Below are 140,821 nucleotides of genomic sequence, written 5' to 3'. Positions count from 1 at the left end.
AGTATTATAATATAGTGTATGCAGTATTATATAGCCTGTACCCTGTAGTACACAGTATTATAATATAGTGTATGCAGTATTATATAGCCTGTGCCCTGTAGTACACAGTATTATAATATAGTGTATGCAGTATTATATAGCCTGTGCCCTGTAGTACACAGTATTATAATATAGTGTATGCAGTATTATATAGCCTGTGCCCTGTAGTACACAGTATTATAATATAGTGTATGCAGTATTAATAATAAAACAAATATTTAAAACAAATATTAATAAAACAAATATTTATTTTTACGGCACAATCAAACAATATCAATAATAAATAAATCAGGGGAGGTTTGAAGAGGTTTCAAGTGCCGAAGGCCACTGCTTATCTTTAGGATTTGAGAGTGACCTGTGCTTGAAACCCCCTCAACCATCCACTACGTCAATATAAAACTTATTATACAAATATAGAAAAATATAATTATCTAAGCTAAAATTGCTTATTGGTCTAGTTTGGTGACATAGGAGAGCCCAGTTGAGTTTTAGTTTAGGTTTATGTTTTAAATCATAGTTTGAAAGGTTAGCCATGTTTCATGGCAGAGAGAGATATCGTGTGTGCAGAGCCGTACCAGATGTAGAATTTGAGATATAATATAGATTAGTTACCATATATTAGGGTCACCTCGATTTTGGAGGGATAGCAAGTGCTTTTTAAGGTTAGATTTAATAATACCTGACGAGGCTGATAAGTCTGAATTTTTGGAAGACCCCGGGATTATTATCCCATCTACATTAGCATCACATATTTCGAATACATAGGGGATGAGATCATTCCATATTTTCGTAGAGGTGTACAAAAAGTTCTGTTGGGAGATATCTAACCTCAGTAATGGGACAATCAGACGAAGTTTTTCATTTCTAGGACAGAACTTGAAAAGATCTTTAATCGACTGGGGGACATCAAATTTAAGAATTTTGAATAGCTCCATAAATGTATGGTACATGTGCAGATTCTCCAGGTTCATAATTTTCTGCTCAGTGAATAGCGGTTTAGTGTGTTCAAGACAGTAGTTCTTTTTAGCCATATGTTCGTTATAAGTTCTTGAACGTGCACAGGTTAAGTAGTATTCTTTATGATCAAAATTGGGAATGTTACCAAATAGCAGTCGTATACATCGTTTTTGAATAGCAAAGATTTTATTCAGCTTATGTTTAGGGATCCCACCCCAGCAACTTATACAATAGCTAAGATGTGACATAAAAAGAGCATTGTATAGTTTCAAATATTCAGATTTGGGAATGAATTTGCAAATTCTCTTAATCGATACAATACTGGAGTTCAGCTTTAAAGATAAATGATTAAGATGTGGTTCCCAACATAGCTGTTCGTCTATTATCACCCCAAGAAATTTTGTACATTGAACTTTTTCTAGCTTTTTGCCATCTATTGAAATCGTTAGATTCCTGTTAAAGGGCCGTGTTCTAGCACAGGTCTGTGTTGCTCTTGACAAACCTGGCTGAAAATGCATAAAACAACTTTTCCCTGCATTTATATGTAACTTGTTAGACTCCATATAGTTACTGACCTGTTTCATTACATGATTAGCTTTTTCAAAAGCTTCCTGTGCTGAACGACCTATCACAAAAATATTTGTATCATCAGCAAACAGGACGAATTCAGCCAAACTTGAGGAGCTCACAATATCATTTATATAAATCAGAAATAGTAGAGGTCCTAACACTGACCCCTGGGGTACACCATACTCAACTGAACACTTGTCCGATTTTTCAGTTTGAAAAGAAGTTACTTGGCTACGGTTTGTTAGATAGCTAGCAAGAGTTTTTAGTGCAATACCTCTTACTCCATAGTGTTCAAGTTTATGCAGGAGTTTATCGTGCTCAATTGTGTCAAATGCTTTACTTAGATCAATAAATATTCCAATTACATGATTTTTCTGTTCAGTCTCATTAAGTATTTTATTGACAGAATAGTTTACGGCATGAGATGTTGAGTGTTGTTTTCTAAAACCAAATTGTCGATCATAAATCACGTTCATAGCACTGAGGTAATTATATAACCTATTATAAATTATTTTTTCAAGTATTTTGCCAAATATCGGTAATGTAGAAACAGGTCGATAGTTATCAAGGCATCGTGAGTCTCCTTTTTTATAAATTGGTGTAATAGAGCCCGTTTTAAGCTTGTTTGGAAAGACCCCATTGTCCAAGAACCAATTAAAGAATCTAGAGATATGACCAGACAGATAATTTACACTCTTTTTCAAGACTTTAACAGAGATATCACTTGCCTTCCCATTTTCAAGGCTACCAATAATTTTACTTATCTCTTCCTCGTCACAGGGGCTGAGAAAAAAAGAGTTCACTATTCTTTCTCTGCCCTTGAGGTATTGTTTAAACTTCATTTTATTGAAATTGCCATCAGTTACCGTACGAGATGGTACAGAAGATCGAACTTTTGAATTAAGATTACGAGCAATAGACGAGAAGTAGATGTTAAATCCGTTGGCAATCTCACGGCGTTCAGTTACAATTCTACCATCAATTAAGAATGATGCTTTTATATCTTTTTTAGATTTACCCCTGAGTTCGTTGATCAATTCCCAGGTTTTTTTAATATTTCCTTTAGCAAGTTCAAATTTTTTCCCATAGTGGGCTTTTTTCGCAGATTTTATAGCTTTGTTTAAGATAGAACGATACTCCTTATACTTAAGATATAAAGTTTCCTCACCTAATGGGTTGATTTTGGTACACGAAGCCTTCCATCGCTTGTAGTGAAAGCCTTTAGTAAACACAGATTTAATTAACGCAGAAGTGATCCATGGATTCATCAATCTATTGCGTTTTGATTGAAAACCAGCAGTACAGTCCACTTTGAAATTCAGTTCGATTTTTTCGTGGACAGTTTCGACAAATTTTTCAAAACCTTCCTCATCATACGAAAAGTTCGATTGGTAGATATCCTTTCCAATATCATTAAGGAAACTTTCTATATTAGACTCACAGTAATCATACTTAGGTTTAAGTTTGGCAGTATTTGAACTCTCTTTAATATTACACGATATGAAACAGAAGATGGGGTTATGATGGGAAATCTTGGATTCAAGAATTCCAGATCCTAACACACGCTCAGTAGAGTTCACTAAAATATTATCAATTAAGCTTTCATTGCAACCCGGCTTGGCATGGGTGGCAATCGATATCAAAGGGATTAAATTGTTACTGTAGATAGTTTGTTCAAATTCAGCTGAGTTTCGTCCCTGGGCCAAAAGATCAACATTGAAGTCACCTGTCAAGGCTACATTATTAGACGGTAGAAATTTCATCAACACATCAAGCTCAGCAAGTGCATCTTGAATATCACCACTAGGGGGCCTGTAAACAACACCAGCAATCTGTGGAACCTCTGTGTTAGTGATCTCAACGAAAAGTGTTTCAAGATTGTCAGAGCATTTACATAACTTTTCGATTCGGCTGTATTGGTACTGATTGTCAATATATATACCAAGGCCACTACCTTTCTTTTTCCCATCAGTTTTAGAGTTGTACTCACTGCTGTAACCATCAATTTTGTATAGATCTTTATTTTCCTCATTAATGTTTGTTTCAGCTAGCGCAATAACTGCAAATTTCTCATCATATTGACTCATATCAGTAATAAAGCTGTCAAAGTTAGATGCGTTCCCATCAATGTTGTTAAACACAATAGATATAAACGGCTTGTTATGGTTAAGTATGTTTTTTGACAGCCGGTTGAAATTTGTCATGTTATAATACCTACAGTCTTTTAGAATGTTTGAAATAGTCTCCATATCCTCGTCTCTTTCTACAGTGTTGGGATCATATTTGTCATAAATAATTGAGTTAAAAGGATTGTACCTTTGGGATTTGAAGGCGTAACACTGACTGCAGTGCCACATTTGTTTAACATGATCAAATTTAAAACTCTGTTCAGAACATTTGGCATGATATATTGTATCGCAACTCTCACATATTATGATTTTATGATGGCTTAGTACATTGCTATCACAACCTGGACATCTCTCTCTTGTAATATTGAAGTTTATTGAGGTCATATCGGTAAGATATCACCCGTACTACCCCTACTTAGGGCACTCCTATAGTCACCATTTCCACCTTTAAATCTTTCCGTGGACTGACTTCCACCACGTTGTACAATACACCGTTTTATGTTCATACAAAATATTTTCAGGCCTTCTCTCCCGAGATGAACAACATCATTGACCAATGGTGTGCCATCACGTGAGAATCTACCATACTTAGAGGGCATACATCCGTTAACAGAACCTAGTACAGAGTTATCTATAATAAACATGTTTTCCTATTATAAACCATGTCGACAATTAAACTGTTTAACTCCCCTATACGTGAGTTAACAAACTGTGATTTGGTGGGCAAGAGTAAACTAATATGAACTTTACTATTAGGATAAAATTGCTGAATTTCACAACATTTCTTCTTAAGCTTAGCAATAAGTGTTCTAGTGGATGGTCTGTTGGAATCATCTCGAATATCATTGATTCCCGTATGTATAACAATGTTCCGAAAGGGGCCTATGTCTTTGGGAGCAGGAATATCGTCGATTTTAGCAGCCCACATTCGCTTACCGGGAACCCATTTTCCTAGAGTTCCAACATCTTTACCAAATTTAATGTACTTAGTGTTTGAGTCTCCAATTAACACTGTGCTATTTTTGTAGAAAGGCGCAATATGCCTAAAGGTAAAGCTGTACCTCACAGAAGTTTTCTCTTCAGATTCCTCGCCATCTTCTTCATTAGCGAGGGGTTCAATACCATGATTCCAGATTTCTTGGGACATTCTGGACATCACGTATACACTTCCATCTTTGAGCTTTAAGGACTTTTCAGTCGACTTATGTGTGAACTTTATTGTGCGTTCTTCACCAAGGGACACAGTGACTATTATCGATTCTGGGTCAATAAGAACCTCATTGTCGCAGTGTTGGGGGATATGGCTACTATTGCCTGTATATCTTGTAACAAGGCAAGAGTTCAGCCAGCTCTTCCTATTGGGGAGAGAGGGACGCACACAGTCCAAAAGATCTTGTATCTCCGGTGGAGTTTCCTTTGCCTGATGATAGGCTCCTGTGTACCAGTATCCATGTTCACCAAAGTAGACAACATCCCTGCTGCCACCAACCGAAGAAAAATCCGCACTATTGTCCTCCAGCAGCTTTATAAGTTTGCTGTGAAGCTCAACAGGCACTATATCTTCCTGATAAGTTAGATAAGGGTCACATGCAGGGCCTTCAGGAATTTGAGATGCAGCAAAGTGAGGAGAAGTAGCGCCACTCTCCTTTACTTTCGTAAGTACACCCTTGATAGAAGCTATGTCTTCAGTGATATCTTCAATTCCAGTCACTAATCGTTCTGTTCTTTTGGAGTGTTCTTTGAAACAACTGTCCTCCTTGAGTATGAGGTGTTTGATATGCTCGTTGAAGAACTCTATGGTTGTTGTACTTTCTTTGAGTTCCTCATTACACTTTGATATCTTAGAAATATTGCTAAAGAATTCTGTTAACGCTTTGGATTTTTCCTCCTCCTTCAATCTTCTTGTGTAAGGAAAGATAAAGCAGTCCGGGCACTTCCAGGAAGTGCTGAGCTTCTTTAGAGAAGTTGCTGTGAGGCCAGCAAGGTTAACACAGTTAGAATGGAAGGTCTGCTTACAAGTAACACATAAGATTGCAGGGTTCTTTGACTCTACAAAGCAGGGACACTTAGAGAGTAGCGTTCCTGGGATCGATGCTGGTTCGTTGCTCTCTACATCTACAAAGTCTCCATCAGATGTTAGATCTGCATCTGGCTCTGTGTTCCTATTATGTATTCTGCTAGTGACTTTTCGGCTTAAAACAGGGCTTGAAATAGGGGTGGATCCAGCTGACTTGCACCCTCGATACGTGGAATTAAAGAGGTCCGATCTCCTGTCGAGTTTCTTGTCGGTCTTTTTCATGATGATAATGGATGCGGAGTACAGGGGTGAGCGGAGGGGGCCAGGGTCAGACCCATCGAACCAGACCAGTAAACCTGAAACAAGCTAGGCGGCAGAAAAATGATAATTACTCAACTTGCTTCAGGAGTCCATGGCTAGTCTTCTGAGTACACGACCCGTGTATTATATAGCCTGTGCCCTGTAGTACACAGTATTATAATATAGTGTATGCAGTATTATATAGCCTGTGCCCTGTAGTACACAGTATTATAATATAGTGTATGCAGTATTATATAGCCTGTGCCCTGTAGTACACAGTATTATAATATAGTGTATGCAGTATTATATAGCCTGTGCCCTGTAGTACACAGTATTATACTGTATATATATTTACCAAATGTAGTTCGTGCTCACTGCATTTACCAAACTCAAGTATCTCTGGGCAGCCGATACAGTCTTCCCAGAAGTTGTAGATAAATAAAGGTTAGTAGAGTGTGTTTTTTGTTGGTTATATTCTGTCCGTCCTATTTCCTGTCAGCTTGTCTCCTTTAATTTTCTTGTTCTCAGTTGTGACAGAATTGTAATGAGCAAAATACTTTTAAATATTTATGAAATCTTTGATTTCTTGTTATTGTTTGTCATTGTAATGAGCAAAATACTTATAATTATTTATAAAATGTTTGATTTCTTGTTATTGTTTGTCATTCAAATTTGGTACTGGTAGAGGGCCCCAACTTTAATGTGGCGGTTCAGCCGAATAATAATTAATTGAATTTAAAAAATAAAGTAAAGTAAATGTTAGATAACGTAGCCATCTGTATTTTGACCTAAACAGGCACTGAAGTTGTGATTTGCATGCTAAAGATTCGTCAATATTTGAGCCATAGTAATTCATATTAGCGGGATCAAGAACGTCATTCCTTAAACTCTCTCATATGCTGCTAATCTCTGCAAACATTCCACCTGCTCTGGTTTCTCCAACATTTGAACTAGTAGGCCCATCTGTAGAAAAATTGACTGATGAACCACACCCAGGGACAAAATGATTTCGTGATACCGCGATTTTTAAAAGATTATACATTAAACTATACATAAAATTTGTCGCAAATAATGGGAAAAATCGTGATTCCGTACATGCCGCGATTTCCTTTTGTCCCTGACCACACTCCATTAATCAAATAACTGAAAATTCTGTTATCAAAACGAATTGACCCTAGTTAAATGTATGAAATAATGTATAAACGAATTGACCCTAGTTAAATGTATGAAATAATATAGTATATACAGGTAGTACTAGCTGTAGTAGTAGTAATGTTAAATGGTAACTAGTAGTGTTACTATGGTAACACTAGTTAAATGTATAAAATAATGTAGTATATTATAGCAGTATAGTAGTAGTATATTGTATACAGGTAGTACTAGCTGTAGTAGTAGTAATGTTAAATGGTAACTAGTAGTGTTACTATGGTAACACTAGTTAAATGTATGAAATAATGTAGTATATTATAGTAGTATAGTAGTAGTATATTGTATACAGGTAGTACTAGCTGTAGTAGTAGTAATGATAAATGGTAACTAGTAGTGTTACTATGGTAACACTAGTTAAATGTATAAAATATCGGATCTGCTGCTAATTACAAATGCACGATAGCTGTAGTAAGTAAGATCTGCTTACTGCAGCTTTGTTTCTATGGGCCCAACAATAAGCATGATATGCAAAAGTTTAATAATTTCTGTAATAGACAAACATGATCTATCTCTGTTCGCCATGTATATGCTTATTTGTGTAAATTTTCATTAAAATGACACCCGTCGAAAATTGTATGGATTTCTCGAAAGGCACTAAGTGGACACTGAACAGTAGACACTAAACAATGTTCATTCACTGATTGTACTGTTTTGAATGAGTGGAGCTACTACTACAGCTAGCGTTGTAGCTAATATCTTCATTATACGGTTGAAACAAATTTATTTTCATTTTGGCCCAGGGTTACATTAATTTACGCTATGATATTTACTTGCAGATTTGTGCTCAGATGGCGCCCTATTCCTACAACATTCCTATAGGAGCAATTCTACTGAATTTAAGAAACCTGCGAGGGATAAAGTACCACCAAATAGACACTCAGGTAACCAAGCTATTACTACTATTACTATAGCAAATAGACACTCAGGTAACCAAGCTATTACTACTATTACTATAGCAAATAGACACTCAGGTAATCAAGCTATTACTACTATTACTATAGCAAATAGACACTCAGGTAACCAAGCTATTACTACTATTACTATAGCAAATAGACACTCAGGTAACCAAGCTATTACTACTATTACTATAGCAAATAAACACTCAGGTAACCAAGCTATTACTACTATTACTATAGCAAATAAACACTCAGGTAACCAAGCTATTACTACTATTACTATAGCAAATAGACACTCAGGTAACCAAGCTATTACTACTATTACTATAGCAAATAGACACTCAGGTAACCAAGCTATTACTACTATTACTATAGCAAATAAACACTCAGGTAACCAAGCTATTACTACTATTACTATAGCAAATAGACACTCAGGTAACCAAGCTATTACTACTATTACTATAGCAAATAGACACTCAGGTAATCAAGCTATTACTACTATTACTATAGCATTTGCTACGTCTGAGCTTTCTTTAATGTACTGCTGTACTGAACTGAAATTAGTGCTGTATTGATATGAAATTAGTGCTGTATTGATATGAAATTAGAAGTCTTGAAGAATAGAAAGCTTTCAAGAATCTTCTGATTGGTTTGAAACAGAGTACTAGAGTAGAGAGGAAGTGTAGAACTTGCCCTTAATAATATGGTCGTCAAAGACATTGATCCAATTTTTAATCCCTTTAATGGATTGATAATATGCTATTACTATAAGTCAATGACTACACAATGGCCATATCGGCATATCAGTTATCACTTCCCATTATTTACAATGAGGGTAAAGATTTACCCTCCCATTATTTACAATGAGGGTAAAGATTTACCCTCCCATTATTTACAATGAGGGTAAAGATTTACCCTCCCATTATTTACAATGAGGGTAAAGATTTACCCTCCCATTATTTACAATGAGGGTAAAGATTTACCCTCCCATTATTTACAATGAGGGTAAAGATTTACCCTCCCATTATTTACAATGAGGGTAAAGATTTACCCTCCCATTATTTACAATGAGGGTAAAGCTGCACAATCTTTAAGGTTAACTGTCTTGGGACAAGTGTTCCAATTATACATGTACTATATATGTGTGATCAATTATTCTTTAAAATTTGAAAAGATTTTTTGAAGTATAACATTTTCTTCATTCTAGCCCCTCACTTGTTTAAAAATTTTTCAGGTTTTGGCTTGTGAAGCAGTCAAATCGGGGCAACGTGTGTTTGTGTGTAATTCATTTGTACTTTTGGATGCATTTCAATAGCAAATTCGAGAGCCGTTTGGGCTGGGGTGTTCTCCATACTCCTGAGAATGTGTCCAAACATCTTCCACCGCTGGTGTTCAATACGCTTGGATAACTTTTCAACTTTGCACCTTTCATACAATGCTTTGTTGCTTATCATACCTTTAGGCCATTTGATGTTTAAAATGGACCTGAGGTGTCTACGATGGAGTGTGTCCATTTTCTCCATGGTTGCTTTCTTAGGACTCCAATTATTTGAGTTGTAAATCAATAAAAGTTAATAATGTTTTAAATATTTGATATTTTTGATAAATCCTCGATAGAGCTGAACACTTGTCAGAAATTTGTTGGCCTGATGACATAGTTTAAATTGTCTTTACTTCACTGAAATACTCTTTAATTGAGAGTCTTCAAATCGGTCACGATAATGGCCGTGCATGTAAGGCGCGGACGCCTAATGATTTAATTGTAATGCAATGGATAGATGCAAGGCGGCAGATTGATAAAAATTCTCCCAGCTACTTAACGTTCAGCGCGTTTGGGTCTCTTATAACGCGCGCTGTCACTTCTTACTTTGGTTGTGTTTATCCTCCTAGTATAGCAGGAAGGGTCATCAGATTTCTGACCACCTCGATGGCGAGTAGTCTGGGAATTGAACCAGCTGCAGCTATAACCGGAAGTCGGAGGGTTGTCCGGTATCAAAGCAATAAACTTGGACAAACAGCTTTATAGTCTATGTAATAAGCGCCATGAGTTGGCACAGAACTTTTTGTCTCTGATTTTGATAAATTTGGTACCAAAAGTTGCCTCTAAGTGTGAATAATGCAAATTCACCGTGTAGCAAAATAACGTCGAGCTATATGTGGGCCTCCTGTGCATTACAAGAATGTACAAAGGACGAAAAATGGGTAATTTATTGCTTAAAATGCCTATAACTCCTAAAATATTGAATATTTTGAAATAATTATTACAGTATCGTAATGAGCTTACTCAGACGCAACTTTTGGTACCAGAATTATAATATTTGAAGCACAACATTTTTCAAAAATTTGTCCCAAATTTCACACAATTCAAATTGAAAAATTTTGAAAATAATTTTCCTTTAAATCTTAAAATATTAGTACTAAAAGTTTCGTCTCGATGAGTTGATTACGATGCCATAATAATTATGTGATAATAACTGAAAATGTGAAAGTTATAGGCCAAAAACTAAAAATTTGCGCGAAAAAAGCACGCGCGGCGAACATGGAACAAGCGCCGTGTAGCATTTTTAGCGAAAATTGCTACACGGTGGATTTATTTTATTCACATTTTTAGACAAATTTTGGTACCAAATTTATCGAAATCGGAGAAAAAAAGTTCTGTGCTCGCGCTTGGCGCTTATTACACTGACTATTAATACTATCAGTATCAGGAACTTAATGTTCCATATATAGTAGTAGTTCCATATAGTTTTGGTCCTCTTATAGCAAATGAACGCCGTTCGATCTAATTTCTCGTTCGATCTGATTTACATCTTGGTGACAGTTACTGTCACCAAGATGTAAATCAGATCGAACGAAGGCTGATATCTCTCGCCAATGCATCCTCGCCGATGCATCCTTGCTTACGTTGCCTTTGAGAAATACAGCAAGGTACGGGCAGAGAAATCCCGCATTTCTCTTCCTGTAAAAATCAAGCTGTATGAAGCATTTGTTACCCCTGTTTTATTGTACAACTGTAACAGCTGGGCAGCTCCACAGAACATTATCAATAAAGTTGATGTATGTCAACGCAAACATCTAAGACGTATCATCAACATGACCTATCCCCGCATCATCAGCAACAAGGACTTGTATGCTCGTTGCAATATAACTCCACTTTCAGAGAGAGTTCATAAATCCCGCTGGAAAATGTTTGGGCACATTCTTCGTAGCGACTGCAACTCACCACCACAACTAGCTCTAAATTTTGCTGTTGATAGTATGTCAAATATGAGGGGTAGGATTGGTAGACATCAATGTAATATTTAAAAAACTATTTTAGACGATTTGAAATAAAGAAATATTTATTTGAATAATAGTGACGACTTGACAGACTTAAGGTATTTAGCCTCGAACCGCCAATTGTGGAGAAATTTATTTTGAATTTGTTTAGTTCGATAATTTCAGTTTTAAGTTCAATTTTTTGCATAATTTTTGATTTTGATAATTTCAGTTTTAAGTTCCATTTTTTGCATTTATAGTAAATTTTCAGTTCTGTAAGTCTTTTAAGTAGACTTATCAGGTCTATAGGATGTTCTTAGTTACTACTTTGGATTTGTGTAAAGTTTTGATAATAATTTAATTTATTGCTCTGTAAATTATTATTACCTCATAAATAATGATACCTAATTATTTCATTTTCAGAGTTTTAGTCACAATTTCATATTACTCTCAGTTGATGAAGTGAAATATAATTTGACAAAGTAAAATATATTCAAAGAAATAGTGTTATACATAATTTGATGCCTTACTAAGTTTGTTACTGATGTCTTAAACGAATTTGTTGCTCTAATGTTGCCTTAATGTTGTCTTAATGCATCGGTGTTCGTCCTAGTTCCCGATTTTTCATTTAAAGCAATGTTTTCTTTCAAGTAACAGCTACACATATGACATACACGTAATTTTACACATTTTCTCTGTCCGAGCAAAATATACCTTATATATACTTATCTTTTGTAACTTAGCGATAAGTTCAGTTTGCTGCTACCGCGTAGTTAGCCTTTGCGTGTGTATACTGTATACTTGTACATTACTATACAATGTACACCACGGAGGATGATTTAAATTTGACCCGATCTCAGAAGAAACTCAAGGATTTCAACTATGAAGAAAAGGAAGATGTAGAGGGCTGCGCTGATAGATGGTTCACTTCGATGGCAAAACAACTGAAATTAGAAAACTTCGAAATTCGTGGAAATATGGACCAAGAAATGCTCATGTCTCCGTCTATCTATAAAAGGTATATGGCAGAATGGGTTATGCAAGCAGCAGACCTCGTACGACGGCAGAGTAGTCAGATGAGCGCTATGATGGAAATCGTTGAGTGCCTCAAGACGGAAGCACTAGCAGACAAGGAAAAGATGGTCAGGTTGCAGGACCAGTTGCTAGTGCAGAAGGACGAACAACTACAGTTGTTTAAGACATCAGTTGAAGAGACAGTACAAACAACGGTGGAGACAGGGATTAAGAGCTACAGTGCAGCTGTACAAAAGAACAGCACAAGTGGCGCGGTCTGCAACAGTAAAATTCTGAAGAATGTTATGAAGAGTGTGGCTGCAGAGGAGGACAGGAGCAAGAATCTGATAGTGTTTGGACTGAAAGAAGAGGATGAAGAACAGCTTCCAGCTCTGGTAACCGCACTATTGGAGGAGATCGGGGAGAAACCTCATTTCGAAGCGACTAGAGTCGGCTGGAAGGTATCACGGCTATCCGACCAGTCAAGATCACCGTCCCAAGCTCAACAGCAGTTCATCAGATTCTGATGGAAAACAGGGAAACTGAGGATGGCTGATGCACACAAAGATGTATGGATCTGTCCTGATAGATCCAGTGAAGAGCGTGCAGCAAGGAAGAACGTGGTAACTGACCTGAAGAAGAAGAGGGCTGAACAGACTCATCTCGACCACTACATCCGTAACGGGAAGGTCTGTAGCCGGGTTAAGAAGGCACCATGATGACGTAATTCATGTTTCTCGGACACCGATCAGTATAATATGTACTTGTAGGGGTATTTTAAGAGTTTACAGACGTTATCTGTATTTGAGAGACAATTATATTATATATGCATACATTATTATTTGATTGTTTCACACTTTTCACATTTCATAATTTTATTACTAGGTGGAGGTGATGTTATTGAGACTTTGGGCGGCCATAAAACTCCTGTTTTGAAAGTTGTCCTCTGTACTTGTTTCACTGACCCACGCTTTTTAGCATTTATACATTTCGGCCCATTTTATATGTTTGTTCGAATTGCTGTACATTTGTATACTTGCTATTTTGTAAAAGTTTCAAATCATACCAAGAATCAAGGAGTCGGACACGGAAAGGAGAGCGTTAGAGTATAAGCTCTAAAGAGCCTCTACAGCTCTACTATTAGAGTCGGTTCTTGGAAAAATAAAAAACGAAAATAAGCACAAACACACAAAATTAAATATTTGAAACAATCAACATCATTGTACAAGAATACAGAAAAGGTTCGATAGCGTACAGAAAAAAAATTGATCTGGAAAAGTCACTCAGCACAGTTCAAATCTTTAAACCCTATTGATGAGCCATATATATTTAAGCTTTATCTTCTCAGTCTATTTGCAATTTGTAAACAGTTAAGCAAAAATACTATCTTCAAAAACAAAAATAAATGGGATGATATTTGGGGTTCTCTGTTATAGGACTAGGAGTCGCTAACAATAATAATATTGTATGTAATATTGTAATAACAATAATATACCAAGATCAAAATCTGATTGGATTTATGAAAATTGACACTGTAAAAACAAAATAATACCAGTACTGTCACCAAGATGTAACCCTTGGTTAAAGCAATAACTAATATATACACGACCTAGATATCCAAATAAATATTCAGCAGAATAAAAGAAGAGTACTACTAATAAAGGATTCTGATGTCCATTCCGTAATCGTCCGACCAAAATAATAAAATAATATTCCTTCTGAAAATATGATTCCGAATTTCTAACCTTCTGAAAAATCCCTCTTTAAAATGGTAATTTGTCATTTATCGTTCAGTGATAGTGCTATTATTCTAGCCAATTCCTCTTCCTCCTCAAATCTGAGTTGCTCTTGTCTTCTCTCCTCGTCCTGCAATAGGTGAAATGCTCTATTCTACTGTAATAGGTAATACTTGTTATGCAGCTTTGTGAAATGCACTTTTCTACTGTACCGTAATAAGTAATACTTGTTATGCAGCTTTGTGAAATGCTTTATTCTACTGTAATATGTAATACTTGTTATGCAGCTTTGTGAAATGCTTTATTCTAGTGTAATATGTAATACTTGTTATGCAGCTTTGTGAAATGCTCTATTCTACTGTAATATGTAATACTTTTTAAGCAGCTTGTGAAATATATGATTCTAAGAACAAAGTTAAAGCAGCTCCTTAACCTGTAAAGACATCCTGAGAACACGCTCAAATTGGTCCTCCACAGGAATCTGGTGAACAGCTGTCTGTACGGTGTCTTGTGTAGCTGCTGGCCTCTCTCTGTCAGCAACAGTAGCTGCTGGCCTCTCTCTGTCGGCAACAGTGGACAGTGCTTCCATCCACGTCAACTGGGGATATGTCTTCTTATAGTAATGTTGTAGGGGAGTATTAACATAGATTCTCGTGTTGATCCTAGCTATAAAACTTAATTTTGTGTTCGACTAACCTCCTCTTCTTCCTCTCCATCGTCTTCCCCCGCAGCTCCAGCGGGTAACATGCTCTGTTGTATGGCAAATTGCAGCATCTGATCGTCTGTCAAGTACTGCTGCTGCTGGCGCAGTCTCTCGTTACCTCCCTCTGTTAGGGGAGAAACCGTTAATACACAATGCCAAGGATAGGCCACAACCAATTTGTTACTGAATCCGAAACTAGAGTGCCGGAACCGTGTCGGGACAGAAATCCAAAACTCATCTAGTACAAGACTCTTTTGAAACTAATTAAAAAAAAATTCATTTTCTTTACTAGAGTATATAGATGGTTTAACTTTATTGTCATGAAGATGTAACCAATGTAACCACCAATGTGAGACCAAGCTAATAGTTGTGCTCGGTATTACATAGTTACATCTTCATATAAAGACATCATTGCAACTATGTAGAAGTGACACATTTCCTAAAAATGAGAAGCACGGACTAGTCGTACTTTTCAATTCGGCCATTTCATACGTACTTAAATTTTTCCGTTCACCATTTTTGCAAAAATGTTTAGTGAAAGGTTACAAATGGACGTTTTTGCAGAAAAATATGGATTTTGGGGAGGTAGGTTTGGGTATGTTGTCATTCCGTCCGTGACCATGTCAACGAGAAAAAGAGGCGCTCAGCCCAGGGGGGGGGGGGGGGGGGTCATGTTATTTTGTCCGTTTTCAGACTTCAAGTTTGGCAAGCGTTCATTTGTTGATGAAGAAAATTGTTTACAGCAGCATATAGGTAGGCATGGTGTTGGTAGAAGGAACGAGAATGGAGAGAGATTGTTACATTTTCTGGTAGCAAAAGCTGACATTATACGCAACTATTTTGAGCAACACTACACAGGACCAGACACTGCAAAAACCTGGTAAACCACGAGGACCTTTCAAGAGTCTGGGCCCTATTTGTCTTTTAAAGTGTAAAAGTTTTAAACATGATAGTCCTTAGACGCATTCAAAGACAAGTTTCTCAGTACACAGGACCTTGGCAAAATGCTTACAAGCCTGGCCATAGCTTGCAAATATTGTTTGGACACAACGGATCCTAGTTTCAGTTGTGAAGGAGAATCGCTGGTCTCTACACAAAATAGGTATTGATATCTCTTCTGCATTCGATACCATTAAGGGATCAGTTTTGATATAACTTCTTGCTGATGCTGGTTGTAGTGAAGACGACATGCGACTGGGAAGGTATCTACTCTCATGTACCAAACTGAAGATTAAAGTGAGGTCTACCGTATCAGGGGTGTCACGATAGGTGCGTTCCAAGGTTTAGTTTGTCTGGAAACCCTTTCACCCTTTATTTGGCTGGCGCACTTTACCACCTTCGTGCCTTTATGTCTTATCTAAGACCCAACCCTCCGTTTGCTGAAAACCTCTTGAGTGGGAGACGCAATTTATTTTCACTGATTTTGCATGATTTATGAAAAAGAAATCTTTCTATGAATAATATTTTTGATCTGTATTATCTTCGTAATTTAGCTTATGATAAGAGATATCGGCAGAAATTACAATGAAGTTTTGATATATTTTAGTTATTAGTTTCAGGGAAAGATTCGACTTGGGCGTTGTTTTGTTACTATCCCTTGTTTAGAACTTGTATTTAATAATAAGACTTACCGCTAAAACCGTGAAAGATATACTATTGATACTTTTTGGCTGGGTCAAATGTTTTTATGGCCTTTTGACCGGTATGAAAAAATACAAAAGCATGTGAACGGCAATGACAAGAAGGCCCGATAACAACGAGCCCACTAACCTATCCGGAAGTAGTCAGCAGGTGGGGTGAATATGTGAGCGTCTACTACACAAGACGTGCACTCTCTGTTCTCCTGCGGGCCCTCTAAACACAGTACCCCGTCCATAGGAGTAGTCGCACAGTTTATATTGGAGAATGTTATCCTGTAAAAGATAGGAGTAGTCGCACAGTTTATATTTGAGAATGTTATCCTGTAAAAGATAGGAGTAGTCGCACAGTTTATATTGGAGAATGTTATCCTGTAAAAGATAGGAGTAGTCGCACAGTTTATATTTGAGAATGGTATCCTGTAAAAGATAGGAGTAGTCGCACAATTTATATTTGAGAATGTTATCCTGTAAAAGATAGGAGTACTCGCACAGTTTATATTGGAGAATGTTATCCTGTAAAAGATAGGAGTACTCGCACAGTTTATATTGGAGAATGTTATCCTGTAAAAGATAGGAGTAGTCGCACAGTTTATATTGGAGAATATTATCCTGTAAAAGATAGGAGTAGTCGCACAGTTTATATTGGAGAATGTTATCCTGTAAAAGATAGGAGTAGTCGCACAGTTTATATTTGAGAATGTTATCCTGTAAAAGATAGGAGTAATCGCACAGTTTATATTGGAGAATGTTATCCTGTAAAAGATAGGAGTAGTCGCACAGTTTATATTTGAGAATGTTATCCTGTAAAAGATAGGAGTACTCGCACAGTTTATATTTGAGAATGTTATCCTGTAAAAGATAGGAGTAGTCGCACAATTTATATTTGAGAATGTTATCCTGTAAAAGATAGGAGTACTCGCACAGCTTATATTTGAGATTGTTATCCTGTAAAAGATAGGAGTAGTCGCACAGTTTATATTGGAGAATGTTATCCTGTAAAAGATAGGAGTAGTCGCACAGTTTATATTGGAGAATATTATCCTGTAAAAGATAGGAGTAGTCGCACAGTTTATATTGGAGAATGTTATCCTGTAAAAGATAGGAGTAGTCGCACAGTTTATATTTGAGAATGTTATCCTGTAAAAGATAGGAGTACTCGCACAGTTTATATTTGAGATTGTTATCCTGTAAAAGATAGGAGTAGTCGCACAGTTTATATTGGAGAATGTTATCCTGTAAAAGATAGGAGTAGTCGCACAGTTTATATTGGAGAATATTATCCTGTAAAAGATAGGAGTAGTCGCACAGTTTATATTGGAGAATATTATCCTGTAAAAGATAGGAGTAGTCGCACAGTTTATATTGGAGAATGTTATCCTGTAAAAGATAGGAGTAGTCGCACAGTTTATATTTGAGAATGTTATCCTGTAACAGATAGGAGTAGTCGCACAGTTTATATCATGGAGAATGTTATCCTGTAAAAGATAGGAGTAGTCGCACAGTTTATATTTGAGAATATTATCCTGTAAAAGATAGGAGTAGTCGCACAGTTTATATTTGAAAATGTTATCCTGTAAAAAATAGGAGTAGTCGCACAGTTTATATTTGAGAATGTTATCCTGTAAAAGATAGGAGTAGTCGCACAGTTTATATTTGAGAATGTTATCCTGTAAAAGATAGGAGTAGTCACACAGTTTATATTTGACAATGTTATCCTGTAACAGATAGGAGTAGTCGCACAGTTTATATTGGAGAATGTTATCCTGTAGAAGATAGGAGTACTCGCACAGTTTATATTGGAGAATGTTATCCTGTAAAAGATAGGAGTAGTCGCACAGTTTATATTTGAGAATGTTATCCTGTAAAAGATAGGAGAAGTCGCACAGTTTATATTGGAGAATGTTATCCTGTAAAAGATAGGAGTAGTCGCACAGTTTATATTGGAGAATGTTATCCTGTAAAAGATAGGAGTAGTCGCACGGTTTATATTGGAGAATGTTATCCTGTAAAAGATAGGAGTAGTCGCACGGTTTATATTGGAGAATGTTATCCTGTAAAAGATAGGAGTAGTCGCACAGTTTATATTGGAGAATGTTATCCTGTAAAAGATAGGAGTAGTCGCACAGTTTATACTGGAGAATGTTATCCTGTAAAAGATAGGAGTAGTCGCACGGTTTATATTGGAGAATGTTATCCTGTAAAAGATAGGAGTAGTCGCACAGTTTATATTGGAGAATGTTATCCTGTAAAAGATAGGAGTAGTCGCACAGTTTATATTTGAGAATGTTATCCTGTAAAAGATAGGAGTAGTCGCACAGTTTATATTGGAGAATGTTATCCTGTAAAAGATAGGAGTAGTCGCACAGTTTATATTGGAGAATGTTATCCTGTAAAAGATAGGAGTAGTCGCACAGTTTATATTTGAGAATGTTATCCTGTAAAAGATAGAGTACTCGCACAGTTTATAATTGAGAATGTTATCCTGTAAAAGATAGGAGTAGTCGCACAGTTTATATTGGAGAATGTTATCCTGTAAAAGATAGGAGTACTCGCACAGTTTATATTGGGGAATGTTATCCTGTGAAAGATAGTAGTAGTCGCACAGTTTATATTGGAGAATGTTATCCTGTAAAAGATAGGAGTAGTCGCACAGTTTATATTTGAGAATTTTATCCTGTAAAAGATAGGAGTAGTCGCACAGTTTATATTTGAGAATGTTATCCTGTAAAAGATAGGAGTAGTCGCACAGTTTATATTGGAGAATGTTATCCTGTAAAAGATAGGAGTAGTCGCACAATTTATATTTGAGAATGTTATCCTGTAAAAGATAGGAGTAGTCGCACAGTTTATATTTGAGAATGTTATCCTGTAAAAGATAGGAGTACTCGCACAGTTTATATTTGAGAATGTTATCCTGTAAAAGATAGGAGTAGTCGCACAGTTTATATTGGAGAATGTTATCCTGTAAAAGATAGGAGTAGTCGCGCTCGCACAGTTTATATTTGAGAATGTTATCCTGTAAAAGATAGGAGTAGTCGCACAGTTTATATTGGAGAATGTTATCCTGTAAAAGATAGGAGTAGTCGCACAGTTTATATTTGAGAATGTTATCCTGTACATAGGTGCAGATTTCGTTTTGAGGTGAACTTTTAAGTTCCCGAGAAATCTTCTTAAGTTTGCTTTTTTTTTCTCCTCGGGCACATTCGTAACCTACGGGCCAGGTAAACCTAAACTACATATTGACCGTTATGTACGTCGGTATCTGTTGAGGAACCAAATCATCTGAAAAGCCCTAAACCTATATTTTGCTCAGGCACGTAGCCAGGATTTTTCTTTTGGGGGGCTGTCGGCGAGGGAAGCTGCAAGCTGTGGCAGGGGTCTGGGGGCGCAGCCCCCAGCGGGGTCCAGGGGTGGACCCCATTGGCGGGGGCTAGGGAAAAATTTTGCGAAATAGGGTGTTTTAGGCTAAATTGAAAGTTTAATGAATTTACAAAAATGTATGGTTTGGCATAATCATTGCCTACAATCCTGACCTGAGTAATTTCCCCCTTTGAGACTTTATTTTGGGTTGAAAATTGAGTTTATCGAGAGGAAGTGAAAAATCTCTGGTTCAAATTTGGATTTGAAGCCATGTTTAATTTTTTCTGTTGAGGTCAATTTTTTGCGCAGAAAGCGCTCGATTTTAGGGGAAAAAATTTAAGTTTGCTTTTAATTTTTAAGGTGCTGTCGGCACCTGAAATGGACGAAATCTGCAGGGGTGATCCTGTAAAAGATGGGAGTAGTCGCACAGTTTATATTTGAGAATGTTATCCTGTAAAAGAGTAAAAGATAGGAGTAGTCGCACAGTTTATATTTGAGAATGTGGGTTACACAATCACAATCACAAGAAAACTCGACCAACTCCCACAAGCTAAATATCAGGGTGAAATTACTCCTAATGAAATTCGGCAAAACATTATTTTGATGGTTTAACCACAAATTTACTCTACAAAGAGAAAAATTGAAATGCAAAATTTTTGGTCGACGGTTAATTTGTGTGGGAAAAACTTGGGCGAGAGGGCAAAGTTTTGGTCAAAAAAATGTTTGGGAACTAAAGCTAAGGTAAGTCTTATATTTAGTTATCTCCATGTTTTGGGCCAATTAACCTCAACTAACTTAATTTTGTACTTTTTATCCAGTTAACCGAAAAAGAGAAAGTTATTCCCCATGTTCTGCACAAAAGATTTTCGAAAGTCAGAAAAAATGTTTTGCTAAAAAAATACAATTTAACAAAGGTATTCACCCTTGTCTACGATATCAATAGGAAAATCTCAAACCTGGCATTTATCATGTGGTATAGCGGAATCTCGATGTTAACTGGGAACCCGGCCGGAAGTTGAAGGGTGATAAAGTCTTTCAGCTTTGAAAAGTGAGCATTTCCGGTACTCATTAATTCGACTATGGGTAGCAGTTGTTCCTGAACACATCAACAATATTATTCACCGAAATGTTTACAGGGGGGGGGGTGGTCAGGAGTATTTTTGAGACTTTTTGAATCTTAGAATTTGACCATTTTGACCGTCGCTTATACGGCTTAAGCGGTATACAAATAAAACCGAAGGCAAAAAGATCGTAGGGAATAAGTAATCGGGTTTGGATATATGAGGTGGCCCGACGGTCCTACGTTAAAGACAAAATTCTATATAGCGTATTAATATTTAGTCATCTGAGCGGATCAATCATCAATATACATTTTATTTTGATGAAACAAGCTTAATGAATTACCGAGTGATAAGATTCAGCGAGTCAAAACAAATAAAATTATGATATCAGCTGATAAACTCGTGGCTGATTATTTATTAGTTCGACACTGAATGGTAAAAAGCGAATACTTAGTTGGAAACAGATGTTACTTTACATTTACATTCAAGAAGCAAATAAGATTGCGTCAAGCTTTTAAAGAATCTTATATCAAATAAAAGGCTCGAGCCTCGATAGTCGATCGCGATGCAGATGGTGCAGGTGCTGTAGATGTGTCGAGAAAGCATCAAAATGTATTAGTTAATGTTAGATACAAATAATAACTAAGATGAGACAGATGATGAGACATATTACAGTCAATAAAGTTGGCATACTATGCAATAATATGACGTGACATGATGTGCGCATTGTTATAACGAAACAAACCGCGCAAAATATGATGTGACCTACAAAGTACAACCAAACCACATACAGATCGACATCGACACCTAAGGTGCACGCAGAGTTTTTCAAGGTCTGCACGCCTAATAGTAAAAACAATTATCACGTGCACCAAACATCACTCTGGGATGCAATACAAGTAAAACAATTACATTGTAGAGACATTTGATCGTGCGTGGTGTAACCGCGGCGAAATTCTTGTTGAGTATGAGTTTTTCGCCTCTCCTGGAAACTTTTCTCAAAAATACTCAGATATAATTTTTGAGGATGAGAATTTGACCATTTTCGTTGCAACTCTCAAAAATGCTCATGACCCCCCCCCCCCCCCCCCCCCCCCCCCCCCCTTACAGCACAATAAAACTAGTAATGCCTGTACTTTTTTATTCTAAAAATGGTTTGTGTGATCCTTTAAACAATGTAGTATGTGTAGTTTGTGTATCCTTTATACCATGAAGTATGTTAGTTTGTGTTTCCTTTAAACAGGTGTTGGTCCTTTAAACATGTAGTATGTGTAGTTTGTGTATCCTTTAAACATGTAGTATGTGTAGTTTGTGTATCCTTTAAACATGAAGTATGTGTAGTTTGTGTTTCCTTTAAACATGTGTGGGGAGGATTATTAAACACTGACCTGCAGAGAGAGAGGGTGGTTGTTACTCAGCCAGACCCTGGCTTTAAATTTCTGAACTTTGTCCGTCTGTTCCTTTGGTCGGATCCTCACTTTACTCGTGTTTTGTTCGAAATAATCCAATATTTTCTGGTCCATCTCATCCTCGTAATTAAACTCGGTCTAGGTGAATTAAAGAGTCGTAAAATGGAAATAGATTTCGCATAAATTAGTAGTATTTTATATGATAATATGTAGTATGTCACCAGATGACACTGGCAAGGTTAAGAACTAACCTCATCTACCACCAATGGCATATCCACAGGACCACCATTACTAGCTGCAGGCTCCTCACTATGAGACACTACAGAGCCACTCAGCAGGGACTCGAACATGCTAGTGTTACTCGCTATCACTACTCGCTGTTCCGTCGTCAGATGTTCCACCCTTTCTCTTGTTACTATCTCTATACCTGTGGACCAGGGTTATCAGGTTATCTGGTTACCAGGGTTATCTGGTTACCAGGGTTATCTGGTTACCAGGGTTATCTGGTGACTGGTTACCAGGGTTATCTGGTTACCAGGGTTATCTGGTTACCAGGGTTATCTGGTTACCAGGGTTATCTGGTTACCAGGGTTATCTGGTTACCAGGGTTATCTGGTTACCAGGGTTATCTGGTTACCAGGGTTATCTGGTTACCAGGGTTATCTGGTTACCAGGGTTATCTGGTTACCAGGGTTATCTGGTTACCAGGGTTATCTGGTTACCAGGGTTATCTGGTTACCAGGGTTATCTGGTTACCAGGGTTATCTGGTTACCAGGGTTATCTGGTTACCAGGGTTATCTGGTTACCAGGGTTATCTGGTTACCAGGGTTATCTGGTTACCAGGGTTATCTGGTTACCAGGGTTATCTGGTTACCAGGGTTATCTGGTTACCAGGGTTATCTGGTTACCAGGGTTATCTGGTTACCAGGGTTATCTGGTTACCAGGGTTATCTGGTTACCAGGGTTATCTGGTTACCAGGGTTATCTGGTTACCAGGGTTATCTGTTTACCAGGGTTATCTGGTTACCAGGGTTATCTGGTTACCAGGGTTATCTGCTATTTGCAGGATTCGGAGACTCAGGTTGTACGGCCAGTCAGCTGTAACCGTAAAGGGGCCAAATAAAAATACACAAGAAACATTTGGGAGTAATGGCGCCATTTCATCACTAAAACTACAATAAATTTAAATAATATGACAATTCTATATTAGCTAATAGCTAACCGGAGGTGCTGTGTACAGAACATTCATAGCCAGAAATCTCCTCAGTTTTATCTGTACGAAACCCTATTAGTCCTGCCTGAAACGTATTACAAGTCATATTCATATTATATCTTTATACTTTACAAGCGGTATCAGTATTCAGTAAGGCTTAAAGTTGAGAACATTGCGAAGAAATAATCATCAAGTAAAAACCTTCTCCCTCCAGAACTGTACATTGTCTGTTTTTATCCTGGTAGAAGTGAGCGGGGAAGATAGCCTGCTTGAAAGGGACTGCGAATCAAACGAATCGCCCGGGTGTGTCATGTCTATTCTGTCTAAACTTATCGTGCGAGCATCGTGGTTAATGTCGTATATCTCACAGCCTGCATCCAGGATAGAAAAATAGAGGTTTATACGATCTTTCTGTAGTGTTGTGATATAAAGTTGGCCTTTTAGATTGTTAAACATAACACCGTGTCCTCAATTCTAGATTACTGAAAGTAACACCGTGTCCTCAATTATATATTACTAAATGTAACACCGTGTCCTCAATTATATATTACTAAATGTAACACCGTGTCCTCAATTATATATTACTAAATGTAACACCGTGTCCTCAATTATATATTACTAAATGTAACACCGTGTCCTCAATTATATATTACTAAATGTAACACCGTGTCCTCAATTATATATTACTAAATGTAACACCGTATCCTCAATTATATATTACTAAATGTAACACCGTGTCCTCAATTATATATTACTAAATGTAACACCGTGTCCTCAAATATATATTACTAAATGTAACACCGTGTCCTCAATTATATATTACTAAATGTAACACCGTGTCCTCAATTCTAGATTACTGAAAGTAACACCGTGTCCTCAATTCTAGATTACTGAAAGTAACACCGTGTCCTCAATTCTAGATTACTGAAAGTAACACCGTGTCCTCAATTTTTATTTGAACCTTCCACTTGCACTGTTCCGTAAAATGTTGGAGTCGAACAACATATTTCTATGTTGATTGTCGCGATAGTCAAAGTAAAGGTTTCTGAAATCTGATCATACCCGATTCATTAGCAAGAAACATGAAGGTTATATTTCCTCTTTTCCAATTAGTCTGATCGTATCCAGTTAAAGTGGAGTCTATCCTCACAGCGGGTCCACTTTTGTAAATTCTGTAGGTATCACTAGGACACATTCTTGCTACTAGAGGCACCCAACTTGTAAAGTCCCATCTAAGGAATAAAAAGTAGAATTTAGAGAGGATTTAATGGTCTATTGCAATTACAGTTTTTAACATTTTCTCAAACACGAGTATAAGCAATTTAATGTTGATTGGCTGTGGCCGCTAAAAATACTCTTCCCCCGATGAACATGTTTGACTACCATATTCCTGAATTCGAGTAAAATTTTTCCTTTTTGAAACCTGCAATATAAAATGCACTGTAATTAAATGACGTGCACTTTACGTGCAGCTAGAATTTATAGGATGTGATGCAGTCTTAATGCGTTACATGATCTCAAACTGAACTTGTCAATACATGTTGAGTTCTTAGAAGCATGTTAATTTTTACAATGTTGAATATTACAAAGGAATCAAGATATTCGGCATGCCGAATATCGATGTAATGATTACATAAATCAAAACTCGACTCCTTAATACCTACGATCTTTTTGGCTTCAGCAAGGGTAAGGAAATAAACCGTTCCTTATCAAAACAACATCATTACTTTACTTTATCAACTTTCAATGTGTGGTTATTGTCGAAGTGTTACGTTAAGAGTCCTGAAAACCTCTTACTTCATCTCACAATAGAAATCAGGAGCATTGCTAAGCTTTGTCAGCAAATCGTTCACAAGGGCTGCTCTTTTTTCTGCTCGCCGAATTTCTCTGGCGTCCAACACTAACTGAATTTAATTTCAGATTGTAATAATTTGCTAAAACAAGGAAACAGCTATATGTATTCGAAACAGTAAATAAGAATGAGTAAGATATATTGCCAGTGAGGTATCTCTACCACTAGTAAGATATATTGCCAGTGCGGTATCTCTACCACTAGTAAGATATATTGCCAGTATCTCTACCACTAGTAAGATATATTGCAGTGAGGTATCTCTACCACTAGTAAGATATATTGCCAGTGAGGCATCTCTACCACTAGTAAGATATATTGCCAGTATCTCTACCACTAGTAAGATATATTGCAGTGAGGTATCTCTACCACTAGTAAGATATATTGCCAGTATCTCTACCACTAGTAAGATATATTGCCAGTGAGGTATCTCTACCACTAGTAAGATATATTGCCAGTATCTCTACCACTAGTAAGATATATTGCCAGTGAGGTATCTGTACCACTAGTAAGATATATTGCCAGTGAGGTATCTCTACCACTAGTAAGATATATTGCCAGTGAGGTATCTCTACCACTAGTAAGATATATTGCCAGTGAGGTATCTGTACCACTAGTAAGATATATTGCCAGTGAGGTATCTGTACCACTAGTAAGATATATTGCCAGTGAGGTATCTCTACCACTAGTAAGATATATTACCAGTGAGGTATCTCTACCACTAGTAAGATATATTGCCAGTGAGGTATCTCTACCACTAGTAAGATATATTGCCAGTGAGGTATCTCTACCACTAGTAAGATATATTGCCAGTGAGGTATCTCTACCACTAGTAAGATATATTGCCAGTGAGGTATCTCTACCACTAGTAAGATATATTACCAGTGAGGTATCTCTACCACTAGTAAGATATATTGCAGTGAGGTATCTCTACCACTATACTAGTAAGATATATTGCTAGTGAGGTATCTCTACAACTAGTAAGATATATTACCAGTGAGGTATCTCTACCACTAGTAAGATATATTACCAGTGAGGTATCTCTACCACTAGTAAGATATATTGCCAGTGAGGTATCTCTACCACTAGTAAGATATATTGCGAGTGAGGTATCTGTACCACTAGTAAGATATATTGCCAGTGAGGTATCTCTACCACTAGTAAGATATATTGCAGTGAGGTATCTGTACCACTAGTAAGATATATTACCAGTGAGGTATCTCTACCACTAGTAAGATATATTGCAGTGAGGTATCTCTACCACTAGTAAGATATATTGCCAGTGAGGTATCTCTACCACTAGTAAGATATATTACCAGTGAGGTATCTCTACCACTAGTAAGATATATTGCAGTGAGGTATCTCTACCACTAGTAAGATATATTGCCAGTGAGGTATCTCTACCACTAGTAAGATATATTGCCAGTGAGGTATCTCTACCACTAGTAAGATATATTGCTAGTGAGGTATCTGTACCACTAGTAAGATATATTGCCAGTGAGGTATCTCTACCACTAGTAAGATATATTGCCAGTGAGGTATCTGTACCACTAGTAAGATATATTGCCAGTGAGGTATCTGTACCACTAGTAAGATATATTGCCAGTGAGGTATCTCTACCACTAGTAAGATATATTGCCAGTGAGGTATCTCTACCACTAGTAAGATATATTGCCAGTGAGGTATCTCTACCACTAGTAAGATATATTGCCAGTGAGGTATCTCTACCACTAGTAAGATATATTGCCAGTGAGGTATCTCTACCACTAGTAAGATATATTACCAGTGAGGTATCTCTACCACTAGTAAGATATATTGCCAGTGAGGTATCTCTACCACTAGTAAGATATATTGCCAGTGAGGTATCTCTACCACTAGTAAGATATATTGCCAGTGAGGTATCTCTACCACTAGTAAGATATATTGCCAGTGAGGTATCTCTACCACTAGTAAGATATATTGCCAGTGAGGTATCTCTACCACTAGTAAGATATATTGCCAGTGAGGTATCTCTACCACTAGTAAGATATATTGCCAGTGAGGTATCTCTACCACTAGTAAGATATATTGCCAGTGAGGTATCTCTACCACTAGTAAGATATATTGCCAGTGAGGTATCTGTACCACTAGTAAGATATATTGCCAGTGAGGTATCTCTACCACTAGTAAGATATATTGCCAGTGAGGTATCTCTACCACTAGTAAGATATATTGCCAGTGAGGTATCTCTACCACTAGTAAGATATATTGCCAGTGAGGTATCTCTACCACTAGTAAGATATATTGCCAGTGAGGTATCTCTACCACTAGTAAGATATATTGCCAGTGAGGTATCTCTACCACTAGTAAGATATATTGCCAGTGAGGTATCTCTACCACTAGTAAGATATATTGCCAGTGAGGTATCTCTACCACTAGTAAGATATATTGCCAGTGAGGTATCTCTACCACTAGTAAGATATATTGCCAGTGAGGTATCTCTACCACTAGTAAGATATATTGCCAGTGAGGTATCTCTACCACTAGTAAGATATATTGCCAGTGAGGTATCTGTACCACTAGTAAGATATATTGCCAGTGAGGTATCTCTACCACTAGTAAGATATATTGCCAGTGAGGTATCTCTACCACTAGTAAGATATATTGCCAGTGAGGTATCTCTACCACTAGTAAGATATATTGCCAGTGAGGTATCTCTACCACTAGTAAGATATATTGCCAGTGAGGTATCTCTACCACTAGTAAGATATATTGCCAGTGAGGTATCTCTACCACTAGTAAGATATATTACCAGTGAGGTATCTCTACCACTAGTAAGATATATTGCCAGTGAGGTATCTCTACCACTAGTAAGATATATTGCCAGTGAGGTATCTCTACCACTAGTAAGATATATTGCCAGTGAGGTATCTCTACCACTAGTAAGATATATTGCCAGTGAGGTATCTCTACCACTAGTAAGATATATTGCCAGTGAGGTATCTCTACCACTAGTAAGATATATTGCCAGTGAGGTATCTCTACCACTAGTAAGATATATTGCCAGTGAGGTATCTCTACCACTAGTAAGATATATTGCCAGTGAGGTATCTCTACCACTAGTAAGATATATTGCCAGTGAGGTATCTCTACCACTAGTAAGATATATTGCCAGTGAGGTATCTCTACCACTAGTAAGATATATTGCCAGTGAGGTATCTCTACCACTAGTAAGATATATTGCCAGTGAGGTATCTCTACCACTAGTAAGATATATTGCCAGTGAGGTATCTCTACCACTAGTAAGATATATTGCCAGTGAGGTATCTCTACCACTAGTAAGATATATTGCCAGTGAGGTATCTCTACCACTAGTAAGATATATTGCCAGTGAGGTATCTCTACCACTAGTAAGATATATTGCCAGTGAGGTATCTCTACCACTAGTAAGATATATTGCCAGTGAGGTATCTCTACCACTAGTAAGATATATTGCCAGTGAGGTATCTCTACCACTAGTAAGATATATTGCCAGTGAGGTATCTCTACCACTAGTAAGATATATTGCCAGTGAGGTATCTCTACCACTAGTAAGATATATTGCCAGTGAGGTATCTCTACCACTAGTAAGATATATTGCCAGTGAGGTATCTCTACCACTAGTAAGATATATTGCCAGTGAGGTATCTCTACCACTAGTAAGATATATTGCCAGTGAGGTATCTCTACCACTAGTAAGATATATTGCCAGTGAGGTATCTGTACCACTAGTAAGATATATTGCCAGTGAGGTATCTCTACCACTAGTAAGATATATTGCCAGTGAGGTATCTCTACCACTAGTAAGATATATTACCAGTGAGGTATCTCTACCACTAGTAAGATATATTGCCAGTGAGGTATCTCTACCACTAGTAAGATATATTGCCAGTGAGGTATCTCTACCACTAGTAAGATATATTGCCAGTGAGGTATCTCTACCACTAGTAAGATATATTGCCAGTGAGGTATCTCTACCACTAGTAAGATATATTGCCAGTGAGGTATCTCTACCACTAGTAAGATATATTGCCAGTGAGGTATCTCTACCACTAGTAAGATATATTGCCAGTGAGGTATCTCTACCACTAGTAAGATATATTGCCAGTGAGGTATCTCTACCACTAGTAAGATATATTGCCAGTGAGGTATCTCTACCACTAGTAAGATATATTGCCAGTGAGGTATCTCTACCACTAGTAAGATATATTGCCAGTGAGGTATCTCTACCACTAGTAAGATATATTGCCAGTGAGGTATCTCTACCACTAGTAAGATATATTGCCAGTGAGGTATCTCTACCACTAGTAAGATATATTGCCAGTGAGGTATCTCTACCACTAGTAAGATATATTGCCAGTGAGGTATCTCTACCACTAGTAAGATATATTGCCAGTGAGGTATCTCTACCACTAGTAAGATATATTGCCAGTGAGGTATCTCTACCACTAGTAAGATATATTGCCAGTGAGGTATCTCTACCACTAGTAAGATATATTGCCAGTGAGGTATCTCTACCACTAGTAAGATATATTGCCAGTGAGGTATCTCTACCACTAGTAAGATATATTGCCAGTGAGGTATCTCTACCACTAGTAAGATATATTGCCAGTGAGGTATCTCTACCACTAGTAAGATATATTGCCAGTGAGGTATCTCTACCACTAGTAAGATATATTGCCAGTGAGGTATCTCTACCACTAGTAAGATATATTGCCAGTGAGGTATCTCTACCACTAGTAAGATATATTGCCAGTGAGGTATCTCTACCACTAGTAAGATATATTGCCAGTGAGGTATCTCTACCACTAGTAAGATATATTGCCAGTGAGGTATCTCTACCACTAGTAAGATATATTGCCAGTGAGGTATCTCTACCACTAGTAAGATATATTGCCAGTGAGGTATCTCTACCACTAGTAAGATATATTGCCAGTGAGGTATCTCTACCACTAGTAAGATATATTGCCAGTGAGGTATCTCTACCACTAGTAAGATATATTGCCAGTGAGGTATCTCTACCACTAGTAAGATATATTGCCAGTGAGGTATCTCTACCACTAGTAAGATATATTGCCAGTGAGGTATCTCTACCACTAGTAAGATATATTGCCAGTGAGGTATCTCTACCACTAGTAAGATATATTGCCAGTGAGGTATCTCTACCACTAGTAAGATATATTGCCAGTGAGGTATCTCTACCACTAGTAAGATATATTGCCAGTGAGGTATCTCTACCACTAGTAAGATATATTGCCAGTGAGGTATCTCTACCACTAGTAAGATATATTGCCAGTGAGGTATCTCTACCACTAGTAAGATATATTGCCAGTGAGGTATCTCTACCACTAGTAAGATATATTGCCAGTGAGGTATCTCTACCACTAGTAAGATATATTGCCAGTGAGGTATCTCTACCACTAGTAAGATATATTGCCAGTGAGGTATCTCTACCACTAGTAAGATATATTGCCAGTGAGGTATCTCTACCACTAGTAAGATATATTGCCAGTGAGGTATCTCTACCACTAGTAAGATATATTGCCAGTGAGGTATCTCTACCACTAGTAAGATATATTGCCAGTGAGGTATCTCTACCACTAGTAAGATATATTGCCAGTGAGGTATCTCTACCACTAGTAAGATATATTGCCAGTGAGGTATCTCTACCACTAGTAAGATATATTGCCAGTGAGGTATCTCTACCACTAGTAAGATATATTGCCAGTGAGGTATCTCTACCACTAGTAAGATATATTGCCAGTGAGGTATCTCTACCACTAGTAAGATATATTGCCAGTGAGGTATCTCTACCACTAGTAAGATATATTGCCAGTGAGGTATCTCTACCACTAGTAAGATATATTGCCAGTGAGGTATCTCTACCACTAGTAAGATATTAAGATATACTTGTAGTGAGGTATCTGTACACTAGTAAGATATATTCCAGGAGGTATCTTATGCCTAGTAAGATATATGCCAGTGAGGTATCTCCCACTAGTAGTTTTTGGCATGAGGATATCTACCACTAGTAAATCTATATTTGTTCAGATAAAAAGGAATATTCTTCATAGTAAAACTATATTAGTGTTATCTACTTATTCTAACTTTAACTTAAATATTTAGACTTGGGCATGTTCAGTTTATATAAAATCCGCGAGTATTTGGCTATCGTGGTAAAAGTTACAGAATTTGTCTTTTGGCGCAGACTTAACCCAGCCTGCAGTCTACAGTATTCCAGTTGAGTATGTTATTCTCTACTCTGTTATATTTATTTCATTTATTATTTTTGGATTTTTTGTACTAAAATAGATCCGAAATTTTGGAAACATTTGAGATCCCTACTGATACACGATTTTGGCTGTAAATGTTCCGTGACACTGAGTTGATTTGCTCTGGATGTATCGACCCATAGTATGTGTCCAACATTTCACCTACTAAGTTAACCATAGTTCTCTACCACTAGAAGAATATTGCCAGTGAGGTATCTCTACCACTAGTAAGATATATTGCCAGTGAGGTATATCTACCACTAGTAAGATATATTACCAGTGAGGTATCTGTACCACTAGTAAGATATATTGCCAGTGAGGTATATCTACCACTAGTAAGATATATTACCAGTGAGGTATCTCTACCACTAGTAAGATATATTACCAGTGAGGTATCTCTACCACTAGTAAGATATATTGCAGTGAGGTATCTCTACCACTAGTAAGATATATTACCAGTGAGGTATCTCTACCACTAGTAAGATATATTGCCAGTGAGGTATCTCTACCACTAGTAAGATATATTGCCAGTGAGGTATCTCTACCACTAGTAAGATATATTGCCAGTGAGGTATCTCTACCACTAGTAAGATATATTACCAGTGAGGTATCTGTACCACTAGTAAGATATATTGCCAGTGAGGTATCTCTACCACTAGTAAGATATATTACCAGTGAGGTATCTCTACCACTAGTAAGATATATTACCAGTGAGGTATCTCTACCACTAGTAAGATATATTGCAGTGAGGTATCTCTACCACTAGTAAGATATATTACCAGTGAGGTATCTCTACCACTAGTAAGATATATTGCAGTGAGGTATCTCTACCACTAGTAAGATATATTGCCAGTGAGGTATCTCTACCACTAGTAAGATATATTACCAGTGAGGTATCTCTACCACTAGTAAGATATATTACCAGTGAGGTATCTGTACCACTAGTAAGATATATTGCCAGTGAGGTATCTGTACCACTAGTAAGATATATTGCCAGTGCAGTATCTCTACCACTAGTAAGATATATTGCCAGTGAGGTATCTCTACCACTAGTAAGATATATTGCAGTGAGGTATCTGTACCACTAGTAAGATATATTGCCAGTGAGGTATCTCTACCACTAGTAAGATATTCAGCACCTGGGCTAGGGAGAGGTTACCGGACGCTACACATTCTTGTACTATCGACCAGCCCTCTGCAGTCTCCAGATCAGGATTTGCGCCATGGTCCAGCAGTACCTACATTTTCACAGTAAAACTTTTCATTATATTATTATAAGGTATTCAGTGTTCACTGATTGGGTGACAAGGACAATTTTTTAAATGTCTTAAAAAGTAAAATATGAAGTGACTAAATAAACTTAATGTACGTGTACTTATTTCAATGAGAACTGAAATTACTGTACCTCAGCTAGTGCGGTATTCCCAACGATGGAGCACAGTTGTAAAGGTGTTAGACCATTCGGGTCTTTACATTCTATATCTCCCTCTTCATCTAAAACTCGTCTTAACTCCTGGTTATTTATTATCAGATAAAAAGGAACTATTTATTTATATATAAACTATATATAGTTTATCTAACTATATATCTAACTTTAACCTTAAAATGTTTAGACTTGGGCATGTTCAGATTTTTATAAAATCCGCGAGTTTTGTCGCATATCGGTTGGTTAAAAGTCTACAAATTTGTCTTTTGGCGCAGCACATTAACCGCGCCTGCAGTCTACAGTATCAGTTTGAGTATGTTATTCTCATATTCTGTTGATATTTATTTTCATTTATTATTATTTGATTTTTTGTGCATAAAATAGATCCGAAATTTTGGAAACATTTGAGACACCTTCTGATACACGTTTTTTGGCTGTAAATGTCCGTGAACTGAGTTGGATTTGCTCTGGCATGATACAGTGGCAATTGGTATGTGTACCAACATTTTCAGCCTCCTGTGAAATATTCTCCTGAATGAATGAAATGGACAAATAATGAACATTGTCTCAGAATACCCCTAGACTGAGCTGAAACCGATCGGAATCGAAATGTCCCTGGATAGTTTGGTGGGTCTAGTATGAGCAGAAAGGGCCTGGGGCAATGGTTTCATCTTGGTTTCAGAGTAGTTGAGATTGTGGAAACATTGATAATAATTTCGAGTGTGAAGCACGAGGTATTATTATGCAGTAGATGAATCCATAAATTTGGAACGTGGGGACATCGCAGTATTGGCCGTATTTGAGTGCTGGAAAGGCTTAATTCGGTTTTCCAAGATGGATATAGCCATAAGCTAGGCCTAGGACTCATCAAAAGTCGTATAAAATTACCCATAGAATGACCAGAAATGAACGAAAATGAACATTCTCCTCAAAGTGCTCAGAATGGTTTAAAATTGGTCGGAAAGTGTTTATATTGGTCCTAGGACCACTCAAACCAAGTTTGGGAATCACTGCATGTCTAGAACCGATGTGAGGGTGGTTCCAATTTTGATTTTTGTAACCATTTTTGTTGTATAACGGATTTTTTTATTATACAGGATGGGCCTCAAAAGTCTACCCGTCCTTATCTCTTAAAATTGTAACAGCTCGCTGAGATCTCACTAATTATTTTATTTCAGAATGGAAAAGCGCCATAACTTACGTTCTGATTAATATTTTTGATTCAAATTTTTAGAGAATGTCAATCATAATTAGACACTACTTCGTGCTAAGTTTTGTGTGAGTCTGAGCTTGTCTGACAAAGTTAGCTCCTGAGCGTGCTAGCTTCAATTTCTCACCCAGAAATGTTTACATTGGTTAATAGGAACCACAAAAAATCCTGGGTAAAAAAATTAAAAAACCAGCGATTTATTTATGTTTTACCAATTCTATTCATCGCACATTCCATGTGAGAAGAACGATATAAACAAGCAGGGCGGATCATCTGTGATAGTCCTTATCAGTTAAAATATAGAGAGAATGGAATGTGCGATGGTTCGTGGTGAATAGAATTGGTAAAACGTGAATAAATCGCTGGTTTTTTGATTTTTTTACCCAGGATTTTTTGTGTGGTTTCTATTAACCAATGTTAACAGTTCTGGGTGAGAAATTCAAGCTAGCTCGCTCAGGGGCTAAATTGGTCAAAAAAGCTCAGTGAAGCTCGCAATCACACAAAACTTGCCACAAAGGTTTAGCTACTTGTTATTAACATTCTGTGAAATTTAGAAGCAAAAATATTTATCAGAACATAAGTTATGCCACTTTTTGTTTTACAAATAATTAGCAAGATCTCAGCGACCTGTAACAATTTTAAGAGATAAGGATGGGTAGACTTTCATGGGCCACCCTGTATAAAGCGAGACGATATATATATATTTATTCGTGCCATTTTACTGACACCACGGCATCAACTTTAACGCGAATTTCTGCAAAACTGTAAAAGATATACAACTGAAACTTTTTTGACTGGGTCAAATGCTTTGATGGCCTCCAAATCAGCATGAAAAAAAAAATTGGCCAAGAAATAGGAGTTTTAGAGCCCAAAATTTGGTACCCCAAGTGGTGTCAAAAACGCGAATTAAATAGGTAATAATTGTTTTAGTCTCTTGAGTCTTGACACCATTTTAGGGTTAGACGGGTTCCTGCTAGTTTAAATAAAACAATAAATAAAACAATAATGATCGTAGAATTTCCTGCTAGCCTTTCTAATACCCAGCACAAATACGGCTAGTGAGTAGTGATGTCCAAATTTGTGTCAAAATATTGGTTATTATTAAGACCAAAATATAAATCCGAGTTGAGGCTTCCCAGTACTCAGATACAGCCAATACTTCGATGTTCCAAAAAACTGGATACTCAGAAGGATTATTGGGACAAAATTGGAACATTTTGGAACATTGGTTCTAGACATGCAGTGATTCCCAAACTTAGTTTGAGTGGTCCTAGGACCAATATAAACTCTTTCCGACCAATTTTGAACCGTTCTTAGCACTTTTAGGAGATTATTCATTTTTGTTCATTTTCGTTCATTTTCATTCATTCCATGAACCTGGTATGGGTAATGTTATGCTACTTTCGATGGCCTCTAGAGTCTAGACCTAGCTTGTAGCTATATCCATGATTTACAATTATTTTTGGCACTATTTAGAGCTTATTAGGGCAAATAAATGCATGTCACAATTTTGTCCCATGCTCCAAAAATTTTTCAAAAATCTGGATTTATCAACTCTTATTATGAAAATGACGCCGACGTGCTTTAGCACGAGGGGTTATTATAATATATATAACCTTAAGCGTGCCGGCGTTTTGTGTTATAAACTCCTCCGGGGTGTTGCTAAGTGCTAGAGATAATTCGTTTTAATATTTACCTTTCATTCTAGCTATGATTCCACCATCCACCAAACATTGGTGGATGTGTCACCCCCACGCCGCCCCCATCCCCCCAAGTAGTATTAAAAGACAAAAACATTTTAAATTCTCGAAAGAACACCTCTATCATCAAAGTGTTCAAATATTACCTGAGGGTCATTCTCAAAGATAATAACATTGAGAGGATATTACCTGAGGGTCATTCTCAAAGATGATAACATTGAGAGGAGTATATTACCTGAGGGTCATTCTCAAAGATAGTAACATGGAGAGGATATTACCTGAGGGTCATTCTCAAAGATGATAACATGGAGAGTATATTACCTGAGGGTCATTCTCAAAGATAATAACATGGAGAGTATATTACCTGAGGGTCATTCTCAAAGATGATAACATGGAGAGGATATTACCTGAGGGTCATTCTCAAAGATGATAACATGGAGAGTATATTACCTGAGGGTCATTCTCAAAGATAATAACATGGAGAGTATATTACCTGAGGGTCATTCTCAAAGATAATAACATGGAGAGGATATTACCTGAGGGTCATTCTCAAAGATAGTAACATGGAGAGGATATTACCTGAGGGTCATTCTCAAAGATAGTAACATGGAGAGTATATTACCTGAGGGTCATTCTCAAAGATGATAACATTGAGAGAAGAATATTACCTGAGGGTCATTCTCAAAGATAGTAACATGGAGAGGATATTACCTGAGGGTCATTCTCAAAGATAATAACATGGAGAGGATATTACCTGAGGGTCATTCTCAAAGATGATAACATGGAGAGTATATTACCTGAAAGTCATTCTCAAAGATAGTAACATGGAGAGGATATTACCTGAGGGTCATTCTCAAAGATGATAACATGGAGAGGATATTACCTGAGGGTCATTCTCAAAGATAATAACATGGAGAGGATATTACCTGAGGGTCATTCTCAAAGATGATAACATGAAGAGTATATTACCTGAGGGTCATTCTCAAAGATAGTAACATGGAGAGGATATTACCTGAGGGTCATTCTCAAAGATAGTAACATGGAGAGGATATTACCTGAGGGTCATTCTCAAAGATAGTAACATGGAGAGGATATTACCTGAGGGTCATTCTCAAAGATGATAACATGGAGAGGATATTACCTGAGGGTCATTCTCAAAGATAGTAACATGGAGAGTATATTACCTGAGGGTCATTCTCAAAGATGATAACATTGAGAGGAGAATATTACCTGAGGGTCATTCTCAAAGATAGTAACATGGAGAGGATATTACCTGAGGGTCATTCTCAAAGATAATAACATGGAGAGGATATTACCTGAGGGTCATTCTCAAAGATGATAACATGGAGAGTATATTACCTGAGGGTCATTCTCAAAGATGATAACATGGAGAGGATATTACCTGAGGGTCATTCTCAAAGATGATAACATGGAGAGGATATTACCTGAGGGTCATTCTCAAAGATGATAACATGGAGAGTATATTACCTGAGGGTCATTCTCAAAGATAGTAACATGGAGAGTATATTACCTGAGGGTCATTCTCAAAGATGATAACATGGAGAGTATATTACCTGAGGGTCATTCTCAAAGATGATAACATGGAGAGGATATTACCTGAGGGTCATTCTCAAAGATGATAACATGGAGAGGATATTACCTGAGGGTCATTCTCAAAGATAATAACATGGAGAGTATATTACCTGAGGGTCATTCTCAAAGATAGTAACATGGAGAGGATACTGATCTTTCAAATCCCTAATCCGCTCTTTAATCTGAGTTTTATTCATCATACTTTACATTCTTCAATAGAGGAGATTTGGTTAGGTAACAAAATAATTTTAAACTTTTTTATTAATAAGTACTAGCATGATATAATTCTGAAATAAAATAATGTAGATCTGTAAAATAGATTGTACAGGGACAGTACAGGGGCCCAAAATTCAGTTTGCAAAGGTTTAGGCACCAGTTATTTTTCCTTTTCTGGCAACCATCCTATGGCCATCGGTATACAGGACGACCACATAAGACCTTTCTGGACGTCCAACAAGAAGATACTGGATTGGATCCTGATAAGTTACGTTGGCTCATGAGTGAGAGATAAATGGAGAGAAGCGCTGTCACGAAACTTGTTCCAGATTTTATCGACCAAGGCAGGCAGATGAGTTTTATTCCTGTGATTGCGGTCTAAATATGAAGAAATGTCTCCCTCAGTACCGAATAATATGTAGTGTACTGTAACTGCAAGTCTTGATATTTTCGCAAGAATCAATAATCGGCAGGGAATCAACTTTTTAAAATAAAAAATATGCAACCTGCCAAAACTAATGGTTCCCCCTCGGAATCTTTTAACCTGCGATGCAAGAGTCCCCCTATGTTGTAAAAGGAGGTCAGGATTTGAGCACACCAAGCTCTTACATCGATATTTGTTGACCATTTACCTCCTCTTAGGTAATTTTTCAGGGAGTGGAGGTCGGAAGTTGTACGGCCAAGTCAAGTGGGACACAACTTCCAGGCCCCTTCCACATGCGCCATGTTGGTAACTTTCAATATTCTTTGAGCTTCTTTCTTTTCTTTTGATTGGTCGGCGTCGACAGTAAGCCTTCTTTACGGTGGCTTTCGCAACGCGTCCCAATTCTCCAACTCCTGCTGCCGGAGAGAGAGACTCCCAAATTATATACCATAAATAAATTAAACATAGATATCGACAACAGACTCCGAGAGTCTTGAGGTGGTGCAACCCCGCCGGGTTAACGACGGAGAGACAGGGAATTCAAGAGGAGGTCATGGCCTGCTACGTGCAAATCGTAGGAGTATGCAACGTTCCTGTAACGACACTGTAGACTGCTTATTATGAAAATTACATACATACATTATTCCGTAGATACCCACTTCGACATTTCGGCAGAATTATGTACATTTATCATAATTACAAGTAAACAATTTGAAGAAGTATAGAACCATTTTAGAATAAAAGGACAACAGGTTAACCATGGTAGTGTTAAGAATAATAGAGGCATACAGTTCTATACTTCTTTTAATAAAATTTAAATAAAAACTTTGTGAATTACTTGATTTGGTCAGGAATGCTCGTTTACACAGGGGACCCCGCTATCCCAGCAAAGACTCCAAAACACCTTATTGCCTTAGAGCCGGAGTGCAGAAATAGTCAGTACTCATTCCACATGATGAGACACTATCAACCACACCCAACATAAACGAGGATTCTATACACGGCTGCACACTCCACATCTCTCTGACCCCACGGCATCAAATTTAACGCGACTTTCTGCAAAAACCATAAAAGATATACAACCAAAACTTTTTTGACTGGGTCAAATGCTTTATTGGCCTCCAAATCAGAACCCTGACTGGTGTCAAAAACGCGAATTAAATAGGTACCGTAATAATAATTTTAGTCTCTTGAGTTTTGACACAATTTTAGAGTTATATACGGGTTCCTGCTAGTGGACTATAATGTTTAAAAAGCCCATAAAAACCTGAATTTTGCAACTTTTCTGTTAAAAATTCAGAATATGTCTCAGAATTATTCAAAGATTATTTGGATTTTGGTCGGAATATTCAAACTGTGCCCACAATGAGCAAAAAGTCATTGATTTGGTAAAATTTTGAGTTTAGCTGAAAGGGTTGTACAAGGCCCATACTTTTGATAAGCTTGAGAATGAACTGTAACAACTTTCAAGAAGCGTTCAATGAAACAGAAACATATACTTTTTGCCTGGCCCTCCTATATCTCTTCCCTTGCTCCGCAAGCCCTGTCTCTTGTTTATACAACTTTTAACTCATATCAATGTACATATCGGAAAGTTTTTTTTTTGAAATAAATTTTCGTGCACATACAGAATGAATGGTTAATAATTTAATATATATGTAGACCAAGGTCTGTGCACGGGGTGCTTCCTGGAAGAATCCAGTTCTTTTAGCGGGGCACCCTACCTAAAGCCAAATTGAGATATAATAATCATATTCCTAGAGAAATAATCAGAAATCGAATACCAATCAAATAATATGATATATAGGAGTAGTAACCATATTTACTATGCAAAATGCCCCAACCACATAGTGTAAATTTATATAGAATTCAAATTCCATATCATCATTAAACCTCAATAGTCAATATAATAGCCCAAGCAAAATTAAATAACTTCTTATATACCTTACTGTCATACTACAAATTAATTAAACATTTGAAATCTGTTAACCAGAGAATAAATTTCTAAACCTAATGCAAGTGAAATAATTTAGATGCAATAATGAATGCCTAATGTGAGTATCATCTGTCAATGTCCTTGTAAAAAAGTCTGTAAAAGAGATATGAGTAGGTAACTAATATAGAAGAAAAAACAGGAAGTTGTCGTCTGTTGAAAAATAAATAAAATATCTAGAATATAAATTAGAATAACATTCAGTCAATGTGTCGTCAATAGTTTTTACTATAATCGTTTTGCTTTGGTTTGATTTTTAATCGTCAAGCTTATCTAATCGCAAGCCACGTCAACCCTAGTTACAACATTTGCCCTGATGGCCATGGTGGCCAGCCAGGGCCCAACTTTGACTCCCACTCCCAGTCTCGACAACAACATCAACCAAACGACTAATCCGATGTTAAGTTGCTTTATATCATTAACTATGTATTTCCCAGGGCTTTGCTGTATATAAGCGTATGACTTGATACTCAGAATAAAACAAATATTTCAGAATAAAACAAATATTATATTCAAATCTCTTTATTCAACAATATTAAATCATTATAGAACCTAATTTGTGGCTTGATCGTTATGTTAGGGCTATTCTGTTAGCTGATGCTGACAGGCACTGCATGGGGCAGAGACTTAGGACCATTACGCTGGAGGCTTACAATGACCCTTTTTGAACCCCATGGCAGTGCTAGTTTTATTATGGTACAAATTGTAAATCGAAGTTATGAAAACGATCAAGTCACTCCTGTTTTACACTATCAACAGCTACTTAAAACAACCTAGATTGTACAACTCACTTTGAAGATTAAACTGTTAAGTGATGAGTGATTGGGCTCATTAAACATTTTAGTAGCGGAGACATGCGGATCAGCTTCTTGAGGTTCTAATAGTTCATTCAGACAAGAAGTTTTATTGTTATTAAATTTAGTCGTTCAAGCTGCCTGAGTTCAGAAAGTTTGCCAAAGGGGCCCAGGTATTCTTGTCACCTTTACCCTGAGACGAGAGAATGACTTTTGACTACTGTATGACTAGATACGATTCATTACTACCTTTCATATAACAACGGTGTAGTTACTGGTACCAACACACAAGGTTAACAGTGGTTGCAGGAAGTGTGAAAATGTCAAAGCAAAGCCCTCCTAGGATTGGTGAGGATTATGGAGCATGGAAAAAGGAGATAAAAATCTGGGAGTTAGGGACAGATGTCGCGGTAAAGAAACAAGCTCCTACGGTTATTGGGGTATTGGGTGGAGACTACAAAACTGTTGCAATTGAAATGTCTCTAGAAGATATGGTCAAAGATAATGGTTTGGAACTTTTAATCACACATCTAGACAAGGTGTTTGAGAAAGACAAAAATGATATGGCCTATGAAAGGTATGTTATTTTTGAAGATATAAGAAGAAATCAAGATGAAGAAGTCGCAGACTTCATGATTCGTTTTGACCGTGCTATGAAACAAGCTAAAGCTATTGACATTACTTATCCTGATAATGTGCTTGCTTTCAAATTGATGAGGTCCATGGATCTGAGTGCTGATGAACAGAAAATGATCATGACTGCTTGCACTGATATTAAATATGACTCAATGCAGTCTGTCATCAAACGTATCTTGGGTGGAAAAACCAGCACATGTGGATCAAATGATATCAAAATTAAGCAGGAGACACAAGAGTCGTTCTATGCCAGACAAGGACAAAAGAACTACCAAAACTACAGATCAGGGAACAAATTCAGCTCAAATAATAATCAACAGTATTACCCGAACGGTAATCAGCAGCAACATCAGGGCAAGAACAAGTACATAAATCGAAAGGACAAGTATGGGAACATAACGTTGTGTTTGATATGTGATTCAAAGTATCATTTGGTGCGAGAATGCCCACGCAAAAGTACACCATCCTTCTTTACACGCTCAGTCCAAGGAGAGCTGGAAAGTGAACCTAATCTGGAGAAAGTTACAGAGAAGGTGAAACTTCAATATTTCACCAAAGAGTATTCCTCACCCCAAGCTATTTACCTTGCTGAATCATTTGGTAATGCTATTTTGGATACTGGTTGTACCAAAACAGTGTGTGGTGAATTATGGTTGAAGGATTTTGTGAAAAAGTCCAAAGTTGTTCTCGAAACCTCTCCTTCTTTGTCTGTGTATAGGTTTGGTGATGGTGACCCTATCAGAGCAACAAAACAGGTTCTTCTGCCAATGAATCTTGATGGTGAGTTGTTTGATCTAAAATGTGATGTGGTAAATGATGATATACCTCTTTTAATTAGTCAAGAGACTATGCAGAATACTGAGACTGTCATTGATATGGTCAACAACCGTGTTAGTATGTTTGGGAAGGACATTCCCACTTCTTTCACCTCTACTGGGCTAATAATGATTGATATGTTGCCTCACATTGAGATTGATGATACATTTGAAGACCACTTAGAAGAAGCAGCTACCGTTAATGTCTGTCAGTTTGTCGAAAAGAAATTGGACAAAGCTTCGGTGAAAAAGCTTCATTGTCAGCTGGGACATGGTTCATATGACAAGCTCAGGCGACTACTTAGTGATGCTGGTTTGGGAGATGTAGATTTGTTTAGAGTTCTACAAGAGGTCATTGAAACTTGTGAGATCTGTCAAGTTTACAAGAAGGCTCCTGCTAAACCATGCACATCATTTCCAAGAGCTCGAGGAATAAATGAATCAGTTGCCATTGATCTGCACAAGCTGGATAATAATTTGTACTACCTGCACATCATTGATGAATTCTCTCGGTTTAGTCAGGCTGGGATTGTCAGGTCCAAGAAGACTAGTGAGATTATTGATGTTCTCAGTCAGAAATGGATATCCGTCTTTGGGTGCCCTTCATTGATATTCTCTGATAATGGTGGAGAGTTTTGTTCCAAAGAGTTTGAAGATTGGACACAGAATTTCAACATTGAGCATAAGACTTCTGCTGCCTATAGTCCTTTCTCAAATGGAATAGTTGAGCGGCATAATGCTGTAATTTCCTTGATGATGCTGAAACTGGCTGAAGAATTTCCAAATACTAATGTTGATACCATACTCAGCTGGGCGTGTAGTGCAAAGAACTCACTCAGTACTGTTGCGGGTTTCTCACCCAATCAGCTCATGTTTGGGACACAAACATACCTGCCCAATGTCCTCAACTCAAGTCCACCTGCTCTTGAGAATGAAACATCAAGTAAAGTAGTCGCTAGTCAATGAATGCTTCTAGAAGGATGTTTCTAAGCTGTGAAAGCTCCAATAGGATAATGAAGGCTTTGAAGAAGCCACTGAGAACTTACACAACACCCATAACCTTTGGAAGTAAAGTTTACTACAAAGCTGTGGGATCAGACAAGTGGAAGGGCCCTGCAACGGTAATAGGACAAGATAGTACAGTGGTATTTCTTCGTCAAGGAAGCTTTGTAACAAGAGTACATCAGAGCAGGATCTCTCTTGTGAAGGACCAGGTTCCCTATGAATCTAAATCTGATAGTACAAATGGTCCAATTCAGGATGTTGAGTCTATCAAAGAGGCAAGTGTACTTAGAATACCAGGTCTTGACTGTTCTAGTGATGATGTTCCAGTCCAAGAAGTTGAAGTAGAGCCTTCTACAAACCCTGTAGCTGAAGTTAATTATCCAGCTGAAATCGAAGCTGAGTCACCTCCAAGTTTGCCTGAAATTGCTGAGTTAGATAACAACACAGTCAGTACTAAGCAGGATCAAAGAATTGACAAGCCAACTGCCATTAAGAGAGGCTCAACAATAATCTTTGTTGATGATGGGACACAGTATGAGGCTGTTGTATTGTCAAGAGGAGGGAGGGCTAATGGTAAACATAAGAACTGGTACAATGTTCATGTTAAAGAGACAGATGAAGTCATACCTATAGATGTATCTACCATTGATGACTTCACTGTACTGAACAAAGATGAAGGTGATGATTTTGATTTCGACCCAATTGAAGATGTCTATGCTGTTCAATTGGATGACTATGCAACTGAAAAGCAGTTAGAACTGAGTTCGTGGGTAACTAACAAGGTGTATGAAGAAGTTCAGATAGAAGAGCTAGATGCTAGAAAAATTATCACAAGTACTTGGGTATGTAAACAGAATGGCGATACCAAAAAGGCTAGACTAGTTGCTCGGGGATTTCTTGAGGATACATCGTCCATCCTAAGTGATTCCCCTACTTGTTGCAAAGAGAGTCTTCGTTTGCTTCTTGCCATCATTGCCGGAAAGAATTGGATTGTACAAGCATTAGACATTAAGTCTGCTTTCTTGCAAGGGAACGACATGATGAGACCTGTATACATGAAACCTCCTAAAGAAGCAAAAGTTACCCCAGAAGTAATATGGAAGTTAAAAAAGTGTGTCTATGGGCTAGTGGACGCCAGTCTTAAGTGGTATCAGCGAGTTGCTGATTGTTTAATTGATCTTGATGGTGTGAAATCGAAAGACCCTGCTGTGTTTTACTGGAGAAAGGATGGAGACCTTGAAGGGGTTCTTGCCTTGCATGTCAACGATTTCATGTTTGCTGGATCAGCGAAGTTTCTTGAAGAAGTAATGACAAAAGTAAAATCTGAATTCCTCATAAAGATTGAAGAAAAATCTGCTTTTACTTACCTTGGGCTAGAAATTCGTCAAAAGGCTGACTATATTGAGATGGATCAGAAGAAGTATATTGAAAAGCTTTGTCCCATTGATATACCAGGTGGCGCCCTTAAAACCAGGGACCTCTCCAGTGATGAGAAGAATACTCTTAAGTCTAAGCTGGGCCAGATCCTTTAGGTATCCAACCACTCTAGGCCTGATGTGTCTTTTCAGGTTTGTGTCACCAGCACAGGTATCAAAGATGTCACTGTGAAGGACTTTCATGACTGTAATCAGGTCATAGAAAGGCTAAAGAGAAAGCATGTCTGTATCAAACATCACTCACTTGGGAATCTGAAAAATCTGAAGTTTATCCTCTTTAGTGATGCCGCACACAAAAACCTCTACAATGGAGCTTCACAGGGTGGATATGTAGTATTCATTAAGTCGGATGATAGCCAGTTTGCCACTCCTTTGATATGGTGCTCAAAGAAGTTAAAGCGAATTGTAAGAAGCACCTTGTTTGCAGAAACCTATGCAGGCCTCCCCCAGCCTCGGATCTTAGGATTAGATTTGCAAAAATTCCTGAGACACAGGTGCAAAAGTTAAGACAGCAGAATAATCCTAAGACAGCAGAATAATCCTAAGACAAAATTTAAGAAATCCTGAGACAGCGAAAAATCCTGAGACAAAATTTAAGAAATCCCGAGACAGCGAAAAAACCTGAGACAAAATTTAAGAAATCCCGAGACAGCAAAAAAACCTGAGACAAAATTTAAGAATCCTGAGACGCGCGAAAAATCCTGAGACAAAATTTAAGAAAACCTGAGACAGCGAAAAATCCTGAGACAAAATTTAAGAAAACCTGAGACAGCGAAAAATTTTTAGATACAATTTATACAATAGCCACAAGAATATACATGGATATTACATCTTTTAATTTCTTGCAAAGAATATAATAAAAACAATATTACTAGGTATAGTAGGAATGTCAATAAGTCAATAGAATTTGTCTGAAACCTCTATGTGCCTGCTAATGAAGTGAGTATCCCAGATCATATCTTTACAGGTAACTTTTGTTTTATTATAGCGGACATCATCTCTTCCCCCCCCCCCCCCCCTTACCCCTTCTTACCCCCAGTTCCATAGCGGATATTATGCCAAATTATTGGACGGAGATCGTCAACTAATATTTCTTCGGATATTTCTCCGGTTTGCAGTTCCATAACCTTATCCGGAGACCATCTACGGTAATTTTGTTGATTCTCACAGAGCAAAGTGCAAAGAAACTGCCGCAAACTGCTACAATCTCCGAGAAATCTACTTATTGAGTTATTGACTAGCTTGCTAAAATTCATCGTCAAATTACCGCTGCTCGAGTTACCTAGCCAGGCCCATTTCAGTTTTGAGTACTAGAGTCGGTTATCTAGTCAAAGCCTAGCTTTTTTGTAACTTGCAAGTGCTTTTGCGGATTGCCGTGGATTTCGGCAAATAGTCGTGGATTTCGGCAATATTTTCAGATTATTCTTCAATGTCCTCAAACCTGAGCACTGGGACTACTTAAGTTTTTGCTACTATCTGAATTATTTGCTCAAGCTACTGGCTCGCTAGGTTCAAAGGTTTATTTCCTATTTATCATGAAAAAAAAAATTGTGCTGGGTAAAAGTTTACTCGGTGTTCACGCAGGTTTGAACTCCCGACCTCGCGCAGAGCTAACCGATCGCCTAGCCGCCAAGCTACTCGGGTGATGTATTCATGAAATTTTTGATGTAATTATATATTTACCCCTTTTTACCCCCAGTTCCATAGCGGATATTATGCCAAATTATTGGACGGAGATCGTCAACTAATATTTCTTCGGATATTTCTCCGGTTTGCAGTTCCATAACCTTATCCGGAGACCATCTACGGTAATTTTGTTGATTCTCACAGAGCAAAGTGCAAAGAAACTGCCACAAACTGCTACAATCTCCGAGAAATTCCCGGAGAGCTTCATCTCCGTATAACTGTATAATACAGTAGACGGAGCCGGAGAATCATCACCGTAGAAATGGACCTCCGTCTAATAATTTGGCATAATATCCGCTATGGAACTGGGAAGTTAATCTGATTAAAAGCTACAAAAAATTCCAGAAATGAGATGGCTGGTTAACACCTACCTTTGGAAAGCTCTGATGAACCGCTCTGACATGGTTAGTACCTGGCACTTGTGTCAGTTGCTAACCATATGGGCGGTATACAAGCACATTATTTCATTTCATTTCATTTCAACCTGCCTGTGGAGAAATAAACGCACTTAACTTCACCTCAATTGAGCAATAACTATTTATCGCTTATTACTTCATTTATTTTGGATGTACAGTGTGCTTCGTAACTAATTTATTATTACAAAGTTTACTTTCTAATAAGCTAAAACGACAACTAATCTTTCGTTTTACTCCCTACTGTACTGGTTGACTCGTCAATCCAGGTATATGAGAATGTGTGAGAATGGTCTTGAAAATCTGAAAAGAGGGAAGCAGTTTTGGGGACGGGGAGATTGAAGCGGGTGGGCGACAAATGAACCCCCCCCCCCCCGGCTTTCAATTGACCCCCCATGCAATTACACTGAGTCAATTGATCTCAGTATAATAACATGGGGGTTAATTGTCGGGGGTCAATTGTCGTACTAAGCCCTAGGCTTGCGTCAAGGCGTAACAGATTTGCTGGGCACTGCATGAGAGCTTCTGACCAAGTTATCTCCTCTATCCTCTCCTGGCGACTTACCCAGTCCGGCCGTGGAACTGTGGAAGGAGACCACTCACCTTCCTGGACGTAGCAGCTCGTGACACTGGGCTCCAGTTTGACGACCTTCGAACTGTTATGTGCGATCAAGACGTGTGGAGGCAGACAGTGAATGGGAGTTCGATCGAGGATCGCCGAAAGTAAGTAAGTTGTTCAATCCCCCAGTACCTTTATTATTATAATTACCCTCCTAGGCTCCTACATCCTACCCGTTTTTGATGCTGTAATCTTCCCGTCCCCAAAACCGCTAATTCCCTCTTTTCATAGTTTCAGGACCGTTCTAATACATACTCCTATACCTGAATTGACGAGTAATCCAGTACAGTAGGAAAGTTAACTTTGTAGCTTTTCAGAAAGTTAACTTTGTAGCTTTTTAGAAAGTTCGGAGTAATCACTCAGGTATAGTATCTCACAACGAAGCCCAATCTACATCCAAAATAAATGAAGTTATAAGCAATAAATAGGCAGTTATTGCTCAATTGAGCTGAAGTTAAGTGTGTTTATTTCTCCACGGGCTAGTCCATCGGAGCTTTCCCAAGGTAGGTTTTAACCAATCTCATTTCATGACTGTTTTGTATTCTTTAATCAGATAAGGGAGGGGAAAGTGATGTCCACTATAACATCAGGGCCCCCATTATACAGTCCTACCTGTGAAGGGATATTCACCTCATTAGCAGGTACAATCTAGGGCTTAGTACGACAATTAACCCCCATGTTATTATACTGTGATCAATTGACTCAGTGTAATTGCATGGGGGGTCAATTGAAAGCCGGGGGGGGGGGGGGGGGGGGGGGGGGTTCATTTGTCGCCCACCCGCTTCAATCTCCCCGTCCCCAAAACTGCTTCCCTCTTTTCAGAGTTTCAAGACCATTCTCACACATTCTCATATACCTGGATTGACGAGTAAACCAGTACAGTAGGGAGTAAAACGAAAGATTAGTTGTCGTTTTAGCTTATTAGAAAGTAAACTTTGTAATAATAAATTAGTTACGAAGCACACTGTACATCCTAAATAAATGAAGTAATAAGCGATAAATAGTTATTGCTCAATTGAGGTGAAGTTAAGTGTGTTTATTTCTCCACGGGCAGGTTCATCAGAGCTTTCCAAAGGTAGGTTTTAACCAGCCATCTCATTTCTGGAATTTTTTGTAGCTTTTAATCAGATTAACCCCCCAGTTCCATAGCGGATATTATGCCAAATTATTAGACGGAGGTCCATTTCTACGGTGATGATTCTCCGGCTCCGTCTACTGTATTATACGGAGATGAAGCTCTCCGGGAATTTCTCGGAGATTGTAGCAGTTTGTGGCAATTTCTTTGCACTTTGCTCTGTGAGAATCAACAAAATTACCGTAGATGGTCTCCGGATAAGGTTATGGAACTGCAAACCGGAGAAATATCCGAAGAAATATTAGTTGACGATCTCCGTCCAATAATTTGGCATAATATCCGTTATGGAACTGGGGGTAAAAAGGGGTAAATATATAATTACATCAAAAATTTCATGAGTATATCACCCGAGTAGCTCAGCGGCCAGGCGATCGGCTAGCTTGGCGCGAGGTCGGGAGTTCAAACCTGCGTGAACACCGTGTAAACTTTTACCCAGCACAATTTTTTTTTCATGATAAATAGGAAATAAACCTTTGAACCTAGCGAGCCAGTAGCTTGAGCAAATAATTCAGATAGTAGCAAAAACTTAAGTAGTCCCAGTGCTCAGGTTTGAGGACATTGAAGAATAATCTGAAAATATTGCCGAAATCAACGACTATTTGCCGAAATCCACGACAATCCGCAAAAGCACTTGCAAGTTACAAAAAAGCTAGGCTTTGACTAGATAACCGACTCTAGTACTCAAAACTGAAATGGGCCTGGCTAGGTAACTCGAGCAGCGGTAATTTGACGATGAATTTTAGCAAGCTAGTCAATAAATAGATTTCTCGGAGATTGTAACAGTTTGCGGCAGTTTCTTAGCACTTTGCTCTGTGAGAATCAACAAAATTACCGTAGATGGTTTCCGGATAAGGTTATGGAACTGCAAACCGGAGAAATATCCGAAGAAATATTAGTTGACGATCTCCGTCCAATAATTTGGCATAATATCCGCTATGGAACTGGGGGTAAGAAGGGGTAAGGGGGGGGGGGGGGATGATGTCCGCTATAACATCGGGCCCCCATTATACAGTCCTACCTGTAAAGATATGATCTGGGATACTCACTTCATTAGCAGGCACATAGAGGTTTCAGACAAATTCTATTGACTTATTGACATTCCTACTATACCTAGTAATATTGTATTTATTATATTCTTTGCAAGAAATTAAAAGATGTAATATCCATGTATATTCTTGTGGTTATTGTATAAATTGTATCTAAAAATTTTTCGCTGTCTCAGGTTTTCTTAAATTTTGTCTCAGGATTTTTCGCTGTCTCGGGATTTCTTAAATTTTGTCTCAGGTTTTTTCGCGCGTCTCAGGATTCTTAAATTTTGTCTTAGGTTTTTTCGCTGTCTCGGGATTTCTTAAATTTTGTCTCAGGTTTTTTCGCTGTCTCGGGATTTCTTAAATTTTGTCTCAGGATTTTTCGCTGTCTCAGGATTTCTTAAATTTTGTCTTAGGATTTTTCGCTGTCTTGGGTTTCCTTAAATTTTGTCTCAGGATTTTCCGCTGTCTTAGGTTTCCTTAAATTTTGTCTTAAGAATTTTCGCTGTCTTAGCTTATTTTGACATCTCAGGTTCGCTTAAATTTTGTCTCAGCTTTTTTTGCTGTCTTAGCTTTTCTTAAGCAGTTTGTCTTAGGAATTTTTGCAAATCCAATCCTAAGATCCGAGGCTGGGGGAGGCCTCTATGCACTCCTTGAAGCAATTGACTCCTGCATCTTCCTTCGCAGAATGACATCACAGCTACTCAACATTGAGGATATTAAAATTGAATGTTATGTTGATAGTCAAACTTTGTGTGATTCCATTGTTAGTAATAAACTGAATGAGGATAAGAGACTTAGGCATGAAATAGAATGTTTAAAAGAAACTGTTAAATTAGATAATATTGATGTTCATTGGATATCTAATAAACTGCAAGTTGCAAACGTATTCACCAAAGCTGGGGCACCGACAAATTTAATACTTGAAGTTTTGGATACTGGAGTTTTAAGATTTCGATAATTAATTTATCGTGTATTTGATAGATTTTACCCCCGGTGTTTTTAATGGGTCTATTGTTAGATCTCATTCGTGGTTTTATATGAACCCCCAGAGTTTCATCTCACCTTTACTTTATAAATGAAGTTTTATATTGACTATTTAAATTATTACTATCACCTCGATTTTTATCCTAAGCTTTTGTTCATTGTTTGAAAGGGGTAAGATTGTTAAGTTGCTTTATATCATTAACTATGTATTTCCCAGGGCTTTGCTGTATATAAGCGTATGACTTGATACTGTATGACTTGATACGATTCATTACTACCTTGCATTATATAACAACGGCGTAGTTACTGGTACCAACACACAAGGTTAACATCCGAAACAAGTAATGCGAACTCTAATCAGTGAATGCTTATCGGACCCCTTATCTCTAACTGAGTGGAGTTGGGTTAAAAACATATAAGAGATACGATGATTTAACTTGTAGAAGCTTTCAATAAACATGTGTTAATCGTCGAAGAAGACGGAGAACCTGGTGAAGGAGTCGAATAACCTGTGGAAGAAGATCTCATCACAGCGGAACCTTGACGACGACTACAAGCGACGGATCAGAGTTCCTGACCATGTCAGCCTCCCAGTCATGTACGTCCAAATCAAGACCCACAAGAACCCTCCGGAGAGCTTCCGCTCGACGATCCCTCTTGAGCAGGTTAAGGTTAGACCCATCATCAGCTGCGTGGACTCACCTACAGAGAGACTCAGTTGGCTAGTGACGACCATTCTTAAACCTCTCCTTAATGAGGTGCCTAGTCACCTGAGTAATTTAATCCAGCACATAGAGATGCTCCGCCAGATCTCTCAGGAACAGCTTGCCAGGAGAAAGTTCTTTGCCGCGGATATTTCAGCTTTATACACTAACATAAACGTACAGGGCTGTATAGACGATGTCATTGAGCTAGCTACAGAGCACCGAGACAGTTTGGACCTGATGGGACTCAGCCTGACAGACATTCATGAGATCCTACTACACATCCTTACCAACTCTTTCTTTGTGTATAACAGGACTCTCTGGCTACAGCAGGATGGTCTGTTCATGGGTTTGAGGCCAGGGCCCTTCTGTGCCATCATTAGAGTGTACAAGTTCGAGAAGAACTCTATCTACACCGATCGACACTACCTATCGGTATACTTATCGAACTTCTACAAACGCTACATAGATGATGCTGCCAGTACTGCAGAGACGAAAGAAGAAGCCCTTGCTCTGGTTCAACAGATTGCAGACCAAGATCCAGACAAAAAGTTGAAGTGGGAGGTCGACTTTCCAGAACAACAGGACGATTTTATCCCCTTCCTGAACACTGAGGTCCGGATCGAGCCAAACGGTGAATTAACCAGCAGATTGTACCGCAAGCCGCAACAAAAGGATATTACCCTGCACAACAACTCTTGCCATCCTGAGTCTGTTAAGATTAATACAGTGAAGAACCTATATAGCGAGGCTCGCCGTATCTCATCTGGCCCAGCGGAGAAGGAGCACTCTCTCAGACTCCTTGATGATCTATTACAGAAAAACGGTTACCAGAACCCAAGACGTTATTGTAACAGTAGTAATTCTAACAGGCGTCAGAGTGTTGAGGATGATTCCAGGACAGTTCTTAATTTAGATTTTATTTCGGACAGTACTAGCAATAAGATTAGAAATTATGTAAAGCAGAACAATTTACCTATTAAAGTAAACTTTAAACCTACTTCGAAATTGAAAAATATTTGATGTAGTAACAGACCGTATGATAAACGTGTGTGCAGTATTAATTCATGTAAAATTTGTCCTATGATAGTTTGTAATAAAGATTGTGAAGTGAAGAATGTTGTATATAAGATTAAGTGTAAATTATGTGACCAGCTGTACGTTGGAGAAACCAGTAGGAAAGTACATGCTCGTGTAGGAGAACACTTACGTTACGCTACCTACCCTGCTACCCCTTCTAATGTTAGTCAAGCTTTTGCCATACATTATTCGAGCTGTCATGAGGGGTTAAATCCCAGTTTAGAAGTAGATATTTTAAGAATTGAACCCAATACTGTCAGAAGAAAGATTTTTGAAGCGATGTTTATTATTAATCTGAACCCTACAATTAACAAGAGAGAAGAACTGGATACTATTAAACGTTTTATCATAGCTAGTACTGAAGAATTTTAGATATTTTAGTTTCATTCCCCTTTTATTGCATACAGTTTAAGTTTTCTAGCAGTAGTAAGTTTTAATGTTTTTTCACATCTCGCTCACAATCAGTAACCATTCACTATATTTTCACTCACATTGTGTATACACCATCTCACATGTATTGTATCTTTTACCTTATCATCTGTTATCACTTACATCTTAAATCATCTGTTATCACTGTACATGTCATTCCATCACACGATCACAATCACGTATTTGCTGTTTAGTGGATGTTTTAAGTTTATTGAATAGCAGATCGAGTAGTGTTGTATATATATAGATTTTGATTCTAATTTTAGTCGAGTATTTGAACAATTTGTTGTCGTTTAGCCATTTTTGATTAATAAATTTTATGAGACAGTTTTCTCACATATTTACCAATTTTGTCAGCATGAATAAGAAGTTGTTACTTTGAAACGTCGTTTATCCTAACAGTGCAATATCATTTGTCGCAAATCAGAATAATCAGAAACTATTTGGAAAAACCCAAAAACTGTCTATTCGTCTCAATCATACATTTTTATCAGCGCAATTCAAACTTTAAATAAAAATTCTAGAGCAGAACGTAATTCAAAAATATATTTCCTCGACTGACTCGTTTCATAAATGTTTAAATTTTATAAATAATATATCCATAATTATTTGTTTCACGTTGTAGCCCTGCCGCGCACGAGTGCGCGGCTTTGTCATTCGTGGCTTTGATATATTGGCATAACAACATTTTTGTTGCACATGTTCCGAGACCATTTGTATCTCCATAACCTTCATGATTTGTGAAACGGACCCGGTAAATATATTCCATTGTACTTAATTCGATAAATTTGGTACCAAAAGTTGTCTAAAAATGTGAATAAAATAAATCCACCGTGTAGCAATTTTCGGAAAAATGTACACGGCGCTTGTTCGCCGCGCGTGCTTTTTTCGCGCAAATTTTTAGTTTTTGTCCTATAACTTTCACATTATAAATTATTATCACATAGTTATTATGGTATCGTAATCAGCTCATCGAGACGAAACTTTTAGTACTAATATTTTAAGATTTAAAGGAATTTTTTTCAAATTTTGATTGAAAAATGCCATTAATAGTTTAGAACTTTTCTTTTTTTTTTTTTTTTTTTTATTAAATACTTTTCAAATTTTACAGAGTACAGCAATAGATGAATATAAAATAGAATCGTTCAAAATATCGCCCCCATCTGTAAAATATGATGGGCACCCAAACACGGTAAACACATAGTGAACTATGTCCGCAGTAACTTGGACCCATTACATCGAATTAATCTAAATCCAAAAATTTATGAAAAACTATTTAATAACAAACAAATCCATGGTGTATAACTGTGGATATATAGTCAAAATTGGTATTTCAATACGTCAAATTCCAGATACATTAGATACAGGTCTGATATGGTCATTAATGTGTGAGAAGGTGTGCGGGTGAAGTGTGATATGATGTTGAAAGTATAGGAAGGTAGATAAAAAATTAATAAAACAAAAATAATAATAATATGGGGAGCAAAGAGACTAGGCTAGGCTGTTGTTTCACTATCCAATAAACATTTCCATAGATGCTTAGTGACCTCAGCTTTGAAAAGACTAGTAGACACAATCTGTCTTACCTGTAAAGGGAGTCCATTCCACAGTATATGAGTTCTGTAGAAAAATGATTTTGCCAGTGGGCTATTTGAGGTACATAAGGTGTGTGAATTCTGACTTAACTTAGGTAAAATTGATGACACAATAGACAGACTGTCGAGGTGGCAACGTCTTAGTCGAGAAGTGCCCTGATATAGAGATAGATAGTGAGGCAGCGATACAGGAATTAAATTGTTCAGAACTTTGTGGAAAAAAATAAGATCATTCAAGTCAAACTTTTGAGACAAAGGGAGAATGTCGACAAGCTTGCACTTTTTGACATATTGCTCAGGTGGATAACTGCGGCCCTCTTCAGACAGAATCCATTTAATAGCTCTCTTTTGGAGACTTTCTAATTTATCACTAAGTGATTTATTACAAGGGCGCCAGATTATGGAACAATTTTCGAATTGGCTACGAACTAGGGAGAGGTAAAGCGCCCGGCGACGTTTCAGATCAATGACAATATGGCCATCTCTTCTGACCATACCAAGTTGTTGGCAGGCCTTAGTATAAATTCTGTCGCACTGACTATTCCAACTTAGCTTAGGAGTAACATCGACTCCAAGATCTTTTTCTAACTCTACATACACAAGAGGAGAGCCATCAAGATTATATGCGAATGGAGGAGATAAAGATGGTTTCCTGAAACAATAAGCACTTTACATTTTGCTGGATGGAATCGCATTTTGTTTCTAAGTGCCCAGTCAGAGAGATAGTCTATATCCATTTGTAAATTGGTATTATCAGAAGATGAATGTATTTTACGCCAGATTTTTGTATCATCGGCATACAAAACAATATCAGTATTATCCGAAAGGCCAAGAGGAATATCATTGATAAACAATACAAAAAGTAAGGGACCAAGGATAGAGCCCTGGGGGACACCAGAATTAACTGAGAGGGTAGATGGCATCTCATTACCAATAACCACTCTTTGGTAACGGCCTTGAAGGTAATTGGTAAGAAATTTGAGAAGTGTACCATCAATGTTATATAAGGTCTTTAGCTTATGAAGAAGGATATCATGATTTACAGAATCAAATGCCTTAGCAAAATCAAAATACACAACATGATTGATAATGTTTTCGTTAAGAGACAATGCCAGGCTATCACAAAAGTCAACCATATTGGTTGTGCATGACTTGTGCTCTAGAAAACCATGCTGCCTGGGATCAAGAAGGGTACTTGTCAAAGAAAGCAGTTTACGTTTAACAATGCGCTCAAAAACTTTCATGACTAAACAAGTAAGGGATATTGGTCTATAGTTTTCAACCTCACTTTTCTTACCTTTCTTAAATATTGGGACAACATTTGCAAGTTTCCATTCTTGTGGAATGTAGGCTCCGCTGTTGTAGGATCCACGAAAAATGCATGTTAGAGGGTAAGCTAAACCTACGGAACAATTTTTTAGAATTTTACCGTGTATGCCATCTGGTCCCTGGGCTTTATTTGAATTAATATTTGAAAGAAGCTTACGAACATCCCGATGATCGAAGTCAATATCAAAATCAACATCATTGACATAGGAGATGTCAGTGTCATAAAGTGAAGGATCCGAAAACTGGTTATAAAAGAAAGAATTGAAAAGTTCAGCTTGATCTTTGGGTTTGAACCGAAGCTGTCCAGAATAACTAAGGGCAATTCCACGGTAAGGTTCCACTTGGTGAAAATGAAAAATGTTAAGATAGGCACCTAATTTTGGTTAAAATATGTTCGTTAGACTCTTAACCTTACAGGTCAACAAAAGTTTTTTGTTTCATATTGCATTAACTTTTGATTTTTTTCATTCAAAGGAACACTACTCGGAAATGAAAAAAATCATTCAAATTTTCAAAGGGCCATAGTTTGGGTATGCAGCAATATTTCTCTATGAAATTCCACACACTTAAGCATAGGCATAAGAATAAGAGCTATGCAAAGTTTCAAAACCGTTACTCAAATACTTTTTCTAAAAAATTTCCACAAAGATGGTGTCGCGTCCGTCACAAAATTAAGCAAAAAAGTTTTTTCAGAGCCACATAGTGCTATTTATATTCAAAAATCCACTGTAACCTATCTCTTCTGAAGGTAAGGGAGTACCGTAGAAATTATCAGGCTTGTATCTTTTAAGAAAAAAATTTTGGAAGGGGGGTCCCAACTTGTCGCGTCCGTCACATTTTTTTGAAAATGCTCCAAAAAATCTTTTAACAGACTTTAAATGCATTTTTGTTAAAGCTGAGACCGTCCTTAACAAAACGATGTTGTCAAATCGAAAATTGGACAGAAAATGACTGAGTTATGTATAATTTTGTATATGCCCATATATGGGCATACGGCTCACTTTTAGCCATTTTTATCCATATTTCCATTATTTTGACTAAAACCAAGACAAATTGAAGTCAAATAAGGTTTGACTATGTTGAGTGTTGACTAGACTATCAAATAACATCATATGCAATTCAATAATTAAATTTACTGAGTTTTGCCATTTTATTTGCCTTGACCTTTTTCAGGGGTAAAAGGCACAAAAAATGGACTTTACCCTATTTTCGCATATTTTTGAAGTAAAAATTCAATATCTTCCACATTTTAAACACTAAAGTAATGAAACTTTTGGGAGATGGTCTCAACAGTGTGATGTGTTGAACAGAGATGAATGTTTTACCAGAGTTATAAATTTGTTCAAGTAGAGAAATAATTGCTGCCCCTAGATTGATACCCTAGTGTATGCCCAAAATGGACGATTTTGGCTATTGCAGACCTCGTGGAAGTACTAGCGGCCTAAAAATTGGCATTAATATAGAATGAAGGTCACTGAACAAGATAAAAGTGTCAAATAGAAGATTTGGAGAAATTGAAAAAAAACGTGTGTCCGTCACAGTCACGTCCGTCACAATTTGAAAATGGCGCCACGCAAACAAAAACTGAGCAATCTCCAAAAAAATGGTATCTCAGAAATCCCTAAACCTTTTTCTATCACTGCATGTCCAAATTAGAGATAATAGATAACGTTTTGAGATAGATTTGGGTACCTTCTGAGTAGACACCCAAAAAAAGTGTCATATTTAAGTCGCGTCCGTCACAGGGGTGCTATCTCAGAAAGTAATAATGGTAGGGGTCTGAAATTTTCACACAACCTATAGAAAGGTGAAATTTGGACTAATAAATAGTTTAAGCTGATAAAGAAGCAACATCCTGAGCACAACATTCGTTTGAACTTTTAAAAATGGCATAATTGTGGTGTCCGTCACGGTGGAATTGCCCCTAACACAATTAGAAATACGGCAAGAGTTAGATTTATACTTAACATGTGACCAAAACTTCTTAGTTATAAGCGCTGGATCATCACTATTAAAAAGATTATCTCTTATTTTGGCTGATGAGAGCCTCTTAAAATCTTTACGGCTAGTAACAAACTTTAACTCATCAGAAATAGAACCAGAAATTTTGAATTTAGCTCTGAGTCTATCTTTTTTACGGCATGAAGAAAAAAGTTCACTATCGAACCACGGGGGTTGGAACTCTGATTTAATAGTTACTTTAGGAATATGTATATCAACTAAATTCATAATGCAGTCTTTAACTAACTTCCAAGACGAATCAGGATCTAGGCATTCTAGGACTTGCCAATTAATCGAGCATAATTCACGATTAATCATGTCCCAGTTTGCTTTCTTAAAATTATAGATTTTACGTTTAGGAGTTTTCTTACGGGAAAAGGAGCTTTTAATTGAAAAAGTGACAGGAGAATGATCAGATTTGCACACGGAATGAGGATCACAGACATTCAAGTTATCGATTGTGTTATCATAATTACTGAGAAGAATGTCTAATGTATTACCACTTTTATGGGTGGGTGATGTGATCAACTGGGAGAGAGAAAGATCACTGAAAGAATCTATGAAGGATTGCTCAATAGGTACGGTACTGGATGAAGATAGCCAGTCTGTATGGGGGAGATTAAAATCACCAATAACATAGATTTTAGGGGGATTCTTTTTGGAAACTAGCTTGCGAATATAACTAACTATGACATCATGATTAGGTAACCCAAGAGTTCCTACTCTATAACAAGTACAGATTACAATACTCTCTTTGTTAGGAAAAGCAATTTTAACGGCAAGCATTTCTGCACCTAGGCTAACTGGTAGTCGGGTTGTAGTGGCGTCGAGATCAGACCGAACAGCCAAAAGAACACCACCTCCATTTTCCCTAAACTTTTTAGGGTTATTAGGATCTTGAGGATGAGTCTTTCTCGTGCGGTCGTTGCGGAAGATTTCATATTGAGAAGAAGGAAAGATTTCGTTGCTAGAAATAGACTTTTTGAGCCAAGTCTCATTTAGGGCAATTATGTCAGGCTGCTCTATGTTAGCAAAGGATTGAAGTTCTGAAATCTTATTACCATCAAGAAGGGGATGGGAGGAGCTTAGGTTACTGAAAGGAATAAGACCTTGGACATTTTGGTAAAAAGTAAAACAAAATTTAAGTAAAACAAAATTTAAATTTTATTGCCATATTAAAATGAATAATGATATCATAATAAACATAGTTAAACTTAAACATCCGATAATAAACTCATGAATATTGGATATGCTAACGAAATGTAAAATAAGCTTTTTACTATATAGTAGTGAATTGATTCACGATGTCAATCCTTCGCAGCTCGGTGAGGCACAGTGGTGCATCTCGCCGATCTACCGAAGGTGGTTGCGAGAAGCATTATTTGATGCGCGCGCGACCCAGTAGTGCATCGCGCTACAAAGTAGTGAACTACTCGAAGATTCGTCTCAATCATACATTTTTATCAGCGCAATTCAAACTTTAAATAAAAATTCTAGAGCAGAACGTTATTCAAAAATATATTTCCTCGACTGACTCGTTTCATAAATGTTTAAATTTTATAAATAAATAGTCCATAATTATTTGTTTCACGTTGTAGCCCTGCCGCGCACGAGTGCGCGGCTTTGTCATTCGTGGCTTTGATATATTGGCATAACAACATTTTTGTTGCACATGTTCCGAGACCATTTGTATCTCCATAACCTTCATGATTTGTGAAACGGACCCGGTAAATATATTCCATTGTACTTAATTCGATAAATTTGGTACCAAAAGTTGTCTAAAAATGTGAATAAAATAAATCCACCGTGTAGCAATTTTCGGAAAAAATGTACACGGCGCTTGTTCGCCGCGCGTGCTTTTTTCGCGCAAATTTTTAGTTTTTGTCCTATAACTTTCACATTATAAATTATTATCACATAGTTATTATGGTATCGTAATCAGCTCATCGAGACGAAACTTTTAGTACTAATATTTTAAGATTTAAAGGAATTTTTTTTCAAAAGTTTTTAAATATTATAATTTTGGTATCAAAAGTTGCGTCTGATTAAGCTCATTACGATTCTGTAAGAATTATTTCAAAATATTCAATATTTTAGGAGTTATAGGCATTTTAAGCAATAAATTAACCATTTTTCGTCCATAATACACTTTTGCAATGCACAGGAGGCCCACATACATCTCAACGAATCGTGCTACACGGTGAATTTTCATTATTCACAGTTAAAGGCAACTTTTGGTACCAAATTTATCAAAATCAGAGACATTCTGTGCCAACTCATGGCGCTTATTACATAGACTACGTGGCAAATGCGAGAATCACGGCGCTTGGTCAATTCTACTTTTATGTCTTGTATGGCTGATTTATGTCTTGTATGGCTGATGATTTGACAAAGAACTTTATTACTTAATATTACTTAATCACAGGACAAATTAGACCAGTAATTCTATTCATTAATTAAAATATATACAGAACAAAACCACGTTAGTAATAGTTACAATAAACCGGTATTTTGTAAGAAATTAAAATCATGAACTTCAAGCCAGTTATCTTTTAAAACTACTCTAGTAAAATGACTATTGGTCAACTTCGGTCGTGCTCAACTAAAATTATCATTTATCAAGCTATCGGTTACACAGATTATCATAGTACCGACGAGGGAAAAACTTAATATGGGTAATATGCTCTTGCAGAACGCTGATGTTCTACCCTAAAAACATTTAACGTGTCCGATTATTTATTGCAGCTTTTTTCATAAAGCTGTGCATGAAGGGTAAACATCGTCAGTATAGAAACATTCCAATGTATCATTATTAGCTAATAATTCGCGCTCCTACTACATACTAAATCGCTCGCCCAAATTTTAAAAAATTCTTGTGAAAAGGCCCTTTGGGTATGAAATTGATCAAAATCGGTGCATTTTTGGACGCTGATTCCGAATCACCCCCCATGACGTAGGGTAAAAATACTTCCCTGGAGAGTTATGGGCAAAAACCGTTTTGGTCACGTGACAGGCTAGTAAAAAATGAATTCGATTGTTTAGGGCTCGGGTTAGGATTGTAGTAAGGGTTATGGATAGCTTCGGGGTTATGGTTAGGGTTAGGGTTGGGATGAGGGTTTATGTAAAACCGTTTTGTACGGCTGCAAAACTATAAAAACCAAAGTCACGTGAAATTTTTGGGCGAGCGAATTAGTAAGAGCCAATAATTCGAGTAGGTCATAACTCGTAGCAGAGACTGAAATGAACAATCAAAATAGTATTACTATTTAAAACCATACTAAAATTATATGGACGATTTCGTGTTCTTACAAGTATAACTGACTTACGATTAAAAATGTGCGTCTTCAACGGCCGTTTCAAAACTACACTAATTCAGATTTCAACTTATATAATTCAATTTAACAATATTTATATTACGATGTCAAATGAATGGTGAATTCAATCAGTGCTTTAATCATTGCATCCAAGATTTAAACGTAAACTTGGTGAATTGAATAAAAAACATAAAAGAAAATTACTCAGTCGCCGTGACATAATTCATGAGATCGGGATTAAACGCCACAAAAACAGCGCCATAACTACGAGTACAGCACATAAAACTAACTTTATCAATAAGACGGTTCCGACGTTAGTTCAATATCCTAACATTGTTTAATCCCTAAGAGAATTTTTACCATTCTTTACACGTCGGCCGTTAAAAACATGGCCTTAACAAACAGAATCAGAAGAATAAGGGTCTTAACTAACTTCCTTTTATAGTCTATATAATATGATCAAATATAAGTTTGCGTTTACTTCCCTATTCTGAGTAAATTTAAAGTTTTTATAAATTCCCGTTGTTTAGGTTGCTCTACTAACTAAATATAATTATAAAACTTTAAAAAACAATGATCAAGGTAACACTAGATTAACAAACGTTCTGAATATATAGCAAGATGTATCCCAGTCCGCAGATTAATTTTACAGATTCTTCTCATCACAATATCTTCAACTTTCATAAAAAATTACCTTCAAGCATTATTACTTCTCGTGGTTGGAAATGAGGTAAAAATGTCGGATAAATTATGGGAAACAGGATTTGAGGCGGACAAAGCAGCTGACCTTCATTACGACAGGGCAACACTTCACAGAACTTAAATAACAAGAAATTAGGACCCATGGCAGCCTCACAGATTTATTTTTGGCTTTGGTGGCGGGACCGGCTTTGGTAACGTATTGGTTTTCTTGTCGTGTCCCTTGGCCCTCAGTAAGATGGTTTCGAAACTGAAGTCCTCGGACGGACTGTCTGACCGAGCGGGCAGATTATCATTTCCGTCCAGAAGATTGTTCCGGTTCTTGTTTGCCCGGCTCGTAGGATTAACGGCACAAAAGTTGGCCGAGGAGCCGTTTGTTTGATGCCGGAGCGAAGGTATGACGGGTTTTTGGGGGAGGGATTGGGGGAGGGATGACGGAACTTTGTGTTGCGGTTTGGGAGACGGATGCAGTTTTGGAGACTGCGGTAGTTTTGGAGACGGACAAACACCAGGTGGCGGTTCAGTCACTTTGTTATTTTCTTTATTGTTAGACCGCCGAGATTGTCGGTTTTTTAGCTCATGAAGGAGGTCGGTTCCGCTTCCTGAGGTTGACGAAACCGAACTTTGCGGACTGGAATTTCCAGGGGTTTTATCTTGGTCTAACCGGAGACTGGAACCAGAGTTGGAACTGCACTCGCTGTTGGACCTGTTTTTGGTGAGCTCAGAGCTCTGAAGCTGATACGGTGCAGAGTGTTGAGGAGGTGTGGAGCGCATCATCTGGTGACTCTGCTGCTGCATCATCTGCTGCTGCTGCTGCCGCAGCCACATTTCCTGGTGCTGTTTCTGCGCTAAGCGCTGTTGCTGCAACTTCCTCTGCTGCATCTGCTGCTGGATCTGGTGTTGCTGCTGGGTCAACTGCTGCTGTTGTAGCTGCTGGAGCTGCTGCTGTGACAGATGATGACGCAGCTGTTTTGAGTGACTACTGGGGCTCTGGCCGCGATATGGCTGCTGCTGCTGTTGTTGGCCAGCATAGCCTGGGTAATGGTGAGGGTTGTAGAGCTGTCGGGGCTGTTGTTCTAGGTTTATGAGTTGAGGGTACTGATCGTAGTTATTGTACTTGTTAGGGGTACTGCGGCCTGAGGAGGTTGGAGTCTTGTGTCCTGGGGCAGGGGGCTGTTGTTGTCGCATCCCCCCGTATGGGGTTTTGGGGCTGCCGCGTCCAGGCGGCAACGAATCAAATGACATCTGTTTAGCGAGATTGTCGGGGGTTGCGATGCCGCGGTAACTTGACCTCTTCTCGCCTGAGGCTGAAATAAGGGTTAAGTTAGAATTCTTCTATTTTTCCATTATATAAATTTTAATTAACCAATCAGAATCGAGAAGACAAGAAGTGCTGAAAACTGGCAATAATTGTGCTGAAAAATAAATAGTGTTTTTATTCAAATTTGAAACAAGGGAACCTCAGAAAAATATAAAATAGGAGTTAAGAATTTAGATAAGCTTGAAGACCACTCATAACTTTACCTCTTAATACTTAATGAAAATTCATCCAACTGCCTGTGCATAAACGTTGAACGTTATGGAACATTAAATTAGGATTCAAAACAATATACATCTTTGATGCTTCGATGAACACAATCATTACCCAATAGGTTAATAATCATTACCCAATACGGTACTGATTACTGAGCAGTGAGCACGTATATAAATATAACTATTAGGGGGGGGGGGGGGCAACGCCCCAAAAGGCCCCAAAAAGCCCCGATTTCTAGGGCCCTTTTTGGATTTTCGATATGTGTAGGGCCTTTTGGGGCCGTAGAATTAACTTTTTTTTATCAAGACACTTATTTTACTTCGGTGTATTCCAACAGCCACATTACACAAGTGCAACCAGCCAATTACAGGAAGCCGAAGGATTTATTTGGCCAGTAATAATTTCATCAAGTTTGATATATGCTAAGTGCTTTAATGATATTATCTGACTACTTGCACAGTACTTTTATGTTTATTTGAGTGTATTTACATGGAGATTATGGTCCATAAACACTATCAAATAGTGGTCAGGGTCATAAGGCCCCAAAAGGCCCCGATTTCTAGGGGGCCTTTTGGGGCGTTGGGCGTTGGCCCCCCCCCCCCCCCTATTACTAATGTATTATTTAACAAGGTAAAGTAGTGCCACCTACCCTTGGTCAGGTTAACCGCACTGGGGTCGACCGGTGCCGACTTGGACCGGTCCGTACGGTGAGCCTTGTTAGGCGAGAGTGGCCGCGAGGCGGGACTGGTGGTGGTGGTATCCTCCTGCAATGTTCGCTGAACTTCTGCGGAGAAGGAGGTTGGTTAGGTAAGGTTTACAAGAAACGGAGACATGTTTATTATTCAAGTTAATTCGGGAAGTTGCAGAATTTAACTTATTTAGCTCAAATACGGTGCAGTTGAAAAATATAAGTACATTAAGTACATTAAGTACATTAAGTACATTAAGTACATTAAGTACATTAAGTACATTAAGTACATTAAGTGCATGTTCAATTATCTTGTCTCGCGTCGCGTAACCTGATTTTGTTAATTAAAATGCAATTTCAACGTTCGTCTATCATAACAAAGGCATGTAGCCGAAATATCGACAATGTATTATGTTTTATATAAGGCCTAATGCCTTGTAGTACATCATAATATCATCCCACGCGACTGAAGCTGAAGGGGTGATGAATTTATCTCCCGGACATAATGTTTGCATAACAAACTGTAAGGATAATTATTTCTACTGAAGGAGGATGTTATAGAATTAATGCTTGATTTTAAACATGACTTTTGATAATTTGATGTTCGAATAGGTGAAATGAGTGAAAATGCTGTTAAGCGAGGGATCACTATAAGCAGTGATAAGTGTTCTAAAAAATAGGGGGTTCGGCGCCAATGGCATAAAATGGCATAAAATGGAGACTTTTTCTATCGAAAAATGGGAAAAACCTTGAGTAATTCTCCATTTTATTCCATGTCATGCCATTGCCCCCCCCCCCCCCCCTGAGATCATGTGTAAAATGAAGGATCACGGGTAAAATGAGAGATCACGGGTAAAATTAGGGATCATGTGCGTTCTGCCGAATCAAGTGACAGCTCACCAATGTAAGTGTAACGGTATCTACGAACCCTGCCTTTAAAAATATACATATAACATGCAAATATTTGAAACAAGGATGAAAACTCATGCAAAACATTTAAACATCATGCACAGAAAATAAAGCAATCCAGATACAAAATAGTACATTCGGGTATGAGTATAACATTTAGGCCTCAAGTCCTGAAACATTGGACTTATGACACAAATACTTCAAAAATAAGTTGAAATACCTTCTTCGACAGAGGATGTGATGAACATGTTCTCGAGACGTTGTGTTATTTCAGCAAAGGTGGGTCTATCATCGGGCTCCCATTTCCACGTATCCTCCATTAATGTGTACACCTGGGGAGGGAAGTGGGTTATTTGGGCATTTCGGTTGAGGAGGGAAGTGGGATATTCGGGCATTTTAGTTGAGGAGGGAGGTGGGTTATTTGGGCATTTCAGTTGAGGAGGGAAGTGGGATATTTGGGCATTTCAGTTGAGGAGGGAGGTGGGTTATTTGGACATTTTAGGGGATTGCAGTGGACGTTTCAAAGCTGGGGACACGATTTTAACATATACATTATACCATTATAGTAATGGAATCCTGGTTAGATATATCCTGATATCCACTATACGAATCTATTATATACAACATCTAACTTAACCATTTGTCTTGTAAAAGTACCTGTTCAGGACAACCATCAGGACGTTTCATCCTGTACCCAGTTTCCAGGAGTCCCAACACCTCCTGTAGATCTATACTAGGGTAGGGTGTGTCGCCCTGCGTAGCTAACTCCCACAATACTATACCAAACGCTGGGGTAGTTGAGGTTAGTATGTGATGTGGTTGTGTAGATTTATTCGGGAGTTTTTTGGGGAATCAAATTTACCGCTCCACATTTCAACTATTATCAATATCATTTCCAAAGAACAGTGAACAACAAAGCAACAAGGCACTGAGTACTCACACCACACATCAGACTTCATGGTGAAGGTGTTGTAGTTGAGTGCCTCTGGTGCTGTCCACTTTATGGGGAACTTGGTGCCTTCTCTAGCTGTGTACGAGTCCTCGTCCAGCAGACGGGACAAACCAAAGTCGCAGATCCGTATTGTCATGTTCTCTCCGACCAGACAGTTTCTACAAGCCAGATCTCTGAAGGGAGGATGGGTTGAGGGGAAGGAGAGGAAATGCAAGTAGTTTGAGATGATGTAAGGAAAATGTGGATGGTAAATTGAGTTCATGATAAAAGATGGATTCATAATTTCTATCACGTTTAGTAAATGGCTTGTTTATGGGAAATTACTAATTAATAATGATAAGGTGTACTTAACACATGTGCTTCACTGCTTGAGTAAGTAAGCAAATACCTGTGAACTAAGTTTTCTTTCTCGAGAAAGCACATTCCAGCTGCAATTTGACTGGCAGCATGTAACAAATGCTCGCTCGTCATCTGGTCTCTATTGTTCCTGAAATATTTCAACCTCACATTTTCTGGCGATTTTCCAGTAAATTTTCAGAGGACAATCAAGAATATTAATTTTAAACGCACATAATTGTGAACGTGATTCATTTTTTAAAAGTAGATCAATTGAAATGTTTGAAAACTGTAACTATCTAAAAAGCTTCTAACAGTAACCTGATGTATTCTAGGAGGTTTCCCAGCGGCATGTACTCGGTGATGATAAATATAGGTTTCTGCAGACTACAGATCCCCAACAAGTGGAGCAGGTTGTCATGTTTCAGTCGCTTCATCAGACCTGCTTCCTTCAGGAACTCTTCCTGGCTGGCTGAGTCTGACTGGAGGAGAGAAATGGTTAGAACTTGATGTTGGCAGGAAGACAAATATAATAGGTCCTATAAATAATCCTTGAGGATTTAGGCGCGGTAAAATAGCATTATCATTATTATCATTTGTGTACAACTTTCTGAAAATTACGCACAATGAATCATTCTTATTTTTCCGCAAATAACGTGAATTTACGAATTTTCTCTGTGCGACTTAAAGCGATGAATCGTTTTAGGCCAAACTTTAATAAAGTAATTCTCAGAGTGACAAGTCCATCTGCCGCTGATTAACTTTTTTAGACCATGTGACCTAGCCTAATAGCCTAGTAGCCTTGTGTAGAGGCTGAATTTCAGGTGTGCTGAGTAAACTACCTGTAAGTAGTGTCCAACAGGTTAATTACTTCTAATTACTTAATTACTTCTAATTACTTAATTACTTAATTACTTAATTACTTTTATAATCTCTTGATAGCATCTTAAAAATGAGATCTATTTCACTACACTCAGCCGATTAAACTTGTTAAGTTCTCTGAATATTTATAGTTTGAAAAAGTACACGGGGCAACTGGCCGGGTGCAGGTGGGGGTGTGCATCTTCAAGCTTATCAACATGTTACATTTTAGTCATATCGTTTGTTATTTAGTACCACTATTATTGATTTACAGTTTTAAGAAGACCGTAAAATGCTATTTTTAGTGCCTAAGGAGCCAGATTATGAAATTTTCTCTAAAAGTAAATACTTGGTAATGGTGATTGCAGAAATTTCAAATTGTTAAAATATAACGTTGAGTCGCGACCAAGAATGATATTTGATATTCCAGCTGTAGCTAACAGATAATGGTCTGAAAAACACTACCAAATAGACACGAATACTTGGATTGTACAAATTCTAGAACATGAGATCAGTCCATGATGATGGCATAGAATTTCCTTTCAAATAATAAAATAATAATAATAGGATTATGGCCACATAGCCATCTCGACAAAACTTGAAACCCAACTGCACTCTACGCTATTGCAGTTCGCACAATATTATCAAAAAAATTAATTTTAGTAATCTGAAAAATAAGTGATTTCAAGTACCAAATCATTGAGTAGCTCAAATCACCTACAATTACATTACCATCCCGTGTATCACAACTGATGATCAGCCTATATCATGGGACCGGCCACCTAAAGCATTGGAGTTTGATAAATCCCGTACTTCATAATGTTAGGTTGCTCTGAATTAGCCGAACATTTCAACTTTTCTTTCGGTGTGCGACACTGTGTCTTTCTGTTGGATCGTTGAACTTGATGCGATGACTTTTTGAAAAAGGAGCTTGTACTGTGATCTTAAAATTAATCTATTTTCATGCCAAAATTTGCACGTTTTAGCGAGATGCAATACGTAACCTTCTCCTTTCACAGGATAAAATTCAGACAACATGAAAACAAATAATCAGACGCTTCTTGGAATTAAAGACGATGTGGAACAGAGCGTTTTAATTTTGTGGAGCGCAACAGTCCTGTTAACCTCGCTCATTGGGGATAGTATCATACTAATCGCCACGAAGTACAATGCAATAAACCAACACAAGGTGATCGTAGCAATTATGCAGCACCTTGCAGTATGCGACCTTCTGCAAGCTGTTTTGAAAGTATTTCCGTCAATCCTGTCATTCACAGCTGATCGCTGGGTCTTTGGTAGATTCCTTTGTCACCTCGACGAAAATATCAGTTTAGCCAGCCGAGAATTGGCCTTTTTCCTAACCTGCACTCTCGCCACCGTGAAGGTGATTATGGTGATGTATCCCCTCAAAACTGGAGCTTGGTCCTCAACAAGGCTGGGACACAAAATATGCGGGGCCGGTTGGGTGTTAGTGTTGTGTTTATGCATTCCAATGGTAGTGGTTCAAATGCTTTACCTTAGGGACACACTCTACTTCAGTTACATCAGCTATGATTGTAACTACAATCGGAACATTCCCAGTTGTCCATCATGGTTTAGATTGTATGGGAAAGTCAGATTTGCTTCCAGCACTTTGCTTTCATTTACCGTCCTCCCTGTCACATCGTTTATACTCTTGTGGGTTGCTGGAAAGGTTGCTAAACGCCAGGGAGGATCATTGCGCTGGGAGGGAGTGAGGACAGTCCTTCTAGTTGTCGGAGTCTTCTTCATCTCCTATCTGCCCTGGGGCATAGCGTACGCTACAGGGAATAGCAATCCTAGGGTAGGGCGTGCTACATATTACCTCACATCCTAAATACCATGTCAAATTTCTTCGTGTACTCCCTCTCAGTTCCGAGTTTTAGAAGGTTCTTGAAAACGAAGATCTGTCCTCTTATCTGCTGGCTCTTCTCGGCAAGACCACCCATACAACAAAGACAAATACCTCTTCAAGGACAAGGGGAACATTGATCAAATCAATTCCGGACCCAGCCTCAAAACCCTTTTGCAAGAAAGCATGGATCGTGTAGAGAATTGTGTATCCTAACAAGCAGCAAGTGTTGACTACAAGCTCAGCTTTTCTTTTTATTTTCTGTGTTTGATGATAAACTACAGCGAAATTTTACAATTTAGGGATTGGATTCAAAATCTGCTTAAACATTATGAGAATCCTCCGGACATCCAAATACCAATATTACGTAGAGATAGCAACCATCTCCAGAAATGTAGCCCTACTCTCTAAACTCTAATCCTACAGTGCAGTTATTAGACTAGGTGTAAGCTGTTAGAAGTATCACGTACCCTGGAAGTTGTACAAAAATAATATTTTAGCACGTCCATTTACCGTTTACGATAAGCTCGCTATATTTCATTATCTTTTATTTATCTGGCGCCGTAGTTACGATAAGCCACTGCTTGAATACGTTTGTTGACCAATAAGATGTCCGGAAAGACCCCCACGTGACAGCTCTGTTTTGTCATTAGAGCCAAATTTTGAGTTTCGATACCACAATTTTGAGTTTCGATACCATTATCAGTATCGCAGTGACATTCTTATTTGTTTTTTTTTACCAAATTTCCTATGCTGCTAATTCAAAATAATTTGCTTTTATTCTTTAAAAAATTGACTAGTTACGCATTTGTCCTCTTAAATGGTCCTGACTCCTGAGGTACTCCTCACATTTTATTCACCTTTTTACATTTCCCAGTTGGAATTACTATTTTCATTGCCGAAATGATTCAGTGATCCGATTTTTGGACCGAATATAGAATTTTACCGATTGACTCAAATTGTTTAAATGCACGATGAATTTGCTGCAGGATTTACCATTAAATTTGTTGACTATATCAGACAATACAAAAAACAACTGCCGCACCCGAATCTATTTATATATCAAAACAATTCAAATTTGTAAAGGAGCATCTTAATATAATTTTAAATAATTTGTAGTGAAAGTTTACCTTGAGAGTTTTGACAGCAATAGGAATACCGGCTGTTTTACCCCTGTCCTTGAACCATTCTCCTTTGTAAACTTCACCGTACTGTCCACTACCCAGTTTCTCGCCTGAAGATAAGGTAGAGGTTTATGATATTAATTAATCAGCGGAACTTTTTTATTACCAAACCAAACGTTCTTTCCTAATGAGAAAAGTAAAAACTTGTATATTTCATAATGATCTGGTTATAAATGAGGAAATACTCTAAGTTGTATTTGATAAACTAATTTGGAGACGGTTAAGTGTTTTATGAAAAGGAAATAGTTGAATAAAGCACCATGATTGCGTTTGGTGCGTCACAAACGGCAATCCTTTATGTCAATTTCTATATATAAATTACATTTAACCAGTACTAGGAATTTCATCGGAGAATTTCCCAGAAACACCATTTGAATTGAAGATCCCTGATATCTTCTTATAAAATGTTGCATAATAGCCCAACAAAATATATATTCTCATCTCAAATTTATGCACCCTAGCTCTGTCTGGGAGACCGGAAAATTCTATAGAATATCATCGAGTAGCAAAGAGCAGTCAGGAGAAATAGTCAAGGGCCTCAAATATTTCAGTGAGTCAGGTAAGTTGGCAGGAACAGCAGACTGAAATTCTACATCCTATCAGATTGACAAAAAATGCAACTTTTTACCGAACATCACTTCTAGGTTGTCAACCCGGATACGGTTTTAGAGCTTCAATAGTTGTGCCATGTTGTATCGAGTGTTGTGTATTTTGCTGGTGGCGAGTGTCGTGCTGTACTCGTGTGTCACAGCAGAGTGCTGTGTTTCAGACCCTGCTCTGTGCTATGGTAGGGAGTGTAATGACGAGTGTTGCGAGTGTCAGCCTGGATCATGTCTAGACAGAAGATTTAAATGTGACTGGATTGAGTGAGTATATAATGATGGTGATATTGATACTTGATAAGAGCTTTAACGATTGTAACTGCACGTCAAGTGTCATGCTTACGCCATCTATATGGTGCTTTATTCAAAAGATTCATAACATTTGAGTGTAGCTAAATTATTTCAGATGTGCGGTGATAGTTGGAGAATGCACTGTGGAATGCTGTTTCGGAAGCTGTCTAATGGACCCATATTGTTTGACATGTCTAGGCTCCCTGTATGAAGACTGCTCAGATTGCTTCTGGTATCTCGACAATGCTGACCGGATGAAACTTCTCAAGCGCGTGGAGAGGGTAGATCGGAACGAGAATGATACAGAATGATGATTTGTTGGTTTCAGTGCTACCAGACAACACGTTAGAGATTCCGTTTTAAAGACAGCAATTCAGGATTGGACACGTGCCAAATATCGATTTATCGACAGTGACCATGTTATTTAACATTGTTATTTAACATTGTTAAATAGTATTGACGTTTTAACCAGTAGCTAATATTTGGGGTAAATTAAAACTTACCCAACGTAATTGCGTCTCTATCAATCTCCCATTCGTCTGTTAGGTTGTCGATAGCAGGTTTTGACTCCTGGAGAAAGTAAACATCACAGTTCAATAAGATAATTATTACCGAATTATGTAATTTCAACAATTTGTGTACTAGGATGGGAAATTTTAAACTTCTTATAGTCAGTCCAAACTGGCTACATGACATGTTGCGTCTCATTGGTTAATGAAAATAACTTATAAATTCGTAATTTAACTCTCGTTGTTTATGGAAAAGACTTTTTCGTAAATTAACTCGGTTATGGCTATCATTTCATCGTAAGAATGTGCTAATAAGTGTGATTAATAAATCAAACATATGTTGAAGTTATAATTTTCGCCAAATTGGACTGATTATATGGTGTAATGTGGAAAAAATTACTATAATTTCGCACTTTTACACAATGCAATTTCCTTATTTCCTGCTCATACAAAAAACCAGAGCATTTAATTGATTCCCTATTTGGTGTCTGCACTCTTTTGAGTCCTAGAACATTTCCTACACAAATCCAAATATAGTCACTGACGCGGGAAGAATAGTCTTCATTCAGAAAAGCACACCTTTCCCTTTAAATCGGACGAATTGTTATGATAACATATTTCCGCAAACGAAATGGCAATCATCATTCGATAGAAAGGTTTATCTATGACCCGTTTAAGGAACAGTTCTTAGGGCTACAATCTCCTGGGTTACACGAAACCGGTGGAATTTAGGTTGGTATGATCAAAATAAGGTGTTTTTAATTAAACTACGCGCGTCGTCTGCGCGAAATTTGTAACACTTTTGATATATAAAATTCCTCGCGCCTTCCAGTATGTTGATTAGTTCTTCTCAAGAAGTTTGCTTTTGAGGCTTTCTACGGCTTGACTTGGAGAATACGTAACTACCCAACTCGATATGACATACATTACAAAATATTGTGCTCTCAATTCATTATCCTGGCGAAAGATAGTGTCAAATACTTTCAACACTGCGCAAATGTACTGGTTTTACTCCGCAAAATGTATCGTATATTTAGCAGCCTACACCACTGTAACAATCATATCACAATAACACAATGGTTGTAATTACCAAGTTGATTATTAATGATAAGTGCGATACAACAAAGAGAGCAGACAATTTCCTTGAGTTACAGTACAACTGTAGTGAACACAAGCTCATCAGCCAACAAATAACACTTGTCAATATAATGTGCAGTGTGTGCATAACTTGACAATTTCACAGGATATTGCGGATGTGTTCAGTGAATAATCCGGACCGTGTCGGAGCAAACTAATCGGCTTTCCAATCAAGAGGAAACTGTCAATTTGGTAGTTTCCTGCTGATTTACATCATTGAAGGAAATGAGACTAGCTATGAAGGAAATGAGACTAGCTATGAAGTTTCTATAAAAGAAGGAGATAACACTCACATTAGGAACAGGGTGAGTTAAAGTGGTGACGAGACCGCTTGAGTTAAGAGAGTGGTGGTGTATCAGCTCTGCTAAATCTTTAAACTGCGTGTCCTCGTTAATCCAGAACCGTCCCCCACGACTCTGCAAAATAAAACAGTTATTAATTAAATTAATTACAGTCATTAATTAAACTCATTACAAATGTATGTGTAATAGTAAGACGTAATGTTTAACTATCGCATTAAATCATTCCCACGCTATTTATTTCTCACAACTTTACAAATCATTAAATGACACAGGATGAAGCGCCCTGACTCAACCCCGCAATCCGTATTTACAGATATGGTAATAATGTTAAAACCCTGCACATTTGAAAGTAACATTGCTGCGTTGTTATGTAACTACAGTTCCAGTTGAGCTGGCTTGTAACTGAGCAAGGTGATATCATGACTTGTAGGTGTGCGCGTGCACTCTAACTAACAATGGGTTCATTACAATTTACCAACACTTCACCCCCACACACACACACCACACACACAATCACAGAGTTACTAGTGTCAGATGAATTGTCTGGTTTTGTATCGAGAACCAGATAATGTTCCCTACTAAATGCCTTGACAGCAGCAACATGATATCATGTCTGGATATAGCAACATGTTGTAAAGTTTGACGGTCTTGCTTTGCAGTCAACACACTGTGTGCCCAGACGAGACCCAATTCACGGAACTATCTGTGATACTGCTAGCAAAGTTTCACAAATAAACACAGGGAAACCTGCGTCGTACAATTCGAATTGAAGCACCACAAGTTGAACCTTAGCTACACTAATTTGGAATCCCACGCCCCAGTATATCTTAATAACTCCAGCATGTTGCGGTTTAAAACTGTAACCTAAAACGTTACCGTGCACCGACTCATACATCAGCAACTGCCAAATCAATGATTCTACTTCAGGGATCGTATAATCACAATCTACCCCGGCCCTACTTCATGTCTTACACACAGATCATGTAACGACTTGAGTGTATCACACGATATTTTCACTTGATTCGATTAAGAAGGATGACAAACGGTGAAGCGGCGGTTGTATAATTGATCGATTAAGTGTAATTTGATGTTTAATATGTACACGGCACTATTAAGACAATGACATGGTCGTTCTAGCGCTGTTACTTTTAAACAAAACAACTAATGTACTGTGTATTATGTTATGGTGCAGTGCAGTTAGTTATATACATGGTACAAGCAGCAAGATATATGGTACAGGCTAACGGTACGCACACACCGTAAAAGGGCGTGGTAAATAATACATAGTACAACAGGGTACAGGGTACAATATATAGGTGATAGGGTACAGACTACAGAGTTCACCCCTCCCTAATACCAACATTTAAAACACATGATTTGAAATTAACCGCTCCACTAACCATCCCACGAGTAACCAGTAACCATCTTACCAGTAACCAGTAACCAATAACCAGTAACCAGTAACCAGTTACCAGTAACCAGTAACCAGTAACCAGTAACCAGTAACCAGTAACCAGTTACCAGTTACCAGTAACCAGTAACCAGTAACCAGTAACCAGTAAACTGTTACCAGTAACCAGTTACCAGTTACCAGTTACCAGTAACCAGGTATGTAAAGATATCAGCAGGTCCCTGGCTCCACTTACACCGCATGTAACGTTACAATTTGCCACACAACGAATCATTACTTATATTGGATCCCGTAATGTAACTGGTACTACCGTGGAGTATTTATATCTAGTGACGAAATAAGGACCAACATTACCTGAACGGCAACATTATGTTATGTCCGTGATCTTTACTGTTACACTCCGACGAAAAGGAAGAATCTCCTGGCACTGGTACAAATTTCATTACAAATCATACTGTGGTGAGGTCATCAATCCGGCGTCACCTTAGTTTGCTCTTACTTAGTTTCTCCTGTTACACGCTCCCCACATAAATAAATAATTAGAAGTGGTAACCTGTAAAACAAATGACCTATTCTAAGTACGCAGCACACTGCGGCTCATGCTGCACATTATTCTCTGTAAGCACTATGTAGTTACTCTGTTACTGATCGGTCAATGATTATAAACCAGACATCATGATGTTTTGTACACATTAGATTATACATGTTCTGGCAATGCAGCAGGGATGATGCATTTATAATAGAAAGTCGGGGTGATATAATATTGTGATATATAGAGGTGCCAAGAGATAAGTAGAAGTGACAGCGAAGGTGGCAAATCCAAACATGGCATGATAGGATTGTTAGTAAATAGTATGACTTGTTTTAAACAGTATTATATAATGCAGTATGTGATGTTGTGGACTTGTTTGTATCGGCTTCCGTATTACATATATATACACAGTCACATTCCATTATAATGATACAGGTTTTTAGGGTGGCAGCTATGACGATGAATGTTTATTTATATTCCACGTTTTATAAGGCACTTGATCCTTAAAACTATTTACATTTTATAGCGATTTGAGGAACAACTTGGTGAGATCAAATTATTTTTATCCAGAATTTCGAAGCTAATTCTGCAGAAATACACTATGAGTTTTCACTAATAAGATTAATATCAAGGTTTAAATTTATACATTGTTGTTATACCATACGTTATTTTATAAAAATACAAATTAATATAATACAACTGCAACATTTGTGGGTATTAATATTAAGCTTATATTCTAGACATCTCATAAATACCCGACATTTAATATAGTTAGTAAAATGTACCCTACACATGCGTTTACTACTATAATTGCGTTACACTCACATTAATAAACCAATACTATTATAGGTGTGAAAAAGTACGCTTATTTGACTGGAGAAGGAGACGAATTATTCCATGTATAATAATGGAAGGAAAGGTTTAATAATACGTGACGGTGAACAGTCAATCAGATTCCAGCATTGGCCAATCAAAACACACAATCTGTATCACGTGTTAAAACATTGGCCAATCAAAACACACAATCTGTATCACGTGTTAAAACATTGGCCAATCAAAACACACAATCTATATCACGTGTTAAAACATTGGCCAATCAAAACACACAATCTGTATCACGTGTTAAAACATTGGCCAATCAAAACACACAATCTGTATCACGTGTTAAAACATTGGCCAATCAAAACACACAATCTGTATCACGTGTTAAAACATTGGCCAATCAAAACACACAATCTGTATCACGTGTTGAAACATTGGCCAATCAAAACACACAATCTGTATCACGTGTTAAAACATTGGCCAATCAAAACACACAATCTGTATCACGTGTTAAAACATTGGCCAATCAAAACACACAATCTATATCACGTGTTAAAACATTGGCCAATCAAAACACACAATCTGTATCACGTGTTAAAACATTGGCCAATCAAAACACACAATCTGTATCACGTGTTAAAACATTGGCCAATCAAAACACACAATCTGTATCACGTGTTAAAACATTGGCCAATCAAAACACACAATCTGTATCACGTGTTAAAACATTGGCCAATCAAAACACACAATCTGTATCACGTGTTAAAACATTGGCCAATCAAAACACACAATCTGTATCACGTGTTAAAACATTGGCCAATCAAAACACACAATCTGTATCACGTGTTGAAACATTGGCCAATCAAAACACACAATCTATATCACGTGTTAAAACATTGGCCAATCAAAACACACAATCTGTATCACGTGTTAAAACATTGGCCAATCAAAACACACAATCTGTATCACGTGTTAAAACATTGGCCAATCAAAACACACAATCTGTATCACGTGTTAAAACATTGGCCAATCAAAACACACAATCTGTATCACGTGTTAAAACATTGGCCAATCAAAACACACAATCTGTATCACGTGTTGAAACATTGGCCAATCAAAACACACAATCTGTATCACGTGTTAAAACATTGGCCAATCAAAACACACAATCTGTATCACGTGTTAAAACATTGGCCAATCAAAACACACAATCTGTATCACGTGTTAAAACATTGGCCAATCAAAACACACAATCTGTATCACGTGTTAAAACATTGGCCAATCAAAACACACAATCTGTATCACGTGTTAAAACATTGGCCAATCAAAACACACAATCTGTATCACGTGTTAAAACATTGGCCAATCAAAACACACAATCTGTATCACGTGTTAAAACATTGGCCAATCAAAACACACAATCTGTATCACGTGTTAAAACATTGGCCAATCAAAACACACAATCTGTATCACGTGTTAAAACATTGGCCAATCAAAACACACAATCTGTATCACGTGTTAAAACATTGGCCAATCAAAACACACAATCTGTATCACGTGTTGAAACATTGGCCAATCAAAACACACAATCTGTATCACGTGTTAAAACATTGGCCAATCAAAACACACAATCTGTATCACGTGTTAAAACATTGGCCAATCAAAACACACAATCTGTATCACGTGTTAAAACATTGGCCAATCAAAACACACAATCTGTATCACGTGTTAAAACATTGGCCAATCAAAACACACAATCTGTATCACGTGTTAAAACATTGGCCAATCAAAACACACAATCTGTATCACGTGTTAAAACATTGGCCAATCAAAACATACAATCTGTATCACGTGTTAAAACATTGGCCAATCAAAACACACAATCTGTATCACGTGTTAAAACATTGGCCAATCAAAACACACAATCTGTATCACGTGTTGAAACATTGGCCGATCAAAACACACAATCTGTATCACGTGTTAAAACATTGGCCAATCAAAACACACAATCTGTATCACGTGTTGAAACATTGGCCAATCAAAACACACAATCTGTATCACGTGTTGAAACATTGGCCAATCAAAACACACAATCTGTATCACGTGTTGAAACATTGGCCAATCAAAACACACAATCTATATCACGTGTTGAAACATTGGCCAATCAAAACACACAATCTGTATCACGTGTTAAAACATTGGCCAATCAAAACACACAATCTGTATCACGTGTTAAAACATTGGCCAATCAAAACACACAATCTGTATCACGTGTTGAAACATTGGCCAATCAAAACACACAATCTGTATCACGTGTTAAAACATTGGCCAATCAAAACACACAATCTGTATCACGTGTTAAAACATTGGCCAATCAAAACACACAATCTGTATCACGTGTTGAAACATTGGCCAATCAAAACACACAATCTGTATCACGTGTTAAAACATTGGCCAATCAAAACACACAATCTGTATCACGTGTTGAAACATTGGCCAATCAAAACAAACAATCTGTATCACGTGTTAAAACATTGGCCAATCAAAACACACAATCTATATCACGTGTTAAAACATTGGCCAATCAAAACACACAATCTGTATCACGTGTTGAAACATTGGCCAATCAAAACACACAATCTGTATCACGTGTTGAAACATTGGCCAATCAAAACACACAATCTGTATCACGTGTTAAAACATTGGCCAATCAAAACACACAATCTGTATCACGTGTTAAAACATTGGCCAATCAAAACACACAATCTGTATCACGTGTTAAAACATTGGCCAATCAAAACACACAATCTGTATCACGTGTTAAAACATTGGCCAATCAAAACACACAATCTGTATCACGTGTTGAAACATTGGCCAATCAAAACACACAATCTATATCACGTGTTGAAACATTGGCCAATCAAAACACACAATCTGTATCACGTGTTAAAACATTGGCCAATCAAAACACACAATCTGTATCACGTGTTAAAACATTGGCCAATCAAAACACACAATCTGTATCACGTGTTGAAACATTGGCCAATCAAAACACACAATCTGTATCACGTGTTAAAACATTGGCCAATCAAAACACACAATCTGTATCACGTGTTAAAACATTGGCCAATCAAAACACACAATCTGTATCACGTGTTGAAACATTGGCCAATCAAAACACACAATCTGTATCACGTGTTAAAACATTGGCCAATCAAAACACACAATCTGTATCACGTGTTGAAACATTGGCCAATCAAAACAAACAATCTGTATCACGTGTTAAAACATTGGCCAATCAAAACACACAATCTATATCACGTGTTAAAACATTGGCCAATCAAAACACACAATCTGTATCACGTGTTGAAACATTGGCCAATCAAAACACACAATCTGTATCACGTGTTAAAACATTGGCCAATCAAAACACACAATCTGTATCACGTGTTAAAACATTGGCCAATCAAAACACACAATCTGTATCACGTGTTAAAACATTGGCCAATCAAAACACACAATCTGTATCACGTGTTAAAACATTGGCCAATCAAAACACACAATCTGTATCACGTGTTGAAACATTGGCCAATCAAAACACACAATCTGTATCACGTGTTAAAACATTGGCCAATCAAAACACACAATCTGTATCACGTGTTGAAACATTGGCCAATCAAAACAAACAATCTGTATCACGTGTTAAAACATTGGCCAATCAAAACACACAATCTATATCACGTGTTAAAACATTGGCCAATCAAAACACACAATCTGTATCACGTGTTGAAACATTGGCCAATCAAAACACACAATCTGTATCACGTGTTGAAACATTGGCCAATCAAAACACACAATCTGTATCACGTGTTAAAACATTGGCCAATCAAAACACACAATCTGTATCACGTGTTAAAACATTGGCCAATCAAAACACACAATCTATATCACGTGTTAAAACATTGGCCAATCAAAACACACAATCTGTATCACGTGTTGAAACATTGGCCAATCAAAACACACAATCTGTATCACGTGTTAAAACATTGGCCAATCAAAACACACAATCTATATCACGTGTTAAAACATTGGCCAATCAAAACACACAATCTGTATCACGTGTTAAAACATTGGCCAATCAAAACACACAATCTGTATCACGTGTTAAAACATTGGCCAATCAAAACACACAATCTATATCACGTGTTAAAACATTGGCCAATCAAAACACACAATCTATATCACGTGTTAAAACATTGGCCAATCAAAACACACAATCTGTATCACGTGTTGAAACATTGGCCAATCAAAACACACAATCTATATCACGTGTTAAACAAATAGCGTTCTACTGTTCTCCTTCCTGCAAGTATCCAGATCTATAATGGAGGTAAAAGTTTATTCATATTAGTGGCATGTTAAGTTAGGCGGGTGCAAGTAGGTAAAATGTTGAATATAAATAACTCGTAATGTAAATAATTTGAGAGAGGGTGATCAAGACGCGTACTACTGTACGTCTAGACGGGGGTAATACTTTGTAATAATCTGTACAGTTCAGGGGGAGACATGCTTTAATATTTATATTATTAAATTAAATATTTGGTAGATTTGATACTGTCATAAAATCATTAACGATAAACATAAACATTATACATAAGTGTAAATATTTAACTATCTAAAGCTGAACGGCAGTATCACAATCCAGAGCGTCCGTTAAACACCCGTTCCGAGCAAGTATAACAAGACCACTGCCCCCCGGCTTCCTACACCCCTGACTGATACTCACCCTAACTTTGTCACGCCCACGCAACATCCCCATTTATGGTAATATAAAATATGGAAATTTTACGAGATAGCTATAATCTATATGCGTAATAGGTATGGGTAATACCTAGTTGGATCCGACAAATGAGATTACAGCATAACTCGTCTACAATGTCTCATAAATACTTGTCAGTATAAAATACTGTACACTAGCTAGTTATAGTGGAATCCCTTAAATAAGATTACACAGCTGAAAATGTACTGTGAAGTAGTATTTGAGTATTTCTTTTAATTTATAAATTTTATTGTGTTCTGAAACTATTATCTAATCTAATATTTCTCCTCAGATTTATGTCTACTTCTGTGTCTGTCAGCTTACAGGATCCCTCAAATAAGATTACAGCATGAAGCTGCACTACTCACCCACAGTTAAACTACTCATACAGATTATGAGTAGTTCTGCCTACTGAGCAGAACTACTCAGCAGTTCTACTCAGTAGCCTGGCTACGTGCCTGCAACTCAGTACCTGATTTTATTTGTCAGAATTGCACAAGGAAAGAACATTTCACACTGTCCCCCCACCCGATACAATAATAATACTACTACTACAATAAAGAAATTTTAAAACATAAAAGGAACCCGCTAACAAATCTCATATTTCACAACCTCCACGGGATTCCTGTGGAGGTTGTGAAATATGAGATTTGACGGGATCCAGATCCCCTTGTAACATCCCCTGCCCTGTCAAACACGCGTCAACTCTACGAGCATGATTTAACAGACTGTTACTAGTCAGCTTCCTCACTAAATACCTCTACTTAGAGTAACTTACAGTAACTTACAGTAGCTTACAGTAGCTTACAGTAGCTTACAGTAACTTACAGTAACTTACAGTAACTTACAGTAGCTTACAGTAGCTTACAGTAACTTACAGTAACTTACAGTAACTTACAGTAGCTTACAGTAGCTTACAGTAGCTTACAGTAGCTTACAGTAGCTTACAGTAGCTTACAGTAGCTTACAGTAGCTTACAGTAACTTACAGTAACTTACAGTAACTTACAGTAGCTTACAGTAGCTTACAGTAACTTACAGTAACTTACAGTAACTTAGAGTAGCTTACAGTAGCTTACAGTAACTTACAGTAACTTACAGTAACTTACAGTAACTTACAGTAACTTACAGTAACTTACAGTAGCTTACAGTAACTTACAGTAGCTTACAGTAACTTACAGTAGCTTACAGGGGGCTACATCACCACCACAGATATTATGGTACGCAGTAATTACACTTACTATTATATGATATTTCTATCAGTAAGATCCTGTTCTGCTCCATGTAGCGTATAACCGGAAGTACACTCATAGTTACAAGGGGCACATGTTTTGTAGTCTGTGGTACCATGGCATATTACCATTATAATATGCAATATCATTGGTGCACTGAATAGTGAATTGTGCTGCTTATGATGGGGCAGTGATACACTAAAGCAGCTATTGATTGGCCGTATAAAGACTGATGTGTTCCCATTACAGGGCTGTGTCATGTGTGTATTACGTTGTGCTGATAGTGTACTACATGCCAGGTAGACGAGTATCAAGGTCACTAAATGTACCCGGTACAATCAACCGATAGTACTTGTTCCGAAGGCACGGCTCTCCCTGACTTCTAGTGTAACAGAGACACCAGTCATATCTCATTGTTCTCATCGCGCAGGATGGAACCTAGCCAAGTCAGACCCAATGTTACAGTACTGGTAGTTTTTAATTAGTCCCTGTCTTATTTCTCTGCATTTGTTTGTTCATTCTGTGGAATTTAGGGGATCATACCATAACGGTTCTGGAGGTTGAGCTTGGAAGTTGTCACTTCAACCTCGTGGACAGCTTCACAATAATATATTATTACAGTATATAATACGTATCACAATACATATCACAGTATTATATATTGTATCTAGTACAAATTGTGCTGTGGCTAAATTCTCAAGAAATATTTCCCACGAAAGTGCATTTTTATGATAAGAGTGTGTTCATTTAAAAACAGTGACGTGCGAGGACAATGACTGATGGCATTCTCCGAATTTCTCATATTTCACAGCGAACATGTCTAAAATACATGAATAATGTAGTGAACACGAGTTTTCCGGGCTGTATTTTGTAGCACCCTCAAACCAGTCATGCTCGGCATACAACTATCAATTGGTACGATGAGAAAGGTGTGAAACCAAAATAGACGCATTCGTAGACCTAAAAGTGTCAAATGTACACATGTTAGTACATTTCAGGTTGATTGGTGATAACAGTAGGGTGACTGCAGTTAAATATAGAGCACACAGTAAACCATCCCCCGTCTTATTTCGTCACCTAATTATCACTGTAAATACACAGGGCGCGTGTGTATAATGTACTGTGTGTTTTATACATTAGGGATAAACAAAGTACAGTGTATGTTGAAAAGTGTCAAGCGTAAAGTTTACACACTGTTTGCACTGAAAACTGTACAATTTACACACTGTTTGCACTGAAAACTGTACAATTTACACACTGTTTGCACTGAAAACTGTACAATTTACACGCTGTTTGCACTGAAAACTGTACAATTTACACACTGTTTGCACTGAAAACTGTACAATTTACACACTGTTTGCACTGAAAACTGTACAATTTACACACTGTTTGCACTGAAAACTGTACAATTTACACACTGTTTGCACTGTTTGAGCGGGTGAACCCTATTCTTTTCGACACGTGACAGCAATTAACAAATCAGCTAACTTCACCAACCAATTAAATCCCAAAATCACAGTCACGTGTCAAAACCGTACAACTAATACATGCTAATTGAGATGCATTTGCACTGATTAGTACATGTGATCTAAACGCGCAGTGTAACTTATGTACCAGACGTAAAGAATAATAATAAGTACCTTGATATATTATATAATACGTATTTTAGCATCTATTGTAAGTTGTAATAGTGTTACAATTTGTTATGCTGTATAAGGCATTAAGGCACTGTCACACACTAAACACACCACCAATTAGAGGGATATTATCTACGAGCTGTAAGTTTGCAGTAAAACAGTACAAGATGCATCTTGATATGGCTAAAACGGTATATAGTAGTATATAGTAGGAGATATTGTAATTTATTGTATCTCTCCAAAATAGGTAGTATCGATAACATTTAACGTATAAGACAGTTTTTTAGTTCATATAATGACTGTTGCACAATAATTGTTCTATTATAAAGAGGGGTGATTCAAGAGAAATAAGTAAGTTTTATATTAGAGAAATAAGTAAGTTTTATATTAGAGAAATAAGTAAGTTTTATATTAGAGAAATAAGTAAGTTTTGGCAAGTTTCCATAAACGATATTTTATGATCGTCGCCGATAGTCGCTTATTGAGCGCTTTTTCGGCGCTTTTTAAAAAAAAACCGTTTACAATCGCTTTTTTTACGATTATAAACGGTTCAAAAAAAATCGCTTATAATCGACTATAATTGATGTCATAATTCAAAAAAGCGCTTTTTTTAATTTAAAAGCGCTTATAAGCGCTTTTAAGCGCTTATAGCGTCGCTGAGCGATTTGAAAGCGGTTTTCCAGTAGGATTGGCGCCAAAAACGGGTGGATAAGCGGTTGGCCGGATAAGCGATTCGTAGGCGCTTTTTTGAACCATTTATAAGAGATTATAAGCGCTTATAATTGGGGTGCAATTTAGCTGTTTATAAAGCGCAAATAAAGCGCTTATAAGCGCTTTTAAAATTGAGTCAGGAAAACGCTATATTACATCTTATAACCGCTTATAATCGATTATAAGCGTTTTTTTAGAAATCGCTTATTACGGCTAATTCATCGCTATTTCACCGCTTTTACCGCTTTTCCTATCATCCATGGCCAGGTGAGCAGGAATTAAAAAGCGCTTATAAGCGCTTTTTCGATGCTGCCCCTAGCCTGGTCGGAATGGGGTAGTGCCCGGAATTTAAAAGCGCTTATAAGCGATTTCTCAATTCCCCTTAACCTGGTTGGAACTTGCATGTGCTTTTCTGAGCAACCTGGGGTGCACCGGCAGAGTCAGGATTTAAAAGCGCTTATAGGCGCTTATGATCGCTTTTCTACCACTTTTCCTATCACCCATGGCATGGGTTGGCAAGAATTATAAAGCGCTTATAAGCGTTTTTCAATGCTGCCCCTTACCTGGTCGGAACGGGGGAGTGCCCGGAATAAAAAAGCGCTCATAAGAGCTTTTTAAATGCTGCCCCTAACCTGGTCGGAACTGGAAATCAGAGTGCCCGCTTATAAGTGGTTTTCTGAGCAACCTGGGGTGCACCGGCAGAGTCAGGATTAAAAAGCGCTTATGATCGCTTTTCTACCGCTTTTCCTATCACCCATGGCCTGGTTGGCAAGAATTATAAAGCGATTATAAGCGTTTTTTCAATGCTGCCCCTAAACTGTTCGGAACGGGGGTGTGCCCGGAATTAAAAAGCGCTTATAAACGATTTCTCAATTCTCTTCAACCTGGTCGGAACTGGAGAGTGCCCACTTGCATGTGCTTTTCTGAGCAACCTGGGGTGCACCGGCAGAGTCAGGATTTAAAAGCGCTTATGGGCGCTTATGATTGCTTTTCTACCGCTTTTCCCATCACCCATGGCCTGGTTGGCAAGAATTATAAAGCGCTTATAAGCGTTTTTTCAATGCTGCCCCTAACCTGGTCGGAACGGGGGAGTGCCTGGAATTAATAAGCGCTTATAAGCGATTTCTCAATTCCCCTTAACCTGGTCGGAACTAGAAATCAGAGTGCCCGCTTATAAGTGCTTTTCTGTGCAACCTGGGGTGCACCGGCAGAGTCAGGATTTAAAAGCGCTTATAGGCGCTTATGATCGCTTTTCTACCGCTTTTCCCATTACCCATGGCCTGGTTGGCAAGAATTTTAAGCGCTTTTTCAATGCTACCCCTAACCTGGTCGGAACGAGGGAGTGCCTGGAATTAATATGCGCTTATAAGCGATTTCTGAATTCCCCTTAACCTGGTCGGAACTGGAAATCAGAGTGCCCGCTTATAAGTTCTTTTCTGTGCAACCTGGGGTGCACCGGCAGAGTCAGGATTTAAAAGCGCTTATAGGCGCTTATGATCGCTTTTCTACCGCTTTTCCTATCGCCCATGGCCTGGTTGGCAGGAATTAGAAAGCGCTTATAAGCGCTTTTTCAATGCTGCCACTAACCTGGTCGCAACGGGGGAGTGCCCGGAATTAAAAGGCGCTTATAAGCACTTTTTCAATGCTGCCCCTAACCTGGTCGGAACGGGGGAGTGCCCGGAATTTAAAAGCGCTTATAGTTATAAGCGATTTCTCAATTCCCTTCAACCTGGTCGGAACTGGAGAGTGCCCACTCGTATGTGCTTTTCTGAGCAAACTGGGGTGCACCGGCAGAGTCAGGATTTAAAAGCGCTTATAGGCGCTTATGATCGCTTATCTACCGCTTTTCCCATCACCCATGGGCTGGTTGGCAGGAATTAGAAAGCGCTTATAAGCGTTTTTTTAATGCTGCCCCTAAGGATTTGAAAAGCGGTTATAAGTTATAAGCGATTGCAATCCCTTTTTATTGCTGGTTTTTACCGATTTATCTATCATTTATCAACATGGATTTAAACATAGTTGTTTGACTGGCGATCTAGAAGCCAAGCAAGAAGGCTAAGTGCACGGCGCGGCAAAGTTCTCCGACAATAATTGTCAGAAATTGTAAAGCGCTTGCAAGCGTTTATTTATATGTTGTTAATGTTGGTGGTTGTCCTGGTGGCGGTCGATGCGCGCTGCGTCATCAGTCATACACACTTCACATTCAGAACTTGCAAAAGAAAAATATAGTATATGAAATTAAATTATTGCGCTGGGCCACGCTCAGTCTGTCAACGAGTATGACAGGCCTGTTTATGTCATTCCAAGGAATCTCTAGTCGGGCTGAGCGAATCACGACGTCTGAAAAAAGTTCGGTGCTCATTGAAAGTTAGTGTGTGCGTGACCAGCATTCACGTACTTGTTCATAATCAATCGTGGACATAAAAACAAGTGCACGCTGAGTACCAATAGGAAAAAAGTAATGTATATATACGCTAGTAAAGCCGTGCACGTGCAGGCGTGCTGAGATAGCTTGTAAAATTTGGTTATTAGATAGTAAAACTGCAACAAATAAACCGCGCCAGATTGCGCGTTTGAATCGCTCCTACGAAATCGCTCGCCCAAATTTTAAGAAAATTCTTGTGAAAAGGCCTTTGGGTATGACATTGATCTAAATCGGTGTATTTTTTGGACGCTGATCCCGAATCACCCGCCATGACGTAGGGTAAAAATATTTCCCTGGAGAGTTACATGGCCAAAAACCGTTTTAGTCACGTGACAGGCTAGTAAAACATGATTTCGATTGTTTAGGGCTCATGTTAGGGTTTGGGTTAAGGTACGCGGGTTCTGGATAGCTTCGGGGTTATGGTTGGGATAAGGGTTTATGTAAAATTGTTTTGTACGGCTGCAAAACCATAAAAACCAAGGTCACGTGAAATTTTTGGGCGAGCGAATTAGCAAGAGCCGGTCGCGGTTTTTATACAAAAATAAGCGTACACATGATATACAATGCAATAAAGCTAAGAGTTTCTGCATGTTCGATTATTTTGCACCTAACTTAACCATGTGCCTTCGTGCTGCCGTTGCTCTATCCAGATAGGTAGTGCGCCATCAACAGTGAGCCGCGCGTGCCGACTGTATAGTAGGATAGTTTTTTAGCGCTAATTTCGGCCAGCACAATTTTCTTCAAACAAATAGATATTGAGTATCTTTCCCGACCTCCGATTGCAACAAAAATTGGTGAGCTCACTCTGTACCGTAGAATGGGGGAACTTCGCCATGTTTTACAGCTATTTCATGTTATTTAGAAAATACGACACGAGTACTTGAAAAAGTTTATAGCTCATATGAACAGGATTGGTAAAGCAAATGTTTTCGTATGAACCACATCAGCCAGGCATAAATAGTCAGCTAGATTGGTGCCACTGAAATCAGGGCGAAGTTACCCTGCAATATGGGGTAACTTCGCCATTCTGAAACTATACCATATATTCGGTGCTAAGCACCATACCACTCGAAACTCAATTATATTTCCTTGATATACCTGCCAATTTTACTTATCTAGCTCTAGCCTGCGTGTTACAATGGGCAATTTGGTCGCCGGGGTAACATCGCCATGCTGCGGGTAACATCGCCGGAATGAAGTAGAAATGTAGTCGAACTTCGCCAATACACGTGCGTGACTTTGCCAGCCGCGCGCGAATTTCGCGCCAAACTTCGCCGAACAGATGGGATCAGGAGAGGGTAACTTCGCCACACACAAATTTGAAAACTTTATAATATCAGTTGTGTGCATCATGGCTAACTAAATTTGCCCTTAAATGAACAGGACATATGCTAATGATGTCACACAGAATTAATTAAGGATATAATTGTAAAATATGGGAAATATGCAAGCAGGAAATTTTAGCCACTTTATAGCAATATTTCATGTTGCCTGAGTTTAATTAACATGGTAAACGTTTATTTTTTAATAGGAATACCTTTATAACCATTTGTTTAACACAATACTATACAAAAAATCGATCTCCTAACAATTCAAAACAGTAAAATGATTATTTGAAAAATAGTGGCGAAGTTCCCCGACACGGCGATTTTACCCCAATCTACGGTACTCATAAACTTACGAGGAAAGTGTCCGAAATAATACGACAAAAATCAACGAATTTGGTCAAATTACAAATTACGCGACTTTTACAACTACTTTTGCTCCAAAAGCCGCGCACCATCAAATATGGCACCGGCCCTTCACCTAACCATGTGCTTTCGCGCCACTTCGGGCGCGCTTGTTTCACAAGTACGTCAAGAAGTGAGTGGGTGCGCGCTACTGCAAGCGCAAGGGCTCTGGATAGAGCAAATGGCACCCAGCTAGTGAGGCGAAACTCACTGATCTTTCCGAAAAGGTATGACAAATTTGGTATTGTGAAAATTCTCACAGTCTCTATACTAGAAAACAGTGTTACAAAAAAATTTAAAATCTGAGCAAGTTTATTTTATCGTCCACCCCTAATCCAGAGCCGTTGAGCTTTGATCTAGTCGCCAACCCTCCATCGATTTTGGCAACCATATATTGGTTCCCAAAATTTCCCGCACTTTGCAGAAAGCGGCGCGCGCTACTTTAGACGAGTAACATCCGTCAATTAAGAGTATCACCTGTTAACCATGGGTACGGTATTGGGTCTATTTGTGTCATTCAGGTCGCGTCGTGACATAGTAAATTAAACAATTAGTAAATTAAACAATTGCGCGGTAATCGGTAAACAAGCTGATATGCCCATTTTACAGCATGAACTAACATGAGACAAAATAAAATATTGACTCACAATGCGATGTCAATCTTTCAATTCACAGCTTGGCGAGGCCCAGTCTAGTGGTGAATTTTTACCAAACTAGCGAAGCGCAATGTTGAATGTGATTGCGAGAATTGACGGGTGACACTCGTAAAATATTTGTTCCATATATTGGAGTCCAACTCGGCTTTTACTAATTCGCTCGCCCAAAAATTTTACGTGACTTTGGTTTTTATGGTTTTGCAGCCGTACAAAACGGTTTTACATAAATCCTAATCCCAACCCTAACCCTAACCATAACCCCGAAGTTAACCATAACACTTACCACAAGCCTAACCCTAACCCGGGCCCTAAACAATCGAATTAGTATTTTACTAGCCTGTCACGTGACCAAAACGGTTTTTTGCCCATAACTCTCCAGGGAAGCATTTTAACCCTACGTCATGGGGGGTGATTCGGAATCAGCGTCCAAAAATACACCGATCTAGATCACTTTCATGCCCTAAAGGGCCTTTTCACAAGAATTTCCTTAAAATTTGGGCGAGCGATTTAGTAGAAGCGGTAGAAAAGCGATCATAAGCGCCTATAAGCGCTTTTAAATCCTGATTCTGCCGGTGACCCCAGGTTGCACAGAAAAGCACTTATAACTATAAGCGGGCACACTGATTTCCAGTTCTGACCAGGTTAAGGGGAATTGAGAAATCGCTTATAAGCGCAGCATTAAAAAAGCGCTAACGAGCGCTTATTAATTCCGGGCACTCCCCCGTTCCGACCAGGTTAGTGGCAGCATTGAAAAAGCGCTTATAAGCGCTTTCTAATTCTTGCCAACCAGGCCATGGGTGATAGGAAAAGCGGTAGAAAAGCGATCATAAACGCTTTTAAATCCTGACTCTGCCGTGTACCCCAGGTTGCTCAGAAAAGCACTTATAAGCGGGCACTCTGATTTTCAGTTCCGATCAGGTAAGGGGCAGCATTTAAAAAGCGCTTATGAGCGCTTTTTAATTCCGGGCACTCCCCCGTTCCAACCAGGTTAGTGGCAGCATTGAAAAAGTGCTTATAAGTGCTTTCTAATTCTTGCCAACCAGGCCATGGGTGATAGGAAAAGCGGTAGAAAAGCGATCATGAACGCTTTTAAATCCTGACTCTGCCGTGTACCCCAGGTTGCTCAGAAAAGCACTTATAAGCGGGCACTCTGATTTCCAGTTCCGACCAGGTAAGGGGCAGCATTTAAAAAGCGCTTATGAGCGCTTTTTAATTCCGGGCACTCCCCCGTTCCGACCAGGTTAGTGGCAGCATTGAAAAAGCGCTTATAAGCGCTTTATAATTCTTGCCAACCAGGCCATGGGTGATAGAAAAAGCGGTAGAAAAGCGATCATAAGCGCCTATAAGCGCTTTTAAATCCTGACTCTGCCGGTGCAACCCAGGTTGCTCAGAAAAGCACATGCAAGTGGGCACTCTCCAGTTCCGACCAGGTTAAGGGGAATTGAGAAATCGCTTATAAGCGCTTTTAAATTCCGGGCACCACCCCGTTCCGACCAGGTTAGGGGCGGCATTAAAAAAGCGCTTATAAGCACTTTTAAATTCCGGGCACTCCCCCGTTCCGACCAGCTAAGGGGCAGCATTGAAAAACGCTTATAAGCGCTTTATAATTCTTGCCAACCCATGCCATGGGTGATAGGAAAAGTGGTAGAAAAGCGATCATAAGCGCATATAAGCGCTTTTAAATCCTGACTCTGCCGGTGCACCCCAGGTTGCTCAGAAAAGCACATGCAAGTTCCGACCAAGTTAAGGGGAATTGAGAAATCGCTTATAAGCGCTTTTAAATTCCGGGCACTACCCCGTTCCGACCAGGCTAGGGGCAGCATCGAAAAAGCGCTTATAAGCGCTTTTTAATTCCTGCTCACCTGGCCATGGATGATAGGAAAAGCGGTAAAAGCGGTGAAATAGCGATGAATTAGCCGTAATAAGCGATTTCTAAAAAAACGCTTATAATCGATTATAAGCGGTTATAAGATGTAATATAGCGTTTTCCTGACTCAATTTTAAAAGCGCTTATAAGCGCTTTATTTGCGCTTTACAAACAGCTAAATTGCACCCCAATTATAAGCGCTTATAATCGCTTATAAATGGTTCAAAAAAGCGCCTACGAATCGCTTATCCGGCCAACCGCTTATCCACCCGTTTTTGGCGCCAATCCTACTGGAAAACCGCTTTCAAATCGCTCAGCGACGCTAGTAAGCGCTTAAAAGCGCTTATAAGCGCTTTTAAATTCAAAAAAGCGCTTTTTTGAATTATGACATCAATTATAGTCGATTATAAGCGATTTTTTTTTGAACCGTTTATAATCGTAAAAAAAGCGATTGTAAACGGTTTTTTTTTAAAAAAGCGCCGAAAAAGCGCTCAATAAGCGATTATCGGCGACGATCATAAAATATCGTTTATGGAAACTTGCCTAAGTTTTATATTTAAGAAATAAGTAAGTTTTATATTAGAGAAATAAGTAAGTTTTATATTAGAGAAATAAGTAAGTTTTATATTAGAGAAATAAGTAAGTTTTATATTTAAGAAATAAGTAAGTTTTATATTAGAGAAATAAGTAAGTTTTATATTAGAGAAATAAGTAAGTTTTATATTAGAGAAATAAGTAAGTTTTATATTTAAGAAATAAGTAAGTTTTATATCAGAGAAATAGTGTATACCTGGTTCTATGTTATATAGCTCCTCTCTGTGATATGAAGTTGTAGACACAAAGGTACTCAACACACGTTTTTACTTTAAAACTACACAATGGTGAGAAGTAGTAGTAAGTGGTGACCAGTTAACCAGTAACCTACCACTATAGGTACGTTTAGTACAGTCAAATATATATTTATATAATATGTATAATAACTAAAGGATTTGGGTATATGTTTGTTAATAACTTGTGGGACACGCGTCGTTTGTGCCGATTTAGAGGTTTCTACAATGTTCAGAAGTCGAGATGTAAAAAGTGGAAAAGAAAGTGGTAACTGTGGATTTTCCCACTTTGGGAACTTTCTGTGATGAAACTTTAGTCCTGTTCCGAACATTTCCGTTCAAATTGCTTTGGTCCAAATTATTTCCGACAACGCGAACGTCTAATATTTGATTTTTTGTATTAGTTTCCATAAAGGTGTGAGACCATTATCCCGATAAACACTCGACAAAAGAACAGTAAATAACAGTAAATAACAGTAAATAACAGTAAATAATGTGTCTGAAACTCAAATAAACAGTTGCAAGTGTGCCTGAAACTCAGGTAAAACTACCCAAACTGCACACTGCACAGTACACATTACCTGTATTCTGTAATGGTATTTCTTCCCCTCATGCCGCACAGACAGGGAGTACTGTCCCGCCGTGCTCTCGCTCTCCCGCACCAGGAAACTACCGTTAATACCGTTACGTAGCAACCACTCGGCCGTGCTCCGCGTGATCTGTTTGTGGTACCATGGATACCGACCTGGCAGATTAGTTGTCACTTAAAAGGGGAATAAGATCAGAGGATTTGAAGTTTTATAAGATTTCTTACATAGCAAAGAATTTATGCAGTATGAATTTGAAATGAATTTGGAGACAAACATAATTTTACAACTTCAAGAGCTTCAAATACAATACTTAATCATGGGATAGGTATACACAATTCTAGTATTATACTATTAACCATACATAATGAGCCAGATCTCCCCGGGGTATGTTTGGGTTTTATCTTGATTTACACTGAACACATGTAAATGAATACTTTCAAGGTATCCGACAGAAACATGGATAAAAGCCAATTTTATAAAGTAGTGATTACAAGTTTACTAAACTTAGTTTACTAAATTAAGTTTAGTAAACTAAGTTTACTAAACTAAGTTTACTAAACTAAGTTTACTAAATTAAGTTTACTAAATTAATTTATTAAACTTACTAAGACTGTTGAGGGGAGCTAGGTAGTTGGAAGGTATCCAGCCTGATTTACCAAGTCTTGGAACAAACACGTCACTCCAGACCTGCAAATATTTAACATACTAGTAAAGTTGTAAACGCTGACGAACTAATACAGCATGATGTCATGACAGGAGTTTTAACAAGCTGGGACGCAAGGAAATATTGAAATAGTGCAGCCGGTCATAGTCTTAGTAGCAACTGAAAGGCGGGGAAACTATTTACAGAAAGGTCATCAGGAAACAGTAATTTAGTCATTATAAAAGTGACATTTACTTCCACTTGAGATCTGAGTTCCACCCGTTCATTCTTGAGGACGGAAACAGTGTTGTGACCTATTGCGTCAAAATCGTGTAGCACCAGGAAGACCTGAAATGGATATTCGTGTTGATATTTTTGGCAACATTGCAGCTAATATATTATATATTGTTTTAAGAATGCAGCAGAAACACAAAACAGAAGTTATTTAAGTAGATCTCCGTTATCTTAAACGTTACATTGTGGGGAACTATCATTGATGATTCCGCCAATTGAAGTGATAAAAGTTCAAAATAATCTAATTAATTTAGTGAGAGATAATTTTGAAGGTATTCTAGCATATGCAATACGTATTAGTATTACAATATCTGAGGGTCCCGATTCCCGAAGTATTAGTCCAATATTTTGAAAACCTGATTAGGGAAAACCAGTTCCCGAAATATCGATTGAACTTGAATAGTTTTAGAAGCTGAAAAATCGACATCCATACTATCGATCAGGAAAGTCCTGATAATTTACAGACGAAACCAAATTTAAACAAAATTAAACAAATAAACAGTGATCACTGGATCTACCCCAGAGAAAGATAGATAAAATCTATACTTGAGCAGCTAGGGCTGAATGACTTGGTTATAATCCATCTTAAAGTAGAAAATTTTAGAAAACGATTAATGAAATGACTTAAACATGTGGTGTCGTATGTACATATTATTATATATCCTGGAGGAAGTCAACTATGAAAATGGTGAAGCTATTAAGGTATTTTTAATGCAAGCAGTTGGACCAGGATGGCCGAAAAAAGTATTAAAAGATAATGAAGACCGGATGGTGGCTGACACTCAGACTAGAAGGGATAAAACTGGTCAGGTTTATTCAAACTCAGTCCCAAAAACAACAAAACAGCTGGAAAATAACATCAAGAGCGGGCTAAAAAGCTAAATATTGATGTTTTGAAAAGTGCTATAGACAACAATATGCTCTCGAGAAAACCTTTTGTGTGGGGAGGGGATTTAATTCGAGAGGTTGCTGAAATATTAATTCGTCTTTAATATGAAATTAGCTTATTTTGTAAACTTAAGTTAACAGACAATTTGCAACAAAAAACTATTTTAAATTTTCGACTCACGAAACACACAGTGCAAGTGTCTGTCTCCTTCCAAATGCTTGCATTATATCTTGAACTGTTTATATCTCAATGTGATGTTCTCAAGTACAAGTGTATCAAATATAATATGTAATTATTAAGCATTTTAAGTGTATTTAGTGTGGTGACTAATGGTTAATTTGAATGGTGTTTTCTTGATTGAAAAGATGATGCAGGTAAATGTTACCTTGGCTCCTGGATTAAATTCATCTTTTGAATGAGATGTTAAGATATCAGATTCGTGTGTCTTGTCTTTACGACGTTCTCTTAGAATCACATCATCTGCACTTGGTACCTCCGGGAGGGGACCTTTTCTTGCACTCTTGGCAGCTACTGAAATAAAAATTGTTACAGTTCTACTAGCATACAAATTAATTCATAAGAAATAAATCAAGTCTAAATATCATGGCTTTGTTTTAAAACTATAATACAATTTTATATTATAAATGAGTGTTTAATACAAACCTCTTGCGCTGGAGTCACCTTTTTCTTTGCTACTGCTAGCCTTGTTTCCCATAACATCCTCCTTCTTCCTTCAATTCATTTTGATGAGATATTATATCACATTATCAATATATTATATGATGCATATCATATGCAAATTACATGTAATTTTCAGTGCTGTACTTTTCCATGACATTAACACTAGCAATTGTCCTGAACTTAGTCTTCTTACAAAAAAAACTTTTTAAACATTAAGAATTAAAATTATAATCAAATTTTCACAGCAATGCAATAAGAATATTAAATATTATTATCAATTATAGAATACTAGAAACCCGCCGCTAGTCGAAAGCTTTGTTCGAGGAAATTTTAAGCATCAGTTATGTTTTAATTTCTCTTCATCATATAGCCCAAAAACGATACTTTTTACCGCATCAAAAAATTTCAATCACAACCAAAGTTATAAGTTATATATAGGTATATAGCGTCATGAGAGTAAATGTGAGCTAGTTGTGAAATTCTGATATTTCAATCGAGAATGACAGTCAATTGAATTATTGCCAGGCAATTAAAATGTTTAACTGCGCAAAGTTATTTGCGTAATTAGAAAACAACAATATTTTTGTTGATTGTGTGTGCGCGGCGTCATGTCAGCATTGTGTGTAGCTCTAGCGAATTTAGTATCGAAAAAAAAGTATCGATACTTTTTACTGCATCAAAATATTGCAATCACAAACAAAGTTATAAGAAGTCATAGCGTGAGCGTAAATGTGAGCTAGTTTTGAAATTATGATGTATCATACAGCATAACAACGCGCGTTGTTAATCTGTGGTTGCTCGCGCACGTGCATTTTTATCGTTGCTACGCAACAGCGCAGTAAACCTTTGCTTAAATAACGCCATTATTCTAACGATTATTTAACCTCACTTCCGACGTTAATTATAAAAAATCTAAAGCCTAAATCAAAATTCTAAGAATGCTATAGCCTATTCCTATCCTTTTTCTACAACCCTGCTAAAAATGGCGAGGTTTCAACTCCATTTGCGAGCTGGGTTTGGCATCACCAGAGGGTCATTTTGAGGTCGATTTTCGGTGTTTTTTCTTCTATGTCCCCGTTGCCGGGGAAATTTCGTCAAGTTTAAAATATAATATAGATTAAATAATTCGCAATATACAAAGCTAAAGGTAAGGCCTCTATCTATATGAAGGATATAAAATCAGTCCTATGATCACTTAATAGAATACTTTACAAAGGACTTAAAATTCAAAATGTATACTTATCATTACCTTAGGGCCAACAAATTTGGGTCACAATAAATTTGGTTACTATAATTTTGGTTACCATAATTTTAGGCACAAATTTCGCAAATTTTTAGTCTACAACAATTTTAGTCGAATTTTTGACTTTTCGAGGCCATTTTCCATTTCATTTATTTGAGATTTCCATTATTAAGCTAGTTTTTTTTCCAATTTCGCATAAATGTCATACTTTATATTTATAGTGAACTAAGTACAGACAAGGGAACACATGTATCAGAAATTTCCAATGGGCCCATGTGCACACCGTGCGCCAAACGGTCACGTGGACAAATTATCAACCTCGTGATCCTGTAACTTACACCAAATGCGCGTATTTTGGTAAGGAGGAATATTCTCGATCTGGGAAAATTCCAACGGCGAGCCAACATGTTACACACATTAGTTACATACCATAGCTTACAAACTCTTATTACACACAGTAGGGACCTGTTATATGTACAGTTAGCCATATTTAACTTTTTATCATAAGCATATGATAAAGAATGTAAGCTCAATAAAATTCAATTCATAATGTGCTCTACTAAAATTCTGGTCTACTTCAAAAGTAATTGCCAAAAAATTTAGTCACATGAAATTTGGTTTACAACAATTTTAGTAAAAAGTTTGACTAAATTTATGGTAGACTAAATTTGTCGTTCTTAAGGTATTGAATAATAATAAGTTTGTGTAATAGTGAGACAACATACAGCTGAGGGATTGAAGCAACTTTTAAAATAATTGCAGATATTGTATGAATACCCACGTTTGTAGGATTGTAGGGCCCGAATACAAAATTTAATAATATTAGTGGTTTAGTGTATTTTTGGCTCATTCAAAGCATGATTTTATAACCAAAACAAGAAATTGTGATAATTTCCTGTATTTAATCACAGTCACAAAGGAAGAGACAGGTATCAACTCATTTAGCTGAGACACCTCACAGCAGGTAGACCAAAGTGGCTCTTGCTTGTGAACAGTGCATCAACTACCCGCAGAAGCGGTGGGTTGGGAGTGCCCCCTGCTGGAATCATTTTGTCCGTAAAATTGTATACAATATAAATAGTACAGTAATGTATGATCAATAATGTATCAATAATGATTTCGATTGAACATCTCATAAAATCACTTGCTTCCTGCCAGATCAAATACCTTGGGCTAATAATTTATGATCAGAACGTTCAGGTTCGAGTCTCGCTGGCGACATCAATCCTTGGGCCCTGGAGTGAACTACAAAAGTCACTAGGTTTAAACTTGCCACTAAAACATTTCTAATGTGCTAAAAAGGCACGCCGTATAAAGATTCGGCGGAATGGCAGGCTGAGCACCGCCCAGTAACATTTTGCCGTCCCCTGAGAGCATTCTGATCCCTCAGCTCATATTCTTCCGTGTCCATCGAAGTGGACGGTATTAAAGTATAATAGCGAAATTAAACGTTTTAATTTTTTACACTATCAAGAAAACAACAATTCAAGAAAACAACAATTTTATTTAGTATCAAAAGCAAACATAAATATATTTCATACATAACTAGCAAGACCTTTATAGCAAATATTTTAGGGGACTTGGAGTATCAAGAGAGTGATAGAGGGTATATACCTTACCTGGGGACCTCAGGCTATTATGTTCATAAACAAACATAAAAACATAAACCGAATAGAGATTCGGCGGAATGACAGGCTGAGCGAGGCCCAGTAAGTATATACCCATTACAAAAACATGTCAAAAAGAATCCAGGTGATAAAAGATCGAAGAGTGCAGACCATTAAGTTTACAAACCCACCCTTGCCTCCTAAAGTCTTGGTTGGGTAGGTATCTTTGCGAACTTGGTAGCCCAGTACAAAATTATTTCAAACAAGCCGTAAGAATGATTTTTATCCTCAAATAGCCGTTTTAAATCAAAAAGCCGTAGTGCGTAGTAAATCAGAAAATAACAAGAAATAAAGATTTTTTGCAAATTTTTGGTGATACAATCGACTTTTTTGTACAATATACAAGTAATTTAAATTTCGGACTAAGATTTCAACTAGTAGAGACAATACTTAAAATATTACATATATTAACTGTCCAAAATTTCAAACATAAAAATCTAGTCAGCTTTTACTTGTATCACGTTGCGACCCCCACGGTCGTTTCACTATCGTCCACGGTCGTTTCACTATCGTCCTGACGATACAGGGGGAGCCGCGCACTTCGTGCGCGGCGGGTCATACAACGTATGACAAGCTTTTACTGGGCCGCTTTTACTAGGCCACGCTCAGCTTGTCATTCCGTCGAATCTCTATTTATGAACATGATAGCCTGAGGTCCCCAGGTAAACATGACTTTGCAAAATTTAAAAGCTGTGATCTTTTATTTAGCTCAAAACCAAACTTTTCGGTTTAATTCAGAATCCAAGTTGTTCTTGTATCACGTTGCGACCCCCACGGTCGTTTCACTATGGTCCTGACGATACAGGGGGAGCCGCGCACTTCGTGCGCGGCGGGTCATACAACGTATGACAAAGTTGTTCTTAATTGACGATGTCAATTTATGGCAGCTCGGCGCGGCACAGTAGCGCATTTCGCCGATGTCGCTGTGAGAAGCCTTATTGAGTGCGCGGCGCGGCACAGTAACGCATCGCGCTACAAAGTTGTTCCAAATTTGGCTCCTGGGGAGCTAACTTTAAATTTGCGAGACGGAAATTTTGTTGAAAACCGGAAGGTTCTATTTATTTTACTTTTGGAGATATACACCAGCCGGTAGGGTTTGCTGGGATTACCACACAATAAACATTGAACATACTATCAAACTAAAAACTGATAGTAAAAATTTGAGTGTTAAAAAACCTTTTTAACGGATGTTATTCGTTTCAATTTATTGGAAGTAGCGCGCGCCGCTTTCTTCTCGAAATGTGGCCCGAGAGCAAGTGCTGCAAATTAGCGCGCGCTGAGCCAAACCATTATAAACATTGGTTTAAAAACTTTTAGTCCAAATATTAAGAAAACAACAACTAATTCAAGGAAACAAATAAAATTTATAAACCATAACACTTACCTGGGGACCTCAGGCTATTATGTTTATAATTATAGCCTGTAGTATAAACTGAACCCTCTAAGACGCGCAAATTAACTAAAGATTTTTAGTTTCTACGGCGCGCGATGCATTTTAATTTTATGCGCATATGCCTCGTACACCAAGTTTTATTTTACATCCAAAGGGGGATCTGAAACCAAGTTTTCGATCAAACACTGCCATGTGTAGTCAAACGTCGCCAACAATTGCTCTCGTTCGCGTCCAATGAAATCGCTGCATTAGGATACAAGGATACAAGGATACAAGGATACAAAAGTGATAATTATTTTATTGAGTTCACAATAGTTATAATTCTGAAATAATTTAAGTTACACACTTCTAATCATTTACAAATGTGTAGGGATAAAATAGAAATGTTATAATATAATGCTATTTTCTTTAAGTAAATCAAATTTGTATGGTTCATGAGTTTATTTTGAGTTCCTAGAGCATTATGCACTTGCCAGTATTTGAGTGGAAATCTGGGCTCTTATAATAGGCTGTATATTGTTCGTTCACAGAGAGAATTGAATGGATTGCTCTTGCTGTGGCAGTAAATTTGGTAGGATCTAGATTTTTGTTGGAGAGCAGACCGGCTAGGTCAGTGATGTTTTGGGGATAAAAGTTGAATTTTTCCCTAACTGAGGAGTAAAGCAAACAGTCAATTAATACATGGCTTTCGTCCTCGATAGGTTTGAGCCCTTTACTGAAAAAGCAGTAAGTGCACCAACGTTCTTCTCTTGGTACAAGAGGGGTTTCGTATCTGCCCCTTTCAACGTAGAGGTTGTGGCAGCTGATACGAAACCTTGTCAAGCTTTTTCGAAAATCAGGTACTTTGATTATTCGTAGGTATGCCTCTGGTTCAAAATCATGTTTAATTAAGTTATAGAATTCTAGTTTTGGTGAGGAGGCCTTGGCAGATTTCCAGGTATTCACGAATTCTTCCCTCATATTATGACTGATTTGGGTGGAGAGCTTAGATTTTGATGAAGATGAGTGGGGGAAGTTGTATTTGGTGAGAAGCTTTGAGATGTTGGTATACCAAGGAAGGCCCAGCATGATCTGCTCGTGAAATGCAGCACAAAGTAGTTCATTTTCGGTGCTTTCAAGGCGACTATAGTAATCTATTGCAAGTTTGCAGGCTTCAAAGAATAGGGGGTGGCGCCCACTTTCGCCCCAGCAACCTATATTTGATGCTTTTGAATGGACGGACAAAGACCACTTGATAAATTTTAGGTGGAATTTCTCATAGTGGTCCTGTGCAATGTACTTCAGGGTATGCTGGGGGCTGGCTTTGTCATCTATTTTTGAAAGGTATCTCATTGTTTTAGAGTGGGGGCATAAGACTTGACAGCCATAAAGCAGGATTGGTTTGATTAAGGAATCAAATAGAATATTAAGGGCACGGTGAGAGAGGGCATCTTTAACTATATTGCCTTTAAGGCCATATAGAGCACGGAGAGCTTTGGCCCTCAGCTCAGTATTTGCTGCCGTAAAGGATCCATTTCTGTGGAATATTATGCCAAGATAGCAGTACTTTTCGGTGTGCTGGATGGGCTGACCTCCCAATGTAAATGTTTCATGGGACTGCTTCTTTTTGGGAGGGCTGAATATGACAATCTTAGTTTTCTTTATATTTACTTCAAGGCCCATGGAGTTACAGAAGTCAGATAGAATGTTGATATTGACTTGCAAGGCCTTGGGACTTAGAGCAAGAAGGACAAGATCGTCAGCCCAGAGCAGATGTGATATTAGAACGTCAGCAAGAACTGGATAATCACCAACAGATTTCAGAAGAGATGACAAGTTGTTAATATAGATTTTAAAAAGGTCTGGTGATAGGGGGTGTCCTTGCTCCGTTCCTTTGCCAATATCAATTTTAGGGGACAAGAGTTTGGAGATTTTTATATGAGCAATTGAGTTTTTGTACATATCACTTAAGCAGTTGAAGAAGTTACCGGTAATTCCAAGGCATGTTATTTTGTGCAGAAGAAGGTCCCTACATACAGTGTCAAAGGCCTTTCTTAGATCAACAAAGCATGCATAGAGACGAGCTTTTTTAACTTTAGTGTATTTATCAATGACTGTCTTAAGGGTGAAAACGTGATCATTAGTTTGAGCACCCTTCGAGAAACCGAGCTGTTCTTTTGGATCAGGACAGTAGAGCTTTTTGAAGTATAACAGACGTTCAAGTAAAATGCTAGAGAACAGCTTACCCATACAACTGCCAACTGCTATTGCTCTGTAATTGTCTGGGCTGAAGGGGTTGCCTGATTTGTAGATAGGAGTGATAATACTGGTATGCCATGGATAGTAACCTGAGACCAGAGAGTGGTTGAACGTTTTGAGGATGACTTGGAGACAAAGCGGAGTTAGGCTCTGAAGCATTTCGTTTGAGATCAAGTCATTTGAGCAACTTTTACCCTTTTTGAGCTTTTTGATTGCAGAAGTTAGTTCGGGTTCAGATATGAGCTTGTTTAGGATATCCAGATCTGGTGGTTCAGGGTAATGATTGTGATTGTGGTGAGTGGGATCGGGCTCCTGGTCTGGTTTCTTATAGAGGGATGCAAAGAAATCATGAAAGCTAGCTAGATCGAATTTGTCTAGTAGGGGGCTAGTGTCATGTTCTTGTTTAAGCCTTTTAAATTTTTTCCAGTCAAGAATATGACCCTCTTCAATAGCTTCATTTAACTTCCTAAGAAAAGATAATTTCTTACTGTTAACAAGATTACTGTGCTTATTGCGCTGCTTGTAATATTCACGTCTGAGAATATTGTTGCAGTGCTTACTACCTAGCCGGTTTGCTAGCCTATTCAGGTTTCGCCTCGAGGAGTTGATTTGTGGGTCAAACCATTTCTTGTGGGCGGAAGTTTTAGGAGGTTTTTTCACTTTTAACGCTATATCAGCAGCACTGTGGAGACAGTTAGTAATTGCATCGTTCAGTTCATGATTGCCCTCCAAGGTGCTGCTAAATTCGTTTGCTGCAATGTTTTCCAGGTTACTAACAATTTCGGGCGAGTTAAGGGCTGTTTTAAATAGTGAGTGAGAGGTGTTGCTGTCCCACTTATAGCCACAAGGAAAATTAGAAAAGTCTGGGAGCTGGAAGTTGGCAACAAATGGTTCAAATGTGGTAAGTTTCAAGACTAATGGACAATGGTCAGAGTATGATGTAAACTCCTTCACTTGGAGAGAGTTTACATGATCCCTTGCCCATGAGGTGATTACGAAATAGTCAACCACACTGCTCCCATTGTATTTGTGACAGGTCATTTTTCCAGTGGTGTCCCCGAGGGTACGGCCATTAAGAATTTTGAGTTGGTTATTAATAACCATGTCAAGAAAATGTTGGCAGTGGGGTTCAGATATAGTCAGGTCAGAGTTGTTTCTGGGTTCTTCGATGTCATGTTCAAGTCCAATGTCATTGTAAATGTCATGCATGGCAGGTGCATTACAAGAGAGGATATAGTCTGGGAGTTTTCCAGTTCTTGCATTTGCATCGCCACACATGATAACCTCTCCCTTTTGACGTAGTCTGATACAGATGGAGTCAAGAGCGGAGAAAGTATTAGCAGTATAGTCTGGATTTTTTTTGACATAGGACGAATATGCAGGGCTAATATAGTAACATACTAAAAATAGGTCAAAATCAAGCTTAAAAAAGTTTTTGTCAAGTTTGACAACAATAATATCGTCAGATTCGCTACAAGGCACACAAGAAACACCTTTTCTTAAATCATTTTCAGCAAGAATGCAGACCCCTCCTGAGCGAGAATTTTTGCGGTTGCTATTAAAAGAAAGGTATCCTTCAATCTTAACTTGTTTCTTTGTTTCTTGGAGACACAGAATGTTAGCTTGATTGAGGATTGAAAGAAATTCTTTATTTTCAAATTTGTTAGACCCATCTCCTGTGCTGTCCTGAATGTTCCAGGACATTACAGCGAGTTGATCTCGTGAGGCTTGTTTTTTATTGAATTTCATGGTTATTCTAACGCTCTGTGGGGGGCTGCTTTCTATAGGATCTCATACCAAAGGCACGGTATAGGCCAAGTTTGATATTCATACAGAGTTTTTTTAGACCATACTCTGAGACATGAAGTTGGTCTTCCTTCAGAGGGTTAGGAGAGTCTTCAGATGACTCAGCAGCAGAGATGGCTCGGGAGAAGTTTCCAGTGTTGTTTACAGTGAAGAGGCGCCGGTATAAGTCACTAAGCTCTCTTTTAGTGGAGACAAATTGGGTGATCTCCGAAACAAATTGATTTGTTAGATCACTTATTGGGCCAGGAGTTGGAGTGGGCAGGGAGACAACAATTTTAGCACTGGAACTTGAGAGGAGTGTGTCGATGGCTTCTTTTGCATCCTTGACTGCTTTATTAACATGACGGTCATTATATCTGTAATCATTAACTCCGAGCTGAAGAATGTAGCAGTCAACTTCTGGTTCTTTGATCACATCTCTCATGTGTTTACCGTTCAGGTCAGTAAAGGAACCTACTTTCTTTTTTTCAACCTTGAACCCAGAAGAGAAAGACTCGGCTATAAATCCGTTCATCTGAGAGTCATGAAGGAGGAGCACTTTTCTCTGTTTTCTGGTTTTTCTATGGGGGTTCTGAGTTGTGCTATTTGAGCTTTCACGGTTCTGGTTTTGAGCAGGATGAGGCGAGGGCCTTTTCTTTTGGGGATTTTTATGGCCATTGGGCTGGAGAGACTGCAGGCAGGCCTTAGAGACCTCAACCTCGTTTTTAATAGCAGTGATATTTTCTTCAAAGGCTTTAAGGGAGGTAGCAGTGTCTTGTTGATTTGAGTTGATGCTACTCATGATTTCCTCAAGCTTTTCAAGTCTCTTGTCCACAGTATTCAGCTCGTTAGACAAATTAGGGGAGCTGGGGCTACCTTTTTGATTGGATTTGTTGTCAGAGCACAAGACAAGAGTTTGCAGGGTGGTATGTTGCAGGCTAATTTTAGCTTGAAGGTCAATAACAGAGTTTTCCATGGTTTGGAGGGAGTGGGTGACGCAGTCAGGCTCAGCTGAGGTAGATGGAGGCTCAAGAAGAAGCAAGCTGAGGCGTTTGTGACATGCTTTCACAGCTTTCTTTAGTCGTTTCTTACAGTCAATGAGGGACCCTGAGTTTGAGCTACCATGACGAGAAAGTTCACTTTTCACCATTTTTTCTTTTAATGAATCAACGGCTTCTAACATTGCTTCTAGACTGAGAGGGAATGTCTCACTATCAGAGACTGAAGTTTTACTGCTGGTCACGGAGGGAGAGCTTGAGGCCAGAGGAGATCCGACTGGGGAGCTTCCAGTGATGATGGTTTGTAGTGATGTTAGTGTAAGAGAAGATCTACGTCTGTTTTGAAGCGACTGGGAGCTTGCGGAGTCTCCTGGGGTCTTGGGGGCAGGTACAGTTCGCGAGTACAGGTTCGCGAGTACAGGAGTGATGGCCATATCAATAAGAGGTGTAGATAGAGCGTTTCTGGTACGCAGGAAGCTGGAGTTGCAGGTCCTATAGGTCACTGAAGTGCGTGCAGCAGTGATTGCATTGTCTTTGGGTATTTGGTGAGTGTACTTTTTTTGGAAATCAGTACCATGCATAACGAGAACTGAGCCTTGGTCAAGTTTGATTGTGATGGCATTTCCAGAGTTCTTAGCCTCTCTAATGAGCATACAGCGTTGTTGACCGAGTGACAGAGTAACAACAGGTTTAGAGAGGTCAACCTCTGGCTCATTATCGCTATGTTCGCCACAAGAATCTCGACCTGTCCTATACTGGTTGATCAAAAAGCAATCAGAGGAACAATCGATGTTGTTGGGTTGAAAGATGTTTTCCGCCATGTGCTGATATGCTGCAATAAGACGAGGACATTCTGACACAGAGTTGGCTTTCATTACAATTCCTGAGAATGCGTAGTCAACAGGGCCATACCAAGATGACAGTCGTGGGAGCTGTACTTGAGCCTGCTTGTGGATTGTGGTGTACTGTTTGAGGGCACCAGTGTTTTCAATTTCACAAGCGAACTGATCACATAGCTGACTTGGAAAAACATCCTGGAAGAGACTAATACTACAACCAGAGTCAGGGTTACTGAGCAAGTATTGTCCAGGGGTTGTGATGGTAATAGGTTTCGTAAAATCGATGATATTTCTGTCAGAAGGAGAGGAGTTGTTTCTCGATCTAGTAGACCGAGGGTTGTCTTCAGTAATAGTTATGTCTTGCATGAAGAGAGAATGGTAGGGAGCACATGATGAGATTGGGGCCAGGACACCATCGAACCAACCAACAGCCTGAAAATAAGATGATGAGAGTAAAACAGTTTTGAAATGAGTGAGTGATATCAAATGGAAAGATAGATTAAACAAGAGGAATAAGCAGAGAGAATTTTCAAAGAGCACAAAGCCTAAATAAATGAGTGTATGGTGGTATGTAGTGGTGATGTTGTGGCAGGGGAGCGGGGGCGGGTTGGACTGCAAGGTCCCAAAGGGGAGGGATAGAGATAATTTAATGTCTATAGCAGGTTGGGCGTGGGATAAGAGTACAATGTATTATAGAGTAAAGGGGCTGAAGAGGGTTAAGGGAAGGGTTGGGCTAGATAGGGCGTCTACACTAGTTTGTTGATATAGAATATAGATAATAGATACATGTACTCAAGATAATACCACAACACTACTATAAAAATTACCTCTATTCAAGGATGTCCATGCAGTCCAGAGTACCCGCAACAGGTAGAGGGAGGGAGGGGTGGGGCTAGGCAAGGGTGGGGTAATGGAGGAAAGAATGTTTGTGTCATGGTGATGGAGATGCAGTGCGGATGTGTCATGAATCTAAAGAAAACTCATCTTATTTCCAAGGCTGATAGCCAGTCTTCTGATGCCACTGGCCCCAAGAGCTCACATGCACCCCATTACCAAGTCGTTTACAGCTGCATTCTTTGTTGCGGGTACTCTAGACTTCCATGGTACATCCTCAAATTATTTGTTATATAGTAGTGTTGAAAGTATTAAAACTGCATTATGTAATTGCTTGACATACGTTGCATGCCACTTTTCGCGCGCGAAGCGCGCGCCGCCGATTCGAAACATGTATCAAATGTAAGCCAAGCTCCGCTTATGAATGTATGATTGTATGTAATTCAATTATTCATAATGACTTGCAAAATTCAGCGATTTCATTGGACGAACGCAACTGTTGGCGAAGTTCAACTACAAAAGGCACCGTTTTATTGAAAACCTGATTTTATGTTTTAGCCCCCCTGTGCATCGTAAACGTACTTAATGGTAGAAGCCGCGCATTAGATCATATGAAACAAAATCAAATCTATTACATTTAAAATACAATGTGTCCCAAAAGAAACTTTTCACACTGCACACGCAACCTTGCTCTAACCAGAGCGTTAGTAGCGCGCGACCGCCGTACGTGTATACACATGGTACGGCTATATGAACACGCAACCCTTTAATACCTCACGCAAATATTTTTAGAATTGCAAAGCAAAGAAATTTCAAAAATTAAAATATATGGGTCATGTTAAACTTGGATTTCCTGAAAGATTCGTCAAATTTAATAAATTACATTGGGTGTGGCGCGCCAATCCCTTTTTCGCTACTGCCACCATAAAGTGATTACGCTTTTAGCTAAAAACTTTAAATTTTCTAAACATATTTGGTTTGATATTCAATATTATTATTTATTATTATTTATTATAATATAAAAAATATTAAAGCATTTTCCTTAAAATTTCAAATTGGTTCTAAGGAACGTCACTATTCAATCATAGTGATCAGCTCCTCATCCACCAACATTGAACATACTCGTTACCGCATAATGAAGCTCATTGTTGCTCGCTAGCGAATAGCTTTCGATGAGATTACTGATTGGGTGACGAAATCACTGCTTAAGTGCCAAGATCAAGTATCAGCAATATCTTAAAAGAGCCATAACTCGGTTAAATTGTGAAAAACCAACTTGAAATTTTGGGAAAGCAATTCAATTATCAATGAAACTAATGAAACTAATAAATCAATGTTTTAGCTCATTTTACAAAGTCAATATTTAAAACAATTAAAATTGTATAGTGCTCAATTTGTAAATGACTAGTTGATCTTTGCTATTGGAAGTTTGTCAAGGACTGGCAGCTAGCGGGGGCAAGGAATGCACGGGCTTAGGGGCTTTTGTGCACACCAGAACACTAGCTCGGTAGATTTTTGGAAACTAGAAGGACTGAAAACTAAAATTGTTTTTGATGGAGGCTGAGGCATGTTTTTGAGAGGGACGGTATAATAGCTTGTGGTAACAACAGGCCTTTACTTTAATAGGATGAAGTTTTAGTTTTAGGACAGGAAGAAGGCATTAAGAAGATTTGCTCTTTGTTTACAAGGCAGAATATAAGCAATGTTGGTTATAATAATAATATCAGATCAAATATGTCTAGAAACTTTAAAGTTCCTAGCTGAAAGCGTTATCACTTTATGTTATGGTGACAATAGCGAAAAAGAGGGAGTCGCATGCCACACCCACTGTAATTAATTAAATTTGACGAAACTTTTAGGAAATCTAAGTTTGACCCATATCTATAATCTCTGAAATTTCTGTGCAATTCTATCTAAGAAGAATTACGTGAGTTATTAAAGGGTTGCGTTTGGGCAGTTACTTCTGGGCCACCCTGTATATATACAACACAAATTGCATATATCAAAAATATGCATCTAAATATGCATCTAAATTTTGATTTTAAAATCAATAACAGACTCTGAATTTCTGTTATTGAAGATGGAAAAGGAATCGATAACAAAGTTTGAGATCCGGCTTCACAACCGGAACCCTCTGCCAGTATACTCTCCCGGACAGACCATAGCAGGAGAGGTGTTTCTCAAATTAGCAGCTGAGCTTGACTTCCGTGCGATTACCTTGGAAATGCATGGTGACGCCAATGTAAGTGTAATTACATAATCTGAGTTATATTATATTATTATTATATCGGGTCTCAATAAGATTTTTATTATTATTAAATCTAAAATAGCAAATAATTTACTAAATTATTAACAGGCCCCTTAACGTGGGCAATAATATATGCTTTATAAATTATATAAACAAATTGAAGTCTATTTTTCCAATGTTGTTAAGTGTCTCTTTAGATCTGTTTTGGTCTTTCGTGGGGGTTCCCACATTTGTTGGTTGAGAATGCTCAACATAACATACATGATGCTTGACTGCTTTATTGACCCGGACAGGTACCGGGGGCAGACATCCCAACACCAGTGCGTTGGGACATAGTGTTGGTCTGCTTCAGGACGTGTTAGATCCTAGAGAAGCCGCCATCCCCTCTACTGCTTTAGCTCAGCGGCAGCATGAGCCCTGGTTATCTGCCACATTGGTACCTCTGAAAGTACAGAAAAGTGGTGGATTTCGGGGTCCAGGATCCCCCTCTTTATTCTTTACGGTGGTATTATTTCTCTGAGATGTTTGCAGAGTCATTATTTTATGATCTTTTAGTTGGATAAATCCTTGAGAGCATCATTTTGTACCCAAAGGAATTCGACTCTTCTAATGAATACTTTTTGTGTGCTGATTTTTGTTAACACTTCATCTAGATAGTAATGTGAGTCAGCCCCACCCAGCTCTTCTATTCTTTTAGTTGCAGGTAACTGGTGTCTTGCACCTCCAGACACAATAGGAGCTGGTGTACAGGAGAATCATTGAAGCTGTTGCAGAAACGACAGGCCTCACCACTGCCACCACCCATGACCTTTTGGATATTCGCAAAGAGTGGCGAGCTGCCGTGAATGTAGTCCATTATTTGGCTGTCTAGATTTTTACTCATATTGTGCCCGAATAAGAAGTTGTTTTTGTCTAGGAGCAGCCCACTGTTTTTGATCTTTGTGATCGCACCGAGTATCTTGGTCTCCTTGTTCTTACTGACAGTTCTGCATTGCAGATTTGTTTCGATGCTGTCAATCCAGATCTTATTTTTGTAGCTCATTATGTCTGCCTGAGTGTAATAGGCCAGATCCTTGAAATGTTGCTGCGTTAGGTCTATCATTCTGGTTCCGTGTGACTTATTTTCTTTCCAAAGGAAGTACTTTTTCAGTGACATTGTTAAGACCTCTCAATAAGAGGTCTCGACCGCCTAGGCATCAAACCTTGGCAATCGGTAATTTTCATCTGGCCTGGAGTCAGCTGACCCTAGAGACCAGAGGATAAAGGCGTAGACACTGTGTGTATCTACAAAAGTGGTTGTTTTTACAAGAGACAGGGCTTGCCCGGCGTGCTGTATATATGGTTGAAATTGAAATTTGAATTTATTTATGAATATAACATTATGTATTGATTGTTTTTGCAATGCAAGGGAAGAAAAACGGGAGAAACGATCACCAAGTGTATATTATATAACTTAGCAAATAGAGATTCAAACAACCCTTCACTACAAAAAAATGTTTATTACATAAGTATGATTTGTTGTATACAGTATAAACAAGAAACAGGGCTTAGAGGGCAAGAGATGGGACTCACTACAACTCGCTAGAGTCACAGAATGTATAATACAGTAATTCAGCAAACACCTATTACTGAAATCTGACACACAAATTACCACAATCAATACAAGAATATTGATACAAAATACTAAACACAATATTTATACTAGAAAGAGGGCTTGCAAATCAAGGGAAGAAAGCAAGAGAAACAACTGCAACAATGTATTATTATTATTATTATATCCTAGATCTGGAGCGGGATTATTTAAAACATATAATTGATACGAAAAGTAAGTTTAGCAGGAGCTATCAAACTAAATGTGTAAATCGTCTATATGCGGACAGTCACGTGCTCGTGATCGGGAGTGTACCAATGATAGGGGACTTTGCTGGGTCATGGGTTATTTAACTCAGGGTATCTTCCGTAGGTTGCTTGGACAGAGCAGAGTGGAGGAGAGAGAAACCACACAATTCACTATAAAAACTCTGAGACCTACCTTAACATAGAACTGTATCTTATCGGGGACGGCAGGGAGGAGAGCAAGCTTCCGGCTGGACGTCACAACTTGCCCTTCTCTATAACTCTTCCCACGAACATACCCGCCACTTTCACTGGAAAGCATGGTAAGTGGGTGATTTGCTTCGTGACCTGGGGTTATACATATTTACTGCAATTAGAGTTATCTATTATTATCATGATAATTAGTCATAATCAGTGGAGATATCTGGCATTATGATGGACAGTCGTTATCATTATGGTTACTGTCCACACAATTGATACCGTTTTACATACTACTTTGATATGTATAATTGTTGCAGCTGACTATATCATTCACCTGCAAATCTCCCTTTAATTTTAATTTATAACTTCTAAACATATCATAAATACAGGCTACAGCAATAATGAATAAATATTTGATAAGCTATTTTAGGAGTCTTAACTTGTAATTGTTGTGCTCTTTAAAGATCCATATCTCGTAAATAATATCGATGAAATCATCTTGTAATCAAACTGTTACTAATGTTATATTAAGTAGTATGGATACAGGCAGATGATCTTCATGATATGCAAATTCAAAAAATTGCAACAATTGCTATTAATATTAGCTGTCCACTTCTCCTTGCGTATTTCCTCGCGTTGTGTTCGGTCAGTTTCTTTCTCTATCTCTTCTTGTCTTTGACAAAGTAGTCCTTCAGAGCAATCAGTTCTGGGTCTCTACTCTTCACCACATAAGTAGTGAGTGCATTCTCCTCTCTCTTTACGACTTCCTCTATACTATGAAGCCCACGGCTCCAATAATATCTCAATATTATAGCTTAAATTTGCATCGAGTCTAAATTTGCATCAAGTCTAAATCCAAAGTCTAAATTGAACAATTGACATAATGATGATTTATCATTGCATATCGTTTGTGATTTTGAGATTTAACTTGAAACTCGATTACACACAGCGACACAGATTGAAACTTACAACACATACCCACAGGGAGGGTCCAGTATGACTTGACTGTTAAAATTAGAAGAAAAAAGAAACCTCTGTACATTTTTCTTGATGTCACAGTTGTGTCAACAATCGACCTCAACCAGGATATGTACGGTGAGTTTTCTTTTTTTTAAACACATTTTACATTAATGTATTACAATTACATTTACACTTGAAGACCAAAATATATCTACAATGATTGATTGAAATAAATTTTCGTGCACATACAGAATGAATGGTTAATAATTTAATATATATGTAGACCAAGCTCTGTGCACGGGATGCTTCCTGGAAGAATCCAGTTCTTTTAGCAATGAGGCAACAATATGATTTATTGATATAAAGAAGGCTAGAAAAACATTCATGAATCTCGACACTACCAGACTGCAGCTGGAGTGAGAAAAATGTACATAATTATAAAACATAAATTAAAAAATCTATTTCAGCTAAATAAAAATACGACGGTTAAACCATTTAAAGATATTAGTGCCGACCCTACATAAAATACAGAATTGAAATTAAACATAAAATGTTCGTATCTCAAAACAACAAATGTTCTTATAGATCAATAAGAAGTGATCAGTGATTAAGGGGGCCTCTAACTGATCCTAAGAACATATCCTGAAATTTTGAGGGTGATTGCTCAAAAATTGTAGGAGAAGATAGGTTTTTAGACTCGATTTTAAGAATGCGCGATAGAAAAACGTTCGCGCAATACAATTACACATAAGCGCTGACCTTTGACCCAGGTTATATTGAATTTAGTAAAATAAGCCATCACGGATCGGGAAATTGAGCGGCCATCCACAAAAGAAAACCGGTGCATTTCTTGTTAGTAAAACAAAATTTTATTTTATACCCACAATCAATTCATAGTTAGTTCAAATATGACGAAAAAGTTCAAATTGTGTAGGAGACTAGGAGGGTAACTTGGACACTTATATTGCTAGTAATGCTTGCGCTTCTTTGTGCCGTAACAGTTGCTCTCTTATCAGTAAAATCGTTTAAAACAACTAGTTCCTTGGACAACTATCTAGACATTAGGTGCAGCGATTTTTTTATTTGACTCGTTTCTCGAATTATGAGGTTAACCAACTAAATTTGTCGAATTTTTGACATGGTTAACCTCATAATTCGAGAACCGATTCAAATAAAAAAAATCGCTGCACCATAAATAAGGATAATTGTCCAAGGAACCACTGTACCAAACCTCAAGATCAGGGAGTGGCCGGTTTTCTCAACTAAGGAATCGAAATATCGAAATATTAAATTTGTATTCTGGTAAGTACTAAGTATACGACAATACCGAGACAAAACATTCAAAGTGGGGAAGCCCTACTCCAATATTCTTCAGACAGTGATTGCAAATTCCCTTTTGAACACGATTAACCATACCTGTTAACCGTTCCGTCCCCTCCGTGCAGGCGGGCCACTAGCCACGTTGCTGTATAGCCGTCCATTGACTTTGCCGATGTGTTTTCTTCTGTCTTCTCCGCCATTTAACCTCAAATTATTTGTTATATATCAGCGCTGAAAGGATGTAATTAATGGTGTCTCATCGTATAATGAAATAAACAATAGCTTTGACTATTTCTACACTCCAGCTCTGTGAAAACAATAAAGTGTTCTGGAGTCTTTGCTAGGATAGCGGGTCCCCTGTGTATACGTGCATTTCTGACCAAACCAAGTAATTCACGAAGTTCTTATTCATTTTCATTAAAAGAAGTATATAACTGTATGCCTCTCTTACTTGCAACACTACCTTGGACAACTATCTAGACATTAGGTGCAGCGATTTTTTTATTTGACTCGTTTCTCGAATTATGAGGTTAACCAACTAAATTTGTCGAATTTTTGACATGGTTAACCTCATAATTCGAGAACCGATTCAAATAAAAAAAATCGCTGCACCATAAATAAGGATAATTGTCCAAGGAACCACTGTACCAAACCTCAAGATCAGGGAGTGGCCGGTTTTCTCAACTAAGGAATCGAAAGGTCAAAAAAGTTACAGCCGTTTAAAGATCCAGTTTAACATATAATTACAGGTAAACCTCAAAATTTAGCGCGCGATATCTCAGGAACGCAAGGTCAGATTTTGATCCGGTTTTTTTCTTCTTGTTCGTCTCCAGCAGCTATTATCAAATATTATATGAAAACTAGAAAAGTGCCATTTACCCTCCCCCCTCTGGCCTTAACAAGTTCTGAGATTTCTGCAAAATTTGACACGCTCATACACCACATTTACTCGACAAAGCTCATAATATATCTTAAAACATAACTGCTGATCGACCAAATTATTTCAGGTGCAGCACATCCGAAGACCATTAGTGGGAGTAAAAAGTTTGGATATCTCTGCTGTACTACTGGTCCACTCAGCGCTTCACTCTCCTTCCCCAAGCTGGGGTTCGTGTGTGGGGAGAGCATTTCCTTTTCCGCTAGTATAGAGAATCTTAGCAACAAGGTCATGACCAAATCAAAGATAAAGCTGATTGAGAGCAATATTTTCACATCATCATGTGGTAAGAAGCAGACCGTAAACAAGACAATATTGACCCGCACGAGGGGAAGGATTGCACCGGGTACCAGTTTCACGTGGAGTAATGTCGGGCTCCTCCTACCACCCCTCCCGCCCTCCCGCCTCATCAACTGTAACATCATAGATATAATGTACACTGTGGTGCTCAGTGTGCATCCCTTATGGTTTGGGTATGATCTGAACGTTCCGTTGAACATCACCATCGGTACAATCCCACTTCGTCAACAAGAACAGGTGCAACACATCAACCTCCAATACCAGCCGGACGCAAACGCACCGCCTCCAGCCATAGGTGCACCACCGCCAGACATTAGTTCACCGCCTCCAGATTTTAGTGCACCGCCTCCAGACATTAATGCACCACCACCAGACATTAGTGCACCGCCTCCAGACATTAATGCACCACCACCAGACATTAGTGCACCACCACCAGACATTAGTGCACCACCACCAGACATTAGTGCACCACCACCAGACATTAGTGCACCACCACTACCCAGCTATGAAGAAGTGATGCACGGTTGGGCGGCGATGTAAGGGACTGAGGGAGAAGGGAATGAGGTCCAGGGAGGTGGGACTTATGCTCCTAGTTATCCGACTTATGCATTTAATAATAGCTAATTACTTCAACACAGTATACTCTTTATGTTAGTCACTAACTGATCACTAACTTAGATAATAATAAAGTCACTGTCAGGTTCCACACTAAGTTATAATTAACACAATAATAAGACACTAGTCAGCTATGTAAATAATCATCACTGTAGCTGTTGTAGTGACAATAATTATAATATTATTTATATATAACTATTTTTGTAAATTGGTCATTAGAACTACCGGCATGGTCCGGAATAAATATCTGTTTTTTTTTCTTATACTGTTTGATGATGTTTTGAAGAAAGTTTAAAAATTGCGAAAGAAAATGTACCGCATGTAATTGTACACTGTAGCGTTTTTAAACAACTTTTTAGTGTATGATAAGTGGTTGATGAGTATAACTGTTTGTTTTATTTGAAATGTTGAATGAAGTTTTTTAAAGTTTTTGGTTTAAAAAAAAGAATAAACGATAAAGGTTACATCATAATTTTTAATTCTCATTCTCACTTATATTGAATAAAATTATATTGTTATGTATCTTATGATTTTGTAAACATTAGCTGGTGAACCAAAAACCGGTCCCCAAACAAACAAAATGGTGAAATTTTACAATTTGGAAACTTGATTCACCATGAAAATCATTCACAATTTTTTACCATTTGAATGTTCTAATTTTGAATTTATATCAAATCGAAATATTAAATTTGTATTCTGGTAAGTACTAAGTATACGACAATACCGAGACAAAACATTCAAAGTGGGGAAGCCCTACTCCAATATTCTTCAGACAGTGATTGCAAATTTCCTTTTGAACACGATTAACCATACCTGTTAACCAGTTATTTAGAATATATATTCGCATGTATCCACACTATATTTACATTACACGTTCAACGTGATATCGTTATCAGTGCAGTGTGTACAACACCAACTACACCGATCAATTGCCAATCTGCGAAACATTTAATTATTATTATCACTTCGAGATGGCCAGGCCTACTCTCATGCTGTCTATATGTGATGATTAACTCTGAAAAACTAGGGACAACTGGGGAATGATCCCAGAACCTCGAGATTTCGCGTCTCTTGCTCTACCAATTGAGCTACTGACCCTGATTCTCAGAGCGAAATCACCACTCATATACAGCACAATTTCATGCTTTGTGTGGAATATCATTTATCAGTTATTTAGAATATATACATGCGAATATATATTCTAAATAACTGATAAATGATATTCCACACAAAGCATGAAATTGTGCTGTATATGAGTGGTGATTTCGCTCTGAGAATCAGGGTCAGTAGCTCAATTGGTAGAGCAAGAGACGCGAAATCTCGAGGTTCTGGGATCATTCCCCAGTTGTCCCTAGTTTTTCAGAGTTAATCATCACATATAGACAGCATGAGAGTAGGCCTGGCCATCTCGAAGTGATAATAATAATACCTGTTAACCGTTCCGTCCCCTCCGTGCAGGCGGGCCACTAGCCACGTTGCTGTATAGCCGTCCATTGACTTTGCCGATGTGTTTTCTTCTGTCTTCTCCGCCTCAAATTATTTGTTATGTATCAGCGCTGAAAGGATGTAATTAATGGTGTCTCATCGTATAATGAAATAAACAATAGCTTGTAAGATTATATCCAAAGTTTGTTCGCCAATGGGGGTGTGTCTGGGTGTCAAAGATCTTCAAGGTGGGTGCTACTTGTGATGAACTCTAGAAGGATGGGATGGTAATACTCGATCTGGCCGTCTGGAAGCCCATAGAATTCCAGTTCAGAAACCGAGTAAGGAGGTGCGGCTACTGATGAGAAGCCTCCTTAAAGTTTATTTGGGTTAGAATCGACATCTGGGTCCCTACCCTTGCACAAGATTATTCTCAATTTTCTTGTTGTGTTCATAATTCTGACGTTATGTTAAAGTGGGTATCTATGTAATTTTCGTAATAATTTAATGGTTGCCTTCATGCCCACAGTTCAATGTTTCAACCCACCAATTTACCATACCTTATAATCATTAACTTATAACTTATTATTTATATACATACTATAGTATGTTTTGATTTTTAGTCCTTAGAAGGGCACTCCATTAACAGTTTTGGACTGATTTGAATGTCCTGCACAGCAGATCGAAGCATCTCTAAATTTTTTTACTATCTTTATTATATTGCTGTGTAAATTTGATTCTAATTCTAATTCTAATAAGTCTCCAAAATCCCTCTTTTTCTGCAAAAATGACCATTCTTAACCTTTCACTAGTACTGTCTTTTTACAAAAGAGTGTGAATGGAAAAAATCAAGAGATATTTACTCCATTTCTCTTGGCAACACACGGATTTTTATGCAAATATTTTACTTCTTTCTTCTTCTTCTTCTTGATATAATTTACACCCTCTGTCTTCCCATAGAGAAGATGTTGGACACATTCTCAGGAGTATGGAGAACATCCCAGCCCAAACGGCTCTCTCTTTTGCTATTGAATCAGATAAATTATTCATTGGAAGATTGGGGAGACCTAGAATGAACTTGTTATCGGTTTTAAGAAGTGACATAAGTAGTAGAAATTTGCGAATGGACAATTTGCAGGAATTGAACGAAATTAGAGATATAGCTGCATGCAACAGATGTTGGGAAAATCTTTTTCAAGGATATAGTTTATACCGCATTATTAGGTATTTTTAAGAATCATTTTTGTCGGTAAGATCCTGTTTTATAATAATAATATTTTCCCATAACTGACACTTATATGTCTACTAAAACATTAGTCTTCTTAAATTTTTCTAGTAGATTAATTTTAAAATCAATAACAGACTCTGAATTTCTGTTATTGAAGATGGGAAGGTTACATAGAAAGATGAAGAAGTATTCGATAACAAAGTTTGAGATCAGGCTTCACAACCGGAACCCTCTGCCAGTATACTCTCCCGGACAGACCATAGCAGGGCAGGTGTTTCTCGAATTAGCAGCTGAGCTTGACTTCCGTGCCATTACCTTGGAAATGCATGGTGACGCCAATGTAAGTGTAATTACATAATCTGAGTTATATTATATTGTTTTTATTGTATCGGGTCTCAATAAGAGGTCTCGACTGCATAGGCATCAAACCTTGGTAATAGGTAATTTTAAGATTTATTAATTAATAAGAAAAGTTAGTTTAGCAGGAGCTATCAAAATACATGTGTAAATCGTCTATATGCGCACAGTAACGTGCTCGTGATCGGGAGTGGACCAATGATAGGGGACTTTGCTGGGTCAGGGGTCCCCATTTTACTTCCTTCTTGTACACTGTATAGTCAATTATAATAGTGATCATCCAGTGAAGCGAGTGATTGGCTTGCTTACTTGTTGCTACTATGTGAAGATTGATATGGTCCCTAGTCTAGTCTCCAATATAAATTATTCATTCAGTCTATATAAATTATTCATTCAGTCTATATGAATTATTTATTCAGTTAAACAACGATTTCAATTTTATGCCATTTATTACAGGATAAACAAGTTTTCATTGTAGTTACCTCGTTCTCACTGTGGATTACTCAACTCTTCCAACCCCACCCCCTCTTCCAACCCCACCCCACCCCACACACCCCACCCCACCACACCCCACAGTTATTTAACTCAGGGTATCTGTTGTAAACGAGGTATTATACTATAGGTGGTCTTACGTGGCGAGAACGTGGGCGTTCCTAACTTATGTCAATCTACACTCACTAGTATCAAACGATCGGGAAGTATGTCCCAATATCAATAACAGAAAAGGAGAGAAGTGTGTCTCAACAATTTAGTTGTATCAGAAGTGTGTCCGATACAACAGTAAGGAGTGTGCCTTACTAAACTTCAACAATAAATACGTAACAATAAAGGAGAGAAGTGTGTTTCTACAATTTGGTTGTATCAGAAGTGTGTCCGATACAACAGTAAGGAGTGTGCCTTACTAAACTTCAACAATAAATACGTAACAGTAAAGGAGAGAAGTGTGTCTCTACAATTTAGTTTGTATCAGAAGTGTGTCCGATACAACAGTAAGGAGTGTGCCTTACTAAACTTCAACAGTAAACTTATAAAGGTGAGAAGTGTGTCTCACTAAAAATGTCTAAATAGAATAGAAAAAAGTCTTTGGATAATTCGGTAAATAAACGTATTGTACTTTGTGATAATCTTAAAAACTCTCCAAAAGGGGGACGTGACACAGACTAGACGCCCGCACTGAACAAGTAGGCCCTTAAAAAGGCTGCACTCACGCGTGAATATAAGTCACGCATGAGTACAACTTCCGCGTGCTCTTACTTACACGTAAAACTAAAATTTAAAGATAAGAAATGTAAATGAATGTAACCTAGCACTAAAAGGATTCTAAAAGATGCTGCAATATAAAACCTACGAAATTACTTTACTCTAATTATGGACTATAAGAACTAACTATTAAACTATAATATAAACTGTACTAAAAACCTAACTTAACCCTTGACCCTACTAAATTGACCCTAATCCTATTTTACTACATATCTTCTATAGGTTGCTTGGAAAGCGAAAGAGGGGAAAGGAGACGATAGGCGCACTGTTCGCTATAAAAACTCTAAGACCTACCTTAACATAAAAGCGCATCTCATCGGGGACGGCAGGGAGGAGATCAAGCTTCCGGCTGGACGTCACAACTTGCCCTTCTCTATAACTCTTCCCACGAACATACCCGCCACTTTCACTGGAAAGCATGGTAAGTGGGTGATTTGCTTCCAGGGTGTTGTTCGTGACCTAGGGTTATACATATTACATATTTACTGCAATTAGAGTTATCTATTATTATCATGATAATTAGTCATAATCAGTGGAGATATCTGGCATTATGATGGACAGTCGTTATCATTACTAGCAGGAACCCGTATAACCCTAAAATGGTGTCAAGACTCAAGAGACTATAATAATTATTACCTATTTAATTTGCGTTTTTGACACCACTTGGGGGTCCAAATTTTGGGGTCTAAAACTCCTATTTCTTGGCCTATTTTTTATTTTTTCATGCTGATTTGGAGGCCATTAAAGCATTTGACCCAGTCAAAAACGTTTCAATTGTATATGGACACGTTCATTTGAGTTTGAGGATATTGGTAAACAAAAATAATAGCGTTTTTGACGATAGCTATAGTGGCTTAATTTTGACATCTATTAACCTAGCACGTTCAGAAGTTCTGAACATTAGCCACGTAACCCATACTCCCATATGCACCGCTCAGAAAGAAAATCTATTGTTGTTAGGCACTATAATGTTTCAATTGTCACATTTTGTGTGAGTTAGTTAACTGCAGTTGTCTAATTATCATTCCTTGGTCTGAAATATAGTAAATTAGGTCAATCTAACAATTATGATACAACATTGGTTAATGGGCACGGATCGAACGGTTACAAGGCAATATTTGGGTAACTTTGTCACACTCATGATACCATACCTCTATTCTATTGTGAGGTGTCCTAAAAACCTTTTCAACTCATTATCTGATGGTTGATCTACCAATCATAGCCCTAAAATATGTTGTTTTGAATAGTTAACTAATACAGGCACTCGGTTATTGGGAAATGAGGTTAATTCTGTCACAATATATGGAATTTAAAATTTTGGGCGTACAATAAAGTTCTCAATGTTCTTCCCCAGTGCTACAAAAGGCCGCAATGATTAGTGGCCAGAGCTGAATTAAGGTTATTAAGGATATGTGTAGCAAAGAGTTCTTGTATTAAATTACATTAGCACCCATAATTTATTTAACTATAATAGAATTGGATTCCGGAAAGATTTTATTGTTGCCCAGAAGACGCATCTGCAAAAATATCTGATAACTGTCCACCGTGTCATACAAAGCGTGTTATTCGACTGCTAAATTTCTGAAGTATGGGCCCAAACAAGTTTGAATTTCAGAAAGATTGTTACATTTATTTCATCTAGATTCCTAGGGAAGGGATAATTACACATTGTTCCTCATGTTATTGAAGTTATAGAATAGTTTTGTTAGATGGATCTCATACATATTTGCACTACATCTCTATGTGCAGATTTTAAACAATAATAATAATATTGGTAATCACTGGAACAAGTTATAGCAGCTAAATTGGAAAAAATTTCATGCTCTCACAGCAGTACTTGCTTTATCCCGTGCATTAGTAAAATCACAGTTTCATACCATCCAAAAAGCTTGAGCAGGGGATAGGGTTCTCCGGTGTCCATGCCGAGAGTATCAGGGTACTGCTATATACATTAAACAGACAGCACATCTCACGAGCACAGCAGTGTCTTAGAAAACACTTCATCATCCATGACACTCGCGAATCTAATCAGAAAGAGAAATTAGATGTTTTAATTCGACTTGAATGAAACAAATCTAAGTCTACTGAGGACGAATTGATCCCCACCCCCCAAAGAAAAGTATACGCGACTCACCGTCTTCCATCTGGAATTTTACTTTTATCCGCTCTGCTCGTATAAGGTCTCTGGCGTGCGAGCGTATGAACGACAATGGGTCATGGGATGTGGCATTCTCATCAGTGAGCACATAAAGTTTAAAATGATTCAACTAAACTTATTTTTGCCAATATGACCAAATCGAGGCTATTTGGATCCATCTTACAGATTGCAATATTTCATCTGCTGTTTCTACAGATCTGAAAGTTGTTTAGTCTCTTGACAAATATTTAGATTATATACAGATGCATGATGATTTAAAGGAAGTAAGAATGTTATTTGCTGGGTGATGTAAAATGTAACCAAAAAAACGATCAGCAGTATGAACTATAAGAAATTAGACATTACAATGAAATGTTTGGAATGTACAAGTAGTCAGGATATTTACCCGCATTGCTAAACTAGGAAACAGTATCACAAAGACCACAATCATGTTGTCATAACAAACATTTACTCCAAGTTTACTTGACATGCAAAGTCCTTGATGATTGTAATAGGAGAACCATCATCGTAATACATTGTCGATTTCAAAGTGCATAAGGCCCCAAAATTCAAGAAGTTACAATAAGCGAATACACATAGCAAAATGAATGTTACTGCTCCTTAAAGAATTTTGAACCTGTGATTATAGACCAATAAAAAGAATTCAACTAGTCTGAATGAGCAGTTTATGGTTAAAAACGAACATATTGACACTACTATGATCACTTCTGTCCAATTAAACAATTAAGGTGGCCTAGTGATTTACAATCCATAAGCCATCTCCAGAATTTTAGAAAGTAAGAAAATGAAAGGGAACCTTTACCGTAAATTTTTAACACACAACAAGAACAGACGTATACATCCAATGGTCTAATACACTGTAATAAATGTACTCATTATGGATGGCATATAAACGGCAAGAAACTATTCACCTATTTTCTAGATTAATAGGAAGAGGACTACTTAGCAACCAGAACTGAAAGCCAAGTGTGCCATGAATGTCTAAAGGGTGTATTGAAAACGAAAAAGACCGCACAAACAGCTGTTTAAGCTAACATATCAATAACAATCTGAAGCTGAAACCACCAAAAAATATTTTGCTGAAGCGCGCCGCCGATTCGAAACATGTATCAAATGTAAGCCAAGCTCCGCTTATGAATGTATGATTGTATGTAATTCGGTTATTCATAATGACTTGCAAAATTCAGCGATTTCATTGGACGAACGCAACTGTTGGCGAAGTTCAACTACAAAAGGCACCGTTTTATTGAAAACCTGATTTTATGTTTTAGCCCCCCTGTGCATCGTAAACGTACTTAATGGTAGAAGCCGCGCATTAGATCATATGAAACAAAATCAAATCTATTACATTTAAAATACAATGTGTCCCAAAAGAAACTTTTCACACTGCACACGCAACCTTGCTCTAACCAGAGCGTTAGTAGCGCGCGACCGCCGTACGTGTATACACATGGTACGGCTATATGAACACGCAACCCTTTAATACCTCACGCAAATATTTTTAGAATTGCAAAGCAAAGAAATTTCAAAAATTAAAATATATGGGTCATGTTAAACTTGGATTTCCTGAAAGATTCGTCAAATTTAATAAATTACATTGGGTGTGGCGCGCCAATCCCTTTTTCGCTACTGCCACCATAAAGTGATTACGCTTTTTAGCTAAAAACTTTAAATTTTCTAAACATATTTGGTTTGATATTCAATATTAAAGCATTTTCCTTAAAATTTCAAATTGGTTCTAAGGAACGTCACTATTCAATCATAGTGATCAGCTCCTCATCCACCAACATTGAACATACTCGTTACCGCATAATGAAGCTCATTGTTGCTCGCTAGCAAATAGCTTTCGATGAGATTACTGATTGGGTGACGAAATCACTGCTTAAGTGCCAAGATCAAGTATCAGCAATATCTTAAAAGAGCCATAACTCGGTTAAATTGTGAAAAACCAACTTGAAATTTTGGGAAAGCAATTCAATTATCAATGAAACTAATGAAACTAATAAATCAATGTTTTAGCTCATTTTACAAAGTCAATATTTAAAACAATTAAAATTGTATAGTGCTCAATTTGTAAATGACTAGTTGATCTTTGCTATTGGAAGTTTGTCAAGGACTGGCAGCTAGCGGGGGCAAGGAATGCACGGGCTTAGGGGCTTTTGTGCACACCAGAACACTAGCTCGGTAGATTTTTGGAAACTAGAAGGACTGAAAACTAAAATTGTTTATGATGGAGGCTGAGGCATGTTTTTGAGAGGGACGGTATAATAGCTTGTGGTAACAACAGGCCTTTACTTTAATAGGATGAAGTTTTAGTTTTAGGACAGGAAGAAGGCATTAAGAAGATTTGCTCTTTGTTTACAAGGCAGAATATAAGCAATGTTGGTTATAATAATAATATCAGATCAAATATGTCTAGAAACTTTAAAGTTCCTAGCTGAAAGCGTTATCACTTTATGTTATGGTGACAATAGCGAAAAAGAGGGAGTCGCATGCCACACCCACTGTAATTAATTAAATTTGACGAAACTTTTAGGAAATCTAAGTTTGACCCATATCTATAATCTCTGAAATTTCTGTGCAATTCTATCTAAGAAGGATTACGTGAGTTATTAAAGGGTTGCGTTTGGGCAGTTACTTCTGGGCCACCCTGTATATATACAACACAAATTGCATATATCAAAAATATGCATCTAAATATGCATCTAAATTTTGATTTTAAAATCAATAACAGACTCTGAATTTCTGTTATTGAAGATGGAAAAGGAATCGATAACAAAGTTTGAGATCCGGCTTCACAACCGGAACCCTCGGCCAGTATACTCTCCCGGACAGACCATAGCAGGGCAGGTGTTTCTCAAATTAGCAGCTGAGCTTGACTTCCGTGCCATTACCTTGGAAATGCATGGTGACGCCAATGTAAGTGTAATTACATAATCTGAGTTATATTATATTATTATTATATCGGGTCTCAATAAGATTTTTATTATTATTAAATCTAAAATAGCAAATAATTTACTAAATTATTAACAGGCCCCTTAACGTGGGCAATAATATATGCTTTATAAATTATATAAACAAATTGAAGTCTATTTTTCCAATGTTGTTAAGTGTCTCTTTAGATCTGTTTTGGTCTTTCGTGGGGGTTCCCACATTTGTTGGTTGAGAATGCTCAACATAACATACATGATGCTTGACTGCTTTATTGACCCGGACAGGTACCGGGGGCAGACATCCCAACACCAGTGCGTTGGGACATAGTGTTGGTCTGCTTCAGGACGTGTTAGATCCTAGAGAAGCCGCCATCCCCTCTACTGCTTTAGCTCAGCGGCAGCATGAGCCCTGGTTATCTGCCACATTGGTACCTCTGAAAGTACAGAAAAGTGGTGGATTTCGGGGTCCAGGATCCCCCTCTTTATTCTTTACGGTGGTATTATTTCTCTGAGATGTTTGCAGAGTCATTATTTTATGATCTTTTAGTTGGATAAATCCTTGAGAGCATCATTTTGTACCCAAAGGAATTCGACTCTTCTAATGAATACTTTTTGTGTGCTGATTTTTGTTAACACTTCATCTAGATAGTAATGTGAGTCAGCCCCACCCAGCTCTTCTATTCTTTAGTTGCAGGTAACTGGTGTCTTGCACCTCCAGACACAATAGGAGCTGGTGTACAGGAGAATCATTGAAGCTGTTGCAGAAACGACAGGCCTCACCACTGCCACCACCCATGACCTTTTGGATATTCGCAAAGAGTGGCGAGCTGCCGTGAATGTAGTCCATTATTTGGCTGTCTAGATTTTTACTCATATTGTGCCCGAATAAGAAGTTGTTTTTGTCTAGGAGCAGCCCACTGTTTTTGATCTTTGTGATCGCACCGAGTATCTTGGTCTCCTTGTTCTTACTGACAGTTCTGCATTGCAGATTTGTTTCGATGCTGTCAATCCAGATCTTATTTTTGTAGCTCATTATGTCTGCCTGAGTGTAATAGGCCAGATCCTTGAAATGTTGCTGCGTTAGGTCTATCATTCTGGTTCCGTGTGACTTATTTTCTTTCCAAAGGAAGTACTTTTTCAGTGACATTGTTAAGACCTCTCAATAAGAGGTCTCGACCGCCTAGGCATCAAACCTTGGCAATCGGTAATTTTCATCTGGCCTGGAGTCAGCTGACCCTAGAGACCAGAGGATAAAGGCGTAGACACTGTGTGTATCTACAAAAGTGGTTGTTTTTACAAGAGACAGGGCTTGCCCGGCGTGCTGTATATATGGTTGAAATTGAAATTTGAATTTATTTATGAATATAACATTATGTATTGATTGTTTTTGCAATGCAAGGGAAGAAAAACGGGAGAAACGATCACCAAGTGTATATTATATAACTTAGCAAATAGAGATTCAAACAACCCTTCACTACAAAAAAATGTTTATTACATAAGTATGATTTGTTGTATACAGTATAAACAAGAAACAGGGCTTAGAGGGCAAGAGATGGGACTCACTACAACTCGCTAGAGTCACAGAATGTATAATACAGTAATTCAGCAAACACCTATTACTGAAATCTGACACACAAATTACCACAATCAATACAAGAATATTGATACAAAATACTAAACACAATATTTATACTAGAAAGAGGGCTTGCAAATCAAGGGAAGAAAGCAAGAGAAACAACTGCAACAATGTATTATTATTATTATTATATCCTAGATCTGGAGCGGGATTATTTAAAACATATAATTGATACGAAAAGTAAGTTTAGCAGGAGCTATCAAACTAAATGTGTAAATCGTCTATATGCGGACAGTCACGTGCTCGTGATCGGGAGTGTACCAATGATAGGGGACTTTGCTGGGTCATGGGTTATTTAACTCAGGGTATCTTCCGTAGGTTGCTTGGACAGAGCAGAGTGGAGGAGAGAGAAACCACACAATTCACTATAAAAACTCTGAGACCTACCTTAACATAGAACTGTATCTTATCGGGGACGGCAGGGAGGAGAGCAAGCTTCCGGCTGGACGTCACAACTTGCCCTTCTCTATAACTCTTCCCACGAACATACCCGCCACTTTCACTGGAAAGCATGGTAAGTGGGTGATTTGCTTCGTGACCTGGGGTTATACATATTTACTGCAATTAGAGTTATCTATTATTATCATGATAATTAGTCATAATCAGTGGAGATATCTGGCATTATGATGGACAGTCGTTATCATTATGGTTACTGTCCACACAATTGATACCGTTTTACATACTACTTTGATATGTATAATTGTTGCAGCTGACTATATCATTCACCTGCAAATCTCCCTTTAATTTTAATTTATAACTTCTAAACATATCATAAATACAGGCTACAGCAATAATGAATAAATATTTGATAAGCTATTTTAGGAGTCTTAACTTGTAATTGTTGTGCTCTTTAAAGATCCATATCTCGTAAATAATATCGATGAAATCATCTTGTAATCAAACTGTTACTAATGTTATATTAAGTAGTATGGATACAGGCAGATGATCTTCATGATATGCAAATTCAAAAAATTGCAACAATTGCTATTAATATTAGCTGTCCACTTCTCCTTGCGTATTTCCTCGCGTTGTGTTCGGTCAGTTTCTTTCTCTATCTCTTCTTGTCTTTGACAAAGTAGTCCTTCAGAGCAATCAGTTCTGGGTCTCTACTTCTCACCACATAAGTGGTGAGTGCATTCTCCTCTCTCTTTACAACTTCCTCTATACTATGAAGCCCACGGCTCCAATAATATCTCGATATTATAGCTTAAATTTGCATCGAGTCTAAATTTGCATCAAGTCTAAATCCAAAGTCTAAATTGAACAATTGACATAATGATGATTTATCATTGCATATCGTTTGTGATTTTGAGATTTAACTTGAAACTCGATTACACACAGCGACACAGATTGAAACTTACAACACATACCCACAGGGAGGGTCCAGTATGACTTGACTGTTAAAATTAGAAGAAAAAAGAAACCTCTGTACATTTTTCTTGATGTCACAGTTGTGTCAACAATCGACCTCAACCAGGATATGTACGGTGAGTTTTCTTTTTTTTAAACACATTTTACATTAATGTATTACAATTACATTTACACTTGAAGACCAAAATATATCTACAATGATTGATTGAAATAAATTTTCGTGCACATACAGAATGAATGGTTAATAATTTAATATATATGTAGACCAAGCTCTGTGCACGGGATGCTTCCTGGAAGAATCCAGTTCTTTTAGCAATGAGGCAACAATATGATTTATTGATATAAAGAAGGCTAGAAAAACATTCATGAATCTCGACACTACCAGACTGCAGCTGGAGTGAGAAAAATGTACATAATTATAAAACATAAATTAAAAAATCTATTTCAGCTAAATAAAAATACGACGGTTAAACCATTTAAAGATATTAGTGCCGACCCTACATAAAATACAGAATTGAAATTAAACATAAAATGTTCGTATCTCAAAACAACAAATGTTCTTATAGATCAATAAGAAGTGATCAGTGATTAAGGGGGCCTCTAACTGATCCTAAGAACATATCCTGAAATTTTGAGGGTGATTGCTCAAAAATTGTAGGAGAAGATAGGTTTTTAGACTCGATTTTAAGAATGCGCGATAGAAAAACGTTCGCGCAATACAATTACACATAAGCGCTGACCTTTGACCCAGGTTATATTGAATTTAGTAAAATAAGCCATCACGGATCGGGAAATTGAGCGGCCATCCACAAAAGAAAACCGGTGCATTTCTTGTTAGTAAAACAAAATTTTATTTTATACCCACAATCAATTCATAGTTAGTTCAAATATGACGAAAAAGTTCAAATTGTGTAGGAGACTAGGAGGGTAACTTGGACACTTATATTGCTAGTAATGCTTGCGCTTCTTTGTGCCGTAACAGTTGCTCTCTTATCAGTAAAATCGTTTAAACAACTAGTTCCTTGGACAACTATCTAGACATTAGGTGCAGCGATTTTTTTATTTGACTCGTTTCTCGAATTATGAGGTTAACCAACTAAATTTGTCGAATTTTTGACATGGTTAACCTCATAATTCGAGAACCGATTCAAATAAAAAAAATCGCTGCACCATAAATAAGGATAATTGTCCAAGGAACCACTGTACCAAACCTCAAGATCAGGGAGTGGCCGGTTTTCTCAACTAAGGAATCGAAATATCGAAATATTAAATTTGTATTCTGGTAAGTACTAAGTATACGACAATACCGAGACAAAACATTCAAAGTGGGGAAGCCCTACTCCAATATTCTTCAGACAGTGATTGCAAATTCCCTTTTGAACACGATTAACCATACCTGTTAACCGTTCCGTCCCCTCCGTGCAGGCGGGCCACTAGCCACGTTGCTGTATAGCCGTCCATTGACTTTGCCGATGTGTTTTCTTCTGTCTTCTCCGCCATTTAACCTCAAATTATTTGTTATATATCAGCGCTGAAAGGATGTAATTAATGGTGTCTCATCGTATAATGAAATAAACAATAGCTTTGACTATTTCTACACTCCAGCTCTGTGAAAACAATAAAGTGTTCTGGAGTCTTTGCTAGGATAGCGGGTCCCCTGTGTATACGTGCATTTCTGACCAAACCAAGTAATTCACGAAGTTCTTATTCATTTTCATTAAAAGAAGTATATAACTGTATGCCTCTCTTACTTGCAACACTACCTTGGACAACTATCTAGACATTAGGTGCAGCGATTTTTTTATTTGACTCGTTTCTCGAATTATGAGGTTAACCAACTAAATTTGTCGAATTTTTGACATGGTTAACCTCATAATTCGAGAACCGATTCAAATAAAAAAAATCGCTGCACCATAAATAAGGATAATTGTCCAAGGAACCACTGTACCAAACCTCAAGATCAGGGAGTGGCCGGTTTTCTCAACTAAGGAATCGAAAGGTCAAAAAAGTTACAGCCGTTTAAAGATCCAGTTTAACATATAATTACAGGTAAACCTCAAAATTTAGCGCGCGATATCTCAGGAACGCAAGGTCAGATTTTGATCCGGTTTTTTTCTTCTTGTTCGTCTCCAGCAGCTATTATCAAATATTATATGAAAACTAGAAAAGTGCCATTTACCCTCCCCCCTCTGGCCTTAACAAGTTCTGAGATTTCTGCAAAATTTGACACGCTCATACACCACATTTACTCGACAAAGCTCATAATATATCTTAAAACATAACTGCTGATCGACCAAATTATTTCAGGTGCAGCACATCCGAAGACCATTAGTGGGAGTAAAAAGTTTGGATATCTCTGCTGTACTACTGGTCCACTCAGCGCTTCACTCTCCTTCCCCAAGCTGGGGTTCGTGTGTGGGGAGAGCATTTCCTTTTCCGCTAGTATAGAGAATCTTAGCAACAAGGTCATGACCAAATCAAAGATAAAGCTGATTGAGAGCAATATTTTCACATCATCATGTGGTAAGAAGCAGACCGTAAACAAGACAATATTGACCCGCACGAGGGGAAGGATTGCACCGGGTGCCAGTTTCACGTGGAGTAATGTCGGGCTCCTCCTACCACCCCTCCCGCCCTCCCGCCTCATCAACTGTAACATCATAGATATAATGTACACTGTGGTGCTCAGTGTGCATCCCTTATGGTTTGGGTATCATCTGAACGTTCCGGTGAACATCACCATCGGTACAATCCCACTTCGTCAACATGAACAGGTGCAACACATCAACCTCCAATACCAGCCGGACGCAAACGCACCGCCTCCAGCCATAAGTGCACCACCACCAGACATTAGTGCACCACCACCAGACATTAGTGCACCACCACCAGACATTAGTTCACCGCCTCCAGACATTAATCATAATGCACCGCCTCCAGCCATAGGTGCACCACCGCCAGACATTAGTTCACCGCCTCCAGATTTTAGTGCACCGCCTCCAGACATTAATGCACCACCACCAGACATTAGTGCACCGCCTCCAGACATTAATGCACCACCACCAGACATTAGTGCACCACCACCAGACATTAGTGCACCACCACCAGACATTAGTGCACCACCACCAGACATTAGTGCACCACCACTACCCAGCTATGAAGAAGTGATGCACGGTTGGGCGGCGATGTAAGGGACTGAGGGAGAAGGGAATGAGGTCCAGGGAGGTGGGACTTATGCTCCTAGTTATCCGACTTATGCATTTAATAATAGCTAATTACTTCAACACAGTATACTCTTTATGTTAGTCACTAACTGATCACTAACTTAGATAATAATAAAGTCACTGTCAGGTTCCACACTAAGTTATAATTAACACAATAATAAGACACTAGTCAGCTATGTAAATAATCATCACTGTAGCTGTTGTAGTGACAATAATTATAATATTATTTATATATAACTATTTTTGTAAATTGGTCATTAGAACTACCGGCATGGTCCGGAATAAATATCTGTTTTTTTTTCTTATACTGTTTGATGATGTTTTGAAGAAAGTTTAAAAATTGCGAAAGAAAATGTACCGCATGTAATTGTACACTGTAGCGTTTTTAAACAACTTTTTAGTGTATGATAAGTGGTTGATGAGTATAACTGTTTGTTTTATTTGAAATGTTGAATGAAGTTTTTTAAAGTTTTTGGTTTAAAAAAAAGAATAAACGATAAAGGTTACATCATAATTTTTAATTCTCATTCTCACTTATATTGAATAAAATTATATTGTTATGTATCTTATGATTTTGTAAACATTAGCTGGTGAACCAAAAACCGGTCCCCAAACAAACAAAATGGTGAAATTTTACAATTTGGAAACTTGATTCACCATGAAAATCATTCACAATTTTTTACCATTTGAATGTTCTAATTTTGAATTTATATCAAATCGAAATATTAAATTTGTATTCTGGTAAGTACTAAGTATACGACAATACCGAGACAAAACATTCAAAGTGGGGAAGCCCTACTCCAATATTCTTCAGACAGTGATTGCAAATTTCCTTTTGAACACGATTGATTAACCATACCTGTTAACCGTTCCGTCCCCTCCGTGCAGGCGGGCCACTAGCCACGTTGCTGTATAGCCGTCCATTGACTTTGCCGATGTGTTTTCTTCTGTCTTCTCCGCCTCAAATTATTTGTTATATATCAGCGCTGAAAGGATGTAATTAATGGTGTCTCATCGTATAATGAAATAAACAATAGCTTGTAAGATTATATCCAAAGTTTGTTCGCCAATGGGGTGTGTCTGGGTGTCAAAGATCTTCAAGGTGGGTGCTACTTGTGATGAACTCTAGAAGGATGGGATGGTAATACTCGATCTGGCCGTCTGGAAGCCCATAGAATTCCAGTTCAGAAACCGAGTAAGGAGGTGCGGCTACTGATGAGAAGCCTCCTTAAAGTTTATTTGGGTTAGAATCGACATCTGGGTCCCTACCCTTGCACAAGATTATTCTCAATTTTCTTGTTGTGTTCATAATTCTGACGTTATGTTAAAGTGGGTATCTATGTAATTTTCGTAATAATTTAATGGTTACCTTCATGCCCACAGTTCAATGTTTCAACCCACCAATTTACCATACCTTATACTCATTAACTTATAACTTATTATTTATATACATACTATAGTATGTTTTGATTTTTAGTCCTTAGAAGGGCACTCCATTAACAGTTTTGGACTGATTTGAATGTCCTGCACAGCAGATCGAAGCATCTCTAAATTTTTTTACTATCTTTATTATATTGCTGTGTAAATTTGATTCTAATTCTAATTCTAATAAGTCTCCAAAATCCCTCTTTTTCTGCAAAAATGACCATTCTTAACCTTTCACTAGTACTGTCTTTTTACAAAAGAGTGTGAATGGAAAAAATCAAGAGATATTTACTCCATTTCTCTTGGCAACACACGGATTTTTATGCAAATATTTTACTTCTTTCTTCTTCTTCTTCTTGATATAATTTACACCCTCTGTCTTCCCATAGAGAAGATGTTTGGACACATTCTCAGGAGTATGGAGAACATCCCAGCCCAAACGGCTCTCTCTTTTGCTATTGAATCAGATAAATTATTCATTGGAAGATTGGGGAGACCTAGAATGAACTTGTTATCGGTTTTAAGAAGTGACATAAGTAGTAGAAATTTGCGAATGGACAATTTGCAGGAATTGAACGAAATTAGAGATATAGCTGCATGCAACAGATGTTGGGAAAATCTTTTTCAAGGATATAGTTTATACCGCATTATTAGGTATTTTTAAGAATCATTTTTGTCGGTAAGATCCTGTTTTATAATAATAATATTTTCCCATAACTGACACTTATATGTCTACTAAAACATTAGTCTTCTTAAATTTTTCTAGTAGATTAATTTTAAAATCAATAACAGACTCTGAATTTCTGTTATTGAAGATGGGAAGGTTACATATAAAGATGAAGAAGTATTCGATAACAAAGTTTGAGATCAGGCTTCACAACCGGAACCCTCTGCCAGTATACTCTCCCGGACAGACCATAGCAGGGCAGGTGTTTCTCGAATTAGCAGCTGAGCTTGACTTCCGTGCCATTACCTTGGAAATGCATGGTGACGCCAATGTAAGTGTAATTACATAATCTGAGTTATATTATATTGTTTTTATTGTATCGGGTCTCAATAAGAGGTCTCGACTGCATAGGCATCAAACCTTGGTAATAGGTAATTTTAAGATTTATTAATTAATAAGAAAAGTTAGTTTAGCAGGAGCTATCAAAATACATGTGTAAATCGTCTATATGCGCACAGTAACGTGCTCGTGATCGGGAGTGGACCAATGATAGGGGACTTTGCTGGGTCAGGGGTCCCCATTTTACTTCCTTCTTGTACACTGTATAGTCAATTATAATAGTGATCATCCAGTGAAGCGAGTGATTGGCTTGCTTACTTGTTGCTACTATGTGAAGATTGATATGGTCCCTAGTCTAGTCTCCAATATAAATTATTCATTCAGTCTATATAAATTATTCATTCAGTCTATATGAATTATTTATTCAGTTAAACAACGATTTCAATTTTATGCCATTTATTACAGGATAAACAAGTTTTCATTGTAGTTACCTCGTTCTCACTGTGGATTACTCAACTCTTCCAACCCCACCCCCTCTTCCAACCCCACCCCACCCCACACACCCCACCCCACCACACCCCACAGTTATTTAACTCAGGGTATCTGTTGTAAACGAGGTATTATACTATAGGTGGTCTTACGTGGCGAGAACGTGGGCGTTCCTAACTTATGTCAATCTACACTCACTAGTATCAAACGATCGGGAAGTATGTCCCAATATCAATAACAGAAAAGGAGAGAAGTGTGTCTCAACAATTTAGTTGTATCAGAAGTGTGTCCGATACAACAGTAAGGAGTGTGCCTTACTAAACTTCAACAATAAATACGTAACAATAAAGGAGAGAAGTGTGTTTCTACAATTTGGTTGTATCAGAAGTGTGTCCGATACAACAGTAAGGAGTGTGCCTTACTAAACTTCAACAATAAATACGTAACAGTAAAGGAGAGAAGTGTGTCTCTACAATTTAGTTGTATCAGAAGTGTGTCCGATACAACAGTAAGGAGTGTGCCTTACTAAACTTCAACAGTAAACTTATAAAGGTGAGAAGTGTGTCTCACTAAAAATGTCTAAATAGAATAGAAAAAAGTCTTTGGATAATTCGGTAAATAAACGTATTGTACTTTGTGATAATCTTAAAAACTCTCCAAAAGGGGGACGTGACACAGACTAGACGCCCGCACTGAACAAGTAGGCCCTTAAAAAGGCTGCACTCACGCGTGAATATAAGTCACGCATGAGTACAACTTCCGCGTGCTCTTACTTACACGTAAAACTAAAATTTAAAGATAAGAAATGTAAATGAATGTAACCTAGCACTAAAAGGATTCTAAAAGATGCTGCAATATAAAACCTACGAAATTACTTTACTCTAATTATGGACTATAAGAACTAACTATTAAACTATAATATAAACTGTACTAAAAACCTAACTTAACCCTTGACCCTACTAAATTGACCCTAATCCTATTTTACTACATATCTTCTATAGGTTGCTTGGAAAGCGAAAGAGGGGAAAGGAGACGATAGGCGCACTGTTCGCTATAAAAACTCTAAGACCTACCTTAACATAAAAGCGCATCTCATCGGGGACGGCAGGGAGGAGATCAAGCTTCCGGCTGGACGTCACAACTTGCCCTTCTCTATAACTCTTCCCACGAACATACCCGCCACTTTCACTGGAAAGCATGGTAAGTGGGTGATTTGCTTCCAGGGTGTTGTTCGTGACCTAGGGTTATACATATTACATATTTACTGCAATTAGAGTTATCTATTATTATCATGATAATTAGTCATAATCAGTGGAGATATCTGGCATTATGATGGACAGTCGTTATCATTACTAGCAGGAACCCGTATAACCCTAAAATGGTGTCAAGACTCAAGAGACTATAATAATTATTACCTATTTAATTTGCGTTTTTGACACCACTTGGGGGTCCAAATTTTGGGGTCTAAAACTCCTATTTCTTGGCCTATTTTTTATTTTTTCATGCTGATTTGGAGGCCATTAAAGCATTTGACCCAGTCAAAAACGTTTCAATTGTATATGGACACGTTCATTTGAGTTTGAGGATATTGGTAAACAAAAATAATAGCGTTTTTGACGATAGCTATAGTGGCTTAATTTTGACATCTATTAACCTAGCACGTTCAGAAGTTCTGAACATTAGCCACGTAACCCATACTCCCATATGCACCGCTCAGAAAGAAAATCTATTGTTGTTAGGCACTATAATGTTTCAATTGTCACATTTTGTGTGAGTTAGTTAACTGCAGTTGTCTAATTATCATTCCTTGGTCTGAAATATAGTAAATTAGGTCAATCTAACAATTATGATACAACATTGGTTAATGGGCACGGATCGAACGGTTACAAGGCAATATTTGGGTAACTTTGTCACACTCATGATACCATACCTCTATTCTATTGTGAGGTGTCCTAAAAACCTTTTCAACTCATTATCTGATGGTTGATCTACCAATCATAGCCCTAAAATATGTTGTTTTGAATAGTTAACTAATACAGGCACTCGGTTATTGGGAAATGAGGTTAATTCTGTCACAATATATGGAATTTAAAATTTTGGGCGAATTATTTATATCTGATTTTGGTTTGAAAGGCGGGAACATTTTATATGATGACAATGTAGTTGATGCAAGTTAAGATCAGTTGATGTTTACATTGTCACAAAAAATTATACGAAATCGTTAATAGATTAAAAACAATGATTATAGAATGAAATAGTCTCTTATAATAACTCTTATAATAACTGATGTGACGAAGTAAACATGTCTTGCCCCTATTTTGAAGATCCATATTCTACACCTCTATTAGAATATTTTCCAGAACATCAGAGCTTAAGTTTAACAATTTTAGGTTAAATTTGTCAAAGTCACTAAAAATGTGACAAAATTAACTTTTCATGCCCCAAAAAGATACCTTACAAGACATTTTTGTGGCGGACCAATTTGCGACGACCGAAATTTTGGCGGTCCGAAAATATGGCGAAATTGAACAAAAACCGTCACATTTCGGACGTTACAGAAAATAAGGGTATTTTTCATCATTTTGTTTTCTGACACAAAGCTAAAGGAAATTCAAACTTTTCTAAAAATCGGTAAAATCATGTTGAAACAAAATGAAACTTATAAATCGATTTCTTCATCTTCCTCTAAGGGGTCCGGCTCGACTCTTTCAGTTTCACTTATTGAGTTTGGTATTAAATTGTTTATCTTGACTTAGTCTCTTATAGTTATAAGACGTTTATGTTAGCACATAAATGTAATTTATTGTAAATTTAAAACGTATTACTTGACATTAAATTCATCATGGAATATTGTGTCTTTATTTGTCCCACCATCATATCACTAACTTTTCAAGAACAAAATGAATCGATGAAGCCACAATTATTGGAATAAGCTAAAAATAATGCGACGGATTCTATTACGACGACCGAAATTTTGGCGGTCCGAAAATATGGCGAAATTTCGGGAAAACCGTCGCATTTCGTACGTTATAAAAATGTCTTGTAAGGTAGTGTGTAAAAATTAGCATAGGCTGCTTTATTACCTATATAAATCAATCCAAACTACAAAAAAATATATGTTAATGTGATGACGATTACCTAACTCTTATAATAACTGATGTGACAAAGTAACATGTCTTGCCCCTATTTTGAAGATCTATAACTCTATTAGAATTCAACATTCTTTCAGAAACGATTGGAAGAATATTGTTCGGAACATAAGAGCTCAATTTAAAAAATTTAGATTAATTCGTCAAAGACATTGAAAATGTGACAAAATTAACTTTCCCTGCCCCAACAGTATCAAGATAGTGTGTTAAAATTGGCATAGGATTTATTACAGGTATATTAAAATATTAATCGATCCAAACTACGAAAAATATCTTTTAATCTGATGACGATTACCTAACTCTTATAATAACTGATGTGACAAAGTAAACATGTCTTGCCTCTATTTTGAAGAACTATACCTCTATTAGAATACTATGTAACTTTATCATCAAAAAAATTTCGATAAACTAGTTATTTTGCCAGCAAGGAGCTAACAGAGTTATAATAATTTTTTGTGACGAAATTACCCAATTTTTGACCGTGTAGCGGTAGTTTAATTGTGACGCTGTTAACATATTACCACCTGATAATGATTCATGTGACTGGTGCATGGTACTAGCAGTGTTGTTTGATCCATAATACGTATAATATAAGGGGTTTAAGCTGGTATATCATTATTTGTTCAATTTCACACATGTTCAGATATCATCAAGATTATGTGACAAAGTAAGCTTGGTTGTGCCTTCTGTGTTTTAATTCCTTACGACTATATGATATAATAACAATTCCCAGCACTTCCAGGCCATCAAATAAACCTACACTACTCAGCATTGCTTATCAGGGTGCCCTAAACATTCATCACATATTTTCTTTAATATGTGACAGAGTAAACCTGAATGCACCATCTAACGAAAAAAGTCGTCAAATATGTAGGTAATAGTTATATGTACCCATCCAATCAACTGGACACTCAAAAATTTGGTCAAAAACGGCAGCAAGGGGTCCATATTTACTCCGTCACATGTTTATAGTGTGACAATGTAACCATTTCCGTGCCGGCCGTATTTAAGCGATAACTTATCACCTGATTAAGATATCGCTATGTGACAAAGTTAGCCTAGAGGATGAGACGATTATCCTAACCATCAAGGGTTTAAGTAATTTCATAGTGTGACAAAGTCAACTACACTGTGCCTTTTAATAGGGTCACTTATATTTACCAATATCCTCAAACTCAAATGAACGTGTCCATATCTTTTACGGTTTTTGCGGAAAGTCGCGTTAAAGTTGATGCCGTGGTGTCAGTAAAATGGTACGGAACCCTCCATATATATCGTCTCGCTTTATATATAGTAAGATCTAGATGGTTACTGTCCACACAATTGATACCGTTTTACATACTACTTTAATTGTTGCAGAGCTCGGTCTGCGACTATATCATTCACCTGCAAATCTCCCTTTAATTTAAATTTATAACTTCTAAACATATCATAAATACAGGCTACATCAATAACGAATAAATATTTGATAAGCTATTTTAGGAGTCTTAACTTGTAATTGTTGTGCTTTTTAAAGATCCATATCTCGTAAATAATATCGATGAAATCATCTTGCAATTAAACTGTTACTAATGTTATATTAAGTAGTATGGATACAGGCAGATGATCTTCATGATATGCAAATTCTAAAATTTGCAACAATTGCTATTGATATTAGCTGTCCACTTCTCCTTGCGTATTTCCTCGCGTTGTGTTCGGTTATTTTCTTTCTCTATCTCTTCACCCAAGAGTATCTTGTCTTTGACAAAGTAGTCCTTCAGAGAAATCAGTTCCGGCTCTCTACTCTTCACCACGTAGGTGGTGAGTGCATTCTCCTCTCTCTTAACGACTTCCTCTATACTATGAAGCCCACCAAGTTGACGGCTCCAATAATATCTCAATATTATAAAGCAATGGAAGGCATTAGATTGGTCAAATCAAACGGAACATATGCTATCAGACTTTTATAGCTTAAATTTGCATCAAGTCTAACTGTCTAAATTTGCATCAAGTCTAAATCCAAAGTCTAAATTGAACAATTGACATAATGATGATTTATAATTGCATATCGTTTGTAATTTTGAGATTTAACTTGAAACTCGATTACACACAGCGACACAGATTGAAACTTACAACACATACCCACAGGGAGGGTCCAGTATAACTTGACTGTTAAAATTAGAAGAAATGTACATAGTATAATGTACATTTTTCTTGGTGTCACAGTTATGTCATCGGTCAACCTCAACCAGGATGACAGTGAGTGATCAATATTCACATTAAAAATTTGACGAAGAAATTTATCTCAAACAAAATTTATAACTGTAAAATAGTTATCCACTGTAAAATAGTTTTTAACGAAATCAGAGCAAATACGAACATAAAACTGACAAAATTTAGCAAATATGGCTCATCTGAAAATTAACGAATAGCGTGACGTGTACAGGAGATAAAACGATTAAAAGAGATAAAAGAAATTGATGGACACCTCTGCTGTCTATGATGGACACCTCTGCTGTCTACTATTTTACAGTTATAAATTTTGTTTTAAATAAATTTCGTCGTCAAATTTTTAATGTGAATATTGATCGTTATAATTGAATTAATACTATTTCAGAATATGAGTATGACGTAGAAATGTCGATACGTTATTCAGCTATTTATTTCCATTAGAATCTGTCTTCACTGAGTCTATTCAGAAACAATCAGAAATTTGAATGAAAGAACTATCAAATCATGAGACTCTACAATAACACTACACAAATCCACCAGATCACATTATTTCAGGTGCAACATCGCCGATGACCAACCGTAGGAGTAAGAAGTTTGGATCTTTCTGCTGCGAAACTGCTTCACTCAGCGCTACACTATCCCTCCCCAAGCGGGGGTGGGTGGGTGGGGAGACCATATCCTTTTCCGCTAGTATAGAGAATCTTAGCAACAAGGTCATGGCCAGATCAAAGATAAAGCTGATTGAGCGCAATATTTTCACATCATCGTGTGGTAGAAGCAGACCGTAAACAAGACAATATTGACCCGCACGAGGGGAATGATTGCACCGGGTGCCAGTTTCACGTGGAGTAATGTCGGGCTCCTCCTACCACCCCTCCCGCCCTCCCGCCTCATCTACTGTAACATCATAGATATAATGTACACTGTGGTGCTCAGTGTGCATCCCTTATGGTTTGGGTATCATCTGGACGTTCCGTTGAACATCACCATCGGTACAATCCCACTTCGTCAACATGAACAGGTGCAACACATCAACCTCCAATACCAGCCGGACGCAAACGCACCGCCTCCAGCCATAAGTGCACCACCACCAGACATTAGTGCACCACCACCAGACATTAGTGCACCACCACCAGACATTAGTTCACCGCCTCCAGACATTAATCATAATGCACCGCCTCCAGCCATAGGTGCACCACCGCCAGACATTAGTGCACCACCACCAGACATAAGTGCACCACCACCAGACATTAGTGCACCACCACCAGACATTAGTGAACCACCACGAGACATTAGTGCACCACCACCAGGCATAAGTGCACCACCACTACCCAGCTATGAAGAAGTGATGTTCGGTGGGGCGGCGATGTAGGAGACTGAGGGAGAAGGGAATGAGGTCCAGGGAGGTGGGACTTATGCTCCTAGTTATCCGACTTATGCGTTTAATAATAGCTAACTTCAAGACAGTCTACTCTTTATGTTAGTCACTTATCACTAACTGATCACTAACTGATCACTAACTGATCACTAACTGATCACTAACTGATCACTAACTGATCACTAACTGATCACTAACTGATCACTAACTGATCACTAACTGATCACTAACTGATCACTAACTGATCACTAACTGATCACTAACTGATCACTAACTGATCACTAACTGATCACTAACTAGTCACTAACTAGTCACTAACTGATCACTAACTGATCACTAACTGATCACTAACTAGTCACTAACTAGTCACTAACTGATCACTAACTGATCACTAACTGATCACTAACTGGTCACTAACTAGTCACTAACTGATCACTAACTGATCACTAACTGATCACTAACTGATCACTAACTGATCACTAACTAGTCACTAACTGATCACTAACTAGTCACTAACTAGTCACTAACTGATCACTAACTGATCACTAACTGATCACTAACTAGTCACTAACTGATCACTAACTGATCACTAACTGATCACTAACTGATCACTAACTGATCACTAACTAGTCACTAACTGATCACTAACTAGTCACTAACTGATCACTAACTAGTCACTAACTGATCACTAACTAGTCACTAACTGATCACTAACTTATCACTAACTAGTCACTAACTGATCACTAACTAGTCACTAACTGATCACTAACTGATCACTAACTGATCACTAACTAGTCACTAACTAGTCACTAACTGATCACTAACTAGTCACTAACTGATCACTAACTGATCACTAACTAGTCACTAACTGATCACTAACTGATCACTAACTGATCACTAACTAGTCACTAACTGATCACTAACTGATCACTAACTGATCACTAACTGATCACTAACTAGTCACTAACTGATCACTAACTAGTCACAAACTGATCACTAACTAGTCACTAACTAGTCACTAACTGATCACTAACTAGTCACTAACTAGTCACTAACTAGTCACTAACTGATCACTAACTGATCACTAACTAGTCACTAACTGATCACTAACTAGTCACTAACTGATCACTAACTAGTCACTAACTAGTCACTAACTGATCACTAACTAGTCACTAACTGATCACTAACTGATCACTAACTAGTCACTAACTGATCACTAACTGATCACTAACTGATCACTAACTGATCACTAACTGATCACTAACTGATCACTAACTAGTCACTAACTGATCACTAACTGAT

The 140,821-nt window shown here is 37.8% G+C and overlaps 5 protein-coding genes and 1 long non-coding RNA gene across 11 annotated transcripts; 4 read left to right on the top strand and 2 right to left on the bottom strand.

The window, feature by feature from the left end:
* Positions 1-13,564: 13,564 nt before the first annotated feature.
* On the bottom strand, positions 13,565-37,816 carry LOC134821233 (ankyrin repeat domain-containing protein 13D-like). The gene is made up of 14 exons (XM_063831932.1): positions 37,691-37,816; positions 33,057-33,164; positions 32,791-32,889; positions 25,310-25,416; positions 24,575-24,744; positions 23,714-23,883; positions 23,522-23,597; positions 22,550-22,725; positions 22,278-22,436; positions 20,785-20,924; positions 16,599-16,741; positions 14,822-14,952; positions 14,559-14,723; positions 13,565-14,255 (listed from the first exon to the last, which is right to left on the bottom strand). The coding sequence occupies exons 1-14, from the start codon at positions 37,778-37,780 to the stop codon at positions 14,169-14,171; spliced, it is 1,821 nt and encodes a 606-aa protein (XP_063688002.1). The 5' UTR covers positions 37,781-37,816; the 3' UTR covers positions 13,565-14,168.
* Positions 37,817-41,327: 3,511 nt separating this feature from the next.
* Positions 41,328-43,424, top strand: LOC134821457 (uncharacterized). The gene has a single exon (XM_063832199.1). The coding sequence runs from the start codon at positions 41,328-41,330 to the stop codon at positions 43,422-43,424; it is 2,097 nt and encodes a 698-aa protein (XP_063688269.1).
* Positions 43,425-61,672: 18,248 nt separating this feature from the next.
* LOC134820525 (tyrosine-protein kinase ABL2-like) lies at positions 61,673-112,639 on the bottom strand. 6 transcript variants are annotated; one of them, XM_063830955.1, is made up of 18 exons: positions 112,626-112,639; positions 94,841-94,908; positions 94,563-94,708; positions 94,222-94,257; positions 93,250-93,342; positions 92,957-93,038; positions 92,343-92,506; positions 73,085-73,207; positions 71,649-71,715; positions 70,199-70,302; positions 66,653-66,819; positions 66,390-66,488; positions 65,990-66,174; positions 65,707-65,837; positions 65,270-65,381; positions 64,102-64,236; positions 63,443-63,475; positions 63,161-63,225 (listed from the first exon to the last, which is right to left on the bottom strand). In XM_063830955.1, the coding sequence occupies exons 2-17, from the start codon at positions 94,890-94,892 to the stop codon at positions 63,453-63,455; spliced, it is 1,719 nt and encodes a 572-aa protein (XP_063687025.1). In that variant the 5' UTR covers positions 94,893-94,908; positions 112,626-112,639; the 3' UTR covers positions 63,161-63,225; positions 63,443-63,452. The 6 variants fall into 6 exon arrangements, with proteins under 6 accessions (XP_063687021.1, XP_063687022.1, XP_063687026.1 ...); XM_063830951.1 differs by lacking the exon at positions 63,443-63,475 and having other exon boundaries at positions 61,673-63,225; XM_063830952.1 differs by lacking the exon at positions 63,443-63,475 and having other exon boundaries at positions 61,673-63,225; positions 66,659-66,819.
* On the top strand, positions 70,898-71,799 carry LOC134820527 (uncharacterized). The gene is made up of 2 exons (XR_010160897.1): positions 70,898-71,118; positions 71,261-71,799. It is a non-coding gene; the product is annotated as an uncharacterized LOC134820527 (long non-coding RNA).
* LOC134821456 (arrestin domain-containing protein 3-like) lies at positions 107,936-114,197 on the top strand. The gene is made up of 4 exons (XM_063832198.1): positions 107,936-108,097; positions 110,067-110,262; positions 111,125-111,235; positions 113,428-114,197. Exons 1-4 carry the CDS (start codon positions 107,936-107,938, stop codon positions 114,195-114,197), a joined length of 1,239 nt encoding a protein of 412 aa, XP_063688268.1.
* A 9,241-nt stretch (positions 114,198-123,438) lies between these two features.
* LOC134821454 (arrestin domain-containing protein 3-like) lies at positions 123,439-129,828 on the top strand. The gene is made up of 4 exons (XM_063832197.1): positions 123,439-123,619; positions 125,588-125,783; positions 126,646-126,756; positions 128,948-129,828. The coding sequence occupies exons 1-4, from the start codon at positions 123,458-123,460 to the stop codon at positions 129,826-129,828; spliced, it is 1,350 nt and encodes a 449-aa protein (XP_063688267.1). The 5' UTR covers positions 123,439-123,457.
* Positions 129,829-140,821: the final 10,993 nt, after the last annotated feature.

Source organism: Bolinopsis microptera, chromosome 9 (assembly GCF_026151205.1).
Source record: "Bolinopsis microptera isolate Bmic1 chromosome 9, MBARI_Bmic_1.0, whole genome shotgun sequence".
In the NCBI taxonomy this organism is placed as follows: domain Eukaryota; kingdom Metazoa; phylum Ctenophora; class Tentaculata; order Lobata; family Bolinopsidae; genus Bolinopsis; species Bolinopsis microptera.
Note: the sequence above shows the minus strand (reverse complement) of the source record. Positions and strands in the feature narration are given on the sequence as shown.

Coding starts and splice junctions, on each gene's coding strand:
- LOC134821457 (XM_063832199.1), top strand. CDS start 41,328: ATGTCAAAGCAAAGCCCTCCTAGGATTGGTGAGGATTATGGAGCATGG.
- LOC134821454 (XM_063832197.1), top strand. CDS start 123,458: ATGGAAAAGGAATCGATAACAAAGTTTGAGATCCGGCTTCACAACCGG. Junction 123,620..125,587: donor AAATGCATGGTGACGCCAAT/GTAAGTGTAATT, acceptor TATCTTCCGTAG/GTTGCTTGGACAGAGCAGAG. Junction 126,757..128,947: donor CCTCAACCAGGATATGTACG/GTGAGTTTTCTT, acceptor AAATTATTTCAG/GTGCAGCACATCCGAAGACC.
- LOC134820525 (XM_063830951.1), bottom strand. CDS start 94,892: ATGGGAAACAAGGCTAGCAGTAGCAAAGAAAAAGGTGACTCCAGCGCA. Junction 92,507..92,956: donor AGCTCCCCTCAACAGTCTTA/GTAAGTTTAATA, acceptor CTAATCTGCCAG/GTCGGTATCCATGGTACCAC. Junction 70,303..71,648: donor TAGAGACGCAATTACGTTGG/GTAAGTTTTAAT, acceptor CCTTATCTTCAG/GCGAGAAACTGGGTAGTGGA.
- LOC134821456 (XM_063832198.1), top strand. CDS start 107,936: ATGGAAAAGGAATCGATAACAAAGTTTGAGATCCGGCTTCACAACCGG. Junction 108,098..110,066: donor AAATGCATGGTGACGCCAAT/GTAAGTGTAATT, acceptor TATCTTCCGTAG/GTTGCTTGGACAGAGCAGAG. Junction 110,263..111,124: donor CACTTTCACTGGAAAGCATG/GTAAGTGGGTGA, acceptor ACATACCCACAG/GGAGGGTCCAGTATGACTTG.
- LOC134821233 (XM_063831932.1), bottom strand. CDS start 37,780: ATGATGAATAAAACTCAGATTAAAGAGCGGATTAGGGATTTGAAAGAT. Junction 24,745..25,309: donor GATTTCTATTGTGAGATGAA/GTAAGAGGTTTT, acceptor TTTATTCCTTAG/ATGGGACTTTACAAGTTGGG. Junction 23,598..23,713: donor TACAGTTCTGGAGGGAGAAG/GTTTTTACTTGA, acceptor AATACGTTTCAG/GCAGGACTAATAGGGTTTCG.